The following is a 144,179-nucleotide window of genomic DNA, read 5'->3' on the forward strand; positions in this document are numbered from 1 at the left end:
CTGCCATTATGGCCAACAGCTTTCAGGATTCTGCCTTATAAGGTAAGACCTCCCTGTGTTCTTCTTCTTCCTATGCAGGTCTGTCTGTCTCCTCAGGGCTCTGTGGGTGCCCCAGAGTCTCCTTGTATAAGTTTGACACCAGCCAGTCATGCAATCACATCTGCAGGAAATTTCCAAACAGGTTCTTTTCCGACAGCCCTTTAAAAGACGCAGCAGCTGGTGGCCATTCATTTCACACATTGTTTGAAAGGGCGTTTTTTTACACTATAGGTTTGCACGGGTGAATTAGAGCCGGGCCATAAAGCAGAACACACACCGCAGAGAGAGAAAGCAGAAACATGGCTCCGTCTTCACACTTCTTATTTTAGAGGAAGTGTGGGAGGAGGTATAAATCAACATTGATGATATTCTCATGATGCTGCGACCTGTGTCATGCTCTCATTGTGCTCGTACCCGCACAGGCACACCGCACCATGTCTGCAAAATTCATCTCATCTACATTTGACACCGTGGGGAGTAAAGCAATATAACAGCTTACTTCAGATTGTCAATCATCAACGAGGACTCAGGAGTTCTGGCTCTCCTCGTAACGTCCATCAACATCCATCTGGATCTGGATCTCACCAGGTTCTGGCTCTGCATTCTGACCAACACTATACAGCACAAAATAAGAGTTTTCAAGTCTCGTCTAATAAGTTATTTCCTATTTTTCAGTATTAAGAGAGAGATACAAACATTTTACAGACAGTCCAGTGTAGGAGAAGCAATCCATGATTTAAAAGAGTTGAAAGGGAGTTTTTTCACACTGTGGTGTTGCGCTGTTCCTGACTGACCAGACATTTCACAGACAATCTGAAAAGAGACAAGCAATCCAATAATTCACAATAAAACAAGGTCAACATGTTTTGACAAGAAACAGAATTGATGTCTGGGATGTGGATTCCTGTCAGTGGAGGTCTTAATGAGTCACATGTTTACAATACACAATATGGCTTTATATTTCTCAGAGTTATCAATTCTTCACTGATTTTAAGTCCAGTGAACTCTTTTTAGGCACCTTATGCCATAACTCCAGGTTCCCTTTGCTGGTGGCATGACTTCTACACTGTTGCACAACAGCCTCATTAATCTCACACATCAACTCTTACATAACTGACCTTTCCCAGGGTTCACAGGTCAGCAGGTCTTTTTTTTTCCTTGCAAGAAGAGAAAACACCAGCGATGAATTCTCCCAGATGCAAAGTCAATTTTGCTTTTGGTTGTCAGTGTGTTTGAAGAGCATGACAGTTTGTGAGTAATGTTTTTTTGAAATAGTCAGTGGTAACTGAGGTCAAAGTGAATGATCTCTGTGAACCTGAGTGTTCTTGGCCTACAGCTGCTGCTCTGAGAGAATTGTGAGAAATGTATCAAACCTGCTCATCAAAGAGTCATTAGACAAGAGGCATTTATACCATTTATCAAACTTTACGAACAAGTTCAAATCTGGAAGACACAGTGATTAGGATACTATTAAAGACCAGTGTGTTAGAATTAGTGACATCTAATGGTGATACTGCAGCCTGTGACAAACAGAGATTTCCTCTCACCCCTCCCTTTTCCAAACAACTCAGGGAGATACAGTCGCCGTCTCATGCAAGAAAAGGATGTTGGTGCAAGGTAAAGTAAGGCCTCATATAATGTAGAACAATTTCTATTTTAAAAACTGATTATACAATTATGAACAGACGTATGCAGTATATTCTCTTTCTTCTAACAAATCCTCCTAAAAGTTACAAACTGGAACCCAGAATTCTGGGGAAAATCATACGTTTTTCCCTTCATCAACTTAATAATCAGCATTGCACTTTTTGGGGGGGGATTACCTTCCCTGTTTCAAGAGACATTGCTTTTAAAATGCCCATGAAAAAAAGAAAAAGGAAAGCTTACAGTGATTTATAGTGGTTTTATACTGGCTCTTTCCCTGTGTTTCCCTGTGTTGTTTTCTTTTCCTGTCATCTATCATTGGATATCAAACATCAAATTCATGTTTCTTTAATAACAGAAACATCTGACCTAATTTAGAGGAAAAAAGAAAAAGGTCCATCTTGCTGCTGTAGAGTGGCTTTAAACAAGACTGACTGTTTTACTCACTACCATTTTAATTAAGTAGATTAAGTCGATTGGTTCAGCAGATCCTTCAATACTCTTAATAATACTTTTTGAAATAAATAGAAATAGGCAATGCATAAGAAACCACAAGTACATGTTTTTTAAAAAATATCAAAAAAGTGAAAGGCAACAGATGACAGAAGCACAACAATCAACCAAAGGTTCAGATTAGTTCAGACATAATGAAAACTTGACTGTGATTATGGGAGATGGTTAGCAGCGCCCTCTGCTGTCATAAGAATCCACCTGGTCATTAAGAAACTAAAGCCAGGCTTATTTAACAAAGGGGCTTTACCAATCATAGACTTAATTTTATTAAGAGGATTTTGCTCTCCAGACCACCCAGATTTATCTTAACAGGAACATTCCTCACTTCTGAATGTCAAGCACAATTAGGGCTAAATATGTCCTCACCGAGAAATGCACGCGTCATGGTTGTAAAGGTTTACCAAAGAAAAACTTCAAGTTATTAAATCTTAAATGTCAACGTTCTGTGAGCGATGACTGAATAGAAGTGTTCTTGGTGTGTATGGATGACAATGCAGCTCAACATTTTTGTGATTTAACCCCACAAATCAGAAGGACTTAAGCTGATTGTGGCACCTCCGGGGTCACACAGCTCCCACCCACGATCAGGTCAGAGGTGATGGCATATGAGCTAAACACAAGCTGATCTGTTATTTTTGGATGGTTGGAATTAAGAGGCCCATTAATTAAGAAGGTGAGACCAAATTGAGGTACAGATTAAAGGCAATCACACAAGGAAGATATATTAACAAAAATATTCTTTCTTCTTTTTTTTTAAAATAATATTTAATATGATCAGAGTGGGCCACACGGTGATGTAGTGGTTAGCACTCTGGCCTTGCAGCGAGAAGACCCGGGTTCGAGCCCCGGTTGGAACAAGGGCCTTTCTGCATGGAGTTTGCATGTTCTCCCCGTGTGTGCGTGGGTTCTCCCCGGGGACTCCGGCTTCCTCCCACAGTCCAAAAACATGCAATGTGGGGATTAGGTAAATTGGACACTCTAAATTGACCATAGGAGTGAGTGTGAGAGTGAATGGTTGTTTGTCTCTATCTGTGTGTGGCCCTGCGATGGACTGGCGAACTGTCCAGGGTGTACCCCGCCTATCGCCCGATGTAGCTGAGATTGGCACAGCACCCCCCGCGACCCTCTGGTGGAGGATGAAGAGGTTAGATGATGACTGACTGACTGATGATCAGAGTGAACCACATAATCATTGTAGATATGTGTTGATCCTTCGTGTGTTTTGTGTTGCATTGCAAATGGAGCTGATGTAAGTTCTCATGTAAGCCTCACTGTGTAATTTCACGGCAAGACCAGTACATAAAAAACTACTTACAGTACAATACAGTGAGAGTAACAATTGGTCATTTTTGGATGAAAAAAGAAATTAATTATACTGGAAGCTTTCTTGTACTTACTGATGACCTACAATATATATGTATGGGGTATTTAGGAGAAATACCTGCAGAGTATTCGAGTTGAAAGGAGAAACAAATAATGGCAAGTCTATTTGAAGTACTGGGTACCTATGCAGTGTTTTTGAATGAAGAAGTCATTTTAAGATTCAGGTATTATTTTCTTACTTCTTATACCGCGAAATTAGAAGAATTATACAATATTTACACTAAACATTTTAATTTAATTCACTATATCTTACAATAAAACAATTTATCTGCAAAGAACAGACCTGTGCAGGTCACCGGACTGAAAATGTCAATTCAACAGAAACTCTTTTACATAAGATTTGTTTTACTAATGACATTATCTGGCTGCCACTTCCCTTCCAGGGCAGGGGAGGAAGAATGGAAATCACTCAACTATTTTGTGGGCTGGCCTGATCCCAAGATCCCAAGTCCTTTGCATGCAACCTGCTAATTTGTCCGGCGGGCTAACGATGTGCTTGCGTGCCACTCAATCATTAGCGACCCCCGTCAGCAACAGTAGCCAAACCCGTCACATGGCCTCCAGTCACTCGATTCTGAGCTGACTGCTGCGGGGGCATGACCAGAGGCGGCTGTGACACACACACACGTCAAGGAAAAGGAAACAAATGATGTGACCTACATTGACACAGCTTTCCAGAGATGTGAAAAAGAAATGATGATGAATATATGAAAATAGAGAAGCTTGTGATCAATGAAAGGAAAGACCCTGTAAAGCAAATACAAATAAATAAAGCTGCAAAATAAAAATAAAAAGTTTGTGCTTGTGTCTTTTGTTAAGGGTTTTTTTCCAGGGTGGCTCCATGACACACAGGAGCCACAGTTAGGAGGAGCCCACTTTAGTGACTGCAGCTGCTCCTACACTATACTGCCTTTGTCCTGAAACTTTGTCCAGTTTGTCCTGTTACTTTAATTGATGTAAAAGCACACAGAAAAGCTCTGACGCGAACCAAGAACCTCCTGCTGTGAGGCTGTAGGTGCAGCTGATAAAGGGGGGATGTAGGGCTGCTGCTAAACTATCTCTGTTAAACTACCACCATTATGGTAAAAATGTCACTTCTATACATATTACTGGAGAATTTACATCAATATTCTGTAAAAAAAAAAAACAGCAGCAAAATTTACCTCAACATAGATCATTAAAAGGGCTTTAAAAATTAAAGCTGCAGAAAAGTAAATACAGACATTTCGGATTAAAGACTTAATGCTGATAACAAGAATGACAGTTCCTACGCTGTAGGTCGTCACGTTTGCAGTTGCTTTGCCAGTAGCAAAAGTTAGTCATTTACCTGCATTTATGGATGTAAAAAGTCAACAAGCCTTAAAGTCTAAACAAACGTTTAACGACAAGACTTCAGGCTTCTTGCCATCAGGTGCAGAACTCTGGGCAAACATGTCCACTAAGTAACGAGTCAGTGTCAGTTTAAACTATGCCCAGAGTCATCTCTCTTATGTCCATTACAATAAAAACACACACACCATAAATTCACTCTGCCATTAAGCCCAAAGGTACATTTACATTTTCAGGAGACGCAAGAAGCTTGTGGATAATACAATTGGAAGTGTTCTCTAATGCTTACACTGTATGTTTGTCCCTCAAAGGACAGAGAGTTAGCTGGAGTGACTCTGAATTAGGGATGACAAACACATCAATATCAGCCTGATACAGACATGTTAGACCTTTTTAACTATTTTTAAACTATTTCAAACACACAATTCCATAGCTGTGTACCAAAAAATTAAAATGATTCTCCCATAAAGAAGAAATAAAACCCCACAGCTTGACTCGATATCAATCCTTACTCTGAATGAGATATTACTACTTTATTTGTGTTTTCTTGAGCAGAAGTGATGAACCACTGGGTGTCACTCTGCCATCACTGGATACAAATGATAATTTCTGCGCAGTGCTGCCATGAAACGGAGTTAATCAGTGTCTCAGCGCTGGACTACATGGACTCTTCAAAATGAAGGACCGTCTCCCTCACTCGGGTTAAAATGTAACATGTTACATGAAATCTGTTGAATGATTGAAGTGGAGTTGAGTTTTCATTTCGCATTAAAATGTACTGGATGTTTTTGGAACGCTGAATGACCAGTTTGTTCAAAAGTTATTCATTCGTTATAAGACAAGAGGAAAGAAAGATAATAGGAGGAGGAGGAGGTGGTGATGTGCAATTCAGAGACATACTGCTGTAAAATAGACAAACAGAAGAAGAGGACATTAGCTCTGAGCCTTTAAAATGAACAAGCAACCACTTGGAAAAATTAAGAGCTTTGTATTATAATTAATTATAATACAGTAGAACCAGCACTTAACAAGTATATTAAAAAAAAGGTTTTTGTACACAGATGAGTTTATATATTATGTTATTCATATGTATTTGTCTGCTTTTTCTTCTTATTTATTGGTCGGGTTTGTAAAACTGAATTATTCATGCATTTTCCTTCCTGTAGAGAAATAACCACTGTAATATTAGGAAATATATATATATATATATATATATATATATATATATATATATATATATATATATATATATATATATATATATATATATATATATATATATATATATATATATATATATAAATATAAAAATGAAGAATTGGACGGTGGGCATTTCAACAAGAGTGATTGTTTCCTTTCTTGAACTGTAGAAAAAAAACAAAAGTTAAGGGAATTGTGACCATTTAAGAGCAGCAGCACTGTTTTTTGGGGGAAATATTAGGTTATCATTCCTGTATTGAAGCTATTTAAGCATTTCAAACAACAGCATGCAAGCCTGTGACTTCACTTTCAGAGAAATTATTATAAGAAGGCCCCTGGCTGGCTCTAATTCAGAAAATTAAAGGGAATAATACATGCAGCTTAATCCTCGCATGCTAACTGATCCGTTAAAACCCCCCCAAATGATCTGATCCAAGTCAGCTTTGCTAAATTACATAAACCTTATTATTAGAAAGTGGAACAGTCACAATATAGCTGCCATATGACTGGTGCTCCAAACTGATGTTGGTTTTGAATAATCTCCGGTAATCTCACATGAAAACTTTTTTTGTGTTTTGCGCGTAAACCAATTGCACTCACTTAACCAAGCCATATGCAAAGTTTTCTTTTGGACTTAAGTTGTCACAGTTCTGACCTGGCTGTCAAAGCAAATATATGTTTCATGTGTCTCAGAGTGTAGGAGTGACAGTCAGTTCAGGTTGGTCCCTTGGCTCTGATCAACCCTCCATCTGCAATTCCAGTTGAACAATGACATTAAAGATGATTTCCTTTCCTTTTCTATCTGACAGTTTCATTTCATATGCACAACAGTGTGTGAAGTCTTTATTTCTCACACTTCCGTCCAAGGGAGGTAGTGGGTATACTCACTAGTGAGAAGATGGTGTTGATTATTTAACCTCATCTACCATCTAGTGTTCAAATCAATATAGTGCAACAGCAACTGTCCACAGCACCAACAAATCTACACAAAATACTGAATTTCAAACATTTAACACCAGTTATTCTGTATATGTTCTGTATTTAAATCCAAAGCTGATGCATGGTTTATTATGATAGGTTAACTTGCTTTTCATATGCACAGACTGTAAGACAGCATTTCAGGATTGATTCTTTTTAACAAGAAACCTTTTGAAAGCTGTTGCAAACATGCTGCTTTCACACAGTCGTGCAGGAAAACCTGATGGACCTGTATTTTGACTTGTATGTAAATTGTACGTATGCAAGTATGTAAATCATTCTGACAGCAGGAAAAGTACAGGTGGTCCTCGTCACATTAACAATTTGAAAAATAGTGTGACCTGTCAAAATGGCTGCAGTGCTAATTCCTTTAAAATCCCCCCCAAGTCTGTCGTTTTTATTAATTACCATTAAATAGCGTTATTATAATTAAGATTATTTCTAAGGTTTTTGTGTCAGGTATTTTAAGTATTACACACAAGAGGGAAAAAAAATATGAAAATCACCATACAATCTCACTGATTGGCCTAAAGTTGCAAAAATTGAACTTTAATGAGTTTAAGTACAGATTTTTGTTATTATTTCAGTCATTAAATATGGAGTAAGAAAAGATATAAATCATTTCTGATGATAGTTTTGTAGATAAACATTGAATGGGGTCATAAAGGATAACAGGAGGCTCATCGCTTATATCAAATCAGTAAATCTGTTTAAGAGTAAATATTTATGAATCAGCAACAAAAGTTTATCTTAAGAACTCAGACTGGATTAGCTGATGTTTGACCTGTCATGACAAAAGCAACTTGTGATGTTGATCGTGTGCTTACATCTGACAGTTGTTGCCCTGCATGCAAATAACCGTTGATCAATACTGTCGAAGCAAAGGTTGCATGGGCAAGAAAAGAAAGGCATAATGCAGTGCTGGGTAAAATAATGTGATTTAATGTATTTATGCAAGATTTTTACTACATCTTAAATATAAGAATATAAAATACAGTTGAATACTTTCCATTTTAACTTACATTATGACAATTCATAATGTACAACGTGTGCGTTGATGCATACGTGACATGTCATTATTATTGATGGAATAAAGTGAAGGTGCTGTATATATTGGATGAAACTGGATTTTGCTGAAACTGTCCTTCCGAACACTTTAATTCCTCCCCACATGTGCATTATGACTGTAGAAATGAAGTGAAAGCACAGGAATTACAGTAATTCATCATATCCTGATATAATCAAGAGAAATGGCCAATCCATGTTTTTATTTACAGACGACAGACTCATTTATTAAACAAGAGTGGGATAAGAATGCAAAAAGGGAAAAAAAAAAAAAAAGGAGTGCTCTGGGTGCACAGTTATAACACTATTGTTGACAGGAATGAGAAAACGTGGTTTATTTAAAACAGGAATGTATTTCATTGCTCAGTTAAACTAGGTTTTAAAGTTGAATAGAATGTAAAAACAAAATCAACTTTAACATTTAAATGCAATATAATCACCTTGACCTCTGTGAGTGACGGATAATTAGTGACTAAATGCTTCACTGTATGGTTTCACCCTATGTTATATGTAGACAGCTGCCGCTTCACATGTAGGTGGTCATCATGAATTCTCTCTGATCTGCTTTAAGAAAACATATAGATATACTGTACATAACTGTCAAAAATGAGCAAACATAAATATGTTAGAAATCTTTCAAAAACTTGTTTAAAACCAAACACATCATTGTTACTTATTTGGCAAATAATTAAATGTAACATTTTATAGCCAAATGTGATGCATGTGTGTGTGTGTGTGTGTGCATGTGTGTTATTTTAACCATGGTGCTAAATTCTATTCAGTGCTTTTTGAAAACCCAGACGGGAGCAGGGACAGATTAAAACCTCATCACTGCAAAGTCATCCATCAAACTGGGTATCCATGGCAACAACAGGACATGGGCGGAAGTTACACCTCCCAGTTGTGCTCCAGGTCCCCAACCCCTCAGCTATCCCATGATGCCTCCTCAGGTGCCATAAATCAACTGTCCTTTATATTCATGTAGGATCATCTACTATTACCTGTCTCATATTCCTTGATTGATGTAGAGTAGATCACCAGGGCAGAGACAAAGCAGGCAGGCCGGGGCCGGGGCGGGCGGGCGGGCAGGCAGGCAGGGGCGACAGGCTGGGGCGGACGACAGGCTGGGGCGGACGACAGGCTGGGGCGGACGACAGGCTGGGGCGGACAACAGGGAATCAATCCAAATTCCTACAGTGACTGCATGGTGGAGAGGAGTATATATATTGAGCTGATTAGTGATCAGGTGCAGCTGCTTTGAACAGGTGAGTGAAGTTGAGCTGATGAGGAGGGAGTGGCTGATGAGGAGGGAGTGGCTGGTAGGTGATGAGAAGGAGGGAGAGAAGAAATGTGAGGGGGAATCATGACACAACAAGCAAACATTCAAAGGAATAATTTCAAAAAGTTTTTTTCAAATCCAGTGATTTGAAATTGACACCCACCTCATACAGTGAACAGACAGAAAGGTCTGTCTTTTTTTCCTCAAGTGTTAAACACAATGACATGACATTTTTCCCTGTATATGAACACTTTGATTGATTTGTGCACCCTGGAAAAACCAAGTGGCAGAAATTTATCTGCTGCAACGGGCACCATCGTCTGAGTGATGAGCGATGAGGAGCGATGTGCCCTCCCTGCTGAACATCGCTCATCACTCAGACGAAGGTGCCTGTTGCAGCAGCTCTGTCCCTCATACATGGTCTCACGCACATACATTCTTGTTTATATCTACATAGAAAACAGTGTCTTATAAAAGATTCTACATAATGTGTGTGATGCTATCACATGTTGATTAGAAAAACAAATAATAATAATAAGTGAATTGACTTCCATTCAAATGGAGCTTGTTTTGTAATCAAGAGAGTTTCCAAAATAACTGTCAATATCTGGCAGTTATTTACAATTTACTGCATGTTAAAATAGTGTATTAGCAATTTAAAATGAAGGAAAAACATTTTGTTGAGAAAAAAACACTGTCGTTGTACATGGACACCATATTTTGTGTGGTAAATAAATCTGAAATTTAAGCAGTATGAAACATATTTACAATAACTTTGTCTCAATGTCCAAAAACAGGCCAATAAAATGGAAACTATGTCGAGGCGTTTTTCCAACTCTCAACTTGTGACGATACTGCTGATGCTGCGGTACGCTCGGTGTTAAAGGGTTAAACACCTCCATCTCTCAAGGTCCGGCATAAAACACACTTGGCCTCTCATGTGTGTCCAGTGCCTGTCACATGATGTCCTGTTGTCCTCCAGGCTGAGGGCAGATTCATCCTGTCATTGTGAATTCCTGGCCACAAGTCTCGAGTTTGCTGTGCTTGACGCACACCTCATTTTCATGCAACACAAGCACAGGGCGAGCATCCAGAGCGGCCAGAGGGGAAGACAGACCTCTGATTAGACGTCCACCATCTGTCCCTGCTTTTAATCACAGTGGACTTTTAAACATTGTGAGGTTACCTGGAAGCCAGTGACAGAGGGAGGGAACTTCAGTCCAGGACTCACACAGTGGGTAGAAAGTATGACACAAAGAAATTAAACTAGTGACTGATGCATTCATTGTTGTTGTTTTTTTTATTTTCATCACTTGCTGTCTATTTTCAACATGCCACAAGAATGCCTTGTACTTTAATTTTTAAAGCTACAATGGTGGAACTATGAGACACACGTTAATATTGTATATGCCACTAGAAATGTGAAATTTAAAATGATTTCCTGACACATAGAGCAGCTGACTGGTTTGAATTTTTACAGCATGTTGCTTCCTTTCATTTCCTTTTCATGGCACAGTGTCACTCTCCCACGCATCCTACACAGATGCGGCACAATACTTCAATTTAATATCGGCGCAATAAATAAAGGCAGCTGTTCGGTTTATTGCATTCAGAGATTCCTATAATATTCCTACGGAAAGATGCAAATAATGCATTTTATTTGAGAAGAACATACACTCAATGAGATGGCTGAAAATAACCTGTGGTAAAACTAAAAGATTAAGTCCAACAAAAAAAACAAAAAAAACTCACCTAAACTACTTCAGTATGACATAGGGTTCAATGATCAATGTCTAAGAAATTAATAATTTACAAAAGTGTCATACATGAATAACAGGGAACTTTTTAGCAAACCCCCAAGAGCGTGATTTTTTCATTTTTTCGTAAGCAATATTTCACAATTTTAGGAGACAGTGTGGTAACAATCACAAAAAATGTTGATGGATCACCGCTACAGTGAATACATAAACAGGGTGAACAATTTGGGTCAAGTTAATTTACTTTGCTTTTGGACATAATATGACAACACATTTATTTTACATCTTTGTGTGTGAGGATGTTCTTCAAGGGACAGATATTGTCGAAAGTGGGTTCCTGTGTTACTTGAACAAGAGTGAAATGATGCAGTCTTCCTTAAACACTGACACAACCCCTTCAACTGTGTGTCTCACCTGCCTTTCTTTTAATCAACATCAAGTGGTTCCTCTGAACAGAAGTCATTTAGACATAGTGGTTCACACAGAGCTGTGGGACACTGATGGTCAGTTCATGGGGAAATGATGTGAATTTGCTCGTAATCATCCTGTGGAGCATGCAGATCACATGTGGCACACAAGAAATATTGAGGCTAAAAATAAAATGTGTCTCCAGGCTGTAAAGTGTGATGTGATAACCCTTCCTCCTCCGGGTCTGTTGTTGATCACACACTATATATCATCGTTATTAGAGTCTGTGTGTCATCCAGCCTATGGCTGTGATAATTCACACTTCTTCACAGAGGTAGGTGGCAAAAGCAGCTCAGCACTTCGTACTGAGGGACAGAGTTCACCTGCTAACTGTGAGCGATTTCTCTCCGAGTTACACTTTGCACATGATTGTGCTCAGAGCATAAAGCAAATTTGTGCAATTCAAAAGCCAAATTCAGGGATACAGAGCGGCTGACAGGAGGCTCATCCGTAATTTCACCGCGGAGTTCCTTAACAATAAGAAAAGTGCAAAATTGCACGTTGTAGCCTTTAGAAATGGATGCACAGCAGTGTGGCACATGTGGGCACTGCAGCTGTGTTAGAACAGCAGTCACTGTGGGGGGCTGAAATGGTCGCACTGTGAGGGGTTGCTGCTGTAGCACAATTTTTCTGCCGTACTTGTAAAATCAGGCCCTGGCTCCTGAACCTGCTGAGGACAACAAAAATCTGCCATCATTGGTCGATTCATGTGAATGTGACAAAGTGATAAAAACCTGTATCACATACTGTATTTGTAAAGCTGCTCTTGTGAATAGCAGCAATGGAAGACATCGCCATGTGTCATATGTGTCCAGACTCTTAATTCTTCTATTCTTAATTCAGAAGTTTCTAATTGATTAAACTTCATGCTCCTTTGGGAGCTAAAACATTGAACACACAGGAACTGTGTCACCTTTTGGACAACAACTGACATTTGTCCCCACATACTGTGCATCATTGCTTCATTTAGATTTAGTGAGAGAGTTTTGTTTTGGTATAGGATTAGTTGTAGAGGTCTAGCACCAAAATGTTTTTTTTATGAATTTATTAAGTTAGAAAAGAGAAAAGAGATGAGATCTGTTTGTTGTTTTAATGTTAGTATAAAGACCATTAAGCGTCCCCATGAGAATTTTCCTTTATTGTCCTTTTGCAGCTGTTTTGGTTTAGAAATGCATTTAAAAACCACAAAAAAGCCTCAAGTCCAGTACATTCTTTGGAAGTCTCAAACTTTACAGATTTACATATGCTCCTGAAATGAGCTAAAATGAGCTCAAAATCCTACAGCAGAAGTACACACAGATAACCAAACACCAGAGGTCAGCAATGTGGGTAATTGTGCTGCAGAAGAGAAAGCACAGCATCTTCTTGTCAGCAGCTCAACATGTTGGTGAAAGAGCAGCCTGTGCTGATGTTCAGAGGCTGCTGGGCGGCTGGCGACTGCCAAGTGTCCTGCAGTGCACACGCACACTGGCAGCATTAGCAGCATTAGCACTTATATCGTTCACTCTTCCATTTGCAGATTGTTTGCTTAGAATAGCTTCTTTGTGCGGAACAGAAAGACACAGGTGATGTGTGCTTCCATCTGTGTGGAAGTTTGAAGTTGTAGCTCTTTTCTGATTACAGTAGACATCTGTTGATATCAAATCAAATAGCAATACAAACCCTTATTGATCATACTGTGTGATACTCAACAATGGTAAGATATCATATTACTAAATAAATGAACATTTAACACACAGGATAAATGGCATGGCATGAAAAAAAAACAGATTATAAAAATATCTATAAATAAACATATGTATAAAAATAGAATGTATAACAATGTTGTGAAGTTGACTTTGAACTGTCAGTGTGAGAGTGGATGGTTGTTTGTCTCTATGTGTTTGCACAGTGACAGACTGGAGACCTGTCCAGCCTGTGTCCTGCCCTTCACCCTAAAACTGACCTGCGACCCTCACGTGAAGGATAAAGCAACAGAAGAACACTGAAGGAAGCATCTAAAAATATAATTATGTTGGTCAGATGTGCTAATATAAATATGGGTCAAAATGTACACCACTGTCACCGTTTCATCGTCATAAACACTGACACGTGCCGGCTCATCACCTGGCGTGATGAATTTGTTCTCCCACACATCACATCAGACATGATATGCTGGGGTAATTACAGGTAATTAGCCTCACATCAAATTGCCTGCTTTTGCTGCTGCTGCTGCTGCTGCTGCTGCGTTGACTACAAATCATATGTGACATTTTGTGATTGTTTCTCAAGGTAACGGCTGAGAAATTTCCCCTATACAACAGAAACGGGTTTTGATGAAACACCATCTCATGTGTAATTAACGAAAGCATGGATACGGCACTGCTGTCTTATCTTGAAGTGATACATTTTGTGGACAAGTCTTACAAAGATTAAGAGATAAATCGGTGTAAATGTCTGTCAAAAGATCAGCGTTGTCATGGAAATCATAGAATAAGACATTGTCAGTTTCAGTGAGCAGGGAGACAGGCTTCATTGCACTAAATACACATGAAAATAACATACACACGGAATGTCCAGGGCATGAATATACTGTACAACAAACATACGACTGGCGTTTCCAAGAAACATTGTGCCATTTTGGGAAGTCAGATATCCAGAAGCAGATGAAGAGATCAATAGAAATGTTATTTTGTTCATAACAGTAAATGTTCCTGGATCAATAACTCTGAGCCTTGTGCCCTTATGTGTGAAATCAGGAAGGAAAATGTTTTAACAGATTTCACAAGAGCACTAATATTAGCATTACATGCTCACTGTTGTTAGGGGATGTTTGCTAACAAGGTTTTGGAGAACAGTGAAGAAGGCACTGCAGTCTATGATGACCTAAGTTTAAAGGATTGATTTGAATATGCGGGGCCAAGGAGAACAGAGGCAACCTCAAGACAGGTGCGTGCACATCACGACACTACCTCCAATTGTGAAGATCAGTCCTCAAGATGACACATATAATCATCTACATAATGACCTTTAACATATTGCATTAGAAACAGGATCATCAAAGGCTTTGTGTACAATAGCTTTCTCTTGGAGCCAACGTAGAAACCAGTTTGAAGAATTTCATGTTCTCCTAAAAAGTAGGCTTTGGCTCTGTGTTTATAATAAATAATATTTAACAATGCTAAAGACTGACCAAGGGTTATAGATACATTTCAGTGCTATTGTGCTGTGAGCCTCACATATGATATATTAGGGTCTATATGGACCTGTCCTCTTTTCTGCATATGTGCTTTTCCTTTTGTATCATTTCTGTATGCTGAGCCCATCAGTCTTCCAATGAATTTGAACTGCATACTGATCAGTTCATTACTGTAAAGCCTGGTCCTTCCATATAGACTTAAACAGATTGTTTATCACAAATGATAATGCTGCTACCACTATTTCGCACAAGTCTTGGTCCCAAAAAAAATAAAAGTTACAGTTCATCCCAGGGAGGATTTGGTCTGTACCAAACCTCAGAACAATCCATCCAGGAGTGAATGAGATATTTCACCAAAATGCAAAATAGTCAACCTCATGCCAACATGACTATCTGCACATAATTTAGAAGCCACCAATCAAACAGTTACGCAATGAAGTGGCTACAGCAAAAAATGTAAACATGTTTTCGAAAATGATGTCTTATATATATGTATGTGTATATATATATATATATATATATATATATATATATATATATATATATATGTATATATATATACATATATATGTATATATTTATATATATATATATATATATATATATATATATATATATATATATATATATATATATATATATATATATATATAAATATGAACACTTCGAAAATAGTGCCCAGCACCCAGTGTTACAGTGTTCTCTTACATCGGAGAGTCCCTGTACTTCAAAGCCCACGATTCAGAAAGAACATTTTTATAACATGGTGAGAGGTTGAGGTCTTCAAAGGTCAGGCTGTTTTGGTCTGTGAGGTGGAAAAATGAACAGGTCAAAGCTGATATTGGGAGAAAGTTGTGTTGCTGGAACAAGCTCATCTGGCATCCTCGCATTTCTGTCTGTCCCTGACCTCGTGGGCATAATTCAGATTTAAAAAGAGAATGTTGTGCGTGTTCTGCGTACAGTCTCCTGCTGGCAGATCTCACATTTGAAATGTTGTTGCTTCAAACAGAATATGTTCCCGAAGATTCAGTAAATTAAAGGTTCTGTCATATACCACAGCACAAACGATGGTTTTGTTTCACATAAAATCTGATTTCAGTAAATGCCTCTTTTGTGTTTTGAAGTCGGTTTTGAACAGGCTTCATAGATTAAACAGTGGCGTATGTATAATGTATCATTTGTATATTTTATCAAAGGAAAAGGATGTCACACTTGTTGTGAATAAATCCAGGTAGATTGATTTTATGCTTGTCTGCCGGATGAAATGTCACCATCTGAGAGGCTCACTGAGACTTTGCTTACATCGGTCAACAAGGCAGAGTGATGCTGTGGCTGGGTTACTGTTGCCTACGTCTAGATTGATTCTGATTAGCAATCATGCTCTGCGACATTTGCAGTGGTAATACGTGTCAAAATAAATCCCTCCTGCAGTGGAAGACTCAATTTGAAGTGGCATTCAGTGTGAGGTGAATATCGATACAAGATGAAAAGAGCTTAGAGGAATTATTGTCGGTGTAATTGTATTGCCACACTGGAACAAGGAGGCAAAACAATAAGCTGAGCATTGTGAAAGAAAACAGTGGCAGTTTTTTCTATTCTGTGCTTCGCAGATTTTCAGTCACAAAATATAAATTAAAGGTGAAGAAAAGGTTCAAATATCCTCTCCTTGTTCTAATGCAATAGCCTCCATTTCAGTAATTTACCAATCCCACATCAAAATGAATTAGAATGCATATAATGAAGTTCAACACTTATTAAATATGAGTATATTCTGCTCTGTTTTCACCCACTCTTCTGGCAGGAAACAAAGAAAACCCTCCATGCAAACATCAGAGAAGCCTCCAGATCTGCTTCATACTCACAGGTGAGCAGAAGATGATTCTCCATCAGCACAACGATTCCTAATGAGGTTCAAAGACTTCAAAGAGAGCTCTGACTCAGCGCTGCTCCCAAAAAGACGATGGGTAATGCATTAAACATGAGAGGAGATGATGACGTCTTATACCTGCCTGCGTCTTCAATGCCTCGTTCCCAGACACAATCATGTTTCACACTCAGCTCTTTAACCCAGGTCCTTGTTTCTTTCCATTCATAGAATTCCTGAATGACGATCATTCAGCAAACCAAAGCCATTTTGCATACTGCTGAAACACTTTCACGGAGGACGCCTCTGTGAAACATTTGACACCATGAAATTACACTGTGTCTTACTTTACAAAGTCTTTTCATTAGTTTTGTTTTTAGTTTTGACTTTTTGTTTTCCAATTGGTTAGTTTTTTTGTAAATGCTTAGTTTTAGTGTGTAGTTTTTTGTAATATGGACTATTTGCCAGGTGCAAGAAGCAAAAAGGTCAACATAAGTATTGTGTATCATCAAAAATGCCATTTTTTTTGTGCTAAATGTGCATGATACTGCTGAGGTTGGATGCATTTGTGCCAGATAAAAATCTAATTACCAACAGACTAAAGACACACATGAAGATAATGTTGCTTGTGTCTCAGGGAACTCAATCTCAACAATTACATTATATTATGTTGTTTAATATATTGTAAATATGATATATCGTATGATAAATATATTATTAAATCAGAGTCAGATGTGAAAATCTGAGTGAAAGCTAAATAAGCATATGCATGCAGCTTAACTTACCTTAACAGAACATAACAGATACCAAGAGTCTGGTTATGTCCAAAAGTAACATTTGTTACATTTTTGCACAGTATGACTGGCATGAAATGTGCTTCTACAAATTAAGTGTGTGCCATTAAAAGCACATGGCATTGTGTGTGCGTGTGTCACTTGATAAATTACAATTCATGTTTTCTATAAGGGCCACTCATGAACGAAAGTGTTTTGAACGTCAAAATAAGTAATTCAATCCAACCCTCCTCTGTTGATCTCAGCCCTCCTTAAACCCAGTGAGATATTGCTGCAGGTCTGTCCTCACCCTGAGATTAGCTGGACAGTGATGGTGACTTAGAGAGGATCAAGTTGTCTCACACATACACACACCTGTGTCTACATTTTCAAGCCCTGCGGGAGTCTCCTGCATAACAATGGAAGTCTTTTCATTAACTATCATCAGGAGCATGACTGTTGTATCAAATGGCAAACTGACGCCTGTCGTCGCTGTTAGAAGAGACTGTAATGTATAAGGGCAGCAGCGATGGTGACCTTCCAGTCCTTTTAGTTTATTCATGCTGTGGTTCTCAATTTCAATCATTTTATTAATCACTGAGAGATCAAGGTCTGTTGTTTTAAGTCTTATGCTTTTCCTTGAAAATCTCAGATTTTGCATGTAAAACTTAGTTAATAAGTTAATAAACAGTGTCCTTCTGAGGACAGTGTATGTGAGACTGCCACTGCACTGTGTATCTAAGCAAATTGGAGAAGTAGACTCACACCCAACTTCACTAAAGCTGTAGCACTTTAGAGGCCAAGCAATGACCTTTTTGTACTCTGTGCTCTTATCTTTGAGAGCAGGAAGGGATTTTGACCAAAATAGAATAAAGTACCCAGAATGTGTCACGGAGCAAGTGTGTGTCTCACTCTGTGAGATCAAGAAACCTTTTTACTGTCCGACCTACAACCACAACTTTGTTTTCTGCCGTGTTGAGGTTTTCATATTGCTGTGTCTGTAAATGGGGTCATGTTTTGGACTGGCTAAAGCACAGTGCCGAAGGTTATTGACATGGACATTAATTATGCAAAATCAATCGTGAAATTGCACCAAATTGTGTCCAGATTGCCAGATGTTGTGTATGACTCAGTGTTTCTCACTGGGGACATTGATTGTGAATGGGTTTCAGCAGCAAGGCCAGCTGCAGGACCAGTGTGTCAGCCATGCCTCCCTATGTTACCTGCCACTCATACACATGCACAGCACATAGAGAGGGGAGAACATGAGGAGAATACTGAGAAGAGAGGGTACACCCACAATCCTGACAACAAACGCCAATTTTGTCCTTTGGTTGCATAAAATCCCAGCAGCCCATCAATGCAACCTTTCATAAATCCATGACTCCAGTGAGGTGAGGAACACAGATCCAAATGCATTCAAGACAAACAACCATGTCAACACATGTTACATTTGTGACACTTCAGATCTGATGAAGCATTTATTTATTTACACGTTCACACACATCGGGCTTATCCCATTACTGTGAGAGCGAGACATGGTTTCATTGGATGAATAATGTATGAATCAATAAAGATGCACCGCAGAGGTCACCGTGTTAACCTGGAGACTGCTCTTCGGAATCCCTTTAAAAGATTATTCCAGGAATTCAGCTGACATCATCATCCAACATAATGACGCTGGTTTTAGTGGGGACAGAACTGGAAACCGGCAATCTGTGACTCTGGCTGCAATTAGGGTTTAACTGTGGCTGCCCTTGTGGCAAACTTGGCTTTGGTCTTCTGGAATAGAAAAAAACAAAACTGGCATTCTCCCACCACAGACTAACTGTGCACATATGCACATATCAGTGCTCTGAGTCTTTAGGTTAATTTAGATTTAAGTGGTTAATCCCTGAACCACCATCATTTGTGGTTATTGAGTAAAATGTATCCTTTCCCGAAAGACAAAGACGCTGCATGACTGAAACTGTCACATTCCGAGCGACCAAAGACCTTGTTTAGCAACTTCTCAAAGACACTGAAGACAAATGATGAAAGATGACCTGAATGCTCAAGTATGACAATGACAACGACAGAGGCGACATGAGAGACAAATGTTCTCTTATGCAGAACAACGATTTAGTTTGATTAAATAGCTTAATTCGAGCTGGAAGTCTAAAGTTTGCACAGCTGGGGGACATATTCAGGTTAAAACAGGTTAAAACAGACGTGACCGACTGAAGGTACACCCCCTTTAATCAATGCACAGCACTGCATTACCTCCTCTTCCTCCTCCCTCGTCTTCATCTCCCAAGTTCACATTCTCCTCCCTAGAGAGCCGGGATGATGAGACAGCCACTTGAAAGAAGACGGTTTAGGGCGCACACACATTAGGCAGCAGTTACAGTAAATGTGGTTTATATGTCAGGATCATTGTGTGCCACTTCACACAGGACGGTGTTCTGTGGAGTCAGAGGAAAATTGTTCACAATCTGCAGAAGAATTTTGTAGATGCTCACGATGATCAACATGAGCAAGTCTTCCATCGTCCATCTATCAATTATACTGCTTATCCTTTAGGTGTTGTAATGAAAGCTGGAGACACTGAGAAGCTGAGAGAGAGGCAAACAAACAACTACTCATACTGACAATCACACCTCCAAGTAATTACAGTGATCTTAATTATGGGAGAGATGGAAGGCTGGTCAGAACTTATGGAATTGTTTTATTACATCTCAAAGTTGATCTTTTTTATTATTAAAAAGCAGCAAACATGAGATTTTAACTTGACATTTCTCTAAAACTGTACAGTAAAAATGTATGCTTGTAGTCATAGATGTCCAGAACACAACCTAGTTTGAGATTTATTTTCTATTAACAACTGCTAAGATGGGACTTTTAACTTGAAGTTTCTCCAAAACTGTACAGCAGGCCAAGAACTATAAATAATTTGCAATATGGTAGTAGTCATAGATGTGTTGAACACAACTTAGTCAGTCTTGTCCAGAACTTCTTTTTTGATTATAAAGTGCAAATATGGGACTTGGACTTGAACTTGAATTTCTCGGTGCAGTAAAAATGTCAGATTTGCAGTATGGTAGTAGTCATAGATGCCCTGAACACAACTTAGACTCTGATGATCAGTACGAACAGACCTGACTGAGAGAATTCGCTTCTGAAACTTTCCATGGGTGCTTCTTTGTGAGTACAGTCATAACCTGTTTGCAACCGTCTTGATTTACTAGCAGCACGAGACCTAAACACTACTATACCGAGAAATAATGAACTGATTAGACAATGGTTTGAATGTATTTATTCATATTAAACAGGGAAGAGGCTGTCTTGTTTTGTCCATAGTAAAATAAAAACTGCACCTTGTTCATTACCACCACTTTTGGTGGTCTATTGGGAAAATGCATGCTGGATCACTGCCTTTTCCACTGAAGATAATGACTTTGCTTTTATCTTCCAATAAAGAACACAGAGTTTAAGAGTAGAGCCGTCTTTCCAGCAGAGTGTAACAATGAAAAAGTCAGCACATTAACACCGCCACGTTTGACTGCGGCTCTGTGACCGTGCATAAAACTGCTTCTAATTAGCTTCTAACACAGACGGGATATCACATATTTTTCTGCAGCTCCACGTCTGATTTTACACTCACTGAACCGATGTGACTGCAGGATATGAGTCCGTTAATGAACTATGCAAAGAACTTATAGACAGAGCTTTGTCACGTCTGAACACACTGACATGATTGTCGCAGTAAAACACCTCAGAAAAATTGATTATGGAGCCAGTTGGCAGTAGAGTGAGTGTAATTCTACTGTAATTGAATCCCCACAGTGCATGGTGGGTAATTGTCTACGTGTTTGCCAACTGCTTTTTGATTTTCTAAAGCGTGACGGCTTGCTCCACTTTTATGTTCTTGGTCTGTTTTTTTTAAACGAGAGACCAACAAACAAGGAGCGACAGAGAGTGATGTACAGATGAGAGAGATTAAATGTCTGACCTTGTTGCAGATAGATGACTGACATGCCTGATTTTCTTTTTAGTTCCTATGGAGATTATGACAGCAGTGAAGGCTATAGAGATTGTTTGAAAAGACATGAAGGAGAGCTGTCTCTACAGAGCTTATGGGACTTATACATTTAAAGGATTCTATGTTAGTAAAGCCAGTTTTTGACCTTTACTGCACATATGGTGAATTTTTGTCAGGATATTTGAATGCCACTCAGGTGTGTTAGTAATGGAATTCACTGTATATGTTGGAAGATCTACCGTGTATGAATAAAAACCTCAGTGAATCACTGGTCATGTAACTGTTTTCTAGCATTACATCATCATCATCATCGCGGTTTATCTTCAAAAGTCTTTATACAGCGAGGTCAATATTAATCATACATTTAAAGTGTAACATATTTCAGTTCACAATGACCTTGAGGTAAACTGCTGAAACACTGCTGGAATCCTCAATGTTCCCTCTCATCTTATGTGTTATTTGAAAGATTTGATATTTTGAATCCGTTTCTTTGCTTTCTGGACCGAAATGCAGTCAGACGCCTAAAGCTTCGGAGCATTTCAATGAGGTGACATTTCTCTGTGGACAAGATGAGAGCGACTGGTGAAAGAACAGAACCTCAAAATGTCACAATGGACACACACACACACACACACACACACACACACTGCTTCTCTTTATCTCTCTCACTCTCTCAGTGGATGTCATTAACTAATGTAATTACTCATAAACTAAATTACCCATAATTATCCATTAAACAAATGCATCATAGTCGTGCTTGACTATAATTGATACCAATGTAACTTTAAATTGCTTTAATCATAGTTGCATTGTTTGCGTTGTTTACACCAAAACAGTGTCACTCTTGTTTTTGTTTTGTTTTTCAACCTTGCAGGGCAGTAAAATCACAAAGGTGGCCATGTATTAATGTGCACTTTCATATTCAAAGTGAAGCACTAAGTGTGGTGATACTGAACTGGAATTAAACAAGTTTAATGACTTTGGTTTTTAAACCTTAGAACAGATACACAAACGTGCACTAAATGAGCAATCTTCAACTCCAAAATTAAACCAAATAACTTAAGATAAACACTATTTAGATATCTAAATATAATCTAAAGCTATCTAGATTTCTTTACTATGTTAAAATGTTTTGGGGTTTTTTTTTACTCCACAGATTACAGGGGGCCCCTTGTGATCACGGGGCCCCAAGTAGTGCTTATGTATTTGGCTGGCTCTGGGTGGACTAAGACCACACCAGGTGCCAATCCAGAAAGTTTATCCTTTGTGTCTCAGTAAAAAACAAATCGAATGCTTCATCATCTTACCACTGTTGATTACATGTGACCATGGTTTCAAAAGGTGTTTAATGTCACAGTGTGTAAAACAGTAAAAAGACAAATGAAACACGGCATAATTTGTATTCATTTATTCTACCAAGGTTACAGATTTATTTATTTATTTATTTATGTGTTGGATATTCTCTTACACATATTCTGTGTTCAACACTGGTGAAGTAGGTTACACATCATTTTTGCAGCCAGAATCAGAAAACGTCAGTCTTGTCTTGACCCAGTTTCTGCAAACAAACATTAGTTTCCGTACTAGACGGTGTGAATGAGCCGCGCGCGGCTCGTGGAACCCACAGTCAGTCGTGTGCAGGACACACGCAGGCTGAGAGACACCGCGCGAGCCGCTCAATATGCTGGAAAACAAGTTTTTCCCCGCGCGATGAATCCTGCCAACGACACCGGAGAGGAGAGAAGCGCAGAGAAATACCTGTTTGCAGTTGGCACATACAAACTACTGGCTTTCACCATCGGGACCATTGGATTGATGGGCTTCTGTAGTAACGCGCTTGTCATTGTGTTATACTGCAAATTCAAGAGGCTCCGGACGCCGACCAATCTGTTACTGGTCAACATAAGTTTGAGTGATTTCCTGGTTTCTGTCCTCGGAATCAGCTTCACTTTTGTTTCGTGCGTAAAAGGCGGATGGGTTTGGAGCCAGGCGACGTGCATCTGGGACGGTTTCAGCAACAGCTTATTTGGTGAGAGAAACAAACACTATTGCATTCATAATGATGCGTGACACATCATATATGACATACAGTATATACATACATATATGTATATATATGACCTTCATTAAATCATGCGCAAAAACAGATGAGCTCATATAACACACTATAATGTCAAAAAACATTTTTAATTTAAACACATTTTTGTTAGATTTTGCACGTTTTTCCTTATTAAAGATTATTAAAATTCAGTCAGTAATAAGAGATAATAATATCTGAAGAAAGGCTCACAGTTTTGTTCTGTTTTTGTAATAATGTTCAGGGTTAGGGTTATTATTTGGAAGAGAAAAAAATGCAGATAAAAACCCTTCTGCACAGATGTTTGTGGCTGTAATTCTCTTATGACCCATGATGACAACGATGATGGTCATGAGGAGGGTTGGAGACTCTCTCGGTCCATCTTGTCTCAAAGTCAAACAGGATTGGCACCTCCTAACTGTAAACAGAAAACATTCTGAATCTAAACCTTGGTGAAGCATAGTCTGAAAATTCCCTGACATCACTGTCACAAATAAAGTGAGGATGTAGGTCAGTGTTTCATGCTGCAAAAGGTGTTTCTCACCTCTACTGTGACCGCAGCTTCCACTTTACTGCGACACTTTCCTTTTTTGTAATCAGCATAAGTGTGTTCTGTCTGTGTGAACAAACAGATGTGGATCCTTCACAGAGCACAGGAGAAAGGACGTGGAATAATGAACTCATTAGTGTAAATCTGCAAGTGTCTCACTGCTTTTTCAGCAAAATAATCACAGAGGTGAAGTGAACGGTTGCATGCCCTCTTTTTTTATCTCCCACTGTCCTTTAATTGACATTGGCTTCTGTGGTCTCAAGAAAATGTTTACCTGCCGCTGTCACAGTTGGAATCACCAGCAGTCATGCAAAGTTTATTTTGCTAATATTCTTATCTGTGCTGTGAGCGCCAGGTCTGCTTTTATCATTTTGGTGACATTGAATGAAAACGTGGCTTCATGTCTGGGGCACCCACTGATAGATTAAACATAATATGGATCCCGACTGGCACAGGTTGTAATAGGAACATGGACGTGCATAAATATACTTGTCACACCTCTGTCTTTGTCCTCTACTCCTGTGTGCACAAACGTGCCATTGTACCCAGTGGTGGTTGGTGTCAGTGTCACACACACTATATGCACATTTTCAGCCTAAACAATGTGACATCCCTATCCTTAAACATAACCAGTTAATGTCTGAACCCCATATCTTAACCCTAAACATAACCTGTTCCTCAGAAATTAGGTTCTGCCAGGTTCTGGTCCCCATGTGGACTACTAGTCCTCACAAGGTCAGGGTTTATGCCAGGAAAAAAGGTCCTAAAGAGGTAACAAATACAATCAATGGGCCCTGGCAGTTCAGTGAGGGGGGGAGTGCACCTCCTTCCCTCACTGAAACCTTAGCTCTCATGCTGAGAGTATAATGTGTGAAGGTTGTTTTTTTTATCCATTTACAGACAGCGTTACCATGTCCTAAACAGATTAATCAATTGGAAACGACTGGACATACTGTACATGTATGTAATGGAACTATAATATATAGCAAGATTTACTGATTCATATGGACGCAAAGACATCGGCAGTCATTAGTTATGCGATGTTTGCACTGCAAGAATCTAATCTATATGATCATCATATTGATTTTTATAGGTTAATATTTGTTTGTAAGCAGATATGTAAGATATATTTGTTAAATGATAATTTAAATCTATTTCTTTATTTCTTACTTACTTCTTTTTGGGGTTAAAAACGTTTAAAAACCTTACTTTTAGTTGCTTTATAAATAATACAACTGCTGAACCATACTGTAGGAGCCAAATTGAAAGAGGTTGTAAGTAGGAACTAAACCTTGCCTGGGCAGGTGTTTGTTAGTTGGTACACCAATAAGTGACTGTAATTGCAATGAAACAATTGACAAAGAAAATAGATATACAGTGTGTTTGATTGGAAGCCTTTGTTTCTGACTTTGATGTACGCACAGGACGCTCAGTGCAACATCGCAGGAGCCTAAAGCGTCAGCTTAGCCTCTACACATACTGTATTGTGATTCTGGTGTGAATTATATATTATCAGACTGGCAGGTGCTGCATCCATCCATCGCCTACTGCTCTGTCCTCTACATGAGGGTCATGGGGTCACTGGAGCCAATTTCAGCTGACATAGGGCGATAGGCGGGTACACCCTGGACAGGTCGCCAGTCCATCACAGAAAGAGGCAAACAACCATCGACTCTCAAACTCACACAATCGGTCAATTAATCCCCAAATTCGCATGTTTTTGGGCTGTGGGAGGAGAGAACAACATGCAAACTCCATGAAGAAAGGCCCTTGGGTTTCAAAGGCAAGAGTGCTTATCACTACACCAACTGTGTGGCCCGGCATATGGGCCATATATATATATATATGGACATATATGTATACATATATATATATGGACATATATGTATACTAGTCTCACACCAGAGATGCCCAGCCTTTGTATGTAGGTTATGTGAGTGTGTGTGTGTGTATTGACCAAATAAAGATTCAAAATCAATGTTAGATGCTGTACCATGACTCTGGCTCACAGATGTGCCCTTTAATTAACATGTCATCTGCCAAACCCCAGTGATGTACAATCTGAAGTGTTGAGAGCTGTAAAACTTTAAAGGAAAGACCAAGAAAACAAACCCTGGTACTGTGGAAGGGACAAAGTTCACTGTGCTGCACAGATGCATCTTTTCTTGGATGGTGTGTAGGTGTCGAGTCTTTTGTGAGTTTCCAAGGATTCCCCACAGAATGTGATTTTCAGTACCGAGGTGTGTACATCTAAAGAGATGCGGAGTAGCCGTCTGACCCACATCCCTTGGCGAATCCTTTGCATTACTCACCGTGTCTGTCTCTCTTCATCTGCTGCCAGGTATTGTCTCCATCATGACCCTGGCAGCCCTGGCATATGAGCGCTACATCCGTGTGGTCCATGCCCAGGTGGTAGACTTCCCCTGGGCGTGGAGGGCCATTGCCCACATCTGGCTGTACTCACTGGCCTGGACAGGTGCTCCTCTGCTGGGGTGGAACCGCTACAAGCTGGAGATCCACCAGCTGGGATGTTCTCTGGACTGGGCATCAAAGGACCCAAACGATACCTCCTTCATCCTCTTCTTTCTCCTGGCCTGTTTCTTTGTGCCTGTGGGCATCATGATCTACTGCTACGGGAACATTCTCTATACAGTGCAAATGGTAAGAAACACAAATTATCTATAGCTGGGGCTTTTTTTGGTAACATATTTAATAAAACCATACATCAAAAAAGTTATGATTTAACTAGATAGGACCCCAGTGTAGCTGCTTATGAAATGAAAAAAATATTGATTCATCTTTATATAATTTTTAATTAATCACAATTGGTCTAACAAAAAACATAGAATGAAAAAGAGTACAAGGTGCCATCATTAAATGTCTCATTTTGTCTAAAACTCAAAGATCCTTAGTTTATTCCTAATCAAAACAACAAAGTGATTAATCATCCAACTTGTTGCTGATTCAATACATTATCCAACTTAATGCCACAGATTTGACTCCCTTACAACTTACATATTATCTTTATTCTTTTTTATTGCTGCTCTTTTCTCTTCAACTTCACCCAGGTTTCACTTCAACCACCTTCAATACCTAACTGAAAAATGTCACTTCCTTCAGCACTTCTGTTTTAATTGCCCACTTCTTTTTCTTTTTGTTCTTTTTTACAGGAAATCCAATTCTTCCAATTCCTTCTTCCAATTAACATATTTAAAATAAAAGTGTTAAATGTATTCTTAAGCTGTTGCTTTGCAAACTCTGTTCTGAAATATTTGGAAAGCTCATTATTCGTGCAGCCTGGTAATGAACAACAGCTGAGCTGAATGTGAGGATGAGAGTAAAGAAACTGTGTTCAGATAAATGACTTACACAAAGATGCAGGATGCAGGGGTCTTTATCTGTTTTCACTATCACGCAGAAGATCAGTGAGGTGTTTGAGCAGGAACCTACAAACCCTAATCAAAGTAATCATCAGTCTGCATCACATTTTACCTTCTTTAGTGTTCACATTGTATTGCTGCTTCCTCCCTGAGCACCACAGAGCTCTCAGCCCCTCTTCATCATCCTGAACACTTCAGAGGACTGGGAGGACTCATCACACATCAAACATGGGAGATGCAATAACAGTGTTCAAAGAGAAGCACTCTGCACCTAGAGTCATTTTTGGCTTGATGAGAACAAAAGAAAATCAACATTGTTCATAGACATCACCACAAAAAGCTAAAGAGCAGCATAGCTTTAGCATAGTAACACAGCATACTGTCACATGACATATGGAACATGAATAAAACAGGCCATGTGAATTCATAAATATTTTCTTTTTTAATCAGCTTGTATAGGAAGTCTTGGGGTAGTCTCTTATTGCTTTATCCTTTACGTCTCATCTCTTTAGCTGCAGGATATAATCTACAGTGTCACTCACACACTGTGTTTCTTGAGTTCCTGCATGTATGTTTCCATGAGCTGTCGGACACTGCTCAGCTTATGATAATAATGCTGAATAATGCAGAATTAAATTTTATGCTTTTATTAATGGTTTATTGTAATCAGAGATAAAAAATGTGTATTTTATTCATTAGCAATGAAAGGTCCCATTTCTCAATTTTATTACAGTATGTTGGCAGTGAATTTGCCCAAAATATGTATAGATGTTCACCAACACTGTGATATTTCTTTACTCTAAGTATCCAATCACTGCTACTTCTGACCCCAGTGGCCGTTGTTGAGCAGAGGTTACAGCTCCGAGTGAAGATATCGATTTTCCATTACAGTTGAATGATTACAGTTTTCATGCTCAACATCATAACTTTCGAGGGCCAGATTCCACTCTGCTAGTCCCATAATTTGTTTGGCTTCAAACCACACATCAACTTGCTCAGTGTGTGAGAAGTCATCTGACATCCTCACTGAAAAAAAAAAGGCAGCAGCACAACACAGGCGTTCACAAATGGTTCAGGTTCTCTTTAGTGATGCTACTGGCACACTAAATAGAGTCCCCTATATAACATGTCTCATGAAATACTGAATAGTTTAACCCCTTTCAGATCATGAAATCAGTCAAATATGGAATACACAAGTATCTTTATTCATTTATAGAAAGAATTACAGGGATTCAATCTGTTCCAATGTGGCAATCAATCCACACACCTGAAGAGGTTTTAACATTTAACATAAAGTTATTATTTACTAGATTGCAACAGTAGGGAAAAGTGCTAAAAACACAAACAAATTCAAAGAAGCCTTTTTTGACAATGACACTTCTTACATAAGGAAACTAATCACTCCCACTCCAGTGAATATCAATCAAATCTGCCCAGTTCATGTACAACATTTGACTTAAATCAATTGTGAGGTCGTCTGTCTAATGTTCTCATCTTTACATCATTTGATTCTCACCTGTCTCTTGTAGCTGCACTCAATCCAGGACCTGCAGACGGTTCAGATCATCAAGATCTTGAGATACGAGAAGAGGGTCGCTGCTATGTTTCTCTTGATGATCTCCTGCTTCCTGGTGTGTTGGACACCTTATGCTGCTGTGTCCATGGTAGAAGCATTCGGCAGGCAGAGCGTGGTCTCTCCCACACTGGCCATCATCCCCTCGTTCTTTGCCAAGTCCAGCACAGCCTACAACCCCCTCATCTATGTGTTCATGAGCAGAAAGGTTTGTAGTCCTTAAGCGTACGCATCAAGGCTGAATCATTTGGAGAAAATATCTAATTGCAGTATTTAGAAATGTCTTGCTCAGTATGACTGATGAGTGCTGTTAAGTGCTCCATTTTTTTTCTAGAATAAATTACATGTTTCACTGGACAGTTCTGATTGTCTGCTTCCTGTGGTTTATGTCAATTCATTCCCATGTCCAGTCAGTGGTGATTTGATGTGCTGTGCTGCTTCAGTCCGTGGTATGAGTAGAAAAAATACAGCAAAAAACAGATTGTTTAAATAATGCAGAAATGATTTTTAATAAGTGGGGAAGTGAAATTGTCACTCCCAGCTGGCATCTTGAATGTTTGACACCTAAATGAGTGAGTGTGCTATTTCGTCCACTCCTTAAATACCATGCTTTTATCTCTCTGCCCTGCTGCTCCTCCTCTCAGTTCCGACGCTGTTTGCTGCAGCTGCTCTGTTCGCGACTCTCCTGGCTGCAGCACAGCCTGAAAGAGCGTCCCCTGGCTCCGGTTGAACGCCCAATCCGGCCAATAGTCATGTCCAATGACTGCGGAAGCAGAGACCGACCCAAAAAGAGGGTGACCTTCAGCGCCTCCTCTATCGTCTTCATCATCACCAGTGATAACTTCCAACAGCAGGACATGACATCCAGGGCTGGAGGATCCTCAGAGGTTAATGTCATTCAAGTGAGGCCACTGTAATCAGCCGGACTTCTCACACCACCACTCAGTATGCCTTAGGATGTCTCATGCAATTCCAAGCCAAAAATAAACCTCTTACCTCTTACCTTTTTATTGTCGACAGAGTTACAAACTTTTTCAATTGTAAATATCCAACTGTCTGGCCAATATCTGGTCAACTGAAACTTTTTTCCTGACAGTGTTTTGTCTTAACAGGTAGAATGAAAGTGTGACATCCTCATCTACCATCATCAGCTGTGACAGCAAGTATACATTTGTAAAATCAGATTCAAACCTATTTATCACATATGTCATACAGTGTATATACTGCTCAACTGCAGAACTAGCTGGCTCCACGTGTGATGCCAGATTGTTTTGGTTGGTACCCAACTGAGTGTGTAAATTGGAAAGTAAGCCTTAGCTCAGTACACACGAGTGCACAAACCGACATTACTATGTATGGATTCAATAAAGAAATCAGACTTGTTTACTTTATTTCAGTCTCTTCCTTGCTGCGTGATGAAAGCATTCGCCGTGAAATGACATCTAATGGAATATGCATGAGTTTATATGTATGAGGACTAAAGGAGTGTAATTAGATAAGAGGAGATGGGACTCCTTTCATAACCTCCTGGGCTGTCAGCTATGAATTGGCATAATTCAGTGTGATTGTGTAATTGAGTGCCTTTTGTTTTTATATCGCATTTCTTTTCACAGGAAATAAGCCTATTTATTGCTAAGAGGTAGATGAAAAGGTTGATTACATATTGTTATCTGTGTATTAAAGGTCCAGTGTGTAACATTTAGAAGGGTTTATTGGCAGAGGTAGGTATGTATACATGAAATATCACTTTTAAATGTCTCACAGGCTCAGAATAAGCCATTTTAGATGTACAAGGTTCTTTCTTTATGGAGGCCACCGTTTTGCCACCATGTTTCTACAGCAGCACAAAAGATCACATTTTAAAGTGTAGCTATGCTTATGAATACGTTTACTAAGCAAGATCATGTGACACTTATTTTCAGAACTTACAAAAAAAAACTTCCTCCTTTATGGCATCTGCCATATTTGCTATATTGGACGAAGCTCAAAGGACAATGGTCTCCGTAGTTTTGCTCCACTGTGGCTGAAACAGAACTCCCAGAACATCTATTATTCAATACAACATTAAAAAAACACTTATTATTATTATTATTATTATTATTATTAATAATAATAATAATAACTGCCGAAATAATTATTGTTATTATTATTATTAATAATAATAATAATAATAACAACGATTATTATTGTTATTAATAATAATAACAATCATAATAATAATAACGGCTTAGATTTGTAACACGTTTAATGAAAATATTATAGGGAGTTTCAGCTCATCATTAAATTTACAGCACTTACAGCAATGTGTGTGCTACAAAACCAAACACCAGGCAGAGTAAAGCAAGGCACTTGTGAACAATATTTGGCAGCAAGAGTAATGCAAAGTCTGTTATTGTTGCTTCAATATGCATTTTTTTTTAATGCAGACATAAGGCACAGGTGTTAGTGATAATGTTGTAAGTCAGGATAGTGTGACAGAGAACCTCGCTCTGACCGTGAAACTGAAAACAATCTCATTTAAAGGCTAAAAACATCAGCTGTTGATCACTGATAAATGCATTTTCCTGGTGGAGCCTCAATTGTGAAAAAGAAGACTCAATCAAACACTAATTAAAATTTAAAGCCCCTTGGTCCCCTTACGTTTATCAATAGAGACGGTAAACTTCTGCCTGTCGCATCAGAATCAGCCAGTGCTCAAGAAGTCCTGAAGGCCACGATCCTGTTCCACATTTTCTCAGCGGGGATGATGAGCTTGTTGATATTGGGAGGATTTTTAATAAGCAGGTAGGCGCTTCCCACAGCAGCTCCTGTAGCACTGATGAGCAGGCCATGGTTTATCACCTGTAAAATAGAATTAGAAAAAAATCAAATTGGGTTTTACTCTCATTTGTTCCTTATAGTTATTATTATCATTATTTCCAAATAATTAGAGGTACAATACCACACAACTGACTAAATGTGTAGATACTCTATAGTGTAGTCATGTTTGTTTGTAGTCATGTTTTTCATTATTATTTTCATAATTGATTTATAATAATGTATCTGCTGTAACAACTATGAATTCTGACAGCTTACTTATTTAATGCCTTATACATGGAGAAAACAAACTTAGTCTGTTGCCCTTAATGTCAATTTCAATATCACATTAAGATATTAGATATTATTAAAACAATGAAACAATTATGCTCTATGATTGTAAATGGAGCTATTTTTTCTGACCCTCGTAGAGGTCATTGTGTGCTTTGCCCAAACATCACTGTGGACTTTAAACACTTTGCAAGGGAACCTGTGAAAATCCCCTTCTGTTCATGTACCAGTGGACGATTAGCCATCGGCTCGGGTCACATCAGGTTCAATCGCTAACAGAGCAAAGTGAGAAATCAGAAATATGTCTTTGTTCCTGTTAGAATAAATCAAATGTTTCTAAAAGAGGAAGTTTCTATCCAGTGAGAGCTACATCCTCTTTTCATGGTTGCTACTGACATTGCCTGACAATAATCAGATTTTCAAAGGCATGCAAGAAAGATAATAGAAAAGAGTCTCACTTTGTTTTGCCATTGCCAGCGTTCCACAGCTTTATGGTATCTTGTCCTTGTGAAGGTGACCTGGAGACAGTAAAAGACAAGAGATATAGATTATAACAAAGCAATGTGACAGCAATCATTCTGTTTGTTAGGATACTTACCATTGTGTAAAGGGGGATTATTGTCTTTGGCATAAAGAAGTGGAGGATGCTATCAACCTGTTTCCTGAAGAGGAACCATTTGGAATTGACATGTGCTCGCATCTACAAAACAAAAGTACAGGTGAACCATCTGTGCTGCACTGTGATATCGTTAAATAAATATTACAGCCACATCAGAAATGCCCATGGTCTCTCATCTGCTCTAAAAGTAATGGCTTTTCCGGAACCAATTACTGGCTCTTAACATGCATGAACTTTATTGTGCAGATGGCTGGTTAGCTGCCCAGCTGTCAGGTGTAAACGGACAGTGTAAATATCTGATAATTGCAGTCAGTGCAGTCACTGAACCTGTAATGACCGATGAATATGAACGGCCTTTTAGCACATCTCATATACAAGCAATGTATCAACAATTGGTTACAGTGGAGATCACAGTAATTCATGTAAAACAATCAATTATCCAAAATGACATTATAATACATAACATATTATATTCTGTTTCTCAGCACGTTTCTTAGCTCCAAATATGTAGTATTTATAAGTATTTCCACTGTGTGCTACTTCATAAAATATATCTATTTCTCTCCATTTAAGATGGCCAACTGAAACTCCAAACGCATACATAACATTATCATTCATTTAAAGGCATTATTGTGTACAAAAAACAACAGTGAGACTGAAATCAGAGGGAAAAAGACTAAAGCCCAATGTCAAGGATCACACAGGAATGTAAGTCTTTAGAGTTTTGCATAATTCAGAATGAGCGTATCTTAAATTCTGACACACCATGGTCATGAGGTAAATGAATCATGTGCTATAAATATGCGTTACCTCAATGTAATTGTACATGGCCAGGTCAGCAATTGCATGGTCGTCTGGAACCCTCACTCTCGAGTACTCGGGCAGCACAGCACCTGTGAAGAGAAACACGTTCTGCCACGGAACATTCCCAGTGTCTCTGCTCAGCTACTGTATGTTCATCTGAAAATGTACTTACTCAAGTCCTCATTGAACTGATTCATAATCTCGTCAAAGACAATGCAGTCCTCAAAACCCTAAAAAGCATGAATGGATGAATGAGTCTTCATTTAATTATTTTATTTATTTCTCTCTCTCTCTAGTTGAGTTTTACTCACAGCATTCATGCCCTGCCCATAGAACGGCACCACGGCATGGGCTGCATCACCCATAAGGACACACTTGTCGTTAATGTGATGTGGCGAGCACTTAACAGACACCATGGCCTGTGCAGGCAAACGGAAATAATCCCTCTTGAGAGTATCACTGTGAGACACAAATGGAAATACAATTACAAACTCAATTTGAGCAGCTTACTTTGACACGCACGACAACAGAACATGTCACATCTGTATAAGTTAAACAACCATGGCCCATCGGCCCTGGTAAAGTGAAACAGCCGAACTGGGAGGAAAGCGGGTGTTGTGCCAGCATGAGCACTCCTAATGAAGTCAACCCAAAGAGCAGGTAAATCAATGTCTGGACCAATTTTACAGCTCATGCCTCCTCTATCTGACCGTTACCATCCACATACTGTGCAGTTCACTTCTAATTAAAATCAGTGCTGCGCAGAGTCATGTAACTGTAAGACGGCAATTTCACACTTCACAGATCCTGGCTGAGGATGTGACTGGATGGGGAAATAAAAAAGTGTGTGTGCGTGTGTGTGTGTGTGTAGGAGAGTTTCACTTACACTCCTATAAGTGGTATGGTGTCAGGGAAGTATTCCTGGAAAAACTTGATGACTTCATCTTCTGTGGTGATTTTCTCGAAGTCATCAAAGGGCATGAAAAGGGTACAGGTAAATGTCTTGTCCTGAACGAATGAATGAACGAATGAATGCAGCGTACAGATGTGTTAGGTAAACAGTGTTTTTTACCAAGTCTTTCCAAGACATAATACTAATGAAACAGACTATATAACAGACTAGATATTTCACTTCCTCATAAGAAAACATTTTCCCAGCCACAGTTGTTGGAAGACTTTCAGCTTCAGGCTTTACCAGGAACAATGATTTGTGGTAAGCTAAATGCTAAGACATCAGTCACAAGTAAAAAGTCCATTAAAACCATGCATTCAAAATAGTTCCCACAACTGTTTTTTTTTTATCCCAGCACAAATGCCTTCCTGGGAACTGAGCCATTGAGAGACAGCATGAGTGAATGCTCTTCAATGTCAGCCGCTTAAACCTCAAAAAGCGAATGCTGTTGCGCCGAGTCAGCAGGACTAGAAAAATCATTGTGGGATTAAGAAGGATGCGAGGGACAGACAGGAGGACAAGAAGAACCTCAAGATTACATTTTCTACAATAATTTCTAAACTACTTGCAATAAAGTGTTTGTTTATGAGCTTAACTAACTATACCAGGACATCCCAGAGGTTAATCATACCCTGAAAATGTGTTGACCTAATTGTGCCTTTTTCTGTTTGCAAAGGTTGGTTTGCAAAGGCTGTTTGTAAAGGTGGCAATAACTTCACAAATAAACAATGTCCAATGGCTAATTCACTCACCAGGTTGGGCAGGGCAATCATCATGAATGTGTTTCGTGGCCAGATATGGAGATAATTAGGCTTCATGGCAAACTGGGGAGAACAGTGGATCACAGATTTGTTTTTTTTGAAGACAACTCTGCCTAAAGAATATGAGTACAATAAAAGCAGCACCTCCTCACCCAGAGCAAACAAAAAGGACTGTACTTTAGACTGACCTCTCCATTGATTGGTAGCATGGTGAGCTCCATGTAGCCATGGGGGATGTATGTCTGGCTATAGTTGAAGCGGCTGCGACGGAGAAACTGCTTGCGTACGGCAGAGAAAGCTCCATCACAGCCTACAATTAGGTCAGCCTTGATATGCTCTTTGGATCCATCTAATCTGAGAAAAAAATATGACACATTCACTAAAGTGTATGTACATTGACATCAATTTGGATAAAATGAAATTTATACTCCAACTTTATTTAACTGTTAAATCTTTTCATGCTTAGCATTCAGGATCCCTGATAATAAAAAGTACAAATGTTTTTCTACATTCCAATCACAGCAGATAGCTATTTCCCCACACCTGTCAACTGATGTGTTCCTAATTCATACACTTGCATATGCATGGCTTCTTTGAGTTTGTCATGCAGACTGAGTGCATCCAATACTGTGTTTTATTTTACACCTTTTACTTCAAAAAACTATTACTGTTCAGTTTCATTTAACTTAGGTACAACGTAGTCACTCAGTGTATTTTTATGACTTAGTGGACCTGTGCACTTTGAAATTTATGTTTAAAATAAAAAATGACCTTCTGAAAAAGAATACTGAATCTTTTCAACTCAAAGGAAATGAAATGTTTAAAAAAACAGCATTTAGTGATGTTTGATTTCCCACTGCACAGGTGCAACTTGGCCCACCAGGCATACAAATAAATAGAGATTATACATTGACACATTAAATTAATTTCCACACATTTTAGATGAGACAGAATTCCGTTACAACTTGGTTATGAAGTTAAACATTTGACAATACTTATTCCCACATCTAAAAAAAAGACCTGGGGGTGTTTCAGTGTTAGCTGTGCATGATGTTTACCTCAAGGACAATGAACAAGGCTTCAAAGTCAACATTTGTGTCAACATGCTGTCTGTGGCAGTTAACGTGTGCAAGGACACATGTCTTTACACGCAGGAGCACAAAGGGAACATGATCAATAAAGTTAAAGCAAAGAATCTAAATGGGCAGATCCACCCTCCTCGATCGCCCTGCACATACTATGGTCCTCGTGATCATGTGTGTTTGTGTCCGTGCAAGGGTCCACACATGAAACATTGGTAACTATTTACCTGACAAAGGTCATCTGCCCTGTTTCAGCACTCCAGTCCTGCAGTTTGTGGTCAAAGTTCAGCTTTGTGTTTGGATATGCCTCAGCCGCTGAGAGAGTTTAGAAGTTAGAAAAAGAGCTTATATCACAGATGCAAGCAGGTAAACGGGAGAGGAGACTTTAACAACTCTAATAAGGACACAAACTTGGCCAACTATCTGAAACTAATAATTACTGACAAGTATCCATTTGCAGTGTAATCAGTGTTGCATACTTGACCTTCTTCACTTCTTGTACTACTATTTCACTTTCTTTAAAAGCAATTTATTGGCTGCAATAATTAACTACATTTCCATTTCAGCTTCATACTTAACATTACCAGAGTTTAAGCTACTCTGTCTCTCACCCAATGTCACTTGGGATTGTCTCCCTCTCCACCTGTGAGCCTTGAGTTGTAGATAATTAATGCTAAAATTAGAGGGCATTCTGATGACTTTTTTTGAAGTATTTCCACAGTGTCAGAATTTCCAGGTGTAAAAAACTTAAAGTTCAAAGCTGTTCCATCAGCTTGGAATAACTTGCAATACCAGGTGAATCTTCAAGAGCTAGTCTTAACTTAATTCTGTCCTGTTACTGCATTTTATTATACATTTTACCATTCTGCATCTTGTTTTTCGCCATTCCAAGGCTATTTTGTGTGAGTTAAAGACTTCTATTATTCTTACCTGTTAGCAGCTCTTTGTTCAAATTGGCTCGGTCTACAGACAGGATGTACTGAAAGGAGGACATCGGTTAAAATGTAGTTGTACTTCAGCTTCATGCTGTACAGTATAGTTTTGCTTTAATTGACCATGGAAGCAATACATTTTGAAACAATAATTTTCAGACAAGCCAAGCAAAAGTTTAGCTTCTGTTGTTTACTGATCATCAACGTGTGCATTCCTGAGTAACTCCATGTTGTGCAGGCTGTCGCTGTGTGTGCATCATAGACCATATGTAAAAATGGACGGTGGTTTGGTTTTCACTTGTTCTATAATATGAGTATTTTCCCCAGGAGTTAATAGTCTCAATCGCTAGTCTCAGGTTTTATTCAGGAGCACATGGTCCCAATTAATAAAATATGTTTGTTCAGATAACACCAGGAGCAACATACCTGGCCTTTCTTTCCATAAGGGATTGGGGACTGTTTCCCACTTATTGAATGGATCATTCTTGCATTCATGGGAATTCCTTGGGAGACAACCTGAAGAAAAACAGATTATTATTTACAGAGTCACATATTTAATATTCAATTATTATAACAAGCAAAAAGTGAAGTGTCGCCAACGGTCTGCCTTGATTTAAGTATATCTACATGTGGTGTCTTACATGGTAACATGGGTATTAAAAGTACATTTCCTACACAAATATATGGTACAATTGCTGACGATTTGTTTGCTTGCCATCTTAGACCAGAATTAAACACCACCAACCCTGTAGTTCTGAGAAGACCCCTTACCAGATTCCAACTTAACCTTACTTAAATATTTATTCAGCATACCTTCTCCTCCATCCCAACATGCTTCAGTGCTTGCCGACCTCGGTGAGACAAAGCCAGGTTGATGCTTCTCCCTCTCACAATTTTAGCTTGCCGGATATCTGACCAAAATCACACAAAACATCTCTGAATGTGAAAGGGTAATTTACCCCTCTCTGTGCAGGATTATTGGTATTTCAGTGTGTAGATTGTAAATTGGCCAAAGAGGTTTGAATACTACCTTCCCTAATTTCAAAGACCTCCACATCAAAGCCTCTTTTGGCAAAGAAGCAGGCATTCAGTGACCCAACCTGAATAATGAAACGAGAACAGAGTCATTTGGAAATGTCCCAGCCAACATGTTTAATATTTGACTGTAGCAGAAGCAATTTGTTTGCTGAAGGGATTGAGAGCAGTAGTAATAATAACGGCAAAAGTGAAGCATGGAGTTAATTCCTTGCAAGTTTGTAGCAGCATTTCTATAAATTGAGTTGGGGATTTTGCCCAATATGCTGATAAATTAAAGAACGCATATACTTCATCCAATAACATCAAGGAGGTGTCTGATTGCCCCAAACTGTATTCTGCAGCTCCAAACAATGTCATGTAACCATCTTCAGTGTAAAGAAAAACAAGGTATGACCCACACAGAGCCCTGATCTCAACTTTATAAAGTGTGTTGCGTTGCACACACAATTTTATGGATTTAAGGCAGCCTTCACCCACAGAAGATCTGAACTTAGTTCTGCAAGATGTATAGAACAACTTAAGAGTAAAGAGCAAATAGTGATTTATCAACTCTCATTTGTGTGTTAGTTACTTGGAGCCTCCTCAGTAGGCAGTTGTCTGTGAGTAAGGTAGGAGAGCATGTGTCTCCTGTATGTGTGAGTTACTCCTGTCAAATTTATATTAAAAACCATCAGAGGAATAATGCTGTTTTTAAAACAAAGGGTCGGCACACCAAATATTTATTAGATTTAGATGTTTCTCCTGTTAACTTATTTTCCATTTTGCAAATTGATTAAAAATGGATTTATATATTTATGAAAACAATCTTCCACGTTTCCAAACCTGCCTAAAACTTGTATGCAGTACTGTATAGTTTCACACACACACACACACACACACACTGTAAACCCCACTTGTTTTAAGGCACACATCTTACTTGATAATAAACAAAAACAAAACATAACATTTTTAGGGATGAAGTGATTTGACAAATAACTTTTATTTCTTACCAAACCACCGCCCACCACTGCTACAACTGTTTTCTTTCGTGGTCCGCGGGCTGGTTCCTCCATGGTCGGTTCCTCGTGTCTCTCAGGTGGCTCTGACTACGTAACCCATAATTCCTCAAAGCTGACAGGAATCACAGGATCATTATAAAGAGGAGGAGCAGCGTCATGTCACTCACTCCGTCACTAACGTTGGCTTCCGATTCGACAGTTGAGAAAACTGTAGTGAATTGTAACTGTATGCACTACAGAATAGTCGATTTTCTTTTGTTTAGAAAATTGTGGACCATCAAAACTATCCGTGAGGCTTTTGTGAAAATAAAATAACAAAAGGCACTTTTACCTGTAACTTGGTCATATCTAGAAAAAAAACGAACTCCAGAGCTCCCTTTAATTATAATACACCTTTTCCTCTATTATTACTAAAACATGCTCCAAATGGTACATTTATCACACACATTAATGTATATATTTTAAAGGGGTAACGACGTTACACTCAGGAAAGTAAACAGTAACAATAGTCATCTAATTAGATGAATATTGTTACTGTTTACTTTCCTGAGTGTTTTCCGAATGACAGGCGTGACTCAACCTGGTCTGTACCGTTAGTGTGTTTCTATAACGGTGCGGTTTAGAACGGTAAAGCCTTCTGTCAGACCAGAGAACAGTACATTTACTTGGTAGGCGGTGTGTGCGCTGAGCCCTGAGTCCGGTGGCCGCGTCAGCGAGATACGTAGTATGACGTCGTATCTATGCGACGACAACAAACAACGACATTGAATGCGACAAAACAGACAACACCACAACTAGGCAGCTCCTTTTTTTCCTGCTCGGTTTGTGGCTGTTTGTCTCAACAAGACATCAAGCTTTGTACGAGAATAGACTGCGGGAGTAGAAGGAACACCAGTCGCAAGGGAGTGACGCTTTTCTGTCGCCCAATCATCTGGCTGTCGTGGGTCTAACTCCGCCCCTTTAGTACCGTTCTGTACTATTACCCTGGCACCCCAAGTGAAGGGTATCGAAACATGGGACGGTTGGGTCCGGTTTTTTTGGTACTATTCTTAGTTGAAGCGCTAAAAAATACATATTGTACAGGACCGAACCAAACCGTTCCACTCGGTGGAAACACAGACCATCTGTACAGGTAAAAGGCGTCTGCCGCCATCTAGTGGTTGTCAGGGATGTTAACAGTTTCAACCGTTGACCACCCAAAATGTGACGTCATACAGTCAAAGAATTCTGGACTAAATTAATTAGTACTAATTAAGTACTATGTTTTGTACTAAAAGGGGACTTTTCATGCTGGTTGCATTCGAAATACTTTGTAAAGAATTCATTGCTTTTTATTTACTTTCTTGCAAAATGTTTACCATCCATTGTGTTTAATTTTTATATGTATTATAGGCTACCTTATTCAATTCGATGTTATTTGTCTAGCGCCAAATCACAGCAAACATTATCTGAAGGCACTGCTCATAGTCAGACAGAAACCTTTTCAATATTATAGAGAGAAGTGAACCCCCAACAATGAGAACCAGAGCCAGACTTAAAAATGTGCTAAAATAGAGACAGATAGCGACCAGGAGTAGATATACAACATATACATATATATATATAGTACTACAGTGTTATTTATACACGCAGTAACACAAAAAATATATACTGATATCGATGCAAAGGGTGTTGCGTCAAAGTCTGATCACCGTCCGAATATGTTTCCCCTTTCTTCACTGGAGGCACAACTTAAACCCTATGCATAAGATTTGTATGTCCCGGTATAACCACTGGCTTGCTTTGTATCCGCTTATTTATGTTTTAACTTATTTTGATTTGTGTATACGTTTATTTTTATTTGGCTTCTAAGTTATGTTTTTGTTTTTGTCTATCTGTTAATTCCACACTGCATATTTTTTTGTCAATCCTAAAAAAGGCAAAAAAGATCGGCCTAACACCTGATCCGACGCTGAACGCATGACAGTTGGTAAATCCATATGCAGCCTACCCAATCGATAACAGAATCAATGACGCGATGCACTTTCAGTAAAAGCCTTCTAAATTTGTCGCGCACCAACCACATCGTTTACGCGCATGTGTAATCAAAAATAATTCCCTGTGAGTTCATTTATCAGTCGCATAATTTATTGAAGACTTGGTCATTTTGCCGTGTTGTGGATGACGTACTGTGCCGCATTCGATTACTTGTGTCTGTTCTAAGATGGCGCTGTAAAAGCCGTGGTTTGTTTTCCATGGGGTTAAAGTATGTTTAAGTGCATTAACCGTTCGGCCCAGTGTAGCAGATCTCTCCACTCAGCAGGCATCGGCGTCTGTTTTAACCAATATATTAGGTAAGTGTCGGGCAAATGTCAAATTTTTTCCATGGAAAGTAACTGCATTAATTTTACGACAAGCAACTTGTCAACTAGCTCACAAACTAACGATAGCAACTCGGACCATAAAGCCGGTTTGTTGAGCAGCTAGCCCTACTAAGAGAGTTAGCTTTGTTAGCTAAAAACGGTTTGCACGCGGACATCTCTTTATTTGTGTAAGATATTGTACCAATACAATAGCTATATAAACTATACATACCATAAACACAAGTTAACACTTTATTACAACCGATGCTTGGCGTCTTTCCTGTGGCCTTGGCTGCCAATTTAGCAAGCTTAAGCTATTTTCCCTTCTTTGAGTGGGGATCATTTATAGCTAAGGGTTTACGATAATTAATCTTCACAGTAATCGCCGAGATTCCTGAGTGTAATCAACTGTCGGTAAAATAAACGAATTACAGGCGCCATTCCCTGCGTTCAACAATCGTTGTACTCGCAACATACGTATTAGTTACCTACATGTCTGAACTGTTATTCACAACTACGTGTTAATTGTGCATTTTATCTATAGTAATACAACTTCTTTTTAAATATTGTTTTAACCGAACATCAGGTCACTAACAGAAATTCACTTTTAGTGGTGATACTAGCTGCAATTCTTCACAGGGCACCGTGCACCTCCTTCCTAGATGGAAATTGTGTGTGCAACGCAACAGGCCATTAATACTGTAAATCTTGAGAGAAAGACTGGGTGGTGTTTGTGGTCCTGTGCAACAGTACTGCTAATGCGTAGAGCCATGGTTCTCAAACTTTGGTATGTGTACTAACAGTGGTACAAGCTTATTCTAGTGGTACTTGGAAGACAATCAGAAATACTCTCCTACTGTACATACCAGACAGGTTATGTGATCAGAATGGAGCTGAGTAATTTTGACTTGAGTTTGTAGAAAATTACGAAAATAACAGAAAAGTAATAATTAGAGTCACCTTATCTCTGCACCATCTTAATGTAGAAATATATACCTGTGTGTGTGTGTGTGTGTGTGTGTGTGTGTGTATATATATATATATATATGTATATATATATATATATATATATATATATATATATGTATGTGTGTATATATATATATATATATATATAAACATTTTATATTTCAACTATTATATATTATCATCATGTAAATGCATTTCTGGAAAGCCTTTATTGTGTGGCCACTGTGTGAAAATAGCTACTTTTTAATACTAACTTATAGCAGGTGGCCTATAAAGTCCTATTAAAAACACAATAACAAATCATTCAAAGTTTATTGTTTGATAAGTGGCAGTAGGTGTGTCTCAAACATAGACTGTATCAACCAGTTTGCTGACTGCAACAAAAACAATGGGTCAAGCAAAAAGGCTGTCAAATCTACAGGGCTTGTTTCAGAATTATAATCGGATGAGACTATGACTATGTCTGACTATGTCCCAAAACATCCTGTGCCTTACCAAACAAGAGGTACAGGTTTTTCCCACTCTGCTTAAATCTCTCTATCATCATGTTAGGTTGAAAACAAAACAGGAACGTGGCTGACTTCACCAAATGTCAAATTGTCAAAATGTACAATGTATTCCCTCCATCACAGGCTGGTGTCATCCTTGCCGATCAGAATGACTGACACGGCTGTGAAGCAGGTGGTCAGTGACATAATTCGCTCTCCTGAGGACAAGCGGGTCTACAGAGGTTTGGAGTTCACCAATGGCCTTAAGGCCATGCTCATCAGTGACCCAACAACAGACAAATCTTCAGCTGCATTGGATGTCCACATAGGTATCTAACCAAACCCAGAAAAGTTTATTTGTAGATATTGTGCAAATAGAAATATCTTGATTGACTGACTTCTTCTGGTCATTCATCTGGTTAATTTCACAGGTTCATTATCAGACCCAGGGAATATCTCTGGTTTGGCACACTTTTGTGAACACATGCTGTTCTTGGGAACAAAGAAGTATCCCAAGGAGAATGAATACAGCCAGTTCCTCAGTGAGCATGCAGGTAGCTCCAACGCCTTTACCAGTGGAGAGCATACCAACTACTTTTTTGATGTGTCCCATGAGCACTTGGAAGGAGCACTCGACAGGTAATTTCAACGGTTATGTAGTGGGGGTTATTTTACGTGGTGCCTTCTGCAAATTTTTGTTTAAATCTTCTGCCATATCACCCTGAGACAATTCTTTAAGACAAACCAAGACTTGGGAAGACATTCTCTTTTTTTAAAATGTTTATTTGTCACACAGTTTAAGGTTTCTAATTTGCTTTTTGCCACACTGAGCTGTGTTTTATTGCCTTGCCAACAAATTGCAGTGTGGATGGTGGATGTCGCACTCTTGGCCTAAGTAGTTGTTAAATTATGAGTAAACATTTATTCCCATGGGGGCCCAGGTGTTAATCTACAGGTTAACAGCTGCCAGGTTATTGTCTGTCCATTTTTAGTTTCCACACCCAGTTTGTGTGCTATTTTGTAACCAGCATCATCCTTACCCCCTTCATGTGAGAAACCTCAGGCACAGGGGGAGGCTGATGGCCTCGACCTTGCAGGGGGTTCCACCACTCGCATTTCAGCTGTGGTGTTGTGGAGAGGACATAATTTAAACTTTAGGGATAAGCTTACTAATTTATAAATGAATGATGGTCTAGCAAGCACCGGTTTCTGTAACAGCAACTAATTGTTTCCTGCACCAGTAAATTATGAAGGCCATCTGGACTTTAGTGGTTGGAAAGGACAGTGCAGAGTATACTGAAATATTGATGATGTTGCTTCTTTAATAATAAAAGAGGATTGTGTCTGAAAGGCTCATATATGTCATGAGCTGCCCCAACTCTTTTGACTATATACTTTCTATAATAATCAGAATGCTTATATTTGTATCACACATTTCTGTCATTCGGCATATTTTGTAATGAGCACAAATTTTATATAATCCCATTGGAAGAAAAAAACAGTTTCTCATGTGGCCTTTTCGTACACAAAGTATGGCAATATAATGGAGGCATGTATCCATATATAATACAATTTCAAAACAAAGGTCACACCTTTATTGAGCAACCACCTTTGACATGGTGATCTGTTTTAATCAGGGCCACCATTCAAATTGTGTGTGTTACTTTTGCATGGCAGTTGACCACACCTAAAACCCATTCAAATATTTTTTTCCTCTTTACATGTTGCCCTTGTCTGTCTTTAAATTGCTTTGTGTACTTGGAGGCAAGAAAACCTAAATTTAACCCTGAATAACAGTATGCGCTACATTGAACCCCCAAGTGTTATAGTAATTATTCACAATGCACTACACTGTATAATAATGCAGCTACCTTCATCTCTGTAGGTTTGCCCAGTTTTTCCTGTGCCCACTGTTTGATGAGAGCTGTAAGGATCGAGAGGTGAATGCTGTGGACTCTGAACATGAGAAGAACCTTATGAATGATGCCTGGAGGCTGTTTCAGTTGGAGAAGGCCACTGGCAACCCAAATCACCCCTTCAGTAAATTTGGAACAGGTAGAAATTCTCCAGAGTTGCCACTCATTCTCACGCCCTTGTTATACATCCTAATTTGTGTCAATTTTACATTTTCTCTTTCAGTCTCTCTCAACTCTGTAATCAATACAAGTTAGAATATACCTATATACATATATAAGTATATTCTAACATATATATATATATATATGTGTGTGTGTGTGTGTATGTATATGTATATGTATATTTTATATTATATTATATTTTATTATATTTATTTGTTTTATATATTATTGATTACTTCATTTGTATTTGCAAAGCACAATGGCGTGATTTTCTAAAGTGTTGCAGGCACCGAAAAAATACTTTGATCAGTGACATTTTAGCATGTTCAATGTCTCTTTAAAAATATACATTCAGACTCCATCAGTTGAAATGTAACTGATGAATGGGAAGGTTATGAATTCCCAGATCAGAATGATGTGGATGTGGAGTAGTGCTGATCTTAAAATAACCACCTGATGGCAGTCTTGAATTATACTGTATAGTATAGTACTTTATCGTGGTTAAAAACAGAAGAGGATCAGACAAGCTTGAATGGTATGTGCTTTAACATACTCGTCTCCAGGTTGATAACATTTTCCTGTTTCTCTGAAAGTATTAACCACTAACCTTTTGAACAAGGTTAATTAACAGAGACATGTCGTTGACAGGTCTTTTTTAGTTGGACATCATCATCTGATCATAAAAACTAGTGATGGTGAGATGAAGCCTCATGGGGCATTCAACCACTTGAGCCAATTGGTTCGAGAAAGGGTTCATTTCTCTAAGCTTCATGTGCACACGAAACCACCTACTGGCCAAGTGTATAATCACAGGCAGCTGTATCTGAACCACATAATGTGTGATGCATTGAATTTTTGTGTTACAAAAAATGTATGACCAAATAATTTCTGTACATATGTGTTTAATACATTTTTAATGTATTCTGTGTGTGTAAATCTTCCCAAAATGGTAATATCATAATATGGCAGGTTGTGCAATGTTTTTCTGAAAATGGCATGGGCATAATCAGGCAGAGGACAGTGATAGTGCTTGTGGAACTAGGAAAAGGGCACAGATTATGCTTGTTTAACTTGGACAATGATGAGCCTCGCTCGCTCCATCCTATCCTACTCTCCTCACTCTCCCCCTCCCTAAACTCTCCAAACTATATAAACGCTATCCAAACTCTCCAAACTATCCAAACTCTCAACTGACCGCGACTCTCCTTCAAATACCCACATTTTGAATGGAGCCTGAGGGGTCTATATAGCTGTAAAACCTTGCGGCCGAGGTTCCCGAAGCAATCACGTGGTACAGCCGGGCAGTGAGGCTTCAGACGTCATCATTTTTGGCTCCTCCCCTAAATAAAGAAATCCTCGATACGCGCATCGCGGAAATGCCCCCCTCCCCCACTCGTGTGCCGAATAGGGGAGGGGGCATTTCCGCCTGCAAACACGTTAGAGGCCTCGATACGGAACTAATAAAAACATTCCATCGTCCATCATGTAGTCAGAGCAGGTCAATATATAGTAGTCAAGGATAACAATCTCTGCTGTCTAATGACCTGTTGAATCTATTTATTATACACTGTTTGTACACAGAGGAGCTTAAAGTATATGATTTAAGGTCTTTTCATTTTACTAATGGAACACGGGCTGATTAATACATTTGTGCTACAGTATGTCATGAAGTTGTCGAGTTTAAAGTATGTGCGCTGTTATGTATTCACTGGGCTCATTTTATTTCTCTTACAGGTAACAAATTGACCCTTGAGACCAGACCATCCAAGGATGGGATTGACATCCGCCAGGAGCTTCTACAATTTCACTCTACATATTATTCCTCTAACCTCATGGGATTGTGTGTGTTAGGTAGAGGTAAGGGTACATCTCTCAAAAAATGAGAGAATACTTTAAGAGGTTGCCAAAGCCTCACTCACTTTCAAGAGCATTCAAGACAAAAAAAAAAAGAACAAACTCTGCAACTCACCTATGACTTATGTGTATCTGGTGTAAATCATACAGTCTTTTGTTTTTATTTTTTTAAAATACAACAAAACATGATCACACTGTTAATGTGCATGTTTTCAACAGGTTATCTAACGGTAACCTATTTGTGAAAGATGGCCTCAAATGTTAATTAATAACTAATCTGTCAGATGATTAGATGACATTTAGAACTAATTTATCTCTCTCCTAGGTATATACAGTGTCAATTTCTTTTCATTCTTCGATTTTTTTTTTAGAGATGTTTATTTAAGTGTTCCTGGTTTTTGTCATCCACAGCTTAAATGTTAGATTTTGCAACAGTAGTGTGAGACTATATATCTTTGCTCAGAGTGAACGTTGAATACATTTTTAACGATGGGTGATCCCTTGAATGTTTTCTCACTTACTCATGTGATTTTCTTTCTTTTCAAGCCATATTGCCCAGCCTTATCTCTACTTATGATATGTTCATTTCAAAGCAAGTGTATGTTAAATAATACATGAACACCCCTTTTCCTTGTTTCCCACAGAATCATTAGATGATTTGACCTCCATGGTGGTAAAGTTGTTTGCAGAAGTGGAGAATAAAAGCGTGCCTGTCCCAGAATTCCCTGAGCATCCCTTCCAGGAGGAACACCTCAAGGTTAGTCACTTACAAATGTTCACAATACACCTTGCATACTAAAGAAAAAATGTAAGACCGTGGCTGGAATTTCACTTCATCTAAAATGTTCTTTATGTTCTAACATAGCAATTCTACAAAGTGGTGCCGATCAAAGACATCAGGAACCTCTATGTGACCTTTCCCATCCCAGACCTACAGAAGTATTATAAGTCTAACCCAGGACATTATCTAGGACATTTGATTGGCCATGAAGGACCTGGGAGTTTGCTGTCTGAGTTGAAATCTAAAGGTAGGACGTGAAGTAGATCGGAGATGGTGACAAAATATACATCGAGTGGAGCATTTAAAGACTGTGCCAGGCTTATATTTCGATTTTTATATTTATAAATAGATGATTGTAAAAAATAATAATAAAAATAACAGCCAAATGTAGAATATGTACAGCTTTTACTAATTACATCTTTTAAAATCACTGAAACAAACTCAAGATAAATTTGACAACAAATGTGCTTTAGTTTAGAATCCATTTTCAGTATTTGATGTGTACAATTAGGATGAAATAAAAATCATGGCAATTATTTTTAGGCTGGGTGAACACACTTGTTGGGGGACAAAAAGAAGGAGCCAGAGGATTCATGTTCTTCATCATCAATGTCGACTTAACTGAAGAGGGCCTCCGTAAGTAGTACAACTGACTTTGCATATCATTTATTGACCTTATGTGTCATTTTTATGTGTGTGTCTTTAGGACTGTTTGAGTCATGTTTAGAGAGCATTAATTAAACCATGGTTTGTGTGTCATTGCAGTGCACGTGGAGGACATCATCTTCCACATGTTCCAATACATCCAGAAACTGCGCACTGAGGGGCCTCAGGAGTGGGTGTTTGATGAATGCAAGGTAATCTAGTCCTGGGTAATCTTGAACTACATATTTCTGGATAGAAGAAATTCAAATGAAACATAACTTTTGTTATGCGATGAATTCTCAAATAGGACCATATTTTATTTGTTATGCTGCAGTTCCCATGTGTAGAATATGGCTCTAAATTACATGTATGTCCTCTCGTTCTAGGATTTAAACAAAGTGGCCTTCAGATTCAAGGACAAGGAGCGACCTCGTGGCTATACTTCCAAAGTGGCTGGTTTACTACACGTAGGTCCCCTCTCTTTCTGCAGAGGTTGTTTCCATGGAGACACAATGCAGCTTATTGTGTTTGTACCTTCTGTCGTCATTAGGTTGCCAAGTGCGTCTGCTGACTCTAATGGCGGAATGGAGATTTTGCAGTGTCGCTAGTCTTTATTTCACACTTCCCATATGATTTTTGCAAAAGGGCTCAATTACTTGAGTACCAAACTGTCACAGATGAACACATTACAGAGATGAATGCATCCTTGGATCCATACATGCACACAGAGACGGATACGTTGATTTTGCGTTGAATGTGTTTGTCTTTTTCACAACTGTTCAGTTCATTGCTTTGTGCTCTGTGTTTCAGTACTACCCACTTGAAGAGGTCCTTGCAGCAGAGTACCTTTTGGAGGACTTCAGACCAGATCTGATTGAGATGGTGCTTGATAAACTGAGACCAGAATTTGTCAGGTCAGTGTGAGAATGTCAGTCTTTTGTCAGGAAGAGAAAACTACACGAGAAATATCACAACAGACTATTATCTGCAGAATTCTTTCTGTTATCTGTTCATTTATTTTTGGAAACATGGTCAACACCACTATTGTACATTATCTGATACAACTGTGTATATGCCAGACTGAATTTGTATTAGATTATAATAAAACAGATGAAATGTTTTTAATCTCGTATAGCCAATTACAATTAAGTTGAGCCCGATTGTTTGCATGATGGTCATCTGCTTTACTCGTATAGCTATTTGACCTTGGACTTTGATCAGTGCTGCCATTAATTCAAAAGTCCAGCTTTACTGGTGTAGGAATTTTAATCATGCCTCCATCTGTTAGAGGCTTCAATACATTAACACATCTCCACTTACTCAAACATGATCAAGATAGAGTGCTAATAGAATAACACTTGCTTTTCATATGATGGTGAGGGTACTTGTATACTTATATTGCGCTATGGTTCTCTTTCTTTCTCCTCCCAGAGTGGCAGTTGTGTCAAAGTCATTTGAAGGGAAAACAGACAAGGCAGAAGAATGGTATGGCACACAGTACAAACAGGAGGGGATCTCTGAAGAAACCATTAAGGTGAAATACAGAAGTCATACACCTCTAATCAAGTTAGAGACACAACCACAAGTCTTTTAGAATCTTGACCGCATTCATACAGACTCAATGAGACCCTTTTGCGGAACATATTCCTGTCTTTCAGAAATGGCAAAACGCAGACCTCAATGGCAAGTTCAAGTTACCCATGAAAAATGAGTTCATCCCAACCAAGTTTGAGATTTACCCTCTCGAGAAAGACTCTCCCTCAGTTCCCACTTTAATCAAGGTAAGAATCCTCATTCTTCTAACGTTTCTGCTTAACTTCATATTGTTACAAATCTCTTATTGTCTAATGGTATTAAAGTTTAGTGACACCTAAAACCAACTCTTGTTCTCAGGGTCTGAGTAAGTTCAAGAAACTAATTAAGCTATTTTCAGTATATACAGTATATTATTTTTTGTGAAGGAAAGTAATTATGTCAGTGTAACTTGATGGCCAGTCCGGTTGTGCTGTTGCTCAGATTTCCCGGTACTCATGCAATTTATTATTTTTGCTCAGAGTGAATGTTGAATGAATATGAAAATGATCACTGCCGGTTTGTGGGGTCATTTCTTCCAGGACACTGCTATGAGCAAGGTGTGGTTCAAGCAGGATGACAAGTTTTTCCTGCCTAAGGCTTGCCTGAACTTCGAGTTCTTCAGGTGTGTAAATATGTCTTCTTTCACTTGGCACCAGGTCCAGCCCCGTATATGACTGATTTATTTTATTTATCCTCTAACCTTTTTACATGTGGACTTTGCATTAGCTATATTTTTCCAAATAACTAAAAGTAGTACTACAAATACAGCACCAAGCCATCCATATTAAAAGAAAAGGCACACTTAAAAGTGCAGTGTGCAGATAAATATCAGTATGTACTGTAGATGTCATCAATTGTATATGTAATTTTGCATTAACAGTAGTTTAATTTTACAACTCAAGCACCATATTAAGTTTAAGCAGTAGGTACTAGAGATTGAGGCTCTCATCTCTTTGATTAAGGCAGGAGAGAAGGAATAAAGCAGATTTTCATACTGCCGCCACTCAGTTAAACTGAATTAAATCAGCTTAAGGCCAACACTGTAATAGGGAAAGGAAATTGAAAAAGTACAAATAAGCTGTAGTTGCCTACTTCACTTAAATTGTCTTTGGAGAAAATTATGTTTCCAAACACACTAAGTTTGAAGTTTTCTTACAGTGTTACACTTATAATGCAATGGGCTGGGATTAGCTTGTTTATCTAACTTGTCTCTCTAATTATTGTTGACAAGTAAAGAAATTGCTGCCACACCCTTCGGAGCGTGAATGTAGTTAGGCAGCGTTTGTTCATCAGACTGTAATTATTGGGTTATATTGTAATCTTTAAACCAAATGCCCTGTTCAAGTGGATGACCTGTAAAATCACACCCTTAATAGGTATAGTTGATGTGTACGCATGTGCTGTATTTGAAGTGTCTTCAGCGCCTACCATCAAAGACTGTAGAGGCTATTACTTTGATGCTTTGTTTAACCAATGCCTTTTCCTCTACAGCCCGTTTGCATATGTGGACCCATTGCATTGTAACATGGCATATTTATACCTGGAGCTCCTCAAGGACTCCCTCAACGAGTATGCATATGCAGCCGAGCTAGCCGGTTTGAACTATGACCTCCAAAATACCGTCTATGGGATGTATGTAAGTATTCAAACTGCCTTCCCATTGCCCACCCAGTGTCCCAGACTTAACATCCCTACTTAATCATCCTCAGACTGGGCTGCTGTGGCTCAGCCAGGCCATGTACAATTTTCTATATGGTCAGATTGGAAGGTTTTAACCATAAGACAAAAAAAACTGCCTACAATTTCAGGAAATGTTTTATTATATTTATTATGAAGGCTATTGACAATTTGAGATTTAACCTTGTGGTAAAAAAAATAATAAACCTTCTGATCTAGTCCTAGTTGGACTTGGGGTGGGCTCTGAGTCTGCATCTGTCTTTTAATTCTTCATCAATCCCAATTCCCATCTCACCCATCTTCCATGAAACCCTCCATTTTTGAGGAGGACTTTATATTCTCTCTTCTTCAGAACATACAAAGTCACTTTCTCTTCTAAATGTAATATTGGAAATTGCAGACCTATAGTTGACGTAAGGTGAAGCAGTGTTCAACCAGGGACATTGAATTTGCAATGTAATAGTGGTAGCTTGGGTCTTTAGTAGAATAGCTTTGCCAGTCTTGCTGGATAGAAGGCTGCTCACAAGGCTGCATATACATACTCTTATCATTCTTATAGTTTTCATTGTCATTGTTGTTTTTGTTTTTTGGTTTTTTTTTGGGTTGGCAACCCCTCATTCCCAACATTTTTGTTCTTTTTTTCCCCTCTATTAGTCGCTACCTATACACCGATCCCCTGCACTGCAACATGACCTACTTGTTACTCAGGTTACTGAAGGATGATTTAAAAGAGTATACATATGCAGCCCGCCTGGCAGGGTTGGTGTATGGCGTAGCCTCAGGGATGAATGCCATCCTAGTAAGTAAGATGCTTGAACTGTGTAGGGAAGTGGTCTGCTTTGCTTCTGAGGCTTTGACAGTGTGTGGAAATGGTTTGGTCTTCTGCATCCAGTTTGATTATGTGAAGTGCTGTGTGTCGTTTGTGTTACCTGCAAATGCTGACTTGATGCATTTCTCAACTGCAAGATAGTTTAACACTGCTCTGGCAATGGCATAGACTTTTATCTGAATTTACCAAGGTGATTAAAACAGTTTTTATTACCCTGACACCCTAAGTGTTCTAAGAAATGATATTGTGTTAAATACTTTCTTAGATTAATGAATGTATTTGCTTTTCATTTTAATGCTCTGTGGCAATAAATATTGAACTTTGTGCAGACTGTCATGGTGCACTAACTTTGGGAGGTTCAGTCATCAGTACAAGTGGCTGATATTAAAGATTCACTTCCAGAATTCATTCATGGTAATGTATTCTAAAAGTGAACATGCAACAGAGAGGGAAAATACTGGATGGCACATTTTTGCATCCTCTGTATCATTATACAAGTTTTGCCTGCCATCAATTTTGCTGTGTTACTGTTTTACATGTAGGAGATGAACAAGAGTCTCTGTTGCGAGACAAAAAGCATAAAGCCAAATAATGCAGATTTCTTTTGATTTATTTATAGTCACATTTCTGCTGATGCAAGTGCAGAAAAGATAGTGGAAGTTAATCTGTATCCAGCAGGTTTGATGCATAGTTAGGAGCAACATGCTCTGTCATACTCCCCTGATTTCCCCCAATGTATGAATACAGCTGTGCATCTGTATGCCAGAGATGTGTCCATCTGTCAGATATTTAATGTTGCAGAGCAAAATAACAAGCTACCTATGAATAACAATTATTTTTCAGTTATGGTGTTTTTGATCTTTCAAGTTTTCTAACTTCCAGCTATGCATGTTTTGCTCCACGACCCAGTAACCTGCATTAATTAGCTGTCTCTCTGCTACGTGATGATGGACTATGTGTAGATGATTTGACTCAGCAGTATTGGTGTAACTGGCTGGCCTCTCGTCAAGGTTAATGATGTTAGGAAAGATTACTTTAATAGCTGTCACCGCAGGGACTTGGTGATGCAGAGGCGAAGGATAAGATGAGATACGATGCATAGCAATGTAGCTAGAGGTTTTTGCTGAGTCATGAAGGGCTATAAGGTGTGGTTTACATTGCAAAGTGGAGGCTTTAAATACTTTTCCATTTTTAAAACACTAATATGCAGAGGGAAAACCTCATTATCAACCACCAAATCTTCCAGAGAGAGAAATGTAAATATAGACCTACTCAGCTGTTACTTTTTTTAAATATGCGCTTTGGTGTGAGCGACATATTGCAAACTGGGAAGTGATGGGAATGTATTGACAATCAGAAATTTGTTAACTTATCCACACATGATAAATCAATCTTCCTAAGCTACAAATAACCGTGTCTATGCTCAGCTTATCTTTCTGTTTGTTGATAATGCACCTTGTGTCTTCTGTCATTGTCTGCTGCAGCTGTCTGTTAAAGGTTACAATGACAAACAGCACATCTTGCTGAAGAAGATCATTGAGAAGATGGCCACCTTTGAAATAGATGAGAAGCGATTTGACATCATCAAGGAAGCGGTAAGCTCTCACTGCAATTCCGTCATCAGCACAAGGTTATGATGAGTCATGGTGGATCAAAACTTTTATCAAATCATTGAACTCACTTAAAACCATAGCTGCTTGGAGTCTTTATTTTACTTTAAAAAAAACCCAGCAGAATTAGATGTAGTTTTGTCATTCTCTCGATCTGTGATGTTGAACTGACGTTGACACCTTTCTCTCCCTGCAGTACATGAGGTCTTTGAATAACTTCAGGGCTGAGCAACCTCACCAGCACGCCATGTACTACCTCCGTCTACTAATGACTGAGGTTGCTTGGACCAAAGATGAGCTCAGAGAGGCTCTGGATGGTGAGACACTGTTCTTAATCTTTCTCTCTTTCTACCTGTCTCAGTACCAGCCCTTGTACCTATTAGCCCTTTTCTGCTGTGGGTTAAATTTAGTTCACTGAAATTAAAGAGGCTTGAAGGTATTAAGTGTACATTCCCTCCCCGGTTCTACTAACAGTAGCCTCTCTAGCTGCAGTCTTTCTTTTTGCAGTGCTAGTCTGGATTCAGAAAGGAAGCCGGTCATATTTCTTTGATCCTTGAATGTGGGGCAGATGTTGCTTGAATTCAGATTGGCCAGGCCATATTAAGACAGACTGAATTGTTTTGTGTTTGGGTGTGTGTTCTACATGTTTTGCAAAATGATCTAAATTGTGACTATGTTTTCTGTACAGATGCTGTACAGAGGAGTCACTTCTCAGAGAAACAGTTGCCGGTTTTTTCCTGATACTGTCTTGATTACATCTTGTGAATTTACTTTTTCTGTGTTCTTTGATCTGTATTCCAGATGTCACTCTCCCACGTCTCAAAGCCTTCATACCTCAGCTATTGTCACGGTTACATATCGAAGCACTTCTCCATGGCAACATCACCAAGGAGGTTTGTTTGGAGTTGCATTATTTCTTTTAGTGCCAGCTAAATTTGCTGCCAAAAAGGCAGCAAATTTCAAAATCGAGGGATTTTGAAATTTTTTGCCATGGTGGAATTCTGAACTCGTAAAAATACAACCTTGCCCTTATATTGAATCTCTAATATACAGCAGCAAGAAAAATTGTGATGTGTCCAGATAATGACATTAAACACCAATGTACATCTGCTACAGAAGTGAGACATTGCGGAATGACCTCCAAGAGCCATTCCCATCAGATGGTTAAGAATATGGTTCAAATTTTCACCTTGTAATGGTCTTACCCACAGCTACAGACAACACTTGATTTAGGTTCCTATTGTTTCTGCTCTTAAAACCCACAAAACTCATGATTTTCCTAAGTAAAATACTGAAAGTGTCCTTTTGTAGGTCATTCTGACTAAACACTACATTGTTTTTGGCACTGCATAGAAGTGCCAAGTCAGCAAAGTCAGCAAAGTTAGTACCTCATACAACCACAAAGCAAATCACCTTAACTGTCACTTAAATGCAAGGTGAAGAGGGAGAGAGTTTAACTCGCGAGCCAATGGCTTAAAGATGTTTTTACTTCTTTTTTTTTAATTAAAATGTTTTTCCTATTGCCGTCTAATTTTTCCAGTCTGCTCTTGGCATGATGCAAATGGTGGAGGACAAGCTAATTGAGTACGCTCACACAAAGCCCCTTCTTCCAAGCCAACTGATTCGCTACAGAGAGGTGCAGATTCCAGACGGTAAGTTCTGTAGTCCTTATACCCTTACTCATAAGCTGCTAGTCATGCCTGTCTCCATGGTGACCGCACTGAAGGGCTCTTACCCAGTGCCCCTGCCCTTGTCATCAGTGTTGCCGTCATGTATTTGCAAAGATTTGGTTAAAGTCGTTTTTCCTCCAGAGGACCATCCCTAAGTGGCAACGGACGTCACTGGGTAAAATTTGTACCCACCCTCCTCAGCGATTTAAAGATGGATGTAGACGCACACAGCAACGCACCTGTGCTGCCGCTCTGATTACATTAGGAAACTTGAGTGATGTGTAGAGGAAAATTAGAGCTGTTCAGGGCCCACCTGGAGACATCCTGTGTTTCACTGAGGAAATTTCCAGGCTTGGCTCCAGGCTGCTAGTCAGAGACGGAGCAGGAGGACATAAAGGATATAAACACAAAATTGGCTCATGAAGTGTCTGACTGGCTGGCAGTTTTTCAAAGGCACGCACTACTACTCTCAGAACAAAAAGTTTTTGTGCAGAAAAACATATTCACTAAATCTTACCTGTGGTCATTTCCACATTAATTTCTGTTAAAGCACCACATGATCCAAATGTAATCATAGCTCACGCTCTAATGGCAGACATCCCAGGGATACACAGGTAATATCTGTGTGTCCCAGGGATACACAGATATTACCTGATTAACCTTGGAAAATGTTTGTTTCAGCACTGTTGGATGTATTTAAACAGTGTGCCACAAGCAGTAGCATCACTGCTGTAGCTGCATAGTCATGGTAGTCATAGCACTGTGTCCCGGTGAGAAGTGCAGATCAGTTGCCACTTCATCGAACTTCCAGTCCTTTTGACTTCTATTTCTTTTCCTTGTGTGTTCAGCTGTTCTGGCCACACACCCATATCTGCAGTGCAGGAGAGAAACAGAATTCACAGAATGCACCGGGTTCCTTAGAATTCATCTGCACTAAGAGTGAGAAAACACATAAACTGGTTAAAGCTTTGGAACAGATTTAAATTAGGAACTAGGGATTCATGGAGATGACAGTGCGGACACCTGACCTCTTGGCTTCTACAATCATCTTTGACAAACAGGACAAGCCACAAAGGAGTATCTATTATTATATTATTCATCAGGGTTGTGTTGAGTATTTAAAATGTCACTTAAATCCTGTAACAACACAGAGTTCGCACTATCACACAAGCACATGCTTAGAGTTTCCACACTTTCACAAGTACTGAAAGTAAACCTAAATATTCTGACTTACTGAGAAGAATGCGACACAAGTTTTTCAGGACTGAGTACTACACCACACCACACAACACTCCCCGAGTGCAAAGCCGCAGTGCTCAGTCAGCATGTGCATAAAGGCACCTGCATTACCCAGCATTAACTGCTCTTCCATTTAAAGTGAGCTTGATCACACTGGACTCAAACAAAAAAAAGAGCCTGGTTTTCCCCATGGATGAATGGATAGCTCCACCAAAAGCATATTTCAAGTACAGATAAAAGGATAGAGGAGGTTCGTTTGGAACCACTCAGCAAAAACGCACAATGTTGGTATATATTCAGCAGAATGTCTCCACCTTCCTGCAGAGTGTCATCACCATCCTCCATCTGAACTTTGCTTCTTCTTTTTTTACTGTATTACACTAAATCAGTACCAGAGCGAAGTGCTCGGTTTTAACTGCAGATCTACATCCGAGACACTTCATCAATTTTCACTGCTTTACTTGAAACAGACTGCATTATATTTTTGACACACTCGATTATTTAACAAGAATGCATTATATGGCAGTGTGTGTATCCAAGCCTTCCATTGCTTCTCGTAGTTAATTTATCACTGGATTTTCATCTCAACACGACTTCTACTGTAAGCTATGGCAGCTTGTTTTTGCTCAATCCATGCTTTATGTATTTCTAGAAGCAGTGTCTCAGCAAGATTAAGTCATGTTTGAGTCCTTTGAACTTTTACTGGATCTATAATCTAAATTAAATCTACACATATGTAGCAGAAAGGTATTGAAGTGCTTCATTTTATCTTATTCTATCTTCTATTACGTGTCCCACTGTAACAAAAATGGAGCAGTACAGTAAGAAATCAGAGGCAAACAAGGTTCTTTGTAAAATAGTTGGATTTAAATGACTTCTCCAGACATGCGCACTGCAAGTATTCTCCTTTATCGTCCACATAGAAATAAAAATGTGAGGTTTGTTTTTCAGGAGCTCTGCCTTTTTCTCTGCTTCAGTACTTCATCGACTTTATGTGTTTGCATTGCATGATTTACAATTCAGAAAATACATTAGCAAAATTCTCGGTCCCCTTAGGTGGCTGGTATGTTTATCAGCAGAGGAACGAGGTGCACAACAACTGCGGCATTGAGATCTACTACCAGACAGACATGCAGACCACGCACGACAACATGCTGCTGGAGCTCTTCTGCCAGATTATCTCTGAGCCCTGCTTCAACACGCTGAGAACCAAAGAACAGCTGGGTGAGACCAGAATATGATGTCCAACAGTTTCCAACAGCATAATAATAATTAAGTAATTTCTGCTAAAGATGCAGTTTTAATTTGCATTTAGTAATGACGTAAAGCTCTATACAAACAGACCATTAAGTGAAATTGAAGTAGCTAAAGTGCTTTCAACCATGATGATGGTTAATAATTTTAGGAACAAGTAGCTCAGAACCTCATTTCCTTGGAAGTAGTTCTTCTTAGGACTGTTTAGGCAAGAACAGCAAGAGACAATATATTGTGATATTTTTTTTTTTTTTTTAAATAAAAATAACAATATCATATGCAACAATATACTATTTTCTTTGTCTGTTGAGCACAGTGGAGGGAGGGGGAAGAGAGTCAAATGCTTCAATACAACAAAACCATTGTCAACAATAGTCCCATATCGATAAAGCACTTTAAAGTATTATGCCATGAAATATCACAATATTTTCTTGGACCACTAGTATTTAAATAAATAAATAATAGTGTCTGACCTGATAATGATTGTCAAGATAAATAGAGAGTCGTTAATGAAATTAAATGAGAACACGTATCATAAAATCAACTTCATAAAATGTTTTACTCTAACCAGACTTATGTGCAACAATATAGTCGTTTAGAGCTGAATGGCCTCCACCTGAACCCGTGCGTGTCTTCTCGTCTCCGCCCCCACAGGCTACATTGTGTTCAGCGGGCCACGCCGGGCTAACGGAGTTCAGGGACTGCGCTTTATCATCCAGTCGGAGAAAGCGCCCCACTACCTGGAGAGCCGCGTGGAGGCTTTCCTCTGCACTATGGAGACGGCCGTGAAGGAGATGAGCGACGAAGCGTTCCAGAAACACATCCAGGCCCTCGCCATCCGCCGCCTGGACAAGCCGAAGAAACTTTCAGCTGAGTGTGCCAAGTACTGGGGAGAGATCATCTCTCAGCAGTATAACTTTGACAGAGGTGAGAGTTCAGTCCTCTCTAGTCATCATCTTCATACTGCTATAACTAAACTACAGCTGCCTAGGTTTCAGGCCCAGTGCATCACTTTTCTCCCTTTTCTTATCTTCCAACTATAATGAAGAGCCTGTGTTACATACAAATATACATTCTTGTGTTATCAATATTGTGGTTGGTCCCAGGGGTGAGCCGGAAGTTGCTTAGAGCTTTGCATATTACGATCGATTAGTCTGTAATAATCTGCAGCCGTAGCACGCCGCCCTGTAGCAGCACTCTCCTGAGTGCAGTAATGGATCATAATGGTCTTGATTCCCTGGTAATCTGCCTAAAGCCCTGACTGATGGCAACTCTGAAAGGCTGCCAAGGGAGTGGTGGTGAGTATTGATACTAGCAGTGGTGGAGGAGGGGAGCAAGGGCAGTGTTCTCTCAACACCAAGGGCACAGAAAAACGTTCCACAGACATCATCAGTGAATTGGAACAGCTGTGTTTTCAGTATTTACACGCTGTGCAAGTAATAAGTCAATAAATCACCACATTGCCACAAAATTAAATCCAGGATATGAGCAATTAACAGAATTAAAAGGGAACATGATTCTTCTCAAGCCTGAGGCATCACAAGCAAGCATTTCAGTTGCATTAATATACAGTCGTAATTCTTTAACCAGCTTTTACTGAGATGCATCACTTGTCTTTCTTCAAGCACATATAGTATTAGTAATTTAATGTTGACAAGTCATGTGCGTTTGAGTGATTCTGTTAATGCCTCCATTCTCTCTGTTGTGTGTTGCAGATAATATTGAAGTGGCATATCTGAAGACTTTGACGAAAGAAAATGTAATCGAATTCTACAAAGTAAGTATTGCAACCCTGTGTCTCACAATGTCACCGTCCTCTACTTGTCCTCTCACTCAGTCTCCTGGCTAAACGTAAATTGACTCACCGTCATCACGTGAGGGAGAATTCAGACTCACCAGAGAACAGTTAAAGTGTCCACAGTCACCTCTTAAATAAGGAGGTCATCAATTTGAATCCTTGCGTGCTGTAATGAAAACCATAAACAACACGCCAAACTGAGTTTGAGGATTTAAGCTTATTATTTAATGCATAAGTACCAGCGTAATTGTACTGCAAACTAAGAAAATGAATCCCTGGGTGCCGTTACTTCCCGGACTGCTACAGTTTTATGTCAGCGGACTTAAATTATGCCGCTCATTCCACTTTAATTGTGGTACTCTGTGGATGTATCGACAGCACAGGTGTCATCAGAAAATCCATAAATTACAACAATAACCTGGAGTCTAATGAGATGGAAGGGTCATGAAATGTGTCATAGGTCTATTAATCAAAATTAAATGTCTGCTTCAGCTGTCTAATGAGAACTTCAATAACAGTCCAGTGTTGGTGTCTGATCTGAACTTTTAAAATATAAATCACTCGTCTTGACAGTACTTGGACGTACTTTTGATAATATGAACTGGACAAAAGTAATTTATGACCAACTAGACATGGTTTGGTTAGTATGTTATTTACTATACACTATGTATGTAACTGCTTTAACACAAGGTCCATTTAGGGCTGACTCATACATTCCACGTCCATGGAGAGCCAGGGTCTGCATCCATCTTTTTTGGAATTGCAAAGATTTCACATTAAGAGTTCATCCTCTTTTCAATGTCCTTGTATAGATTGTGTTGAGTCGCACACGAGCAGATACCAGCGGACACAGAATATCCTCAACGGGGATTGGGGAGCGTATGAACATGGAGCGATTTGAATGTCTACATTTCCATCACAGTGCAGTAAATCCATTTGCTGATAAAGGATAACGCTGTTTTCAGACATGAAAATGTCATAATCACATTCACAACGAAGCCCTAAACCTAACCTTACCTAACCTCAATTCAAACCAGCTCATCATAATTGAGGTTCTGCCTCATTAGAACCAGGTTGTGGTCTCAATGAGGACTACTGGTCCTAACAAGTACACGGACACTGATGAGATGTTTCTTGGTGGATAATAAAGAAAAACATAATAACATCATATCACTGTTGTACAGCAGTGGCTGCAGCATAGTTATTTTTATATATATATATATATAAGCAGGATTGGTCCAGCATGCTGAGCGAGGAACACTAGCCACTCAAAATCTGTGTGTCTGTGTCTCCCAGCAGTCGTCTTCTCTTGCTTCTATTCATAGCCGGTGGAGGTGACACTGACACAGGGTGCTCACAGCGTATCAGCCACCGTAATGACAGCCAGGCAGCCTGTTTCAGAGCGGATAAAGGGCACGCGGCCGCTGAGAGAATTGGCATTATCTCAGCCCAGCAGAAATCATTCCAGAGCCAATTCTTCATTTCTAATATAATCCTGCGAGAGACCTGACGATGTTGCTGAATCTTCCCTGGGCTTTCAAAACTGATTTCAAAATGTGATTGTCCTGGCTACACGTTATTTATTTATTTATTTATTTATTTCAGTCATGACAATTAGATCACTCATCACACAACAGTGCAGTTCACACAATATACATAACTGAAAGGGAAAGCGGAAGAAGCAAAGCTTAACTAGTCCCGCCCCCATTATCATCATACATTTCCATTTCATCATTTTATTTTATTTTTTTTATGACATTTTGACAAAGAAAACATGTTTCAGCATCCGGTAGCACTCAGAGATATAGTCTAGCTCTAGACAGTCAAGTCAGACTCCATATCCATAAAGTCAAGTCGGCATAATTTACTGTATATAGCACATGTCATACACGGGGAAACTAGTCTTTACTAGAACTCAACTTAATTATTTTAAAAAACCATTCAAACCAATTAATCATTTATCAAAATAGTTGACAGTTTGGTAATTGATTGATAATCCATTATCTGAATTGAAACCGTTTGTAATGATGTTGTTGTGAAAGTGAACCAACAGCAGTGTTTCCCATGTGTCCGTCTGTGTCTCTGCAGGAGCGGCTGACAGTCGGAGCCCCAAAGAGACACAAGGTGTCCGTACATGTCCTCTCCAGGGAGATGGACTCCTGTGAGTATCTGTGCAGAGCACACAATGTTGTCGGTCGCACTGGCTTCACATTTACGTCAGTGTGTGTGTGTTCACCAGGTCCAGCAGTGGGAGAGTTCCCCGCTCAGAATGATGTCAACCTGGCCCCCGCTCCTTCCCTGCCACAGGTAATACTCACGTCCTGACTTAGTTTCTATAAAATGCGCGAAAGAGCGGAAAAACTGACAATTACTTCTGATAACTCAGACTTGTGTGTAGCAATTAGCATACAGTTTTAAGAGGGAACGGATCAATCTAACCTGTCGTCTTTTGTCTTTCTCTCTCAGCCCACGTTGGTTCAGGACATGACTGAGTTTAAGAGGAGTCTGCCTCTGTTCCCGCTGGTCAAACCTCACATCAACTTCATGGCTGCTAAACTGTGAGTGAGGCTGACAGGCGGAGACGCTGCAGCGCAGGGAGGCACAGAGGAAGGACACTGCTCCTCCTCCCAACAACACCCTTCAAACCCCATCAGGAAGACTGCAATCAGACTGGGCCTGCATGAACGCGCGTGCGAGAGTGTGTTTTCTTTTGGCCGGGTGCACATGAATGCACATGTGTAGATGTATGGCAGGCTGGAACCACTTCAACAGATAAAATCTCATAGATAGCCGCAATGATAACGATAGAGGGCGTCACACCAGACTCACTCGCCTCATGTTTAATTCTCTGAGAGGAGACTGGACACCCACACGCTTCACAATACTCTGTCGGTTGTTGTAGACGAAATAGAAACAACCTATAAAACACACACACACACACAAAAAAAGGCGAGGGCCAGGTCCCATTTTTCTTTTAGAGAAAGTGTACTCCAGAAGCTTCACATAAGGAGGCGTTTTATTTAAAGAATTCAGAGATGAGCTGCTTTATTGTGATTGTGCTGAACTGGCTGTCGAGGTCATGAAGGTCTTTTTTCTTTTTATTTCTTTGACGTATATGTTTGCAGTGTATGTAATGAGGCACCACAACTCTCCTGAAAATCTTTTCTTTAAAAAGATGCACTTGGTCGACTTCATTCAAGCTCACACATTTCTGAATGAAGTCTGAGTCACGGTGATGGTTTTAATCCTCAGTATTTGACTCTTTTTTTTTTGTTTGTTTGTTTGTTTGTTTTGGAAACTGGTAAAATGTTGGGATCCTTTGAAGAGCTGTTTTTTTTTTAAAAAAAATCCTGCCTGTGGATAGTTTTTTTTATTTTTTAATGCATTTTACAGTAGTATGTAATTCAGACATCTCAGGGGCACACACACACACCTCCATGCTGGGTTTTTTTTAATTAGTAAATGATTAAAATATAAAAACACTTCAATCTGTAATGCACAGTAATTCATTTATAGGTAATACCTGCTACAAAAATTGACTCTGGATTATTTAATTTTGTCCCTCAATCTGTTTTGCTGTACGGAAAACGTCATCCTCCTCTCAGTCTTGCTGCAGCTTGTGCCTTTTTCCGTGGAGACATCACTTACTTTGTATGTGGCTGCACTGAGCCTCTCCCGGTCTAATCCGGGGCAGATTCCTTTAAAAGGAAAAAAAACAAAACAATGACTAGACTGTGCAGTGGCTTATTATAGGTTTTAAAAAGGACCCGTTGCATGTTGGTGTCTGCGGGAGGTTTAGAGAAAACGTCCGGTCTGGTTTTCTCTTTGAATTTATGCACGTCTCAAAGCAATAAACATCACCATGTGGACAGTGTGAGGAGGAGGAGGAGTGAGCGGCTGGATCCACATAATAACTGATGACAGTGTCGTGTAAGCGTGACCTGCTCTCAGGTGCTCACCAGCTCTTTTTCCCTCACTAAACCTATTCTCAGGTCCAGTTCATCGCACGCTCACGTGACGCTTTCACAGAAGGTTCTTCAATGTTTTCCAGCATTTTACTGAGTCCAATTAAAACCTTATTTTTTAATTGATTTTATTTGACAAAGTTAGACCCCTTTCATTAGGAACTGCTACTTTGTTCAAAAAACTAACAACCAGCAGTGTCATGCTGCAGGTTTTCATCCGTGTGTGTGTGAACAATGACAAAGCATTTTCCACACACTGTTCAGAAGGAACTAGCATCTTTACATATCAGGCTTGTTTTGGCCGTGCACTGTTAACCTTGTGAAGTACCAAGTGTTTGGTTTATATTAAGGAAATCAGATGTGTGTGGGTTTTTTTTAATTATATTACTTTTGCATGTCAACACAAGACTGTGATTGGCTGGCTGATTTCATGGGTCGATGATGCGGGATGTGTTTGACTTTTTTTTCGTTATGCATTTATTATTAATAAACAACTAAATGGAGCTGGGTGTCTGTGTATGTTTCCTTAGTCACTCACACACACACTTGAGCATTTTTGGAAAAATACATTTATTCACAGAACTGATACCATTAAACTCTAGAGTCTGAAGCCACAGCTGTACAACACGGTTCACACTTGTTTTTGGCAGAGTGGACACTTTATTTTCATGGATATGCTGAAGAGGCTGTGGGGTTGCAGGTGGGAGGAGTGGGGTGTGTGCGTGTGAGAAGTAGGCACAGTTCACATGATCAGAGTGGTCGGCTAGAAGCCCCGCCTCCTCACAGGAAGTCACATACTTTTGGTTCTCGTGTGTCCAGAGGCAGAAAGCAGCAAAAACAAACTTTGCCACATAAGGAATCAAACAGTTCTTTACATGAAAACAAACCTTTTCATGTCAATGTAGAGCGAGACGGAAGACTCGCTTCATTAATATGACTGATCATATTTTATTAGCTCAAATGCATTCTATTATATTCATTGATCTGCTTCAGGTTCAGTGTACCCCATTTATTGTGCACGTACCAAAGATCACACTCCCTAATTTCTGTGCTCAGGGGTGGAAGCAGAAGGGAAAGAAAATGTGTTGGCTGCTTTAATTACTCATTTTTGAAATCATCTCTGCCTTCTGTCTGCTCCAACAACAGCCTGTCTTGAGCTACAGTCCAACTGTCACATGATGAGAATAAAAAAAAAAAGATTCACTTTAAATAAGCAAAAAAACAGACATTCACACCGTGATCAGCATGTCCAATGTCACCCAAAGCTTTAAAGAATAAAAAAAAATTGTTATCCCATCAAAGCACAAAAAGAAGTCCACACAGTTGGTGAAGACGGTGTCATGGCAACAGGGGCTCAAAAACAAAACAGCACTTGTATACACTCCATAGATAAGATAGAGCTACACGACGTGAACACACTGCCAGCGTATGCGAAGGAAACATTCAAAAATAAAAATCACCCCTCTGGTCAGCGTCTGGAGCTCGGGACGTTTTCTTCATGACTGCAGTAAATGCACTGCGTCATGATTCAACTGTTTCACGCGTTTTACTGTTTAATTATTAATACATTCCACACACTAAACTCAAATGTTTCCTCATTCTAATGAACCCTCTAACATTGGCAAAAGGGGACTTCTTTTCTTTCTTTCTTTTTTTTTAAATCTGCAAAATAAACATTATAAAATAATCATTTATTATTAATATAAAACTTCATAATTACACACGCCCCACATTTTTTTCTCTCTCTTTCCTCCTTTAAAATACAATTAAGTTCACAACAAGTTATTAGTTATGCGACATCCACTCTGCACAAGTTCTTCATGTAGTTAGAGTGTGTGTCTGTGTGTCTGTGTGTGTGTGTGTGTGTGTGTGTGTGTTTTCCATCCCTGATCCGTCTTCATCCAACCGCATCAGAAGATTAAAATCAGCAGGTGATGGAAGTGGATGAGGAGCAGATAAATGAGGATGGCGCTGATCTAAAGTCACTTCCCTCTCTGGTTCTGATGTTTTCATCCCTCCCAACGGCAGCAGAGGTGTGTGTGTGTGTGTTTGTGAGTGTGTATGTGTTTTGTCCATCATCCAGCCGTCCTCCCTCCTCCCTCCTCCTCCTCCTCCTCCTCCTCAGGCTTCCTCCTGCTCAGGGAAGTTGAGGATCTTACGGTGGGCTTGCCTCATGTACTGCTGCTGTTTGAAGTAAACCTTAAACGCTCCCTTGATGGCAACAAAGGCAATGCCTCCCTGTACAGATAAAACAAAACACACGAAATGAGCAATTTAAAGTTCCAAACATCAAAGCCACTGAAGCTGCGCTAACCTCGCATCACATTAACTGAAATATGCTCACATCCCATAAACACAAGTACATTTAGCTGCAGCACAAATAGAAGGAAGATGAATTTCTGAATGTGGTTTGTCCTCTATGACCACACACTTACTGGTCATTTTCTGTCCAACTATGGGCAGGGATTATTAGAAAAGGTGACGGTAATTGTGTAATATTTGGTTAATGTCTGAGGTGAGAACATAGCAGGAGAAACTTCCCCTCACATCGTCACGTTCCTAAATCATGTGTTCGACAGCCAGGTTTGTTATCGACTCCAGAGTCGTGTTTGTGTGAGCGGAACCCACCAGGATGGTCCTCTGCAGGTTGGAGTTGACACTACTGAACATGAGCTTCCCGACGATGGTGGCGATGGTGGGGAAGACGAGGGCGCCGCACAGGATGCGCGTGGCCGACACGTGGTCCGCGAGGGGGCTGGCCTCTGCGGGGATCCGAGGAACCGGGCAGCCAATCCCTGCACAGATGTGCAACAAATTGTATTTGCCAAACCTTTTTTTTTTTTTACGTCACAACATTCAAAGTGTAACTGAATGTCATTTTCAACACGGGGTTTAAAAGAAAAACATTATTCCTGGATTATTGGCTGTAAATCAAACACGACTGTGCGTCCTGACCTGGGAAGATACTGTTGAGGATCTGCAGTTTGTTAGAATATTTCCTCCACAGACGCAGGACGTAGTCCTCCCAGCGGATCATCTTGCCAAGGATCAGCATGACGGGGATGGTGGGCAGGCCAATGAGCAGAAACAAGGGGTCGGCCCGCTCCATGACGTCCAGGCCCTCTTTATGACCCACCACCTGCACAGCAGAGAGCGCGGTTTAAGCAGAAAACTACAGCCACCAACGACCGCTGGTTCAACTTCATTTTGAGGGACACTTCAGGTTTGTAGAAGCTGTGGTTGTGTGAGGCACTGACACTGATTATGCAGAGCGCACCACTGTTTCTGTGACGGCCGAGACACGGACACTCGCCGATGACATGGCCGCCAGCAGGGACAGAAGGAAAAATAAGACTTAGATGCTTAATATGAGGCTTAACTGCGGATCTACTGCTGCCTTCGGTACAGACTTTCAAACACAGTTGAACTTACTGATGCAGGCAACAGTGGACTAACAACTGTGTGCCATGATGTAAAATCGCTGATTTTCTTGATGGACTGTGGTGCGAGGAGAGACAAACTTCAGTTTCCAGTCAGAAAACGTCTAAGTGAGAGAAAAGCAGTTAACATATTCTTCAGATATTGATGACTTTAAGCCGGCATGAATTTTTATGAAGTATTTCTGTTTTTCTTTCTGTCCCTGCTGAAAGCTATGAGTGACAGCGCGTGTCTGTGTTAAGTCAGTGTTAATGACGGTCTGTTTTTCATAGTTTTGACCACTCAAAGCACTTAACACATCAGGTGATTATGACTCAACCACAGGCACATTATCTATATTTCCGTACGACTAACTCCAAGTATACGTTTCATTTGCTGGTGCACATAAAAGGTTCTTATCATTGATCCGACCTGCATGACGGTCACGGCTCCGTATGTGACAGCAGTCCAGTAGATGGAGCCCACCATGATGCCAGCAGCCGCAAAGGGTCCTGCCTTAGAGATGAGCCGGTCGGCGAGGTCCAGCACGTAGACCACTGGACCTGAAGGAGAGAAAAGCGAGGAGCTAAGAAACGGAACATCGTACAACTTTAATTTCAAAGTGTCAGCGTTTGATGGTACACATCCTCTTTTAAGCGAAACAGCAACATTTCTGCTAACAGTTAAAATACCTTTGTTTATCATCCACCCATTAATAAAAACTTGAGCAAATGTTAGTAAAGTAAAGTGTAAGATGCTTTAGGAAACACAGACTCAACGTCAACATCAGCGAGGGGAGTCGAGCTGACAGGTCAAGTGCAGGAGGAACAACACAACACAAAGTATCTTTAAAATAGTCAAAGAAATGAAGACATGAGGAAGCACAGGGAGAAACAATGTGTGATCAGGTGGTTTACAGGAAGAGAAAATTGCAACGATGTGTTCCGTTTGTTCCTGAAGGCTTTAGCAGAGTTTGAAGCATGACAGGTATGGGTGCACACCTTGTGCTTTATTGACAGACTGGGAGAAGCCTCTCAGGCAGGTTCCACCCAGATTAAAAATAACTGGGCCGATTCTCGGCAAGTAATGAGGATTAATCTTGAATCCAAACCTGCCTTGAGCAAGATCTTTGAAAAAAATAAAAAAAAATAAAAAACTCTGCTACACCCTCCTCTCTGGCATTCCAAGATGACTCCAGGGAAATCATGTAATATTTACAGGAAGACAACCTGATTTCCTCATTCAGACAGACTCATCCACGTGCTATTAATAACTCGCCCAGGAGTCAGTGGGAGGCGAGCAGGATGCTGCCTGTGGAACAGGCACAGAACACAGCAGTGTATGTGACGCAGTTCCATGACGAGATCAGCAGCACACAGCTGTCTGGGTTTAAAGGCCCTATTACCTATTTTCTGCTCCATCTCGTTCATATTTTCATCACTGATGTGTCGTCCAACACAGACACAATGTTCTGCCAAACTATGAACAGTTCTGGGTGTCTCACATGAGAGATTTATGTCACTGACTGATCATATAGCCCTTTATTACCCTTATTATTAACTGCCAAGCTTTCCATCCTCATATACGCTGTTAAAATTGGGACTAAATTATTTCCTGATTTTACCCATCCTTTTTTTATTTTCTGGCTAAAAGAGAAGTTCAAATGATGACAGATGTTACTTGCTGCAGTTAGCCAGCTAAATCAGCTAGCATAAGTTCAGTGAGTTGATTAAAAACAATCTTTGGCTGATGACTTAAGGCCCGACTGATTATTTCAGATGAAGTTTTTAAGCAGTAGTTTTACCTTTCTCAATGAAAAAGAAAATACTAGAAATCCCCAAAGCCTGCCCCACACATTTCAAACCTGACTTGATTTTAAAACAGACTAGACGTTCCAGTCAAGATGCAGGACCACGCACTTGGTGTTGAATCAAACCATTTCAGGGAGCAGTTTCCAGGGATTTGGGATCAAACAGAAACCTGCGTGATTTAACGTGACTTCAGAATATAAACAGACATGGAGGGGGACTGTCAGTGTTGTTAGTTAATAGCTGTTGTGTGTGCGATGTTTTGTGAAGACGGAATCAACGGAGTCTTGTACAGGTTACACTCACACTACAGGACAAATTGGCCAATTATCCTCAAGTGTGGGGCATAATCTTAGATATCACTGATGTTGGCTTGGTCACACTGTGTGGAAATAGTACTTAATGGTGTAAAAAGGAGTTTTATTAAGAAGTATTTAAACCTAATTAAGTACGTAGTTAGTTAATGAAATGCTTCTCTCGCTCTCTCTCTCTCTCTCTACCTCTACTGTGGGTGGCAGTAAGGTTGTGAATATTTAAAAATAGCTCCAAAAAAGTCATTTGTGTTTAAAATCAGTTGTTGGTAAACATGTATGGTGCTGGCTGAACAGGATGGGTCTGTTTTCCACTCGACAAATACACCTGGCAGTTAGTGGAAGTAAATATTTAGCAAAATGTTTAAGCTGTTGCCTCTGGCTCACAATTCAAATACGGACTAAATTTAAATATAATCTTGAAGCATGGGTATAAAAACATTTTCGCTTAATTTAATTGATGTATGATGCAGGAAAATATTAAAAGTGGTCAAGAGGTCAGCGACTTTTCTCATGAGACGGGTGACATTTAGGGTCACAGTTTTGCAAAATAGACCGTCACAGGCTGCTGGTAGGAGGGATTATTGGCACGGGTGGCCGACTATCTCAGCGTTATTTTGATGTTGATCGAGTGAATGTGAACACCTCGGAAGATGCATTGCATGGAAAACCAATGTGGTGAGAGGTTGACTTTAACATTAACCTATATATCAAGTGTAAAAAAAGCAGCAGCTTTCCAAAATCATTCATTTTTGGACATTTTTTTTGGGTTTTTTTTTTGTGAACATAGGATGGACTTTATGAAGCTGTTTGTACAGCCTGGCCACCATCAAAGCGTCACCCATAAGTACCTGCCACAGGTTGTGTACAATTCAACCACTGTTAGCTGTAAACCTATTTCTACAGCCGAGTACAGTCACTCTATAAAAGCAAGAGTTTGGGGCACAGTTCTGTGTAGTATTTTAAGCAGCTCATGCGAGAGAGATTTCTCTCAGCAGTGTTCCAGCCCACTTGTTGAGGAAGAAGCCCAAGAAGCATTTGGCACGTCTAAAGCTTTTTAACTAACAACGGAACTATCACACTTATTTCTAAAGTAGCCATAAACATAGCGGCCCTCTCCTGTCTACTGCCAGCCTTTTGATGCTTTCCAAAGCTCCCTATTACTGCATCTGTGTTTACCATCCAGATGGATCTTGCTAGGCTTGAAGCACATTTATATGGCATGTTTTGATGACAGTGTTGGAATCTCTTCCGCTTTCACCCTGCCCAAGCACTACGACATCACTGCTAAAGAGAACCAGGTCGCCTCTAATGTCCACTGGCAAGACGGAGCTGAGCAATTCATTTCAGCCACTGGCAACGGATTTCATAATTAAAATAATTTAACAGGAGGGAAGGGGAAGTAAAGGAGAGAAGGGAAAAGTGCAACTGCAGGTCTTCAGTAATGGGCACACAGGCTCTGCACACTGTTCCAGCTGGCTTGTTTATTCTCGCTAGGGAATGAGTATGTAAAGACAAAGCAGCAAGGACACACCACCCTCTGTGGTGTATTGCCAGCCAAATTTGCATGATAGGTTGGCTTTGGCTCTGCAGCAGGTGCTGGTGGCCAGGACAGCACACATCTACACTGCTCTTAGTGGGCTGCAGTATTACTTGCATTGCCAGTGAAAACAATCAAAACCTAGGTTAATAGAAATGTTGATCTGTGGCTTCCAAGTCAACCTCCATCTAATCCGGTGGCAGGCAAGTGTCCAACCAGGCGAGGTAAGCGTGAGTAATGCCCGTCATACCTGTAGTAATGAGCTGGCCTCAGTGGCAACCATGAGAAAATAACTAGAGTAGCAGCTTCCCAACAGTGCTCCCTGTCTCTACCTGTCCACAGCTCTGCCACCATCAATCAACTTAAAAGTTGTCATCCAAGTGCTGTCACCAAGCTGTGAAATTGCTATTATTCTGAGGTCTGATTAAAGCTGCTGAATACCACAGATACATAGGCCAAGTCAGTAAAATTACAGTATATTCAAAATAAAGACAGTACAGCGACTGCTTGTCTGAACAACACACAAATCATAAATATAAGGTGTGAGTGACTCTGTAAAGCTATAATAAAGAACGCATGGACGGAATATAAAAAGGAAACACTGCAGCAATGATGCAGCAAAACAGACAACGCTGTAGTCCGGCTTACTTTGAGCCCTGTGTCTCCTGCAGCTCCAGTCTTAACCAATGTTACTAATAGAATCTCAGGTAAAATGTGGAGAAATGTACACTCCTGCTTTATGAGAAACCGTCATATAAAACAAGATACTGTAGAGTAATACACTTCAGAATGTATCTAACCAGTCAATACAGATATGGGAAAGAAAATGAATGGAAAATTAAATCTATCCCTAAAACTATCATTAAGAACTTTAGTTAGAACATTTTGTGCTTTAAGGTCATGTTGGGCCAAATATGCTAAACAAAATATAAACAAATAAACAAAACACTGTGAAACATTGAAGGACATCTGTGATTTCCTAGTTTCAACAGCAGAGCGGCAGCATCACCCGACTCATCTCCTTTCAACTTTTGATGAGCCCTGTCGGCTCTTCACGTGACCCAATTTTACTCCGACTCCATTCTACCAGAGACATCCAGCATCACGGTTCCCTCAGCATCCGACATGTCTCCCTGTGGTGGAGATGCCTCTCAGGTTTACTTAACTCACTCTATGCAAATAACTTATTACAAATCTCTGAGAAATTCATCCCTTGGGGGAAAAGTTGTTGCTGTCAAGAGCATTGTTTATTTACAGAAACAGAATTATTTTCATCAGCTTAAGTGGCAGGTTAACAAACTATGACTGACCACTTCCTTTTCCAATTTAGTCTTCCGTTATCCTATTTCTGTGTTTAACAGAAAGTATTAGCACTCTGACAAGTCTTTCTGAAATACATCCCTCCTGGAGGATTGCAGTAACTTTAAGATTTAGACCTTAATAAAATAATCATATTTTACATGGCACAGAATGGTTAAAATATAACACATATTTCTGACTTGAAACTTCAGACTAGGAGAGTCTTTTCCTCAACAGGCTCACAGTACAGCAGCACAGACTCATACTCCATCACCTAAACTGAGAGAATCCCAACAAATATACACCTAACATTTCACTTACTAACAATACAGCATATAACTAACAATTTTTTACATAATTAAATAATATGCCGCATATTTTCTCGATCAATCAGTTTCCTAAACCTTCCTTGACATGATGTTCTTAGATGTCTTGTTTTGTCCAAAAACCAAAATTGTTTGAATGATTTCTTTATTATTTACTATTTATTTTAATTATATAAAAAGAAAACACTCCATCCAATTAATCAAGTGTTAAAATAATGACAGTTCATTTAGATATCTATAAATCATTGCATCCCTAATCAAAAAGCCCTAGAGTTGACCAAACTACACATCATTATGATGTAGATGTGGTTAGGAATTTCTTGGCCAGCCCTTTTTATAACAACCAGTTATAAAAAGAACGGTTTGTTTATCTTTTTCTCTTGTGTTTAGGTAGGAAATTCCATATGCCATTGATTTGTGATTCACATTAATTCCTGCAGGAATTCTTTCACAGTTTCACATAATTGTTTTGCCACAGTTTTTCACTTAGAAAAGACAAAGTAAACTATTTCCAGTCAAACGGCACATTTTGATGACACATTTGTGAGGGTTCTCTCAAAACTGCAGGACAACTTTCAAGACTTTCAAAACTTTCCACAAAAATGGAGGAAAAGGAACAATTAAAAGTATAATCAAGCCAGTGGATTCTAATTTATGCTTTTTGGAAAAAGGGACAACATAAAAGACAATATTGCACGTCTCATGCAAGTACCGTATTTTTGACACCACATAATTTTATCCAATACAGATATTTCTAAGTTGTTCAAAGAATTGGTAATATATAACAGTTAATTCACATGTTTCATGTGTTTAAAGGTCACGCTACATGACGTAGAGAAATATTTGCAAACACCCAGCAAAGTGCCAATACTCTGCTCTCAGAGGGAGAAACTGACATATACAGGGCTATTTTCTAAGGAGGAAGTGTCTAAAGAAGCTGAGCCGCCTTCTGCTTATAGCACCAGTGTGAGTGACAGCACAGCCTCGGTCACTATAAATAAACATGAGCCTGTTTACAAGAGAGGCCAGTCCTTCTGAAGACTTGTGGCCAGTTCCTGTTCCAAATTGCATCGAAAGACAGTAGTGGAAGGTCCCTCTGCATGTGTGAACTATTCACCTTATCTATGTGCAAGTGTTCATGAGCAGGGCTGTCTTATTTTTGTTGTCCTAAATTTAGACATTCATTCGAACTTTGGAGAGAAAGTTCAAACTTTCAAACTCGAACTTTAAAAAAAACAGTTTGAACCCAAGTTCAAAATGTACCGCCTAAAAACCCATAACACCATCTGAAGTAATTACCCAGGGGCACAATGAGCACAGCTGGGCCTTAGAGCAAATTTTAATCCATAAGAAAAACACTTATGTTGTTCTTAGAACCCAGGGCTAACGAAATAAACAGTCCACATGAGGGAATATCTATATAATATATAATTGAAGGAATAACATGTCATGTAATATTCATTACCTCATGGTGGACTGACATTATTTTTCTGCTGTGCACTGAATATTTTTTTCACCACAAACTTCAATGTAACCAAGGAATGACGACAAGACTCAAGAGGTATGAGGGGATCGGAGACAGACAGCAACTGAAAACTGAGCACCACAATGAGCATGCAGAATAGCGTGTATTTTCATAACATGAGTCATAGCTTGTGTTTGGGAACAAATGGAGCCCTCGTCACTCTGACGTGTTAAGATAATTGAAGCAAATGCTTCTCTAAACTGCTGCTGATCAATCAGCCAGAAGTTGGGCTGTGTAACATGTGAGCACACTTCTGTTCCTTGACAGGCTGAGAGGAAATATTTACCCAGATCACCACAGAACCTATGCTGGCTCCAGAGTAAACAAACATGCACTCCGGCAAGACAAACTGAAAATCTCTCAGACCTTTGGGTGCAGTTACAAGCAGCAACTATTAAGAGGACCCTCACCAGGAAGCCCGGCAATCTATTTCGCGGAAATTTGCTTGATACTGTCGTTTCATTGTCGACAGCTGGTAGAAAATTATAGTAGTCATTACGTTTTGAAAAAAAAACACTAGATTAAATTGAAATTTATGAGCTAGGTTATGGCACTTCACTTTATAAACCTGGCATTAGAAAGTCTCTCCACATGTATATTTCAAGTAAAAACAAAAAAAGCATAAATTTGGACTTAAATCCACAGTGGCTCTTCAGGGGACATTTTGTTATTTTAAAGTTGTTACTCCCACTTCTATACCTTATGAGATGCAACCCACCTAATTTAGGAAAGACGATGAGGTATTCTGCATTACACTGAGGGCAGGCCACGCGAGCTGTGCTGTTGCCCCGCTGCTTTTCATCCACCCAGCGCTGCAAGCAAGCCTGATGAACCCACTTGGTGGAGCCACGGCAGTGACATGGTCGCACCCACTCTGCTGTGCGGTCGTCCTCCTCTGTGGCAAAGCACACCCAGCAGCTCCTTAAAAAAAAAAGAAAAACATACACCCAGGTGAGACACATAATGATGGGCAGGGATAAGGTTGTAGATTTATAAATAAATAACTATTGTATAAATGAATTTCTCCAGATAAGTTTCTGAAAATATTTTGAATGCCTGCCTCTTAATGTACATCAACACAATATAGTATAGTTACAGGACCTAAACTGGTAATGGGAGTATTCCTTTTACATTGCCATTTGTTCTCGGTTGTTCGTTCTTTGCATTTGGTGTCTGTAACATGTCAATGCTGCCATCTCTTCCCTTTGCTCCTTCATGTATTCATGAGTAGTCTCTTTACCTTGGTAATGTATTTGTACTTAATTAAAAAGCTTTGAGCTGCTTTGCACAGATCAAAGGCAGGCACCCTTGTTTATAACCACTCCTGACTCAGTCCTTTGTTGCCTGTATTGTCTTTACCATGATTGCTCAAAGAAAAGTCATAAAACAGAATTTGCAGTACAATTTTGGCAGAAGAGAAAGAATTAACCAATATGGACTGTCATATATGCTGTGGAAATTCTTGTACAATGCACAGCAATTATTAGTCATTGAGGCATGTGTGTCAGAGCATTGGTACATTGTGCTAGATGTAGAGAAAGTGAAGAAGAACAAGACTAACATTCATTGAAAGTCTGGTTTTAGATTCAATTTATTTCAACGTATTAGTAAGAAAAGTGTTGGTGAGGCCATTATCCCTTATCAAAGTCTCTCAAATGGTTGCCTGCCTGGCACGCACATCAAATTAACATGCGCAAAGCATTCACCCGGATTCAGCTCTTTGTTGGGTATAAAATATGGGAAGTGAAAAATGAAAAATGGGAAGAGCCGCTTAGGATTGGTTGGTTCTATAGACACATCATTTAGACACACTCACTGGCTATTGTAGGGTGTGGGCAGAGCAGGGAAGCTCCCGATAGGTCACGTGGTGTCAATGGAAGGTGAAGTGTTCAACGCCATTTTAAAACAAGACAAGTATAACCGAAGTAAGAGAGATGTTGGAACTAAGATGATGCAGTAGCTGTCCGTGGGTATTTATGGATCTAATAACATGTTGTGGAATAAATATTTGACTCAGTTGGATCGTCTGGACTTTTGCTGGTGCAACAGGACCATTTTGTATGGATTTACAGTTTAACAATGAGTTGTGGTGCTAACTGGAGTTTATGGACTTTGTCTTCTCTGACAACCTTAACATTTGTTCAACGCAAATTATATCATCATCGCGATATTGACCAATGTAATTGCAAATTGCAGATTTTTCTCATATCATGCAGCCCTAGCCTTGATTGACACACACAAAATATCACTCTATCTCCATGCATAAAATCACCCAAGATCAATACATAATCTCTGTACGCAAACAAGATATAATACCGACTGCTTGTCAAGCATATTTGACCACAGGAAGTGTTCAATGCACATTTAAAAACAGGTCCTTTATTCTGCCAGGTGGAAACAACTAATACAAGGTAATTAGTTTTCAGGTCATATATCAAAATGTCAGGCTCGACTTGTTAAAACCAATGTCAAGGATAGAAAACCAATTATTTTCTAGTAGTTTGGGCTACATCCCTGACATTGCTTTTAAAATGAATCACACATATACTAAAACCCCAGATTGACTATGGGATTCATTTGAGTGAAAATAAAGGGGACGGTAGAGGGAGATATCTCAGGATGAAGAGGAACTGAGGTGATTGTTCCCCTTTCTGGTGACATCCAGACAAATGCCTTATTCTGTCTGACCTCGTGCCATGTTAACACCCTTCTTCTGCCCAGAAGTACCCAATCACATTCTTTCTACCCTTTTCCCCAATACACCTTCTAACACTGTATAGCCTCTATTCTACCACTTACATGGAAGTAGATTTTTCTCCCACTTTTTCCTCCCCTGCTGTGCTGTCTCTCAATTTAACTGACTCTCTGCAAAATTGGAAGGAAATTTGATATTCACATCCCTTGACCTTAACACAAAACATTTCTAACAGTGACATTATAATGCTTTTACATAATTAATCAGTATGGTATAATTGGCTGAAATGTTCACCAGGCTGGTGTCCCACTGTATGTGGATGAACAATACTGTATAGACCAGTACAATTTTTATTTGAACTCTTATATACACTGAAGGTATACCCTTCGGGTCCATGACTGTTACAGTGACTTCCATCAGTGAGAGCAAACTCACTGTTTGCTATTAGGAAATAATAAAAATGACCATAATCTTAGACAGGTTGGTGAATTTTCAAGTCACTCAAATTATTTGTATTATAAAGTAAGATTGTGCCCAAGTTTGACAGCTTTTCTAAACTGGCATCAATGTACTTAGTAGCTGACTCCATAGTATGCTGTGTACATTCAACCCTACTGCTCCCACAGCTGAATATTGTATATCAAATCTGTGGCCTTCTGTCATCATCATCCTGAGGTCTAGGTTGTTAGTGCAGCCACAGGGGAGTAGAGGGGGTCCGCTGTGAAAGGCAGTGGATGGCCAACTTGGATTATTTGCTCAGGTTGCTGCCTATCTGCAATGGAAGATTTTTCCAACACTCCCCTGATGCTGAATAAAACATGACAATGCAGGAGAGGAGCGCTTGGGTCGAGGCACTCGAATAACATGGCCGGTTTAAGGGCCAGGGCAGACACACATGGTGAATCCGAGTCTGACGGAAACATTAAGCCTCTTGTGTCCACTGCCCTTACAAAATTCACCCTGTAACTCCTCTCCTAAACTTTGCATCTGACAGATAAGTGAGCCTGCACAATTCTCAAAGCTACATGGCACTACATCAATCAATATTTTTCATAAACTGGCAAATAAGAAAAGGAAAACAGCAATTGATAAAGCTATGCATAGTGAAGATATGCAGTTGAGTACAACACTGGACAGATGCCTCCAGAAGAGCATGACAGATGAGAACAAAACCCACTGCTCCCTTAAATTCTCTGGCTCCTATTCCTGTAACCCAGCCCCACAGCCTGACAGGACCTAATACAACAGCACTGAAATGCTATCCTCTGTGCAATACTTTAATCTCGAGCTCGATGTCGCCTCAACCCTGTTTAACAGAGCACCTTGGCAGATAAGCCTAAGGTGCAAGTGTACAAAATGGTCTCCCATGTACAGAGAATGCCTGCAATTTGATGTGGAAATCGGCTCAAAATAAGCCTATTCATATTCATAGATGTGACAATAGCTTTCCCCAGCTCACGTTAAAAATCAAAACCTTTTATTCATAATGACATCATACCTGCAAGATGATATAAAACCAATAACATCTTTTGTTCATATAGGCACCAGCAATTTAATCAACACCTTTTCAACATCTAGGGTAGAAGGCACTAGTTTTCTGGTTGCCCCAAAAACAATTATAGTATGTGACTGCTTTCTGGTGACAACACCACTCACCAGAGCACTCACCAATAATGGATGATTGTTATACGATTATCATCATAAGTGACTTTGATACAAAAAGATAGAGCTGCAGTAGCAGGACTTTGAGCAGCAGCTATTGGCCAAACTCATGTCTCTCACTTGAGCTGTGAATGGTATTTTGATGAGCTATGGAAGTGCAGAACTGTATCTTTATTGTGCGTCATCCCACATAATGGGGCCATAATCTGAAAGTAGATAGAACATTATTTCATCATAAACTGGCCACAATCCAGGTGCTCCTTGCAAAATTTCTGAAAAAGGAGTTAAAAGAATGATCAGATTGCAGGTGAAGTTTAAAAAAAATAAAATAAAAAACAATAGTTCAATAATCACAAACATATAGAGAATCGATATTTTTCACAATTTTAGTTGTAGTTGAACGATATTAACTATTCTCACTGTATTGCTACCTTTTCTTTTCTCCCTAAGTGGCACCTGCAGCCTCACAGGAAGTGGGTCCACACCGGACTGATGAGAGTGGCCACACTGCCCTCCTGAAGGTATACATGCCCCGATGAGCAGGATTGCCATGCTTCCCAGCATCACACGCTTAGGCAATGCCAATAGGCAGTCAAACTAGATAAACATGATGGCTCATTTAGAAACTTTGACTTTCGTGACAAAATTGTTCATTGTTTAAAACTGATTTCTGGGAAATATGCCATGCAGGTCCTGTTGCTGCCTTTGTTTGTAGCTGATTTATATGCCTCTGATTTGCAAGTAGCCTAGTTTCAACTTCATGCAAACGAGCAACAGCCAATGTGATGCACAGGATCTTGAAACTCAGTGCTTCATTACCAGAATGCACTGCATAGCTGTTTACAGTGACAATGAATGGGAAGCATGGAATTCACTGAACCAGTGGATACATACCTTGAGACCTGTGTCTCAGGTGAGTCCTATGTATGTAAGTCACATTGGAACTAGAGAAAGTTTACTAGAAAGTTTTTTTTTTCCACAGCAAAACAGACAGTGAACTGATCTTTCATCACAGTTTCAATGTCTGTCTGTCCTGCATATCAAAAACACAACACCTCAAATAACAGCACTCTTATTTTTAGTTCCCTAAAATCATTAACTTAACAACATTAATAAGTGTATGACCACTGACTGACCAGTGATGAAATACAATCAATAAATACAGAAAATAAACTCTTATTTTTGTTTTCACATATGGAGCTTGTCATTAAAACGTGAATATTAATGTAACGTCTGTAAATATTCACAGAATGGAACTGTACACTGGCAAGGATCTGGTGTAAAACGTTTGGGGAAACAGTACAACAGGACATCCTTAGCTCATGGTTTGTGTTTTTCACAGCTCAAGTCTGCTAGCTAAACCACCCAACTGAAGACATTTAGCATCATTTGGCAAGAGCTTTTAATGATGCCAATTTAAAATTAAGCACAAGTTTCCAGCTGCTGAAATGCTATTCATTTCTGATTGGATAATGCCCGTAGTCATAAATCAAACTGTCCTCATCCCCAAGTGTGACAATGCAGTATTCTCCAAGGTGAGAACTTCTTTCACTGTGCACCCATGAGGGCAAATTGTATCCATGTAATCTTATAAATGCAGGCTTAACTCTCCACTTAAACATACTGTATTATGCAAAACAACCCCTAAACAAATATACAGTATGGGTGTCTATTGATTCACCGGTGGGCTTCAATATTTAACTGATGTATTTTTAAAGAAAATACCACTCTCTCTGGATTATAATAAAATAGAAAATATTTAATACCACAATTATGCAAAATCTTAAGTTTAACCATGAACTTTATCAATTTGTATCAGCCCGTGGTCATTCAAAAGTCCACAGGACATTTTATATATATCCACTAACACAAGAGCAACAGTGTTAGTGATCTAGACAACAAAACAAGGTTTTGTAAGAGCTAATAAAAAGGTCAGACTGTTGTGAAAATATGTCTCCGACAACCATTTGAGAAACACTGCATTGCAGGGGCAGCTGGCTGCTTGTGGCAGACCAGATAAGAGCCTGTGAAGCCTTATGTTTGTCAGTGATAGAGGCTAGGTACATAACCGTGGGCAAGGGGACATGACATACATCTTCCTGCTATCAGCTCCTCAAACACTGTATGGGTTATTGCCTCTGCCACACGCCCACAACACACAGCTAAAGTACATTTCACAAAACTCAAATGCCCTTCCTTCCTTTCTGCTACCCTACAATGTGCTTGGGAAATGATTCCGAAGTAAAAGTTCAATAATGATATAAAATGCTGTGTCAAATTCCTAAAAATGCCTGAGCTATCAAATGCCAGAGAGACTATTTTGAGAGAAATGGCACACCAATGTGCTTGGATTGCAGCAGAATCCTCTCACAGCCACTTACACAAAAGATGGAAAGGTCTGGTAAGACATGTTAGCATAACACTTGACTATGGCTAAACTGTACCTGAACCCTCTTGAAACATTTTTTGCTGAACACAGCACAAATGTAATCACATGAAGCCCAAATTTTAATGCATATACGCTCTCTATTTGTGAGGGGTGTAACTATTTCTTCCAGTCTCTCCATCCAATAACCAATAACCATCCTATAAAACCAATAACCTCATGTGGTTATACTGATCAAATCTATACAATGAGAAAATTCACATTAGCAGTGATCTACAAAGTTTCTTAAAGTTAGTCATATCACGCTGAGCTATGTGTTGGTGAGACCTGTCCACTTTCAAGTAAATTTAATCTGTGTTATGTGATCTTACATGACATTACATTACGTGTGACCCTAAATGAGCAACCTTTGTCTTCCAGTACACATAAATACCTTTTTTTCCAAGAGTAGCATTAGCAAAGATCTGCATCACTGTACAAACTAGTGCTGTTGAAACAAAGAATACTAACTTGCTAAGTGTTATCTGTTCTATAGTGGTTGGCTGTTGTCATCACAGACAAAAAAGTAGGAAGTCTTCCTAACATGACTGTGCTGCAATGTTTGCAAAATGACATTACAGCTATGAACATTCCCAACATTGTACTGCTTAAAAACCTGCAGGGGTGTAGACTGCAGTGATGTCCCCAAAGGACTGTACTGCAGATAGATTGGACAGCTATAATATTTTAGCAGTGTGAAGAAAATGTTAGATTAAAGGCAAGTACACAAAGTAAGTGAACTAATTCTCTTGAATTACAATTTACATTATGATAGCACTGAATAAATGCTAAGGTAAAAATAGGGCTGGGCAATAATTCAAGAACAATATATATTATGACATAATTTTCTTCAATCGTTATGTAATAGATGCTTTGTACAAAGATATTTTGAGGTTCTTCAGTGTTTGTTTTCTCTCCATGAAAATGTCTAAACGCAAAATCTGCTTCTTTAACTTTTAAATCAGGCCACTTTTTGATCATCTTACATTTATTATTATATATATTATTTTTATCTATTTATAATTATAATTATTATTTAGAATTATCAATAGCAAGTGATTTGAAAATGTTTATAACCCTTTGGGCTGTATTGTCAGCTGAAAGCAAAGAGAAAAAAATCCATAAGCTGTGGCGCAATAAAAAGCTCAACAATCATTTTTTTTACCCCAGAGGCTGGAAGGCCTACCTGCCAAACCATATTTTGCAAACTTACATATACATCCTAATTAAGACTTACTGCTTTTGTATCTCGTGGATTCTCATGATGGTCCATATTTTCATTTTAAAGAGGCATGATTGAAAGGTGACAGTAATATTGGAATTCCCCCTCAGTACTTGCATTCACTTTCTATTTTGTTCATCTCCTGTAAAATACCTCTCAATTTCTGCCCAGTGACAGGTGATAACTGCTAGTGCGTCTTCCTGAAGGTGACTGCAAGACCACTCACACTTTGTTTTAAGAGTACACTCAATGTGACTTTCTCTACTTTGTTTGATCATGCACATAATTCACATATGTTATCAGGTAACTGAAATATTATGTATGTCTGAGGATTCTATGAATAGTTCACTATGTGACTAGGTGAATAAAGTTAAACTTGCAATGGCATTCAGTACGTTTTTAACCAGATGATAAGGCAACACTTTACTCTTTAAGAGCCACTATGACGTTAGCAGTGGCCGTGACAATTACAGAAATATTACTGAGCAGCACAGTCGCCGCCTTGTCTAGGGGTCAATTGTTATCAAGCCTGAGATGCTTTGACAGTAATGCAACTGACACAGTAACGTGTTAAGTCTATGGTTCACAAGGTACACCGAAGAGAATTACGCCAACAACGTTGAAATGAAGTTCACCGTTATATGTTCTTACAAAATATATCTAGTGCTTTGTTCATTTTATGGCGAAACAGTGTATGTGCTGTACCTGCACAATGTAAACACAACACCTGCGTAGGGTTAATTGTTGACCAATCCGAGTTTAAAGTGAGCAGTTTGCATGAGATGATAACACACATTGAAGTCAACGAGATTCAGCATATTTGATGTTCACGGTGACTCCCCTCACTCCTGTCAATATCATTTAACATAGAGCTACGTAGCTGGCATTAGCATGTTAGCCATAAACTTGAACTCACCTGTCCAAATTCTGCTGCATGACCACTGCACCGTCTTCCTCCATTATAGCGGAGAGGCAAGAAAACACTCAAACGTCTTCTCGGCAGGAGAGATTAACTGCGTAACATATAAAACATTAAAATGACACGCCAGTCACTTTGCTGCAGCAGAGGTTGGCGTTCAACCTCTTGCTAGCTAGCTGAGGAGATAATGCTAACCAGCTACATAGGCCTTTGTGTTGACACCGCGCGTCAGATTCAAATTAGCCAATTATTTGGCATAAAACTACCGCTTTACGATTGCGACAGTGCACGGTATAGCATTTATATGCGCCCGCTGTACTTCAACGAGTAAAAAACACCTCTTTTAATCGGCTATAGCCTTGTTAGTCACTAATATCATCGCATAATACGTGACCGATTGACTGGTCCTCTCTGAAATGACGCACAGAGGCACGGCTGTGCGTCCTACGTCATCAAAACAAGGACCGCACCGCAAGGGACATGGGGAATGTAGTCTCATATCGCTTGTCTCGTCCTGTGGCAAGAAAATATTAGCTTAATGTTCCGAATTAAGGTTTTCTTTGAACACACTTCTATCACGAATATCCACATATGGCTACAGAACACTGCAACGTATGGTAAGACGTTTCAATTTGACTAGACTGCTGTTTCTCATCACTTCTGACTGGCTGTACTCGAATGTTCGAGATATTGTTATGATTTATGTCAAAGCAATATGTTTATATGTACTGTTATATATTGACCCATGACATTTAATTCAAATGTGCATATACACAGATGGGTTGCATTACTACTGTCAGTCTTTACTAGCTTGATACACACAGCGAACAGCGACTACAGAGTGAAGAACTGCATTTCCCAACAGCCTCCTCGGCATCATCCATGCGCCGCAGTCAATCAGCTGTTTGGGCAACTGCTGACTACCTCGGCACAAGCGAAGCTCGTCTGTCATATCTAAAACTCAGGCGAGGCAAACAGAAATAACTTTATTTACAGAGTCTGAAAAAGGTGAACGATAAAGGTAAACTACACGTCAGGCACAAGTGTGAGTGAGTGAGTGAGTGTTTGTATGCTGTGTATCTTTTATGTGGTGGCGACAGTGGTTGTGGTGGGGGACACATATGGATCAGAGGGGGACTTCGAGGCAAAGACAGCTCGGTGAAGTGATTCGAATGCATCCATCGGCGTAAAAAATAGGCGTTTGAAGGTCCAAATTGTGTCAGTGTCAGTTGTGAAGCGTCCGCTGAGGTGAGACACTGCTGCCTGCTGATTGTACTGCTTTGATGACCTTGGAAGCGCAGCTCTGGGACAAGAAAACACGGATTAACCGGTTGGGTGTGTACAGTGCAGGCTATTGCGATTGCATTTAAAGTCCAACTTGTACCACTGCCATTATGTAGATGAGAAGTTTCTCATATGTCAGTGTTATTCTCAAAGACTTTACTAATGCATATTGAAAAGGCCTCTGTGTTAGCTCTCCTGCAGCCAAGCAGTGCAAATGAGCCACCAGTGTTTTCACAGGTTTCCCTTAAATTCAATGTTAACCTTGGATGTTCTGCCATGTCATGTTAATAGTCTGGCAACTGTGTGGCTTTCCAATCGCAAATAATGACGTATAGCCTGGTAACATTTGAATATGCGTGTTCAATTCAGCTTTTGCATGACGCTGCTGTCTCTGACTTGCAAAGTAAATGATAATATTGTGTGGAAGATTCATTATGATCGGTAGTGTTTGAATCGAAGACATCCTGTTTGAGTGATGTTCCACATTTGGCTTTATTCCTATTGTATGATTGCCCGGAGAAAAATGCAAGTTGCGTCTTGTGTGGCGTGAATGCCAACCTGCGGCTGTGTCAATGCGGATCCGTCTTTGCGCTATAATCAAACCCCTCACCATAATTCATTTTAGGATACTCATGTCTCTTCTTTATGTTTCTTTAAAACACCCTGATGTCACTGTGGTCAAATGTAAAAGGACAGTTTTATTTGAAGGGAAACGAGAGATCTTTTGCGGTATCATAAAGCGCCTCAGGTGCGTCACTCATAAAAAAACGGTGAAGTGCATTTTTTTGTAAAATAATTTTAGCGTCGTGAGCGTAGTGTGCGTCGACGCGCCCGTGTAAAGCTGGAAGTGTATTTTAACCTTGTTGAAGGACAGCTGTATTTACTGACGTATGTAAATGAATATAGCAGGGGAGGTCCTTGGGCAAAAAACACAATCAGTTTCACATTGCAGCTCCGGAGTTCCTGCGTGGAAGGGAAAAACGAGACGTGGCGAAATCTGGTGAATATGTCGCAGCCGTGAATGCTCCGTGAATGTCATTTGTGGGCTTTGTGAGTCGTCCTGGTGTACCTAGTCTCGGGAAGTGAGTGGAGTGTGTGTGTTTGTCATTCTCCTCTTCTTGTCGGCTAAATGGGTGATCACGCATTCGCCCTGCAGCCGCCTGCTCCCTCTCTGCTGTAGGAGTTGTCCCAGTTCATCAGATACTACAGCAGCCCGTCGAGTCCGCTGTATGACAACAACAATAATCATTATTGTCACAATAACAGCTCACCGTCTCTGTTTCCGCTCGTTTCAGCTCAGCAAACCATGCAGGATGATTTACTGATGGACAAAAACAAAGCCCAGCCTCATCATCAGCAAGATCCGACGCAAGCAGACCCTCCTCCCTCCACCCCGACCCCGACACCGGAGACCACCTCTCCCTCATCGGACTCTGAGAGCCCGTCCACCGGCAGCAAGCAAGCGGCTTCCGTGCTGAACGTCAGCAGTAAGGACAGGGTGCCCATGGAGTCGCCGATCCTACCCGGACTGAGCTTCCACCAGCAGCCGCAGCAGCAGCCGCAGGAGACCGGCGGGCCCCTCTCCTCCCCGTCCTCCTCGTTTGGGAGCACTTGGTCCACGGGAACCACAAACGCCGGCGTAGATGATAGCTTTTTCCAAGGAATCCCCTCCGTGAACGGGACGATGCTTTTCCAGAACTTCCCGCACCACGTCAACCCAGTCTTTGGGGGTAATTTCTCCCCGCAGATAGGTCTGCAGGCTCCCCAGTCTCAGCAGCATCAGCAGCCGGTAACCCCGCAGCAGCAGCAGCAGCAGCAGCAGCCAGCCGCAGCCGCAGCCGCAGCAACAGCAGCAGCAGAGGAGATCTCCTGTCAGCCCCAACCAAGGCCCCTTCCCTCAGAGAAACGCTTATCAAACCATCATGAATAACAGCAAAGGATCCTCTTCTTCTTCTGCCTCATCATCCGCCTGGAATAATCACCAAAATGCCGCCTGGAGCACAGCCTCCAACCCATGGAGCGGTCTGCAGGCAGGCAGGGACCCGCGCAGGGCGGTTGGCGTTGGTGTAGGGGTCGGGGTCGGTGTTGGAGTCGGGGTGCCGTCACCTCTAAATCCCATCTCCCCTATGAAAAAGCCCTACAGCAGCAATGTTATAGCTCCCCCCAAGTTTCCAAGACCTGGGCCCCTCACCCCCAAACCTTGGATGGAGGACAGCGGCTTCAGGACTGACAACAGCAACAACATACTGCCTTTCCAGGTAAATACACTTGGTTATCCTAGTATAATTGTATTTGCTGAGCACTTATGAGCAACTAACTCATATAGAGTGACTTTCCTATATATACACATATATAAATATTTAGTCTATATACATATTTAATCAGTGTATGTCTCAAATTATACACAATTGCTGCCTTTTTTGACTTGTAGCCACATCATTAGACAGGATAATACATATATATTTAATTGATGTAGTCATATTTAATAGCTGTGACATATATTCCTTAAAAAGCTTATCGTTTACTGTTACTGAGTTTTTGCTGGTAACGTTATAATGGCATGCAGTCTGACAGATTATGTTGTGGAGGTCAAATTGTCCTGCATCGAATGACTCTTTAGTGGGTCCTTGCAGTCTTTACCATGAAAGACGGTTATTTTTACACATTCAAAGCAAAAATCCTGGAAAGAGTTGCTGTCTGTGCACGGTTTGTTACTCTCTGTGAGATTTAAAGGGCTCGTGCTGCGTTTATGTGCTCCTCGTAATATTTCAGACCACGAAGACCTGACTATGCTCAGGCATATTGACAACACTAGTATAACTAGTGATAATGAAGAAAATTGATTACATGTTGTGCACTCGTATGTTAGGCGCGATGACTCTGCGATCTTCTGTTGAAAATTCGCTCTTTTCCAGGCCATATTTTCATCATTGCTTGTAGTTCAGTAGATTTCCAACGGACTTTGAAGCCGACATGGGCTCTCTCATTTGATTGGTTTAAGGCTGGTAATGGGCGGGGTTTTAACCCGGATGTCGAAGTCACGTTAAGTGAAGGCAGGCTTCTTTACTTATTAAATGAAAAAAACGAGTTAAAATGAAGCTTTCAACAAAAAAATCAACATAATTCAAGTGCTTTCATATCTTGTGTTTTTGTTGTCTCACATTAATTTAGTGTCAAAATGACTTTTTAGAGAGGAAAAATAAACCAAGTATGTTTGTAGCAGTTAGCTGTTCAGTGATGTATATTTAAGTCTATAGGTGTAATATGACAAACAAATAAAATACATAACACGAGTCCACAGTAAGCTGTCGACAGATGATAGTGGACAAAATGTCTCACATAAATGTGTTTCAGCAGGCACTCTACACTAACATGAACAGTCATGATACTGTATGGTTTCCTTTCACCCAATGTTAAGCTGCACTGACTTACAAACAAGCCAACATTAAAAAGCCAGCTGACTTCAACCCCCCTATAAGTTGCTGGCTCACTTTAAAAAGGAGCACTTGTTCCCCCTCTCAAGGCAGGGACTTGAGAAGGGAGCACAAGCCAAAATGTGAACCTGGTGATACAGAGAGGACTGCATGTGCAGACGAAGCACGGCCTGGCACAGGGTGAAATTCCAACCAGCCAAAGACATATATGGCCTTTTGTGTGTGTGTGTGTTAGTCAGGCTTCCCCATTCTTTATAAACCCACTTCCCCTTTTTGCAATCTGTGTTTTCTTGACTTGGCCAGTTTACGGCTTGAGCTATCAAGGTCAAGGGGCCACATGTCACGCTGTGGTCTGTTTACTGACATGAAACTCTGGAAAACAGCAGGTTTTGTGATGCAGGACACAAGGACGACTGGAGGTAGAATTAGGGCTGACACTAATGAATATTTTGTGTTTATTACATTTTTGATTAGCCACTGAAACAAAGATGGTGTTTAATCAGTGGTTTGACATAAAAAAAAAATAGTTTACAGATAAACATGACAAAGATGAGCACCAAATCATTCACCTCAAGGTAAACTTTTAGAGTCTGTAGCTGATTTTTTCTTAACCACATTAACCCCTTTAATCTAATGATCAGGGTTTGTTTTCTTATCTTTAAGAAGGCTTCCTTTCTGACGCTCCCAGGCTGAGTCACCTGACCTCTGTGTCAATTCAAATGCTCCTGTAAGATCAGCCATATAAGCCATACACATACATGTATTAATACATGTAATACCGGTCTATATCTATTAGCGTTTTCAAGTAACTTTTTATGGACTCATAGTTGCCCTTGGTGCAATAATGACAATATGACACTTAACTGCTGAACAGTTACACTCATAATTGCTGAAGGGTTGTCACCAGGATGCAAGGTCATGGTGACACATGTCAAGAGGCCTGTTTACTCAAGTGAAAATTGAAGAGAAGTTGCTGATCTGACCTGCAGGCATGGTAAACACACACACACACAAAGACACTGTGGCCCAGCAGGGTCACGTGACAGCCAGTGACGGGTGTTGTCCTGTGTGCTCGAATATGTGCTGATACTCGCCTGCTGCTGACTGCCGCTTAAAGGTCAAGGAATGTGCGGAATGCAACGTAACATGTCACTGTGAAGCTGAAGAAACAAAGTCACATGAGCCCCTCAGGAGGTTCCCTGATTTGAAATGATGTTCGTGGCGAATATTTCTGTGGTCCTAAAAAGTTCCGTCACGACTCCGTATCAGATCACAAAGTCGGACGTTAGTGGGCAAACTGATGGGTTGAGTCCTAGTCAAATGGTGTCTGATGAAAATGCAAAAACGGCAAGAGTTTCAACAGGTTTGAGGGTGTAACCAGTGTGATTTGCATTTGAAGGTTTTTGTGGTTCAGCTTGTTTTGCGTGTCGCTTTTGCTTTATTTTCCACCCAAAATTGCCTCTTTGTTTGTCAGTGCAGTCTTATCTCTTCTGTGTCTTTTGGACAATACATGGATTTAAATGAATGTCAGAAAACTGTCATCTTTCTTTACTTCTTTATTTGAATCTTTAAGAATAATATTAATGTTTAATTAAATCTGCTCCTGCTCTGAGTTCCTATACATTTTATAGAGAAGAAACTGGCACACTTCATATGATCATTAATGTGCTCTTATGTCTTGTTTAGAGTTCATGAGGGAAGATGAGCTCCAGTGTATTCAGGACAAGTCAACTTGAACCTGAATTTCAGTCTCTAGAGACTTGTGTGATTTGTTACACAGTGAAGACTGTTATGCACTTTGCTCTCTCTTTAGGTTATTCCACCCACAGTGGGCTCGCAGACCTGTCACATGTGTCAGGAAAGAGGGGAAGGGGAGGAAACTGAAAGCACAGCATTTTAAATGATTACCATTTGTACCAAGTGGGCAGATTTTTATCTACACGGCGCTGTCAGGTCCACAGTTGGGGGAATAATACTTTTGAGTGCTCAGCTGAATGGGCAACAATAGCTGTGGTGTGCAAACAATGTGCCCCCAGCTTGGCCAGTGGACACAGGACATAGCTGCCAAGGCTGCAGCCCTCAGTTTCAGCTGGAGGCACACGCTCAACCTTTACCTTTGGCACACATGTCATTCTAATAAAATGTTTCACACTCAGTGGGTGTCTTAACATTTCAGCAGTGTGTGAGGCAACTGTGAGGGGTTTGATGGAGTATTGGCTGTCCAGTCCTGGACTCAAGTGGGTTGGTCTGCTTCATAGAATGAGGAAATGACTTTGGAGAGGTTCAGTAAATCACCAGGGTAAAACATGTATGAGAGTGATACTGCTGCAGTGCTAACCCAACGTGCCTGCCCCCTTCACAGCGGCAGTTCTCAACTTTGACATGAACTCTGAGGGCAGTTTAAGAACCTGCTGAATCAGGTGGAACTGAGACACTGAGGTGTCCCTAACATTCATATATATGCATCAATGTACTTTGATGAAGTATCTTTATGATATAAATATCTTCATTTCTTGTGCAATACTGGAGCATTTCTGTAAAATTTCTCAACATCACGGCATTCACCCAAACTGGTCTTGAGCTCTCTCTACTCATGCACTTTCCTCCTGATGGTATCTCCTTGCATTGTAACTCTAATGAATATCATTGTTTGCGTAATGAAATGGAAACAGAATGATTCCTATTACAGTGTAGCCTTATTATGTTGATCACCTGATCGTTGCTTCTGCCAAATGTCTTAATGTGCTTGTAAAATGTAAATGTAATATTTGAGATATTTGCACTCTTTGTAGAAACAGGATTTCCACACATTTAGAATCTTTGATTTAGAACTTTTTTAAATTTAAAATCATATACATTTGTCTGCTATTATCTTATAATTACCCTGTGGAATGCACAGTAGATTTGATTTAATTAGGTTTAGAAAATTCTCTCTTGTGACCAGCCATTCGGTGTCCCTTTCAAATATCATGGTCATACAGAAACCAAAATCACCAAAACATAAACATGGTCTTTCTACTCTTACTTACTGGGGCCAGTATAACAATGAAGTGACCCTACGTCACTCACCTGCAAACAAATACACCTATGTATACACAGTGATGTAAGTAGTTAGCATTACAAACAAGGCTGTTTGCAAGTGTCAACGCAGCACATGGAAAACTCTCAAGAGAGACGACACGCAACACAGAGTAGACGTCCCATCCTTATTCTCATAGAGAAGAAGAGTTAATTAACACAACACAACTTCAGATGTCATGGAAAGTGATAGTTTGAACAGATGGTGTACTAAACTACTGAATCATATCTGTTGGGAATATTAACAAAGTTTCATGTAATCATGGCACATCTTGTTATCAGGAGGGAAAGCATTTCAGTTTGTTTGTGAACACCAAATTAATAGTAAAAAAAAAAAAGGAGAAAAAAAGTCAGCATTAGTCTATAATGGCAACACCTCATGTGTCTTATTTGTTTGTGCACCAGCAAGACTAACATCTGTTCTCCATTAATTCTCAAGTTCATTCATTCATTCATTGTCTCACGGTTCATCCTCCACATGAGGGTCGCAGAGGAGCCAATTCACTCTCACATTCACACCTACGATCAATGTAGAGTGTCCATTAACGTCTGCATGTTGTTTGGACTGTGAGAGGAAAACCCGAGTACCTGGAAACTCCACACAGAAAAGGCCCAGGTCGGGACGTGAACTGGCGAGCCTCAGTGCTAAAACTGTGTTTCCACAATGACTATGATGAAAGGTTTCTAATTGATGTATAATGTTTTATTTTGCCCAAGCAAATGTGCGCAAACCATTAATCAAATTGGTTTTATTATTAGCCTGATCCTAGGTGGTGCCAACTTTAAAGAGAACAAAATGAAAGCCATGCAACTTTTATTTATTTTAGTGCTATTATTTTATCAGTCAAACTAAATTTGAAGTGTCAGGTGAGTCTGAAAGCATAACTTAATATACTGTATATAATTTAAAATATATATATATATATATATTTAAAAAATGTTATGAAAATACCTTCTACATTTACCATCACCACAGTTATCTGGGCCTACACACCCTTTAGAAAAACTCAGTTTTGCGCCACTGTTCCACTAGTGGCACATACACAACTGCTCCGCTGCTGGAACGATACAGAAAACAGTGATTATTTAAAAATGTTGTCTAATCCTACAATTATAGATGAATCCTTTATTATTATTTTTGTCTGACACGGTGTCAGAAAGTAATAAACGCTGTGTGTCTCAACGATGTCTTCAGATTGCTTGTCCTTGCTACAATTGTGGGAACACTAGCAAGAATTTAATCAAAACAAATGATCAAAACACTAATTTAGTTGAGTTAGTACTTGATGAATCTAATGGAGAAAATGCCCCAGCTCTAGTTGTGCTTCAATTTAATTGTTTTCCAACTGTTTCAATACTTGTCTCAAACTGTACCACGGTTACTGCCCCTCGCCTACAATATATACCTAAAGATCAGACAGTTAAAACCACCTTGATTAGATCATATTAAACAAAGACAGATGAGATTCTTAAGGGCGGAATCCCGTCTTTTCTGTTACAGAAAAGGCTTAAGGAGATTCATATCTCCTCTTTGGTATCAACTGTCACCGCCTGCATCAGGTCTGATCTTTTTTTTCCCTCCTACCTGTAACGTCTAAGCCACATCTTTAATTAGTCCACATAAGCTCAGAATAAATCCCAGTCTGTCTCGTTCTCGTGGCAGAGGTAGCTGTTTGTACATGCAGGTCGTTACTAGCGCGCTACCCTCGAGCAAAGAAACCAACAAACCAGAATTTCAACGGCAAGGCAAATGAATGTGTAGGGTGAAGGTTTATAAAGTAGAATATTTTAATTTGTGTTTATTTAATGATAGTGAGTTCTTGTTAAAGTAGTTAAAGAGTAGTGCTGCTTATGTCTCTCTGCATTATGACTGATGCTTATAGGACATGAAGCAGCCACAGTATTGTATAAATTAAACAAATCATACATTTGTCTCAAGGGACTTTTAAAGACAATCTTATACATCGCCACCCCTTCCACCCACTGGAAACCTTAACTACAATTAAAAGAAAGAACCTTGGGCGAAAACAACTGCGAAGGATCCCTCTCCAAGAAAAACATGCAGTATATGTAATGTGTATGGAATTGGGCCTGTTCACACGACGTCCATCCCTCACTCTAAACCTAACCCTCTTCCTGTTTTTTGCTGTGTTGCAGGACCGGACCCGGCCCTTTGATGCTTTTAGCTTGCACTCATTGGAGAATTCCTTAATGGATATGATAAGGACTGACCATGACAAAGGTAAACCACACCCTGCCGGTGGCCCACCAATGACTATCGCTGATATTATATGGAGGAATCATTTTGCAGGTTAGGAATATTCATACGTCAATGCTTACAGTATTTTATTTGATTCATTCTTTTTGTTGCTTTATGGGCACATATCATCAGTACATGATTATTATTTTTTTCTAGATATCAGCCAGTCAGTCCAACAATCCAGTATGGATGTCCATCTTCTGTTTTAAAATGAAATGATGAGCCTTACCTGCAAAATCTCACATTATATCTGTGTGTGTTTCTGTCCGTGTGTGTGTGTGTGGTTCAGCAGAGGTGCCGCAGTCTTTTGCCCTGTTTTCTTTGCCTGATTTTAATCAATGGATTATGTGATAACTGTCACATGACTTGAATTCTGTAACCACAATTTTTCCTAAGACACATGATTACCCCAAATCAGACTTGGGACATCACACTCAGGAGTTCTAACCTTCTAAGGCTGTCCAGTGTAGGTCAGGGCTTCTAAGCCAATATTTTTATAGCACAGGTCACGTGTTCTGTTGTAAAAACTCCTGTCTTCGAGATGAGGCCCTGTCACGTTTTGTGCGCGCCATCCACACATCGTAACAATGGAAAGTTTGGAGGGAGGGGTGTATAATAAACGGAGCACGTCGCATGCTTCATACTTAGTCTGTTTTCCCATGTCATGTTCTGAGAGAGCATTGTTTCAGTGACATAACTGGAAAGGTGTCGTAATGTCCTGCTCGGACTTCCTTGTGATTGTTTATCAAAGCACAGTCAGAGTCAGTGGAGATACTATGAAAGACTGGAAGCATGATATGTAAACATGGGTGTACATTCCTCCGCCTTTCTTTGCTCGCTTGCCCCTCTTGTCGTCATGCAGACAATGTGGGGCTGCAGTAAGCTCCTGTGCCAACCACAGAGTAGCTCCACCCTGCAAGAATACCTACTCACTGTCTCAGAAGCTTCGGCCAGGTCCACCATCTGCTGAATAATCAAGAACAAAAACAAAAACTGCGTGTGCTTCTTCAGCTGAGGTTACTGAGGTCAGAACATTTGAATAATGGTGTGTATAGCAAACATTGCACTTGGGGGTTTGGTACCTGACCCGACCATGACAGTCAAACCAGTCAAACCAGAGATATGGAGTCAAGTTTAGTCATTTGTAAAGAGATTTTAAGAATTCTCCATGTGACTGCACTAAAGTTCCCTGCCCATGTTTCACATGAGTGAACATTTTAAGATTGAATGCCCAATTCTGAACACAGAAAGACAGATGTCCACTTGACACTGATGTAGTAATAGCAGTCTCATTTGTGTGTGTCCCCATATACTTGAGCCCCTTTTCCACTCATGCCCGTTAATGTAGGCATTCACTCCTGGTTATACACAGGTGTTTTTGAACATGGACGAACCTGCTTTAAATGGGTGATTGACTCCTCTCTCGCTGCCAGTAGTGGCATTTCTGTCAGGAATGCTCTAGAAACAAGTTGGAAAGACAACACACAACAGGAGAAAGCAACATCAACAATCAGTGGCTACACTTTTCCATCTCAGCAACTGGACAGTTCTTAGATCGGTCCTTAAATGGTGTGCGTCATTACGCCGGGCTGGAAAAGAGGCAGATTAAACATTCAGACTGCCAAAATAAAGTTAGAAAATAAAGGAAATTAGCATGTTCACTCGTGATTCATGTTTCCATCACTGCCAGTTGGAGTTGGAGCTGATAAAAACCTGTTTGTATTGCAGAGTCATTTGACCTGGGAGACAAATGTTAGCCAGATGTTAGTGGGGTTTTTGATTGGTGGAAACGGAGCAATGGAGAAATGCAGGTGTTTGCATTAGGCCCAGTCAGTGTAATACTGCGACAAAGATGATACAGCATCTGTGGTGCAATCGTTGTGAAGTTGCTTTGTTGTAGGTCGAGAACCACCAATCAAAACTAGCTAGTAGAGATAGTTTTGCATCCCTTTTTAAACAAGACCCACCCACATCCATCCCCTCACAGACATTTTTCACATACTTCTCATTGTGACAGGAATAGTTGTTTTTCCTTGCATGTTTTATGAGTCTCTCTCTTTCTCGCACTGTGTGGACAAAAAAACTTAGAAACCATAGGGAGTGGGGAAATTGAGGACATTCTGGCTGGTCGTCATGTTCTGTCAGCCCTTAAATGCTTTTTGAGGGTGTGAGGCATTTAGTTTCAGTGGTTTAGTTTTGGGTAAGGGGCTAGGGAATGTATTACGCCTACGAGTGTCTTCACTCTGAATGCTGCGCAAAATGTGTGGAGAGAAAAACGTAAACTTCTCAGTGCGGGGGCACAGGACCAATAGTCATTTCTACACAGCTTCACAGCACACTGGCCGGCATGAAGTTCCTGACCTGGGTCAGCCGAGCTCACGTGTGGCGAGCACAGGTCACCCCCATATTAACACACACATAAGAGATTCTCTCCTCGGTCTGGAAAAACAACACCCGTTAGACAACGGCACTCAAACACACACATACAAAGGACACACATAATTGTTTTTGACGTATAAATCAACTGTGACATTCCATGCTAAGCATTCTCACCCACCTCACAACCTTTTTTTTTTGGGTTGTCATTCATTGTCGGCCGTGACGAGATGACAACACCACACACACACACACACACACACACACACACACACACACACACACACACAGATTCGATATTGTCTCCTGACATACTCGTAAGTGTTAATATGTCTTGTAATGTTCTTGTGAAAGTTGCATGTGGATCTCACCTCTCACACTGAAAACACACATGCACATCAGCTGGTCACTCACATGATCTTACTCATGCATCAGTGTGCATTGTGTCTTTGTGTGTGTGTGAGTGCAGCTTTTACAGGACTCCACTTCAATAAGTTCAGTGTGACTTAAAGCCCTAAAGAAGGGCTGCAACTTGTGATCTTTTTTTTTAGTAGATGAGGAAACAGAGATGCTATTCAAGGAGTATTATTCCTAGCCTGCAGAGGAGAAAAAGGAAGTTTGGTTGGATATGAAAGTTAAAGGGAATTGACTACCAATTGCAAAGCTTATAAGCTAATACGTTATATCCTATAATAAATAAATAAATAAATAAAAGGGACTGCGTGTTGACAGAAGAGTGCTGTCAATCTTATAAACACATTTCCCAAAAGCCAAACTGGCTAAGTTGTACATTGTACAGTCTGGTTTGTGTTTGGTTGTAACCTGTTGTGTGTTGGTCAATAGTCTGCAATATGCATGATATCATTGAAAAACACAGAAGGGCCCATCTTTATGTGCAGTCAGAAGAGAGAAAGAAAGAGAGAGAGAAAGAGCAAACACTGGTTCTGTTTGACTTTGTGTGTTTGTTGACAAGAGCATTGGTTAGTGGATAAGATTTGACACACATTGGATCTCAGTCTGGAGGAAACCGAGAATAGCTTGCGCAGTAGAGTTCAGGGGAAACATTGATTAGGCAAGGAGCTTCAGTGATACAAAGGGTTGAATATGTAACTTTTCTCCAGACATAAGCAAAGATTGTGGCGCAGACTTTGCTCTGTCTGGGTCCACTGAAGGTTACGTTCTAAGGTCTCCAGGAAAGTCTACATTAGAGATAAACGTTAAAAGGTTATGTTTTATTTAAACCCACAGTATGTAATTTCTACCACTGGGGGGTCTCTCAATCAAATCAGTATTAGAAGACCTAGTTTGATGATGACGTGAAGCAGTGTGGAATCATGGGAGTTGGTGTCTAAACAGTGGCGATTGCTCTAAGACAGCAATAGATGCTCAGCTTCCTCTAAAATACTAAACGTGCACTAGAACAGGATTAGAACGTGTCACTAGTGTGTTCAGAATCAGCCGCTTATCGCAGGTGACGGATCGTCTTACGTGATTTTCGTATCCCGTTTCCTTGTTCTAGTTGTTTGTTTGCAGAATTTATGTAAGTACTGAATATTTGCCCCAGATATTATGGCTTTCGCATACAGCAGTATATGTGGTTGCACATTTACTATGTGCTTTACGTTATACACGGAGGTAACCGGAATCGTGCAGCTCGTGCTGTGTTCTCCACAGGAGAGTGGTACGAGTGTATGAAGGAGAGTTGAGTGTGTTTACTCTGGCACTCATTCAATTCAGTCAAAGTTCTCTCAAGCATCAACAGTCATTTCACTCTCGCAAAGACGGCTGAAGCGGATAATGTCATTAAAATGCAATTTAAGGAGTGTTGGAAAAGTTATTGCTCATGTAAATACTCAACTCAAAAAATACTCAAAAAATATGCAACATTAGGCTTGGTTGTTCCTTTAGACATTCCTTTATTTTAATGCAGAAATGTTACATTATATCTTTAAAGTTTCCTTTTGAGATTTTTGTAGGTTCAGTGAAGGGGCCATCCCAGCTTAACCTGAAGTTAAAGATCAGTACTTTAGTTGGACTGAAGTTTGGCTGACAGGCTAGACTTGACCCGTGCAGTTATAACAACACTTGAGATTATCTCACCCACAGAGGGATGCCCCTGTACTTTAAACAGCTGCAATGACTGTATCAAGATAAGGTGTTGTGTTTGTAGGCTGCGTTAAATGTCGATTGCAGCTTACTTCTGATAAACTACTCTGTCAGTGTTGTGTTTTGTTATGGTGGAAAATTCAGGGCTCCTGTAAGCATGGCTGAGCTAATCCAGTTTGGGCAACAAAACAAGTCTGGGCTTGTTTCCTCTATTAAAATGATGTTTTGTCCAGATCTCTCAAACCGTGAAAGCCTTAATACCACTGCCAGGTTGTGCATCAGGCTCAACTGGATTGTGAAAAGTATTATTAAATGGATAGGTATTTGATAGATTTATGGTTATTACTTTTATGAAATGTAACATGACAGAGGGAGGTTGACATATGTGAGAATTTGCTAGTGAAATATGACTTAACCCTCACATGTTATTGCTTGATAGCTGAAGAAACCTTTGCCTTGTCATAATCATCTTGCCAAGAGCTGTCGGGTTCAGCTTTGTATGAAGTGCAGCATGTAGGAACACCTGGTTTTTCTTTTAGTCATCTGTTGAATGTGTGCAGAACACGTGGCTTTGCCATGATTCTTACCTCTCTAATGTGTTGGTAATTAAAGCTTTCTTTAGTCAGCAAGAGTGCAGCTTTTGGACACCCTGCTGCTGAGATGTTTTTCCATCACTGCTGACTTTTCCGCACTTAGTTGTTGCTACACCCACTCTTCTCCTGTAACTGACGCTGGAGCTTTGTACAAGAGGCGTTATTGGGGGGTCTTTAATATGTGCTGTAGTGTGGATGAGCGAGAGCAAAGGTGACCAGAGCAGTTGAGAGGAGCTTCAGTTACAATATGGAGGCAGAGGGAATGAGCCATGTGGATTGTAGTGAAAATCCACATGGCTGGGTTATAAAAGTTTTTAGTTTTTCATTTGTTTTGAGTCTCAGGAGCTCAATAAAAAACAACAAACCCTTAGACTAGATGTTTGATTCACTTTCGATGAAACAACTCAACCCAGTCAACTATGTAACAAATACTATGTTTAACTTGCATAGCCTTATGTCCCCTATTGTAAACAAAGACAAATTAGAAAGAAAAGCTTTTATTACGAATAAATAAAAGTACAAATAGTTGCAGTGTTCATAGTCTCCACGTGTGCTTCAGAGTGTGTTTATAATTGTTTGGGCAGGGACAGGTGTGATGGAGGCCACAGCTCTTTGATAAAAGCTGTTCCTCAGTCTGTCTGTTGGTACTGGATTTAAGGGATCTGAACCGCTTGCCAGATGGCGGCGATTCAAACAGGGTGTGACTGTGGTGCATATTTTCCGTAAAATGCAGGTAGCTTTAGTCTGGGGTATATACTGTGGTGGCAAGGTGTGGAAGCTCCGTCCGTCACCAGTGATCTGCTCGGACGCCCAATGCAGAACATTAGGCTCAGCTGCAGCTGGGAGATCACACAGTGATACAGTTGGTCACAATGCTCTGCAGAGGTTGAGCATCAGTTTCTATTGTTATTATTAATCATTGTTAGTTATTCAGTAGTTACTTCATTAGGTGATGATTGTTTCGTCTTCCTACTCCAGCCTGCCAACCATTTCCAATAATGCGCTGATGTAGTTCACACTCAAGCACAAAGCTAATTGGAAAGCAGTGTTGTAATATTACTTTAATAGTATCTTAATAGTTCATATAAAAGTCTTAAGAACCTTTAAATTTGTACAGCTCATGTGTCCTGGTTTCCCGCAGTCTTAATTAACTGCTTTGCTCAAAGGTTAACTCTGAAACATTTAGGACGAAATTGAATATATTACCCATATGCAAGTTGTCACATGACATGTTTGTACAGCAACCCAGATTTTGATGCTGAATCTTATCATGCAATCAAAGAGGAAGATCATTGTTTTTGGTATGTGAAGACCACTGTAATTCCTTGATGTGCTTGGTCAAAGAAGGTTACAATATGCAGCCTTTTAGATGTTCCTAATTCTTACACACTGGACCTTTAAACCTCAGAGCCCCGTGGCACCCATATGCAGATTTGATGGCCGTTGTTAAAATCCAGATCGCCCATCCTCTATACTCTTATTTGTATCAAAGTGGTCACAGCGAGGTCAGTGATGTGAGGTGCTGTTGGATCCTGTTGGTGTGTTTCCCAGTAGTGCAACCATTATGGTGATGTTGAGAATAGCTCAGGCTCTCTGAGGAAATGTCACCAGAACAGCAGCAGCAGCAGCAGCAACTCGGGGCCCCTCGGGTCCTGCCACTTAACTCCTGGTGGAAGCAGATGGCACATGCCCAGAGCTATTTTAAGGCTTCAGGAGGGCAACTGTCTCCCTCTGTCATCCCAATTGATTAATGTAGATGAGAAAGGAAGCACAGACCACAGTATTTATTGCGACTTCTGCCCTTCTATCACAAGCCATGGCTTTGATTAGGAATGTGTTCCATGAGCAATACTACATACACCCTAGTATTTTCTTTTTTCTTTACTCAACCAAATGCAATGGAATAGGTCAAAGTTCACAGTCTACTATAGAGCTTCAACGAGTGTTTTGCTCAAACCCCGTCATTTTGTTTGCGGACTGACAAACAGACCACCCACGTGTTAACCAATACATGACTCTATGTATTTGCCCCTTGGATCTGTTGATGGACTTACTGTATGTTGCTCCATTGCTTCCTCATAATAAGATAAAAGGAGAATGAGACAGCAGCCCACATAGCCATATGTCGCACAACCCATGTGTTCAAATATGTGTGCTTGAATGACTGGGTTTATCGCACTCTATTTGCCCCCAAGCCCTATTGTTGTCCACCGTCTGATTGGCTGAGAGGAGTGTGGAAATTCACATCTGTGTAGCTGCAGATTGGCTGCCCCCTTGTCCTCCCCTACACTGCCTCAACAGCTGTTTGTGGAAATAGGCCGTGTTGGTGTCTATCTGTCTGACATGTCATTTACGCCCTAGCAGCCATGCTAGGTGATGATCTCTCAAAGTCCATGTTGTACACGGGGAAACCTACAGTCGCAGTAAAGAAACTGAAATGGACAGTTGTCTACCGTAACCTTTATTCCCCACCACACTGTCCCAGTGTTAATATTAAAGCTGATTTAAGGCTACATCCGTGATTTGAAAGCTTGCTTGAATCCTTATTTTTTCTCTCTAAAACTGAGTAAACTTCCTGTTTACACTCCCATGCTCATGCTCAGTGGACCCAAATGGTCATTTTTTAAATAGCAAATGTAGTATGGATGTAGTGTAAGCCTCACCTACAGTAGATGACTCTTTCCTGCTGTGTGTTGAATTACAAAAAGCTGCTGGATAATGGGCGTGTCTCTGCGCTGCGGCCGCCAACTGCAAACGATGTTGACACCGTGTTGAGTTATATTTTGTCCCTAATTAGAGGATATTTTAAGGTGTTTTATTTCTGTTGCCACCCGTACAAGAAGAATGATGGTCACTGAGATAACTGTGACTCTCATTTAGATCCACACCACACCTCTCCCTGTGAAAGCACCTGCAGATGGGCCCATGCAACATGGACCAAATTATGTCCATTTGTGTGTGTGTGTGTGAATGTGCATGTGGGTGTATATAAGATATGAATACAATTCTCCTCTGTAATGTGTGGATCTATTTTCCGCCAGTGTGTAGCATTTTGTTTACTCTTGTCATAACGAACATTTCAGCTGAAATTTGCTCACAGCTGAATAAGGTTTCAAATTTTCTGAATTTTCCTTAACCAGTAGTTGAACAGGTTAATGATATCGGTGGTTATAGTTGGTTGATCATTAATAGTAAATAGTAACTGGCTCTAGGCCACTTCATTTCACCTCACGTTTGTTTTCCTGCACTTTTTACTTCTTCTTCTCCTGCTGATTACATCAATACTTTAGCTGATGTACCCGTTCTGCTGTTAAAAAATAACTCAATTAAATTAACAGATGTTGGTTAATTGATTGATTAATAAATTTTTAATCAGTTAAATTCTTAACCGCAATTAACGACTGGCAGTTGATCATTAACATCCTTATTGTTGACAGTAGAATGAAAGGTGAAATGAACAAGCTGACTTTTTATCAGTGATTTAACATGTTTGTTTGTTTGTTTGTTTGTTTTTTTGTCGTTGACAGGACGCATGAGCCTCAATTTTCATCATCCCGGAGCAGACCACATAATGCCGTTAAACAGTAAGTCACATTTTACTGCCGTACCCATCATGTTTTCATCATTCTGTTTTTAAAAGAATCGAGAATGGGAAGTATTTTGTGTCCCGTTCCCATGAAAAACATGTGCCGCCTAACCACACAGCCTGATGCCAATAGAGAGCACACCTGCCTACCCTTTGCTAAGGCCTGGATTCCCTTACACCATAAACTTAGGGCAGTCCTCTTAGCACTGGCAGTTGACCTGTGAATAACACTTCCAAAAATACCCCAACATGTAAGAGTATACCCCCCCACCCACTCTCACCCCCAGTGTCCCACCAGCCGACATATGACCAACGGGGACAGAAGATGAGCCAGAGAGAGAAATTACAGCTCTTTATCCCATGTGCTGCTTCCTAATACATGCCAGAACATTTTCCAGACTGTCCCTCAGTGATATGTATTTGTCTTTTGATTGAGGTCAGGGATATCATTTATTTAGGTCTCAATTTCCTCTAGTTATATAAGGGGCAATTAATGTTTCCCATGTCCAAACTTACAATAAAATAAAAAAAATCAAAGACATCTGGACAGACTGGTGATCAAATCAAGCTGAAGAGCACCAGGGATGTATTGTATACCATACATTCTGGTAGCATTACCACCTTAGTGTATATGTATATGTGAGTGTATATGCAGAGGTGGAATGAGTACTGAAATACTAGTGAAAATAATTCTAAAAGTACCATTTTGACAACATTTTACTTCAGTACAAGTAAAAGTGCTGGCCTATAAAATAAAATGTACTCAAGTTAAAGAGTAAAAGTTACTTAGATACTTTTTTAACAAGGTTGGGGTTCTTTCTTGTGTCGTGCAAAAAGGACAAGGGGGACATAAATCATACATGAATAGTTTTTAATTCAAGCCAAACCTTTACAAATGAAAGTGCTGACAACATAAAATATGTTAACGCATAATGTATCAGTCAAGATGGGTCAAAGGTCACAAATGCTTTAATTTTTTCACTCACTCAGGGACCTAAATTAGCACAAATTCACGTGTCCTCAACATTCACGTGTCCTCAACATTTACCTGTCCTCAACATTCACCTGTCCTCATCAGTCATCTGTTCTCATCATTCATCTTTCCTCATCATTCACCTGTCCTCAAGTACAGTACCTCCAGTAACTTAAAAACATAAAAAACATACAAAAAAAACCAACCCATACTCAATGTAATTCATTACTTTCCACCTCTGTGTATATGTATGTGGATACAACTCTGGTGCTCCTCTTTCATTCTGTCCTTTACATCAATTGTATCCTTGGAAATCATTTCAGACGTTGATGTTGAAATGTTGTGTCATGCGCAAACGCAGCTTTGCCGACATCTTCCACTTCTGTCAGAGCTGGCTTGCTCTGTTGTAGCGTGTGATGTGTGTAGACGGGGAAACTTTAAAGGATTTCGCTCTGCGTCTCTTCTTCTTTTCAAGCCGTTAGCTCTGAGGCCTCATGCTGTGAGAACCTGTAAGGCCTCTACTGTCTGCGGATGGCGTTAGCACTTGAAATAAGGAAGAGATGGTGGGAAGTAATGAGCGGAGATCTCGTAGACACATTTATTTGTCTTGTTCAGTTGACAGCAGTCTCCGAGGCTTTTAAGCCACAAAGAGCATAAGGCATCATACTTATCTCACCCAGAGGAGTCACCCAGTCTTCTTTAAAACACGTCCATTCTCCCAGACACCGCACAGTTTGAAGTTGATACTCAATCTTATCCCTCGCTTTTTTCCTTCCTCCTCTCCCTCATGGTTTGTGTTCACTCTCACTGAGGGATCTGACAATTTCCCAGTGAAACATTTCTTCCTTTTGCCCTGGTTGCTAGGTGACATTGTTTCTCCCAAGACCAGACAGTGAGAGTGCAAAGCAGCGCAGAGGCTGCCCAGGTTTCTGGTGATTGCCAGATCTTTTTTAATGAAAACATAGCCAGGAAGAAGAGGCTCAGAGACAATGTATCCCCCGAGAGAAGCCAGAGGGCCAAGTCACACAATGGGCTTCTCGCAATGCAAAGGTCCATATTGGTTTTTTGAGGCTGTGAGTCTGCTTTGTGACTTATGAGTTGAGAGAGAGCTACATTAGGATCTGCTTAGTACTGTGTTTGCCCTCCTGCTGTTTGTTGGAATTTGCACCATCTTAAGCCACACTTTCCTCCTCTGCGGTTTTTATTCGCTGCACAGTGAGGTTCAAATTGAAGTGATTAGGGAGACACGCAAACGTGTGGTGTTTTTGCACATAAAAACTTGTTCTTGATCAAAGAAAACACAGTGTGTTAGAGTATTACTAAGGTCTACATGCAGGCTGTTTTCTGAGTGCCTTTAAAGCTGCCTTCGGGTTGGAATTCAGTGGCTTGACAAGACGTCGTCAAACAGTTGACAAATCTGCTATAATTATATCTATATTTTGAGCTTCATTTGTCACATGATTACAAGTAGTTGTATAGTTAGGATGAGCATGACTTGTCATGGAGATCTCAGTGAAAAGATGCTAAGTAGACGTCTAATTGACAAGTACTGTGCGGCGTGTAATTCAATCTTTTTTGCCAGCTATGTTTAGAGCTTTTGAAAAGTTTACCTCAGTGGATGTTGTTTTCGAAAACCTGCTCACTTGTCATCACACGACTCAACGGAAATTTAATCTCATGACGGCAGGTGATGCAATTTGTGGGGAAGGGGATGCTTTTGAAAATCTTGGCCAAGTGTTCAAGTGTTAAACAATATCTTAAAGCTGTGATAGACCTTAGGTTATGTGGTAACTGCTGATCGTATCAGGGATTTCTAGATATTTTACCTTAATCACTGCAGTGAAATGAGCTTTAAAAATAAGGGAAAGTAAGACCAGTACTCATGACCGGTGATTAGATATAAGTGATGATCACACTGCTGCACTTTTACCTTGTTATAGATTTGGATCAGAGCGGCAGATATTCCGGCCTGCTCTCCCACCCCCTCCTCTTTGCAGGTTATCTTCCCCTCTCAGAGCCCCGAGGCTGCCGGCTACCTCCACACTCTCTCCTTATCCCGTAGGAAGTTTCCACTCACAGCTGGCCTGCCGCATCTGACTTAAGAGCAACTCTTAATATTTCACCAAGGCCATGATAATGACTAACCTGCTCTACCTCCAGTCCAGAACTGCACTCTGCTTTATGGCCTCATCTGTGAATATTCACAGTAGATTAGCACAAACCCAAACCATAACGGCTTCATTAAGCCGAGATGACAATTACTGGCCACAGGGCATGGTCACATTACGCTTCTAAATTTGTTAGTCGTTTTCGTGGCTGACCTCCACCCCCCCACTCCTGCTCCTGTACTGCATCTGCTTGCTCCTGTTGCCAGGGCAGGTGCAGCAGGTTTACTGTGGGATGTAGCCAGGCTGTAATAATCGCCCTCCTGCCATTGCAGAGGCTTAGGTTGTAGCCATGTGTGGTTTCACTGTTGCCTTAGAGATGTTCCTCGGTTTGGTTTATTTCCACAAAATCCATGTCTCTGTATCTCTTTCCTGCCCCAACCCTCTCTTTCTCTTTGTGTCTCTCTCCCTCCCCCCCCCACTACACTGACAAGCAGCCAGGAGCTATGGTCGCAGAAGAGGTAACGTGTGGCATTTTCTTTGGGCTTCTGCTTGCCATGCCGACCGCCTCTCTCTCTTTCTCTCTCTCTCTCTCTCTCTCTCTCTTTGAGGCTGACTGGGGCTTTTAGTGTGGTATCTGCTTTTTCATCTATGCTGTGATTGAATGTATTAATTTCAAAACACTGTCATGTTGTGCATTTAATCATGTTGGGGCAGAAAGGTCCGCCAAATAAATCTGTATGAATCATGATTTGCCTGATGGGAAGAAGAAAAAATCTCTTTTCTGTACATTCTCCAATCCTTATATTGACAGTGGTCGAAATTAATAGCGAATGAATCCAAACTATTTGTGGTATAACCAGCAGTTTGACTCTGTGTTTTAGTTGGTTTGATGTAGGGATGGGAATCAGTATCGGTCCGATACCGGTCAGAATCACTGGATCGTCCGATACAATCCACAAATCATTTGTCGCACAGACTGTAAAAATGTAAAAAGCATTTTAGCTGAGTCATGTTTGCGCTGTTTATTACAACAACAGTCGGAGAGTGATGTCTTTGAAATGACTCGTGTGTTGTTAACAGCTTCATAGTTCATAAACGGTCTAAAATGACTGTATCAGACTAATATCTGTAGATACTCGAGTTTGTGGTATCGGTATCGGTATCTGACACCAAAAAGTGATATCGTCCCATCCCTAGTTTCAGAGCTTCTGAGTCTACATGAAAACAAGTCTAGGTGAATCCACTAAAGTTTTTTTTTTTGTTTTTTTTCCATCATATTGGCACATTATCCAAACAGAAACAGCCCTGAAACATAAGTTCTTTGTGAAAACAGATCCCACAGTGGGAAAGTCTCAAAACGCCAGCCTTGCGTTTTCATGTAGACAACCAGTCCGTTAAGTCAGAGGGCTTCATGAGGAGTCCGCTGACTCAGAAGTGAATCATCGTCCAGGTGTTGATAACAAAGATAGGTGCTTCCAACACGGCTCATCTCTGATTTAACGCGCTGCATTAAATTGTTCTTGTTGTTTTTTTCCTCTGCAAAGGGGACAGCTGCTGTGTGACGTTTGTAAGGTCGTGTAATACGCGGGGCTGGGGTTACAAGTGTTCAAACTGTAGAGCTGGCAGAGAGCGGTGAATAATGTATGAATCATACAGCTTTCATTAAGTGGTGCTGACACAAACACGCATAGGAGAAATATAATTGCTGTGTTCTTGTCTGAAATTAAATTTTCATTTTTTATCATATATTAATTCGGCTTAGATGGTATTTACCATAGATATTCTGAGATTACAGTACATTGTTAACATTATTAACATTACAATCAGAAAACATTATGTATTATTGTAGCATTTAAGTATCCTAATAAAATGAACCAACATGGATGAGTTGAGGTTAACGAAAAGTCTTGATCATGACTCTAACCTCATTATCTAAAGTGATTCTGCTCTGTATCAGTCTCTATCACTCGCTCCCTTCTTACTTTTCACTTTTTTACCTCTTTCCTTCCTCGCCATCCCCGTCTGTCCTCCCCTTTCTCTCTGTTTTTTCCCCACCCACCAGGTCGTTCCTGCCTTTTCCCCTTTGAAGATGGTTTCCTCGACGATGGCCACGGTGACCCTTCGTTGACCCCGGGGCTGAACTCGCCAACGCGCTGTCAGAATGGAGAGAGGATGGAGCGCTACTCGAGGAAGGTGTTCGTTGGAGGCCTGCCGCCTGACATAGATGAAGGTAAAAGCGAGAGGAGACGACGCCGACACCTGTGAGAATGTTTGCGCAGTTCTTTTTTTGTTGAGACACACTGTACAGTACATGCAGGAAGGCTCTCAGTGCCGTCTTTGTCATTGGCTGTTTGGAATTAACAGTTACACAGACGTTTGTGAGGCTGGCTTTAGGGCAACACGACACACTGTGTTAATAAGGACATCACATTTAAACACCGTTCAGTCACAGCAAACACTATTTGTTTAAAGGCCTCAGTTTGTCGTGCAGTTTTATTCTGCTGAACGTACATTTACATCTCGTCACATGTTTGAAAAGGAGTAAGCATAAGTATAAACTTATATGTACCTACCCCCATTCCTATTACACACAACTCACTTCATAGACTACTTTATCCCATCACCAAATATTTACATATATACAGTATTTTGTATGATGTGTGGCTTTAAACACGACCATTTCCATCACCGTCCTGGATTAAACTGCTGTTCTTCATCCTTATATTTATTTAAACTAGTATTTTGTATATTCTTTTAAACTGATTGATGTACTTTTTTTACTTTAATTCATCTGTGAGACTGTTCCATAATTTAACCCCCGAGATTGAAACACACAGATTATGCATTTTTACATTTAGTTTCCCTCTTAAATTATATCCCCTTTGTCTCTCTGAAAACAACGTCTTCATTTTATTTGGAAGTAAACTAATTCTTGCTATATATATACATATATATATATATATATATATATATATATATATATATATATATGTATATGTATAGACACACACATCAAGGAGAAATGTTAATAAAATTGTATTTACAAGTTGTTTTTTATATGACCTTGCAGTTGTTTAGTTTAACATTAATATCCAATGTTTATGTTCATGTGTGACTACAAGCATGTGTAATAATGAGGGGATGCACAGCTTGTTCCCTCAGCTGTTGTTGAAAATGTATGAGTATAGAGGTGATGTGTTTGGCCTGTGTTTCTGTTTAATGCAGCGACTGCTGCTGCTGCTGCTGCAGAAAACATGGCAATAAATAGAAACTCCGCCTGCCTCCGCACTGGCCGTGGCTCTGCATATGGTCCTTCATATGCATACTGCATGAGCAGCCATGGGTGGTTTCTTATCGTGTCATAAAATGTAACATTCAAGCCCGTTTTCCTCTATTTTTACAGATGAAATCACCAACAGCTTCCGTCGCTATGGGCACCTGGTGGTGGACTGGCCCCACAAAGCTGAAAGCAAATCCTACTTCCCACCTAAAGGTACGAACAGATTCTCAGAGCATAGAGTGTGTTTTTCCACTAGATCAAAGTCTACACCAACAAATATCAGCTCGGGTGTGTCACCGTCTTTGCGTTGTAGAAAGAGTCGGATTACCCAGAATTCGGGGCTCACGCTGGCCCGAGCACGGAGGTGTGTGTTTATCCGAGCGGCCCCCTGCAGTCATCTCACAGCAACGTGCATATCATGTGCGATGGCTCTGTAACTACCCTCCAAGTGTTTTGACCCATGCGGTCAAACTGTTTGCTTTGAATAAGTACGTGAGGAGCGTGAGTGTTTTCACTTTTTCCGTGCAGCCACTCTGGTGTCATTTCTTTTTGGGCAGGTGATCAGAAGTGCAACCGCGATCCTCCAAGCCTCGACGTCCTTCCGTCTGGTCTAGCTGCTGTGTGTCAAATTAGCTGCTAAAGACGATCTGGAAATAACTGACATTCCATGGACAAATTGTAATATGGTGCATCTGGAGCACCAGCAAAGATCCCTGCCAGTTTCTACTCTCATATTTCAACATCCTTTTTTGTAGCCTGAAGGAGGATTATTTTGAATAGACTTGGCACTACTTTTATGCAAATCCAGAAAGAAAAATGAAGCATCCTTTTAGGGGAATGAATGAGCTTACAACAGCTGGAGGATGCTGCCATTTAAGGGGAGGGGATGTGGGACTAATGTCTTTTGTGAAGTTGTAACTCTCACTCTCGATTTAAATATCCTTTATCCTGTTAATATCTATTAAACACATAGTAGGCTTAGGCAAGCAGCCTTAAAGAGACAAAGGAGGATGTGTGTGGAAATGTATCCTACCGTCATATGGATGCTATAAGAGCCGATTCACAAGTGTGGCATTCTCATCCGAAGGTCAGCGGCCTCTCTTTGTGTTAAACGCTCTTGTAAGCTTTTCCTGAATGGAAGATAGTTGTCACTTTCCATCCTGCTTCACATTCAACTTGCAGGCAGAGTGTGTGTGTGTGTGTGTGTGTGTGTGTGTGTGTGTGTGTGTGCGTGTGTGTGTGTGTGCGTGCGCGCGCCCGGACAGAATGTGTTTTGGTTCAAGGATGACTCATGTCGTGCCTCGGTCCAAACTTCAGGGATTCGTTTTGGTTTCTCAGAGAGCGTTTGCGGTTTAGAGACGGAGTAGGAAGCAAGCAGCTGCATTCTTAATCAGTGTGCAGATTAATCAGGCGAAATGGGTGACACGTTGAGATTGTCAGTATCGGCAATAAACAAAAAATGTCTGCGACTATAACCCTTTCATTCAGATGCAAAACATATAAAGAGTTCATCATTTCACCACTGCTGAGAACACAGCCTCCATGGTGGAGGTAATTATCACTCCATTTTGCTCTTCCCCTCAGCTCTATGGCCCACTTCAGCATCTATTAGCATGTGTTTTTGATTTTGTGGCCCACATTTTTGACTGGTTTGGTTCATTTTCATCAACTCAATAATTTTCCCTCCCACAGCAAATTTCCTGAGCACTAACGATACCCAAGTCGGCGACTAGCGTGTGAATGCCGTGCAGCGGTGAAGAGACGCGGATATTTTTCTCAGTCGGTCGGGAACAAAGCGGTGTGAAAAGGAGAGAGAGAACATTGTACTTCAGTAATTCCCAGACGCTTGGTCTGGGCACACAGATGGCACGCAAGTGATAATTCTGGAGGAATTTCCCAGCTTTTTTATGGAATAAAGTGAAAGTTATCAGTGATCAAAGAGATGTGTCTTTGAAATGGCAGGTTTGTCTATTCAAAATAGTATTAGCTGTTACAGACATGACAGTAAAAAATAGTCAGAAACCTTATGCACAAATTTGCTGGATCACCTTTGTCAGTGTAGATACACGAATACACCAGTGTTGCCATAAACAGTACAGTATGGCGCTGTCGGTTCACGCTCTCTCCTCCATCTCCTGTGACCAAATCTTGTTTTTGGCAATCAGCTTGAAATGTTAGTGAGCTATTTCTGTCTGTGATTGAGAATAGAGGGCGGAGGAGGAGGAGGAGGAGGAGGGGATGTCGTCTGAGTGCTGGGAGCTATAAACGGCCACAAATGCTGAAGCTCACGTCATTCCACCATGACTGTCACATTCGTTTTAAGGCTTCAAAAGGTTACACTAGACAAACTGCTCATTCAAAACAGAGGTCTACATGTTTCTCTCTTTTCCTCTTGTCCAACACGTAAAAGGGACAATTGAAATTATTTAGTGTACAACCACATGATTGTATGAATTGGACCCTAGAATAAGCCTTTTATAATGCTATCAGGGGTCGTGTCGTCTACTGCGGCATTTTGACGACATAGGTGGAAGGAGAGCATTTAGTCCTCAGAAAGGTATATAAGATTATTAATAATCCCAGTCACTTTCCCGTGAGCAGTATCAGGTCAAGATGAATACACCTTCAACACACAGTTTTTTTTAGATTAGCATATTCTTCCTACTCTTTGTATTTTTGTATTTTACAAGTGTTAGACTTGCATTTGCACGAGTTGTTTAGGCATTGCTTGCAGACTCGCCTGCCTTTAAATGGCTTGAAATTGAATTCTTTTAAAATAAATCATAATTTTCCCTTTGTTTCGGGTTATAGACGGTGAGTTTCTCTTTAAATTGAGGTGATTAGAAATCTTTGGGCGCGGCTTCTAGAAAAGACCTACAGTAAATATGAACGTGTTAGTGCTTTCACACATTCACTGCAAACTGCAAAGTTTCTAGATGTTACTTGTCGGTGGCGTTTGTGTGAATGCAAATATCTAAATCAGCTCCCCAGTGCAAAGACTATGTAATGTCCAATTGAGCTGAATAAAGCTGGTAATTCCTCAGTCTAAATGGAGTAGAATCTAGCTATTGGCACTTTTCAACTTCACCAAATAAAATGGTTTATTTCATTTAATTAGAAAAAAAGTTAAGTGTTGTTTTCACATAAGTTTATGCCATAGGATTTGTGTGTTAGCCAGGAGCCAGGTTGGGTTGATTTGGCTTTATCACTCAGCCATAAAATCAATCTGCGCGTACCTCCCTGGTAAAAACACACATTTAGTTTTTAAGGTTTGGTTTTTGTCCAGATGCAGTTTACAAGTGAGCTTACAAGTGTTAATTACTCCGCTTATAAAAAAAGAAGTGCTGCCAGGCAGTTTTTCATACTTCCATACGGCCTCTTCCAGTCTTTGTGAATGTTGAAACTTCAAAACAGACTTTATCTTTCTCTCATTTACTCCGGTGAAGCCTCACTCGTTTTTAAGGGAGCAGTTTTGTAGTTCAGTGGTAGCATTTCGTGAGATAATGGCTGTTTCTTTTACAGCTGCTGTCATCAGGTTGTTGTTGAGGTAACCGTTTCTCTCCCTGTGAGTCAAACCACTGGCCTCCGTCACAGGAAAAGACTCGGTCCTGCATGAGGTCATTGGCTTGTCTCTGCAAACCATGAGGCTCTGTGTCTATTGTTTGTCTGTAAACACAACAACTTCTTTACGATGGAAAATCACGCAGATGTACGTATTTTCGCCGTACTTGGACAGCGCGGGGAGCTTGGCGGCGAAGCCCTATAAATCTCCCGAGACAAGCCACTGCAGATCTGTGCTCTCCTCCCCGCGGTAGAAGCCTCTGCACTGCGCAAGCCTGATGGAAAAATGGAGACCGATCCCCAGCACCAGTCAGTCTAAATATCAGGGCACTGAAGTGGCATAGTGCCCAGTCAGATCTGGTACAGTCCGCTTTAATGGGAGGCTCGAGGTGATGAAGCGTTTCCGTTATCATAAGTACAAAACTCATCGAAAATTATTACTAGGAAAAAGCTGAGAAGGAAAAATGTTGTCTCAGATCTTGTTTGTAAATTTGTACAAAAACGATCTGTAAACATCACTTTCCTTCGCTAATAACATTGATTTCTATTAAATATGAAGTTTTAATCAGAGACACTTCATTTCCCGTATGTGAGAAATTAGATGGACGTCTGTCTCTCTATGACGGCTCTGTGATAGTTTGTTGGCCTTTACTCACCAAATGTCAGCTGGGTTTGTCTCAGCCAGCTGTCTCTGTGACCCTGTGACCCTGTAGCTGATGGATGGATGGACGGATGGATGGATGGAACATGAAGTGTAGAGCGATATTGGTTGTTGATTTCACTTTCCTGGACTATTGCGCCAGGTTTTTTTTTTTTAACTTGACCTTTATAAATGTTTTTATAGTAGCAGCTTTTTTCTCCGTCTCCTTCAAACCCCTGCCTTTTATCATCTTTTTTCCTCCGCTCACACTGTGTGTACGTGTGTGTGAGGGAGAGACAGTGCAGTGTTTCTTTCTGTTTGGATACGTCAGTACGGTTCCAAATGATTCCTCCCAGCGACAAACCTTTTTTTTATGTTACCCGGCAACACGGAGACGGACGGGGGTCTTGCATCAGATGAAAGATGATGATGCACGAAATCTTTTTTTTGTGTTGGCTCTAAATCTGTATTTTCTTGTGTCCGGTCCAGGGAGGAGTTGACTCAGCCTTGACCAATTACAAAAACGACTAGAGATTAGTTGATGGCTTGAAACAGTCATCTATATATATATATATGTATATATATATATATATATATATATGTATGTATATATATATATATATATGTATATATATATATATATATATATATATATATATATATATATATATATGTGTGTACATGTATGCTAATGTGTGGACATGGACACATGCAGGATGGTGGTGTCTATGTTGCAGAACTGATTGAGTTACAGTCCTTGTGAGGACAAGCGCCTACACTGTGCAGTGTGATGTTACTGAAACAAGTCAGTGTGAGGTGAAAGAGAGTCACCTACAGCTTGGGGTCAGATATTTTTTATTGTCAATTTTGCCTCCATAGCAAATGTTTGTCACAACAATGAACGTATTGCTAAAATAATGTTTATGCACAACAAATTTTGAAACCTAACTAGTTTCTTCAACTTTCACTCAAAACCTCATAAACCTAATAATTATTTTATTATATCTTAATGATGTGTTTGGTCATTTTGCCCAATTGTAGACTTTACTTCTCTGTTCCATTTGCAAATACACACTGACGCCATTGGTATTTACAAAGACGGAACGTGTCAGTGAGCCAGTGCAGCTCGTGTGTGTGAGGGAGAGAGCCACTTCATACAGCTCTACAATGATTCTGACCATTTGAAATGGTGAGAGAATAGAAAACGCATCACCCAAGACGTACATGTATGTTCATGCCAAGTCTGAGCAGAGCAGAGCAGAGCCATTGTTACGGTGAATGCCTCACATGAACGTCACACACGGGACAAAAGCCATCTCTCATGGCAGCAGCTGCCTGAACCTTTGTGAGGACACGCATTTGCTTGCGCACCTGCTTTTTTCCACCTTTGATGCTCGTCCCTTCCTTTCCTTTCCTGTCCTCGTGTCACCCTCCCTCCGCAGCAGCCTACACACACACACACACACACACACAAGCACACCCATCCTCCCATGTTACGCTGCAACACACTCTTAAAATATCCAAATACTACAGTTGAGGGGGGTATGCCCTTTTTTTTGTGTCTCCTCTCCCCTTCACTCAGCTCCACTCAGGAATATGAAGTGTGAAACATGACAGTTGAACATTCCTCTTTGCCAGATTAACCCGTGCATTTGTTGAAACAAGTGTGTGTGTGTGTGTGTGTGTATCTGTGCTAGGTTTTGTGTCTGATACTGGAACACGTGGCTTCTCTAGTGTCTCAAGAGACAATGCAGACACGGTGATTAGAAGCAGGAGACTGTGTACTCAAGTAGAAACAATTTAGTGTGTGTATGTGTGTATTTATGTGTATATATATATATATATATATATACATATATATATATATGTATATATAAGGGTGATCTTATCCTCCGATCCCACTTGCAGAGCTCAGACAGAAGCTCGTATTCCCCTGACTCATGTCTGCCACAGGTGCTGCTGGGTTTCTGCTCACGTAATCAAAGCGCCACGCTCAGAATTTACGATGCGTTCTGACAAGCTTTGCAAATACATTCGCTTGTCAAAAACAATTTGGGCTCCCACCTCGAGTGTTGTCATCCATTCTCGGTGTGTCGCGCTCATTTCGATCAGCCTATAAATCAGATCCCCCATCGCTCGCCGCCTCTTGTATGGGATTTTTGTGATGAATGTGGCCCGTGTAGCTGTTTCTCCGTCACTCTCGGAACACCTCAATGCTTCTAACCTTGGATAAAGTCTGTGCTCTCAGTGATAAATAATTCAATAGTACAGAGAGTCTGGATTACTTTCTTCTTTTTTCCTTTTGCCTTGCAAAGTCTTCACCAAACCCTCTCTTTGTGACCCACCTTTCTGGGAAGATGTGCAGTGTGTTAGGTTGATCAATTTTGCATGAGCAGGCCGCATTTAGCCCTTTCATGTGAGGCAGCACGAGCATGGAGGTGTAGCCGGTGCAGAGCATCTTATGGCAAAGCAAAAGAGGACATAAGAACAGAACAATCCACAAGGTTGTTTACTTGCGTGGAGGCAAATTTGTCTTTAACTAGAAGAAAGCAGGAGGCCGAGTCACTGTAATATAGGCACTATAAATAAATATGAATTCTCACCCTGAAGACGTGTCATAGTCCATTATCAGCTTATTTCTTCTAATTCGTGTTTTTTGTTTGTTTTTTTGTTCCAGGTTATGCCTTCCTGCTGTTCCAGGAAGAAACGTCAGTTCAGGCTTTAATTGACGCCTGCATCGAGGAGGATGGCAAGCTGTACCTGTGTGTATCCAGTCCTACCATCAAAGATAAACCAGTGAGTGGCAGACCGTCATCTTTTTCCCCTCTCTGTTTGTCCCAAAGTTCTTTATAAAGAGCCTTCTGCTTAGAATACAATAATGTAATATCATGAAGGAATGCTTTAGCTGAAGTAAAGGGAAATTACAGTGATTTTTGGACAGTTAAGCAACCTTTGCTCTTTGTTTACACCACCATGGTGGCAGAACAATCTTCTGCAAAGGCCAACGGTTTCAAACTGTTAGAGTTGACAAAGACTGAACAATACATCACAGAACATGAAACACTGACTATATCTGACCCTTCTAATACATTTTCGTGATTATGGAAACATTATTCCAGACTTGCACTATTCCAATATCTTCAACTTTCTGATAAAATGTCCCTGGTCATACTCACGAGAATGCTTAGTCATCCCAATAAAAGTGTATAAAATAAACAAGATATTTACCAATGCTGTTCATTTCAGGCAGCTCTGGCTTTGGGTGGTGGTCTAATACATTTGTGAAGCACTGTATAATTAATATTAATTATGACAAGCAGACAAATGAGTAAATAGCACATTTGACTTGTTGATTACTAATAATAAACAAGTGAAGGACCTGTGAAGTGTACCTGATATTTACTAGTGAGGGTCGTCTTGTTCTGTGTCTTTAAAATGTGCATAAATTCAACTTTAAATGACTCTATTTTCTCTCTAATGCAGGTTCAGATCCGTCCCTGGAACCTGAGCGACAGCGACTTTGTCATGGACGGCTCTCAGCCTCTGGATCCTCGCAAGACCATCTTTGTTGGAGGAGTTCCACGACCCCTGCGTGCAGGTAAGCGACTGAATTTGTGAGATGTTCAAGTCGGATTCACAACAGTGGCTGGCGTGGTGACATTGTGCCCCGAGGCAGGAGGCTGTGATGAAAAGTTCTCCCTGAGAGAAAGAAATCCTCTTCTTGGGTTTCCAGGACGCAGGCCAAATGGTCGTCGTGTTAAGAATTCATGGTGTAATGAAAGGCTCAGTCCACTCGTGGGATAAACATCACTGGCTTGTCTGCAATGTGACCCCGACTAATTATACCAGCAGATTGAGACTACTGCTCTGATAAATAGTGCAACAGGGTAGATTTTTTTACATCGGTTAATAACATAGACGGTCCACTGTGGAACGATTAAGGGTTTTATTAGGAGGGAGGTACTTATGTTTGTATTAGTCTGTAATAGCTTTAAACATGTTAATCACAATTAAGGATCTACCTTAAAAGAGTTTATTTTTTATCATGTGCAGCACCTTCTACACATCTGTTGTCCACACACGGAGTGTGGAATATTATGCAACTTCAAGAAAAAGACTGTGGCTTAATCACTTAGTCAGGAAATTAAATAAATGAATAAATAAAGCGGAAGCTCTGCTGAGACGTGGTGACGTGTTTTGTGACAGAATCCCTCTGAACGGTTTGCATATACACAAACATACAGTGCTTACGTGTAGTATATTCACTTTTCTGCCAATAAACCCTCCTAAATGTTATGCACTGCACATTCAACCCTCTTCTATAGTACTTATGAAGAGACAGTGAAGTCAATTTAAGACCAAATGTGAGGACAAAAAAAGTCTTTCATGCACAGTAACTCCTGGGAGGACTGAGGTCTGGCTGCAGCAATAATCACCTCTCCCCCTCTCATCTCTTCTCCTCCTCAGTGGAGCTGGCTATGATCATGGACCGGCTGTACGGAGGGGTTTGCTATGCCGGCATTGACACAGACCCGGAGCTGAAATACCCGAAGGGCGCGGGCCGCGTCGCTTTCTCCAATCAGCAGAGCTACATCGCTGCCATCAGCGCCCGCTTCGTTCAGCTGCAGCACAATGACATCGACAAAAGGGTGAGCGGGTTCATGAACTCCCATTCACAACATCCGCCCTCTGACAGAAGGCAGGGTCCCCACCACAGCTGAGGTTTTCTCAGTCATTCCGATGGCATGTATCAGAGCCGCACTGCGCCTGAGCGCTCTCCCATGTATCACGGCGTTTATTATAGCCGCGCTCTCAGCCAAACAGCTCAGCACAGCAGACGGTTACGGAAGGCCTGGCTGGGCTGTGTAATCACTACAGCCTTTGGCTGGTGGGAGTCCCAGCAGATGTTTCAAGTCGCAGACACATAGGGCTACTTTAATTATAGTAGTTCCCTGCATATACATGTATATCCATGGTTATTTTGGGCTTGCCGGCCAATTGCAATGGGACAGATTGTGACCGAGAGAGACTGGTTGTCGGCCAGGAAGTCGAGCCTCTTAAGGGCGGGGCAGTCCAACCCCACCTCTGCTATCACCCATCTATCTTCAGTGGGGGTTTCTTAGTGGGAGTGTTTTATTTATGTCTGGAGCTGGGTGGAATACAAAATAATGTTCAAAGGCCAGAGTCACACAAAAGCCTTGAATAAAGATATATCCTTGAAACATAAGTCACAACAAAACCATTTAAACAACAAAAAGTAAATCAAATTGCTGCTGCAAAAAAAAGACTCTTTATTGAATTATTATGTAGTGTTGTACAAGAGGAGGGCATCTTTTAAAACATCCGAGTTGTATGATGGAACAGTTATCTTCGTGGAATTCAATATTGTCAAGTCCCTTAAGTGCAAATGGCTCTCAATAATGGACACAATCATTGTCCACCGTCCACTGTTCTTGTTTTACGCTCGTTGCCCTCGGCAGGGGATCTGTTTTGCACTGTAGTTGTTTCTTAGTCAGGCAGAGAAGGGCCGCCTCCTTCTGTTAAAGGATTCCATAACCTTTCATTTTGTGGCCACAAGATAGCAAGGTTAGCATCCACCCCTGCCCACTCCTGCTCTGAAAGGCTCTCGTGTCTTTTCTCCTGGCTCTGTGGTTGAACTCTTCTACTGGTGGAGTGGAGAAAACCGGAGTTGGTTTTATTTATTTAAATATGGGCTTCATGGGGGGGGTTAATTTTTAACAAATACATGACTCATGTACATACACATCATTTGAGATGAGGCTTACAGTGCGTTACGTGGATCAGAAGATGATAAACGGATTATCTGAAAATCTTGAATATTGCTGCATTTGTTTACACTTGATGACACTTCTTGCAAGTCACAGCTGATCTAATCCCTGTCCCTAATCTACTCGTGATGAGTCGTTGCTACATGTTAAATATTCCGACTTTCCTACTTCTGTTATGATCTTTGTTTGTGAAAGATAATGAACTACCTTGTTTTTCCTGCCCAGGTGGAGGTGAAGCCATATGTCCTGGACGACCAGATGTGTGATGAGTGCCAGGGGGCGCGCTGCGGGGGGAAGTTTGCCCCCTTCTTCTGTGCCAATGTCACCTGTCTGCAGTACTACTGTGAGTACTGCTGGGCTAGCATCCACTCACGAGCCGGCCGCGAGTTTCATAAGCCACTGGTGAAGGAAGGGGGCGACCGCCCTCGACATGTGTCCTTCCGCTGGAGCTGAGGGGGGGTGCGGGCGGGCGTGAGTCAGTCCTGCCCCGATGAACCCACACCTCCTGACCCCGCCGCAAACCTCCCGAGAAACCCTGCTATCCCACAGCCCGGGACAGTACTGCAACCACAACAACAACAACAACAACAAACACACACACATCTCTGACAGTACCACCCTGCTCTCCCCCACAAACACCTGATTAAAACAAAACAAAAACACACAGAAGACAGTGGTCATACCACACAGGACTCATGTGGACTCATGGTCCGGTGTTGCCCTCTGATGAAGCTCTGTGGGGAAAAGATATCAGCTTAGAATTTGCACTTCGGCACAAGATCTCAGTAAAACACACACACACACACACACACACACAGGATAGTATGTTAGAAACCTGACTACCGTCTGTTGACGAGCTGGTGTGGTACGTCCTCCTGGACCTCACCCCCTCTCCCCCTCCCTCCCCCTTACCGAGACAGAGGTGGGACCATACCATACGAATATTTAAAACAAATCTTTTTTTTTTCCTTTTGTATCTATCTATATATATGTATGAATATATAGATAATCCAATTTTATATAAAAGAAGCATGCACTTAGCTACATTGCCCCTAGTAAAAGATAATAATTACCAAAGGCAAGTGACATTAATGCACAGAGGAATTAAAAAAAACACAAAAACAAAACACGGCATAAGATGTAGCAAGGTTTAACAACTATCCCGTAGTGTGGACCCCAGTAAAAATAAATAAATATCACGGCTATATATTCGCGCTCAATTTTCACTCTGAAAATATTAATACCTCATTACGCTCATTCAGATTAGTTTGTTCTCAATTTGTAGGTCTTTATTTTTATAATAACATTATTTTTTAGTGTTATGTAAATGTAATGCTGCAATAGCTGTGCTGCTAAACCCGTGGTATAAACACGTACCATATACGTACTTTATTCAGGCTAGGGTGTAAAATAATAACGGATGTAGTGAAGAACCGGGAGGGAGGGAGGGAATTTAGGGGACGCCCTCAAGACAACGACGGCTACCTTTTGTGGGGGTCGGGGTGGGTCGCCCCTAACTGCATGTTTATTTCAATCAGGTTGCTGCATGCAATACACTTTTCAGTATCATGTCTACTATTTAATTCTGCCCATGTTTGCACAATACACTAAAGGCGTACATTGGACTCACAGGAGACTGGACAGGAAGAGGGAAAACTGGTCAAAGGAAGCTCTGCGACGCCAGAGTAGATAGTTCCTGTACACATCCAGACAAACGGGGGGGGGGGCGTTCAGAAGTTTTGTTTTTTTTTTCTTCTTTTTAATCACAACACGAAATGAAATGTAGGATTACCATTTAAATCTGTCTACGATGGGTGAAGTACTTTTTTGCAGTGATTGTTCTTGATATAATTGTGCAATTTTTTATACCGTATGTAGTTAGGTCTGAGTATGCCTAGAACTGTGATTCGCTTTAACTGTCGTCAACGTCCGACATAGAAGTCCTGTGAAACTTCATAACTCGTGTGTGCACACGTGCAGTATCTATGTTCTCCTGTACACACACGCACACACACACACACACACACACACACAAGTTTGCACCAGTTGTACATGTAAAGAGTAAAAAAAAAAAAGAAGTCTCTCAACACATACGATCTGAAGAGAGGACGCAACGATGTGAGCTTAAAGTGAGAACTGAGTTTTCTTTCATTTTTCTTTCTTTTCATTTGTTCCACCGGTGACAACAACAAAAAAAACCCCTCCATGTTAACGTCCCACAATGCAACCAAAGAGCTCACTTTTCTTTTTTTTTTTTACAGACCACCTAACACTCAGAGCGAACAGCCGCCTGCTCGGTGGAGGTTGCGGTGGATTAGACGAGGAAGAAGGGGGGTGGACGGAGGGTGGATATGAATTATTATTATTATCATTATTGTTATTGAAGCTACTGGAGACTTGAGGTTTATGAACCGAGTTCTGCACATGGTCTCACTACATGACAGGGGAGGGAGGGGATGGAAGGGTGGGGGGGGGTGGGTTTACCATTTTTACCCAGATGTTTTTGTTTCCTGCAAAGCTTGAAGTTATGGACCTGCTTAAAGATGGTGGACATACTATATATATATAAAAAAATATATATTTTTGTTTTTATCAAAATGGTGCGCAGTTAAATTGAGAGGATCGGATGGGGTCTGGTAGTTTTGATGAATGCTATATATCTATATATATACATATATATATATATATATATTAAAAAAAATCTAAGTATTGGCTGCTGAAGGCAAGTGCACCTCTGGTTTGGGGTCTGAGCTGAGGGGTCGGGGGGCAGGTTACACTCGTTTTAGCAGTTTGGTGGATAATCTGATCAGGATCTTTCATCACTGCATTTTAATCTGTGTTTTGACGCACCTCACCCCACCCTGTACCCCCACCCACACCCTTGTGAGTTGTGATTCTCCCCTCTCTTGTTTTAGTCGCAAACTGTTTTTTTGTTTGTTTGTTTGTTTGTTCTTGTCCTAGAAAGAAAGAAAACATTGAAACAAAAGCAGAAGACCTTTTATTACTGGTAGGAAAAGAAAGAAAAGAAGAAGCTAACCATGAGTAATAATAAGTATCCCTATGAAAGTGAATTCTGGGTGTTTTGTGACATTTCTTTCCCCACCCAGGCGGCTTTTTTCTATGTTTGTTCCTTCTCAATGATCGATATTTGTTATGCACTACTCTTTGTATCGGAACAGTTTTCAACAGTCAGCCGTTCTTGTTGTGAAAAGACGAAAAAAACAACGGAGAGATGACACGCGACATGCTTTCTGACTGACAAGATCTTTTGCAATACCTCAATTTTGAACTATATTAGGAGAGAAACTGATATTTTCTAAGTAAGTTTATTCAGATGAAAAACTATATTAATTTAAATATTCAAGAGAAATGATTTAACAGATGGTTTTGGATTTCTTTCTTTTTTATTTTTTATCATTCTTATTTGCTTTTGTTTTGAGAATTTATTTTTTGAAAAAGACAAAAACTGAAGGAGCTAGAGCTTTATTAACTAATATAATGATGTAGTTAGTGCGAGTATAGCCTACTTTATTACAGTGGAGATGACAGCGTATGTGTCCCATTGGTCAAATTGGACAAATAAAGATAAAATAAATAAATAAATAATACATTTTATCAGGTGCTCAGAGAGAAAACTGAACATATTTCCCACATTTTTTGTATATTTATAATCAATCATTTACTATGCTGACCAGAGTTGTGAAAGAGATCTTCTGTTCATTATTTTTTTAAGAGATGTTTTTTATGTTTCCTATTAGTATGTGCTCCCTTTTTGTTTTGTAAAAAAAAAACGAGAAAAAAAAACGTGATGTGACCCTGATTTGTTAGCCTGACATTGTTGGGAGAAAATAAAAAAGAGAGGTAAACAGAAGAGAAAAGAATGTTATTTTTAACACAAAACAGACACAACGTCTTTCACCTCTAACTTGATCGAAAGCCCCCAAAGGTGCATCATTGTCTGGTGGCCTTCTATTCACGCAAGACTTGAATTAGTCCCATTTTATAAGGCTAAGAACCTTGACTCTTTGTTGTAATGTGCAATACTGTTTGTACTGTTTGTAGAAAAGAAGAAAACAAGAAAAAAAAAGAGGCATAAATCTTTATTGCAGAATTATTTTCATTGCAAGCATTGTGATTCACTAAAATCATTTTCTACTGTGTATTTACTTACTCTACCTGCTAGTCCCTTCCAGTAGTAATGTAGCCTTTGTACTGAGAAATTTTAATTATTTTTTAGAAAGTTTTGCTAAAAAAGAAAAGACTTTAAACATATTTACATATTTTCATTTTTTGTTTTGTTTCATATTTTATTTCTTTACAGACTTTTTTGCTCAACCATTAATAGTTATTTCTGGGGGAGACTTTCATATCTGGTCAATGTCATTAATATTATTTTGTATTTTTACTTGGAATAAATTAATTTTATGATGCTAATTCTTTTATTTTTTCATTTGTTCACTTTTTCATTTTTGCTGTTGAAGCTGAGAAAAAAAAACAAACAACGACTTTGTAATATTGTTACTAAAGTGTCTTGATTCTTGAAAATGCTAAGCTTTATGTGTTAACTCGCTGATGTTGCTTTACATTAGTGTGAAAGTGATCCACAGAGAAAAAAAAGAAGTACTCACAAACAACTGGCTGGTGGTTGATGTTTAAAATGATTCCCACTGTAAACAAATGAATGGGCAATAAAATAAAACTGGCATAATGGAGCGTATAGACGCAGTATGTTGTGATGTAATTGTGGCAGACGGACGACATTTTCACGGCTTTTGCAACTCCAATCTCTTACTCCATAATAACCCACTATTTCATTTCCTCACATGTGAGATATTCTGCAGCCTTGGGATGTTATGTTAGACAGAGCTTCTGGTCGTCGTCTTCTACATCCATCCTGTGGAGCTAGCTGAGACAATCAATGCTACTGTCGCAGCTGTGCGATTTATATGAATTTGCAGCAGACGGCAGATGGTTAGCTTGGCATCGAGACTGGAAAAGGAGAGGAGCAGCTGTAAAGTAATAAAATCTGCCTTCATGTATCTCTGAAGTGCCAAATCAAAATGCACAGTGTTCATATAATTCAACAAAGTGCAAAAAATAATGTGCTGGTCTACTTTGGAATGATCACTCACTGAAGTTTTACTTCAAGTACAATTTACACTCCTTTAGGTATTATGTAAACCTAATAAAGTGTCCAGTGTTTTTTTAAAAAAAAATACTCTGATTGACACCAACAACCATACCATGTTCAAAGTTGCTTAAAACATCTTTCTTTCCCATTCTCAATTTAAACTTCAGCAGGTCTTCTTGACCATGTCTACTGTACATATGACAAGCCTTTTTCACATTCCAAGTTTGACTCTCTGGAATAACTATAACAGATAGCTGTGACGTCAGTATGAATTGTTCTTGTAGATATCTGTGACGGTATCTGTCAAATATTCGTAAATTCAGTAGTCAGAAATGACGACACTTTTGCCATTTATCATAATAGATATCTCAAATTCCAGGTTCAGATATACAACTCTTGCTAGCTATCATGTTGACTATCTGAAACTTAAGATATAAGATATCTAAAAAGAGACATATCCTCATTTGAGGATAATTAAACATATCTTGACCTTGAATTATGACTAGTCAGAATGACAATGTAGATATCTACAACTCTACAGTAGATAGATATAATGACAAACCCCATACACATGAATGGCAAAAGTCACCTTCTAACTAGTAATTCTAACTAGTAAAAACTGAATTACAAATATCTATAACTGTAGTTTTGACTAGTAAGAATGACATTGCAGATATTGCTAATTAATGTCTAACGATTAAATTTTTAAACTGCTTTGAGTTGCTGTCATGTACTCAAATATTCGGGTTGATTTGAACAGGTCTACTTAAATAAATGGCTGGTGAGTTACATAAACAGTAATGTGTTATTTTACAGTGGGGTCTGAAAATACATGAAATGTCATATAGAAGCTGCTGTTCAGAACAGATTTCAGATTTTGTAAACTTTTACCAGAGCGAAGTTTGCCGTTTTCCTGTCTTTATGCTAAGCTACAATAACTGGCTATGCTAACCTGCTTCAAGCCCTAGCATCATACGCAGAAAAGAGGTGTAGATATTTTCTAATTCTACTCCAATTAAGATGGAAAATAAACATATCCCAAAATAATACACATTTAATTTAATTCAGGCAGAAACTCTGACTACTACTCTGACTTCTAATTTTGTTTGGCTAATATTACCAATGCTGCTGGTTGCCCTCCTTTTTGTTAGTGCTCAGTATTCTTCACCATCAAGTGTTAATCTAGTCCTTGGCCTTATTGTTTTATTCTTATGCTATAAAACAGTATATAACAGTATGTGCAAACGAAAAAGCTCATGATTTGAATGAGCAACCATTTTATATACATTCCGCTCCATTCATGTGACCTGATGGTAAACTGTACATTCACTTTTGGGTGTTTTCTGGGTAGGTAAACTATCAATATGAATGAAAAAAATACTGGTAATGTGCTTTTCTGAAAAAGAAAAAAAAATAATAATATCCCACTACATGTGACTAATTTTATTTGGGATTTGTGCTTACATTTTCTCTGGTTTTCCTTTCCTGACTTGTACACTGGTTCTATGTTGGTGAGGCTTTTTTGAGCCTGTTGACTTAGATCTATATGGTTGAACTTTTTGCAGTAAAACATGAAGTTCAGTGCTGCTAACGCTTACTACCACTTCAGAGTTTGTAGTCCCCATCTTAATTTTTCTGTACTAATAAGCAAATCTTATTAAACATAGTTGTATGACACTGTGAAACATTGTGGTCTTTTGCATGCATCCTTTCCCATACCATATTTCTTGTTCTTCAATGTACAACTGTGCCATCTACTGGTCATCACCAATAACATGCATAAGGGAAAAAAATAGAGGTGTAGTTCAAAGGTCTGTAGAATTTATTACAATCCCACAATCATAAACAAAAAGCAGCAATTACAGAAATATGTACAAGCCTATTATTCTTTTTTTAAAATACTTGTGACAAGTTTCAGGTACCAGTTGACTGGTCATGGAGCAAAGCTGAAACTGCTGCTTCAAGTGCAGTGCTTTTCCAGGCTATTACTACACTGGACAACACACACAGATCAGTTCTCCACCACAGCCTCATGACGGCCACAGGTCCAGGGAACAGATTCTTTTAATGAACGTACAAAAAGGAACTGCACCACCTGGTGGATTAAAGTCATCTTGTTGAGCACAAACAGCTCCTGAGTTGACCCAACGCTGATGACATCCTGTGGTTTCCCCAGCAAACTTAGCACTATCGCTCCATTTCCTTTTGCCATACAAAACATGTTTGTAAACAGAGGTGTTCGTTGACAGGCGTGTGTGGGTACAGCAGTGCTTTTAAGACTTTGTGACGACAGAAGGGGCAGGGAGGCGCAACTGGGTAATGCTGTCTGAAGCAGTGAACACTGTATACTCTGGCAAAGGACGAGAAGTGCAGTGGGCTGTAAAAGTAGCACCTGACGCTGTGACTGGAAAGCATTACTATGCAAGTACGATACACTTTGAGCTTGATAGCATAACATCACTGTACGTAGTGGTGAGGCTGCTTTTATCCAAACAAACACTGAAGACCTTTGTTAATCGTAGTACATCATCACTGTACCTTATATTCAGATTTGTAACAGGTTTGTTGAAAAACCTGACTTTTTTTGGGGAATTATTAAATCTCTGACAATGTTCAGAAATGTCAAGAAAAATGTTCAAACACTGTTGCAGCCTAACTTACCACAACCACACACTAAAATATAAATTCAGTTCTTATTTGGGCTGTGTTTAGTTATTGCTCGGGACCCGTACTGTAACAATGATCCATCAGTGACTCTTTATAGTTAACTTTCTGATGGTGGGGTTTGGGAACAGGGCAAATAACTGCAGCAGTAGGAAGTCTCCTTGGTCTCTGACAAGGTCCTATTTGGCCAGCAAATGGAGGCTGCTACTGTAGGGAGTGCATGAAGCTGTCCAGGTTGTACTCGGTGTCATACTGCTGCTGGTCCCATAACTCGCCCAGGCCGTCCAGCACCGACTTCATGGAGGACTTTCCTGAGGTCGATGGTGTCTGCTCACCCCTATCGCCCTTTTCATCCTGAAACAAATTACACAGGAGGACGTTCAGCCAAACATGTGGAGACGAAGCAGACATGAGGGTGTGTGAGTTATGATGAGAATACACAGGAATGTCAATCATACAATAGTAAGGCATACAGAGACAACCAACAGTGCAAGATTGAGGGGAGAGATAGTGAGTTCATGATAACTGTCCAGTCTTTGTCCCCAGAGATAGAAAGACTTGGAGCTCTCACCTTATCAAGAGTGAAGAGGTTGAGGAGCTGATCCGTGCCCATGCTCTGCAGGCTGGCATTCTCTTGGCTGATGATCGTGTTGGCGATGCTCATCTTGAATTTCTGCAGACCCATTATTTTCTCCTCCAGTGTTCCCCGTGTGATCAGCCTGTACACGTTCACAACCCGTTTCTACACAAAGCAAAACACAATACACAAAAATAAGTGGGACATATTAAAAGGAGTAGGACAATCTCCCCCCCCGACAGTTTAATTTGGTTCAATTTGCATCACTGGCTTCAGACAAGAGCGGCAATGTCACACAATCCAATGTGGTTCAAAAGGCCGTGTTTAATAATGCATTAAGGAAACACTGATGAACAATCCACACATCCTACTGTGCAGCTGCAGAAGCATCTTGGATTCAGTGTCAGTAGCATATGAAATTATTTAATAGATTGAAATTTCACTAAGCTGAGAAACACAGCACATGTATCAAACCCAGTACCTGTCCTATCCTATGGGCACGATCCATGGCCTGCAGGTCCCTCATTGGGTTCCAGTCATGTTCAACAAACACCACAGTATCTGCACCAGTCAGGTTCAGACCAAGACCACCTACATGCGTGGTCAGCAGCAGCACGTCAATGGATGGGTCGTTGTTAAACCTGTGTCATTGAAACAAAAGCAAAGAAAAAATTGAACGTCACAAAAACAGTGTTAAGTGCACATGTTACTGTGACATATTTTACTACAGCTGCAACAATACCATTTCCCAACTGTAGGGGGACCCTGAGAGCAATCCTATACTGTGTTCATTTAAATAAATACATAAATAAATCCACTGGCCTTGAAACGATGGAGTGGCGCAGGCCAGCCTGCACACTGCCATCCAGCCTCAGGTAGGTGACGGTGGGCAGTTTGGGTCTCAGCAGATCGTGCTCTACGATGTCCAGCATGCTCTTGAGCTGACAGAAAATGAGCACACGATGCTGGGCAACCACTGCCTCAGTGCCGCCCTCTGATCCTGCTCCACCACCAAGACCACAGTCCAACAACAACTGGAGAACAGAGATGATCATCAGGGGAATGTGATTTCATGCAAAGAACGTCTCAACACTAGGACATGATTAGAATATTTACAACTCCACATTAGGGATGACGTAAGCAGCAGTGAGGCATGGTGAATATAAATGCAGACTTTCCAGCACATTACCTGTTTGAGAGCGGAGAGTTTGGGTGCGTGCTGAATGTCCCGCAGGCTGGAGTTTTGACCTGCCAACTGCTCGGTGATGCGTTTGTACTCTGGATGCTGTGACGTCAACACCAAGCTGGGGTGGTTGCACAGCTTGCGCAGGTACTGCAGGGCCTGAACATTTACGCATGAGGGAAAACATTAGTGCATGGTCAGAAGGGCACCTTTTCACGTTTTTGTTGTTGCAGGCTAGGTTTACATTCAGTGACCCTGTGATGAACATTGATTCTAACTGAAAAACCTGTACCTGAAAGACGTGGCCTGTGGCTTTCAATTTGGGTTTTTCCTCCTCCTCTGTAGAGGGCACAGTGATGGTGTCCTCAACATTGGCCTTGGCTCGAGACTTTGCAAAGTCTTCATACAGCTGAACCTGAAGGTGGTGAGGAAAAATACCAAGATTTTAAACTAAGGCTACTGTTGTGCAACAGCAGCACCTGTGGCAAATGCCACACTTTACTCCCACTTGAAAGTAGAATTATCTCAGCGTTCATCTCATTTATAACAGAGTAAACTTGAATGGACTGCCTTTATCTTGCCTTCAGATTAATGAGCTGTAAACTTTCACTACAAAACAAACAATAGCAAGAAAATTAGGCAATAGTGTGTATAAAAGTGTCAGTAGAGATGGACCAGCCGTTTGCCTTTAGACACCGGAATCATTTTGATATTTCACAAACCTGTAAAGGACTTAAGTTGCAGTAATAATCCTGAATGATTTTAGGAGGAAGGTCCTGCAGGACATCCTCCTTCATTCTCCTAAGAAGGAAGGGTAGCACCTGTCGATGCAAGGCCTCCATCGCCAGGACACCTAATGGGAGAATTCAGTGTTCATATCCTAGACTCCTCTACACAGCTCTTTGTAAAAAACTGAAACATTTGTAAAAGGAAAACAAATTTATTGTGTTTTTGGCGACAGATAGCCGACATACCTGCCTCCTGCTCCCGTGAAGAACTTTTAGCATCACGACTAGCCAAGATTGGTTTACCATAGCGTGCAGCAAACTGCCGTTCTGTTCCAAGGAATCCTGGCATGAGGAAGTCAAACAATGACCAGAGCTCTAGGACATTGTTCTTGAAAAGGAAATGAAAAAGACATTTACCAACAGTGAAAGAAGGACAAACTCCAAGTACGATTTTTTTTTGAGACCGAAGATGGCGTCTTACCTGAATGGGTGTTCCTGACAGGATCACCCGGAAGTTGGCAGCCAACTGTTTAATGGCTTTGGACAGTTTGGTTTTCCCATTCTTGATGACATGACCCTCATCAAGAATACAGTAATTGAACTTGATATTTCTGAAATATAAAACAGATTTGTTTATACAACGAGATTACAACTGAAAGACAAAAAATGGTCATTGTTGTAACTGACACAGTACTCACTTAAAAAAGTCAATGTCATTCCGCACAACATCATAAGAGGCTATCACAAGATTGTGTTTCTTCACTTGGTGTTGTAACCTGAAAAGAAAAATTGTGATCAGTGAGTTTGCTTGCTGTACACACATAACACAATATTTATGAGATAACATTAACCCCAGTCATTACAAAACAAGCTTTGTTCTGTGGCACCAAAAACGAGCACATGAATCATTCCCGTGGAGTAAACTGCAATGTCACTTGCCGCATTCTCTCTGTAGGAGGCCCAGTGTAGTGCAGTGGGTAGAGGTATTCTCTGCTGCAGAACTTGCTAACCTCGTCCACCCAGTGGCCAGTCAGTGTGGGAGGACAGACCACCAGGGAGGGCAGGGGGCTGCAGTCTGCGGCTTTAGTCTTGGCATATTCCTGTGCCCTGAAATCGTCATCACACATTAAGGTTTAGTTAAGTTTACTTTACTTACGCAGAACTTTAAACATAAAAAATGACAAAGAAAGAAACGATATCAAACCAGTGCATCAGAACTGGGACAAATCACTGTTGATTTATGAACTGCTTAGACTATTTGTTATTTACATTTAGACATAGTTTAAAAGCATTTAGTCATAGTTTTAAACCATTTTTCACACTCAGTGTTTAACACAATTAGTTTAGCTTCTTCAAGTTCTTTCAATTACAACTGTAGCCAAATTAAAAACGCATGTTGATGAAAAGTGTACCCTCACAAAAAGATGTGGATCGAGTGAGGTCAAAATACAGGGAAAGAAAGACTTCACAACATCAGCTGCAACACCGATAACATCAGTATCGGACACATACTTTAACAGTTTATATGCAAAGCATATCAAGCACATATTTTACATTAAACACAAATGTGCTCTGGAGGAATGGCCATATTAGTGATGCTTGGTGTCTGGCACTGTACAAGTGAAACCCCAGTGCTGTTAGGACTCTGTACCTGAGGTAGTGATCTCCTGCCAGAATGCAGATGGACTGCAGCGTCTTGCCAAGACCCATGTCATCACACAGGATCCCGTGCAGCTTGTATTTGTTCAGGAAGGATAGCCAGTTCACTCCATCCTATAATATGAGATAAGTTGACACTGAACATACCAACACACAAATGTGTTCATTAAAGCAGACATAAGAGCAGCCGGTCCATTTGAACTGCAGTTGGCGAGTTCAGAGTGACACTTCCCAGGCAATTAAGGAAGAGTTGTTAAGGACATGGCAGCAACGTGTTGCCCAACATTGGTACCAGCTTTTTAATGAGATTTCTGCACTGCTCTATTAAAGAGATTGATGGATGCTCTGAGCAGAGCTGCCAGCAATCAAAATGTATAGACTGAAACTGCTCACCCCCTTCCTTCCCCCCCCACCCCCCTTTGACTGCTTTAAATCTATCCCGTCAGGAATAAACATTTCTTCTCCGTGTCTTTTGTTGTCTACCTTGCCAGCCTGCAGCAGTGAAGGCAATTCCTGAATCTGGCAGTGACATGCTCATGCTCGAGGTATAGAAACAAGGCTGACACCAAACACTCAAGTCTTCCAGGAGTTATTTAAATGTGTAAAATATCAGGGTGTGAATTATTTGACTGCTGCTTGAGGGGGTATCGCAGAGATGCAGTGAAACCAGAAAACTGACACACACCTGCTGGTACTTCCTGAGTTCAGCTTTAATAGGCACCGGAATCTTATAATTCTCCAACTTTCTTCCATCCAACAGTTGCTCCAGGAAGTGGCGCTCTCTGGCTTTCTGGCGGATAAGGTCAGCGGACATGGCTGGGGGGTCTGGTATGCCAGCCTGATCAACAAGAGGAGAACAATATGACAAAAGTGAAACACTAATTACTGACCACCATGAAACTCAGTGACTGGTATATTTAGTTTGCTTAAAACTGCATTTTAACTTTGGGTTTGGATGCTCCTACCTCCAGTGGCAGCAGTCGGATGAGTGTGGCAAAGCACTGCGTGGCCATAAAACGAATACTATCGCTGGGGTCACTCATACGGCCGAGTACCGGTACAACAAGCAGCACGATGTAAGGTACAATGTCTACATCCAGCTGCTCCATGACACCTAGTGAACGCAGTGGTCAAGGAAAGTATAGTGTATGGAAATGACACAGCAACAACTTTACATTACTTATGAACCCACATCACAGCAAATTTGTTTTGCAATGAATTTGAACTATATGATGATACAAACTGAATAGATGCAACTGTGGTAAGGATACAAGCTAGAGCCTCTATGGCTCCCTCCTGTTTGGTGCAGTCCTCAATGGCAGCCAACCAGGGGAGTACACACTCCAGAAAACTGTTCATCGTCTCCAGCATTGCCAGCTTACTAAGCACACCCACACAGCGTGCAGCCATGTGACGCACCGCTGTGTATGGGTGCTGCAGGCAGGTGAACAGATGTGGCAAGTGCTCCAGTAGCTACAGTGCATCACAACAAAAGAAGTTTAATCAATCAAGGGTTATTAACTTCAAAGATGCCCTCACCACTTTCCATTTTGGAAACCCTGATACCATCCTAACTATTCCTGTAATTGAACTAGTTAAAAGAGCGACAGAGCATTGATGAGTCAATCATACCAAAAGTTTGAGTTCACAACTCATGGCCCCAGCAATAACCTCCAGAACTTGCAGGGAGTTGACCAGTTCCTGGGCTGCAGTGTCTCCCCTCTCCAGTTGGACTTTCCTATCTGGAACATACAAGAGAAAACCACTCAATACTGACATTTTATGGTCCTGACTGAAAGTACATAAACACTCACATTTTGTCCATCAGACTCTTTGCCTTAGCACATTGAATTTTAAGGTTTCACTTTATCTGTCAGGATGCTAACCCTTTTAGTGTTAACATGAATGATTTCAAGATAATTACAGGTTCAAAACATCAGCAGTATATTAAAATGACTGAAGTCAAACTACAAAAAACCACCAGATATTTAAAGACCAATATACATACCAATGGACTGATTTTCAGTCACCACTGTCCTCAGGGGTCCCACTGTGTTCTCCCAGAGGTATGGTAGAGACTTGGTGAAGTTTGCACCAAAGTGCCTGGCAACAGTTGTTAGGCAGAATTCTGCCCCTCTTCTTTGAACGAGAAATGGCTTTCTGCTCTAAAAAGGGAAGAAAGCACATGAAGGGGTGAGAACAATTTGTAGCCAGTACGAGCTACATGTTAAATGGTAAACCGCTGTACCTCATCATTTTCAGTGCTGATAGTGCTGCCAGAAGGAAGCTCTGTGGAGGGAGTCTTTGGGGCTTTAGGGGCTGGTCCTCTCTTACTGGTAATGGCAAACGCTGCTCTTTGGTGACGGTACAGTGTGATGATGCCGCAGGTTTTGTTAACTGTGTGGTACATGCCATCTTTCTCCAGCCCACCACCTGATCGCAAAAGAAATGGAGACAGAAATGCTCAGAAACCTGGAAAGTGTCAGCATATAGTGAAGTAAATGCCACTCTTACAGCAGCATTGACTTTACAGACGTGGATTGACAATTACGATAACCTTGATGAATAGAAGCCCACGCTTCAACAGCTCTTACCCTTTGCATTGTCCTGCGTGGAGGGAACAGGGAAGGCAGATGAGGGTGTGACTAAAGAGTCTACGCAGGCTGAAGCACAAAGGTTTTTGATGATCTTGGGGTTGGGGCATGGGGAACGTCCAGCACACTGCTGCAACAGTTTAGATATAAAAGAAGCAGCAAAACCCTGAATCAGGGTGTTCTCCTCTCGCTTAATGACCTCCATCAAAGGCCTGACCAGAGGGTTGAGCTTGTCTGGAAGCGCTTGCAGGTTGATCACTGCGCAGGCGGTGAACATGTGGACACGTAGATGCAGCTGCTGCCACTCTGTACTGGTCTCCGTCACTGTTGCTTGAGCCTGCTGCCGTTTACCGTCCAGGGCCTGCCACTGCTTTGACACATTCAGACCTGCTGTTGACTGTGTAAAGATGGAGGTTACCTAGGGAAAGAGTGAGAGAGGAAAGTGAGTCCCTGGAATGAAAGAGATCCGCAATATCTATCAAACTTTGGAGCGGAGGATACAAAACCAATACTCCGACAACTTTGTGTTACTTTATTAGGTTTCAAGAGTAGTGTTACTGGTGGTCTTCCAAGGACAATTTGTTCCATGCACATATTCAGTCTTTCAATTTATTTCATTAAACTTTAAACACTTGACAGAGGGACTCCCCTGTGCGACGATTCCTTAGAAGTTGCAAGAGTGAAGTTTAGTTTGTGGATGTGACTGACTTACCAGCTCATTGGCTTGGTCAATGGTGAAAACGCTACAACTGAGGCGGTCTTGAAGGTCTATGTGGGCATCAGCTAGCAATGCAATGAGTTGCTTGCACTCATTCTGCATGCGTGTGAAGGGAATCGCAATCTCATCATAGTACAAGTGCTCTGACAGAATGGCCAGAAGACGAGGCTGCACTATGGACACCACCACCTGACAATCCTGATAGATGCAAAGAGAGATATTGGAGTATTACATATATGTTTTAGGTCTCATTCTAAATCCAAAAAGGTGTTGATTTAAAACTAATTTTTACAATAAACAAACTCAGAGGTCAAGCATTTCACCTTCTGCATTGCAGCCCACTCACAAAGCACCAGAGACACAGCTATGCGCTGCAGGGCAGACTTTGAGTTGAGGTGGAAGAGCAACAGCTGGCCTAAAGACTCAGCTGGTCGGATCTCCTGAGATGCAGCGTTTAGCTGAGGGTCACAGATACATCTACACAAAGCCCCCAGCAATCTGGAATACAGAGATAAGAGAGCAGGGGAAACCCCGTCAGGACTGTGAGCATCTCATAAAATTATCTTGAAACTGAATTTTTCCTTACTTTTAAAAAGCAAAATCACACATTAACCTGAAGAGCAGCACAGATAACCTCCTTACCAATGCAACACTGAAAACTTACTTGGCAGCCATGAGGCGAGCTCGAACTACTACATAGTCTCTTGTCAGTGGATCATCAGTCACAGTCTCTGCACCCGCTATATATTCCTGGACTGTCTCCTTTACCTGGATGGTGCCCTGACGTGCCTTCGCACCAGCCTTATCCTGTTGCAACAAAACAACATAATTATCATGTTTTAAGTAAATAAAACATTAATTTCATGTGACACTACGAATGTTGCTCTGAGTGAACAAAAAATGCCCAAAAAACAACCCAACACAAGCGCACAACTATCCTAAGACAACAGAAGATAAGGATACAATTCCATTCAAGTTTTGCTATGTGGTAAAGAGTGATACCTTGGAGCGAGCTTTCACTTCCAGCAGCATATTCAGGTCTATAGGAATGTGTGAGGCCTGCATCATGAGACAAAGCCAGGAACCCATCCATGGACAACTGGCTGCAACTATGTACTGCTGGGGAGCCTGAGACAGCAGCTCCATCCACACCTGTACAAAGGGAAACACGTCAACAAACTGCATAACATTAAAGTATAGAAATTTTATTTGTGTCACCTATCTTATTAGTCTTAAGATTTGGAGGTCATGAATCAAACCTTTTGGATTAGTTCAAGGATTTCCTCGTTGCTCTCCAGTATGCAGGACTGGAAGATGTGCCGCAGCATCTCTTGTAGGATGGGGTTGATCCACATTGCACAGCTCTAGACAACAAAATAAATAAAATCACTGCTTCATCAGAAACAAGAGATATTAACAAGCATTCAAGAAATGTAGTGACACCTGAAAACATTAACAATACATTTTCTACATCAGTTTCAACAAACTGTTCTGGCATAATTTACATCAATGTTCATTCACCCTCATTTACCTGGTCAGCTTTGGACAGCAGGGTGAAAAGGGTTTCCAGAGCAGCACGTCTCACTGATGATATAGTGTGTCTCAAGAATGGCCAGACCCGAGGAACCAGGACGGTTAAAGACTCCTGCATGCTAGAGAGGATGAGAAAGTGTATGAAAATGCGGCAAAGTGTGACAGTGGGGTCAGGTAAGATTCTTATTTTAAAAAGGAATACAAGATTACACATAAGGTTTGAAATGATCCAACTGTGTTAGTGCATGTCTACCACGGAACAGAGTTGCTACAGATTGTGTGCTTTTATGTAAGTCAAGTTGGGCCATCTTCCTAGTAATAACACACTGCCTTGAGAAATCCGGAGAACATTTGCCTACATTCAGCCTGCTGACAGAATAGATGAGCTTCTCAATATTAGCTCATAGTAGGCTTTTGATCCCAATACATAAATATCACATGGCCATGTCTTCTAATATGTTTAACCCACTAGTAACCAAATCTCCATTCACTTGATGTTGATTTAAAAATACAAATGTCCTTAATTCCGTAGTCTACATAACCACAACAGTATCCACCTGACATTTTGCTTCTAACTTTGTATCCTCTCTTAGGAGAACACCATCATTACAAGATTTAATGTTAGTGAGCTGGCCCCGTCTCCCACTCATCATTCAAGAATTCAATTAGAATCACTTTGAGACAGCATATGGCCTTAAATGACTGACCTGCACTGTCGAACCTGGGGATAAGTGAGCAATGAGGACAGCAATGTCATGATGCTGTTGGTGGAAGCAGTGAGGTCATCCAGGTCTAAAAGAGCATCCCATAGTGTGTTCACTATAAAGGGCACCTGAGAGAGAGATTTTACAAATAAACTAGGATGAAGCAAGGACGGTCTGGTAAACAACTGCTTAGAGTTGACAAACTTCAGCAGAGAGTGAAAACCTGATGATGAAGAGTATTGTTTTTGTTTCTCTGACCTTACTGGGAAGAAGTCGGACCAAGCCTTCCACTACAGGGATGAGGGCTGCAGCCGCCACAGCTCTGACATCGTCGTCTAGGTCCTGTAGGCCTACAGTGATGGCAGGAAGCACCCGAGGCAGCAAGATAGAGATCAAATCCTAAGAAACACATCACAAGAGCACACACATGAAGATCAATGCAGATGGATTGGTAAGATTGGCATCTACAGTGGCATCTCTCCCTTTTCATTCATGCACCTTCATGCACCTACCCCCCACAGTTTTCAATCATGACCATATGGCTCAAATCAAGTACACTGTATTACCCTGCTGTGCTTATTCAGCATCTAATTATGTATACCAAAAACAGGTGGTACCTGTCGCACAGCCAGTGCATACTTGATTCCCAGCAGACCTCCATGACGGACTTCCCACTGGTCCTCTTTAAGCAGCTTTAGCAGCACGTCCACCGTCATGGAAACACCAGTTTCATTCATGTGGCGAAGGGCAACACCAAGTGTCTGGGCACACGTCTCCCTTACAGGAGCCACCACCTGAACAGAGACAGAGATTGAGGATGAACAAAACACAAAAGGGTTGGATAACACAAAACAACTGCAGCTAGAAAAAGTTACACTTTGACAGAACATCTTACAGACTTATCAGTTGCACATTTTCACTACATACGATGTTGTTTGATCACAATAATCACACCGTGGCATATTCTATTATGTCCATCGGAGGATGGTATGGTGTTTTTTTTTTAGGAGCTTCACTCAGTTTAAAAAGACCTACCTCATCAGATACAAAATCCCCAAAACGGTCCAGGGCAAAGACACAGAGCAGCCGAATAACCAGGTCCTCGATCCACTCCTGATGTTGCCGCAACATCTAAACAGAAAAATCACATAACTCTTGCATTTATTTCGCAAAGTAGCTTTGAAAAACCTAAAAGGGATTAAGATTTACCTGTTCTACAGTACTTCCCACCAACTTTCCACCCCCGGCCCCATGGGACTTGATGATTTCTCTGAGACCTGTACCGGCACCATGACGTACCTGTAAACAGTCAGATAAAACTTAAATTAAATTAAATTTGTTTACATGTATTAATGTAAATCTAATAAACACAATGTATAGTATCATCTCAATTAAAAATAAGTGCTGTTTTTACCTCCCAGGAAGGATTGAAGAGGTCATTGCAGAGCTCCTCGCAGAAGCTCTCTAGTGGCCATTCATGTGACTAAAGGAAAACAAGACATCACCTTTATAGAACAGGCACTATTTATACATTGTCATTTATAGTTTAGAGCTCAAAAGAGTATACATTTTACTCACATTTGTGGGTAAAATAAATACATGCTTAATGTATTTAACAGCATGTGTGCAAATATCATGGATTACAAAATGCAGCCCAAACTGTGTCCATTTGTTTCCAAACAAAGAAGGCTGATACCACTATAATGACAATAATGGTCCCTGAGGTGTTGCACTGTGATCCCAGATCAGGATTAGGGCCAATGCTTAATGAGGACATCACTAGTACATACAGTTTGAAGCAACAATAATAACTTGTGTACTTCCTACTTCCCACTTCCCTTTACACAAAATAAGGAAACATGTTTCATCAATTTTTATTGTTCCCAGAAATGTATTCCTGTACATTTTGCAACTTTCTAGCATGTGTGGTGCTTGGAAAAAACAAATGTGGAGCAATGAACCTGGAATAATCAAGTCATTAGCATTTCTTACCTCTTCTGAAAGACTGGAATTATCTGGAACGTTGTCAATTAAGACTTTATGCTCCGTCGCTGGTTGGTCAATAACTACATTTGTTGTTTTCCTTCGTTTCTCTTCAGGTTCACCCTCAAAACTGTCATTACTAAAAGACATAGACCCACATAGAGACCATAGAGTTCATCATTACAATAAATACTTTTTTCACAAAGGACCCAAATTTGTCAAGATTACAGGAGTTCAATCTTTTGGAACAAATACACATTTGGCTAAATATTAAGAAAGATCTCTCTGTATGTATAAAATGTATAATTTTTAACAAGTGTACTGTAGATGCTTGATAAAACTCCAGCCATAGTCGAATATGATGGGTGCATGGTTTGCATTTCATACCTCTTTTCATTTGGATCCATATCTCTGGATCGCTGTTTTGCTACTAGTTTAGCCATTCTCTTAGCCTTATTCTTCTGACGACTGCTCATGCCTGGCCGGAACTCTGAATCAATCAGCTCAGCAGCATGAATAGGCTGAAAACAAATATAAGGAGATAATTACACATTGCAGTGCACCAGAATAATGGACAGATTACCTAATTAATCATTTAATAAACAAAGTCTGTAGTCAACAGTCATGAATCTATAATACGTTCCAAATCAACAGCTCAAAACAGGCCAACTACAATTAATTTTTCCCCCATTTATTCATGTGCAAGTTATTACACACCTGTGCTCAATCACAAATCCCAAAATCGGGATTGAAGTTTATTGCATGTTATGAACACAATGTGACCCACAGCCCTCATGTGGAGGATAAAGCAGCAGACAAAGAATGAACACAACTTTATTATCACAAATTCAGCATAGGCTACCAGCATCAAAGAGGAGCTAAACAATACAATTTCTCAAGAATTTGTTTTGAACTTGTACAATTTCACAAAAATAATATTTTTTATTGGACACCCATACAAACCAGCACCTGTAGATCCCAAGACTCACTACATTGAAAACCTATCAACATCTCTGTAAAAGACTCCACCTACACAAACCACAGACCGTTCTCTCTGCTTCCCTCAAGTAGGAGATAGAGGAGCCTCTGCTCCAGAACCAACAGCTTTGTTCACACAGCTGTGTCTTCCAAACTTTGAATGACGACAATAACACAATTTTACAGCCGTGTGATGTGTGCAACTATACACATCACACTGGACTTGTGCAATAACACATCCACAACTATACATTCATTAATCACTGTATATTTCATTTGTAAATACAACCTTATAAATACACAAGTATTGTGTATTAATATTGTACATAGCTATTTTGAGCTCCTCATTAACCTTGACTTTTATTTATTTATTATGCATTTCTTTACTTTACAATGACAATAAAGTTGAATTGAATCTAAAGGTGCACTCAGGACCTTACAGGGACATAGGACACAGAGAGATGCCAAATGACTGAGCTGACTAAAAGAGAAAGACACAAAAATTAAACCTACTACATGGTTGTGGGAGCTGAATCCAACTGTTGCTTTGCTGCCATGTGCTGCAAATCCACTGGGTTGACAGTTGTAGTCAAGGTCCTCATCATTGAACAGCTCCTCTGTGTCCATTCCCATGGCAGCACCCATGTTCAAACCCAATTTCTTCTGAAGAAGCTTCCTCTGGCGAGCAAGGCGTTCCTTAGGGTCTATCTCCCCTGAAAAATAACAAGAGGTCTCAGCAATCAGATAGGAGTACACAGTAGATGAGAAATACAGAGTATGTGTACGTGAATGTAAGGGTCAGTGTGAACAAACGGCAGCTTGATGATGAGCTCCACATTTTAAATAATATACAAATGTTGTTGAGCAAACGTGACAAAGGACACGACAAAAATCCAGTTTGTTCACATCTGGATTAGGTCTGCAACAAATGCTAAATAATCGTTTGCTGTTGCAAGCGATTATTTAGCAATTTACTTAATTTACTTAACTGTCAACTATTTTAATGGTTGATTAAATTGGCTTCTGGCCAATTAACCCCACGACAAAAAAATGAGAAAAGAAAAAACTTTTAGTTTGTGGAGATTTGTTTTGAGGTTAGGGAAACACTGACATTTTATGAACCAAACTATTAACTTGTTAATCTATTAATCAAGAAAACAACCGATCAACTGATAATTGACAAAATTGTAAATTGCAGGCTTAAGTTGGTCTAAAGCTGTTTTCTAGTCCATTTTCCATGTGGGTTGTGGGGGTTCTGCGCCAATCTCAGCTTACATAGGGTGATAGATATGTAATTTATTGTCCAAGTGTTGCAACAATGTCATTGTGATCACACAGATCTGCACAAATATCACACAGTATTCATTTTGAAATGTTTTTAAAATGAAAATAATAGTGTAAGAATTACCATTCCCTGCGATATTGCGAATGATGGTACAATTGCAATCAAATATTTATTCAAAATTGTTTAGCCCTAGTTAAAATACCACGTATTAAAACAGTATTAAAACAGTGCAACAGTCCATTTCATTTGTATGCGTGTGTTAAAATACAAGAGTGTGGACGATACTTTAGCTGAAAACAAAAATAAATATTACAAACCAGCTTTGTCATCCTGCAGCTCATACTCAGCCCCAGCAGATCCCAGCAGAGAGGCCCCATGTTTGAGTAGGCGGGAGATGTCAAAGTGATAGAAACTCAAACGGTCACAAGAGGAGTCATCAGGGGATAAGTCTTCACAAGACTCTACAGGAAAACATTACGTTACATTATTAAACGACAGGAGGATGAGAAAACATTCACAAATGTTATTTTTGTATGACGGCATTTTCACACAAATATTTAAGGGCATAGCATCAATAATTCAGTCAACATATTTGTTAAGATCTATCTTAAGTCTAATGTCAAGAGTGTGCTGTAATAAACAACTTCACATGTGTGGTAAAGATAGTCTAAAAAATAATGTGAATATGTGCAACATATACATTTTTTCCCCAATACCTGTATTTTAGTAAACATGCCCAGGAGCTCACCTTCTTTAGGCTTGGGAGCCGGGTCCCACTCTGGAATATTCTTCACAATGGCTTCTACAGCCTGTCCTGCTGCTATTCGAGTGTCCCAGTTGGGACTCCTTAGGTAGGTCAAGACCTTGCAATTGACAAAATAGATTTGATTTACAGCACATTGAGCTTTTAAGGAAAATGTCTGACCTAAGAGGTAAGGGAAGCAAAACAGCCAACTCAGAACTAAATGTGTGCCCTTGCTGTTTGCTTATTTGTCAAGCTATTATGGGGGTCATTTTGATAGGTTCATATAAGTCTGGGCTGTATACTCAATTTTAAAGTTATAACACAGTTTAAGATTACACAATACCGTTCATACCATGCTGTGGTGGAGCTGTTAATAGTAAAGTCTACAAAATATAAATGGGAGATGTTTGTTTTTTTTGACATTATTTTATGGAGGCATGTGAGCAAATGTTACAACACGTACTGTATGTATCAAACACACACCTTTGATAGGAGGTTATTGAGTTCATGTGGGTGGAGTTTGACCACTTCTCCAAGTTGCTGGGCTGCTGCTTTCCTCGTTACCGGTGTTGTTCCAGTGTCGAGCAGGATGAACAAACGATCAAGTCTAAATTAGAGAGACAGATAAAACATGATCAAGACCTTACGGACTGTTAATAATCCACAGCACTAAATAAACATTGTGGTTCCGCTTGTACCATTGATGAGCTAGTGTTTAAGGACCACTGCCAATCAGAAAAAAATAGTTACCTCTACTAAGAAGCTTATGTTTTTGGCTGCGTTTGTCTGTGGCACAACTGAAAATATAAAAGGTCAACTGTGATGACATTTTCTGGGGATGTAGGTTTTAGCCCAAAGGAGAAGGTATTAGTCACAGTGGGAAACTAAGCAGTGCCCTCTCTAATTTGATCTCTGTTAGTGGACAATAACATGATCACGGTTTTCCTTTTAATAATAAATTATGACAAACGTTCTTGTGACACAATGTGCACCTTTCCATCCAAAATGTTATTTGACAAAGTTTAGTTTATTTATGACCTCTATTCAATATTAAGTTTATACTTTGATTTCTCTTAAAAATCTAAGTGCACTGCACAGTCAGAGTAAAGAGACAAAACCACAAGTGTTCACTAAAGGTAAACATTAGTCAAACATGTCAACTTGTGGTGCAGTAGTATCAATATCATTTATTTAAGATGGACTGTTAGCCTGTTGTGGAGTAGACTAGTGGTAAAGAATAATGTTTCACGACAATCTTCAGGTATGTACCACACATGGCAGGTTCAATTGTACGTGTACATGATGGGTTTAATGGGTTTGATGGGTTTAGGAAATCACTCGTAGGTCATTCACTCAAGTAATTAACAGTCTATTAATAAAGTGTGCAGTGAATTAGAGTTTAACAGGTCATGACCTGGGGTATCACTAATACCTAAAAAAAACACATGCCAAACACGACACCACGTGGAATTATCAAAACAAGCACAACCCTCCCCAATATCACATCAAAGCAATGCTGTCCAAAAATGACCACAGTTCAAGCATCAAAACTTACCAAGTGAATACACTGTCAAACCACAATGTTTCCAAGAAAACCCTTAAACTCTGCACAGTGAACCAGAGATTCTATTATCATGTTTGTTTCTCCGAGAGACATCGCCTTGATAACTGTATTTAAAGGCAGATTAGCAAACTACGAAACGCTGAAATTAAAAAGAAGTTTGAGCTGTAATTTCGCACCTGCAGGAAGCACGAGTAGAAGCTGAATTATACTGTATACGCTCAGTATATCACCGAATCTAAATCACCACGTAACGTTACAATCTGTTAGCTTGGAAGCCGCCGTCCTTTCCATTCTTTACTAAATAAAAAAAAATAGCAAGCGTAGCAAGTTAGCTAGCCAATTGTTAATTTAAGTCGGCACATCTATAACAGTGACACATGTGAGCATAATACAGACTTACCTCGATACAGCCATGGTCAAAAACTGTATGGCCTCTCACGCCCGCATTCAAAAGGTGAGCAGTAATTTGAGGATGTTTCCTCTAAGCTGTTGTACCGTTTCCAGTGCAACAGACAGCAGTACATTAAGTCTAAGCTAGTTAGCAGCTATCGCTAACTAGCCGGGGCCCAGGCTTCTGCCTGACCACACCAAGTCTGTCTGTCTGCCGAGGAGAGCGGAGCGGCTTCACCACCACCTCATAGCTTCAAAGTTGTCCCTCTCCTTGTCTCTTCGATATCTTCTCCGGGAAAATTTCGCCGAGTACCATACGCATATCAATCTACAGCTCGGTCTACCCTTCAGAGCTCTTGGCGGATAAATATTTCAACCTCGTAAGATGTAAAGAGTTATTTTGTTGCACGTTGGGGGAGACCAAGAAGACTGTTTTTATATGAGGAGCCATCTTGCATTTATTCCTTCCTCCATAGCAGGCGGAAGCTGATTGGCTAGAGGCATCAGGGCGAACCAATCAGTAAGCACGTTAAAAAGGGAAACGGATGGAAAGAAAAAAGGGAGACAAATGGGATACATTTCAATCTCACTCAATCACTCTTTGTAAAATATTTCTTAATATTCCTTTAAGATAATACAATATATGAACAGGGGAAAAAAACAAGCAGCACATCTACTTTCATCATGAAAAGTGTATATTAATACATAGTACATAATGTAAAAAGATGTTGATATTTTTTCTTATTCTTATTTATGTTATTATCAAAATTATATTTTATGTTTCTGTAATGGTTAATACACCAGTATGTAGAAGCTTTTTAAACAGAAATGATATTCTTAATTCTAATATGTATATATATAAAATAATAATTATTATTATATTATACTGTATGTATATCATTGTAAAGCAACAGTAATAATGATAATAAATAAAACTGTAATAAATATACAGTTATTTACAGAAGAACTAGTGGCTAATAATCGTTGAATGTTACGCTTGAGTCATTTCTGAGAAGCCCCGTGAGCCGGCTCAAATTTGGGTATAAACAGTGAATTCAGTTTGTTATTTGCTATTTGTTATTTTCGTTTTTTCTAAATACAATATTTAAGCACATACGTGCCTTATATTCTATATAATAGAATACTTTAGAAGCCCACTTTATGGGGCCTCTATAATTATCAAGATGACTTATAATAGACTAAATTAGATATGTGTGTTTGTGTATCGATTGTACCTGTGCAAGTTGGATGTAATTATTTAAGATGAATTTGAATACAGGATTATTTTTTTATGTTGGTTGTGTCGATGCTGCTCACTTGTAACTGAACCCAGCTCCCGATAAAATGTGTATTTTATTGTCCAAGTGTTGCAACAATGTCATTTTGAAGTCTCACTTTTGCTGTAATG

At 40.2% G+C, this 144,179-nt stretch overlaps 6 protein-coding genes across 11 annotated transcripts; 3 read left to right on the plus strand and 3 right to left on the minus strand.

Annotated features, from left to right (window-relative positions):
- Nucleotides 1–23,041: 23,041 nt before the first annotated feature.
- Nucleotides 23,042–30,462, plus strand: opn3 (opsin 3). Of its 3 annotated transcripts, none has more exons than XM_044045229.1 (5): nucleotides 23,042–23,520; nucleotides 26,460–26,779; nucleotides 29,028–29,279; nucleotides 29,716–29,973; nucleotides 30,184–30,462. In XM_044045229.1, the coding sequence occupies exons 1-5, from the start codon at nucleotides 23,088–23,090 to the stop codon at nucleotides 30,190–30,192; spliced, it is 1,272 nt and encodes a 423-aa protein (XP_043901164.1). In that variant the 5' UTR covers nucleotides 23,042–23,087; the 3' UTR covers nucleotides 30,193–30,462. The 3 variants fall into 3 exon arrangements, with proteins under 3 accessions (XP_043901164.1, XP_043901165.1, XP_043901163.1); XM_044045230.1 differs by having other exon boundaries at nucleotides 29,716–29,958; XM_044045228.1 differs by having other exon boundaries at nucleotides 23,043–23,520; nucleotides 29,716–30,462.
- A 998-nt stretch (nucleotides 30,463–31,460) lies between these two features.
- LOC122781443 (kynurenine 3-monooxygenase) lies at nucleotides 31,461–39,725 on the minus strand. The gene is made up of 15 exons (XM_044045088.1): nucleotides 39,336–39,725; nucleotides 38,339–38,408; nucleotides 38,122–38,219; nucleotides 37,735–37,824; nucleotides 37,307–37,355; nucleotides 36,604–36,691; nucleotides 35,483–35,648; nucleotides 35,286–35,357; nucleotides 34,468–34,589; nucleotides 33,893–34,040; nucleotides 33,754–33,811; nucleotides 33,588–33,670; nucleotides 32,757–32,858; nucleotides 32,617–32,676; nucleotides 31,461–31,912 (listed from the first exon to the last, which is right to left on the minus strand). Exons 1-15 carry the CDS (start codon nucleotides 39,396–39,398, stop codon nucleotides 31,766–31,768), a joined length of 1,416 nt encoding a protein of 471 aa, XP_043901023.1. The 5' UTR covers nucleotides 39,399–39,725; the 3' UTR covers nucleotides 31,461–31,765.
- Nucleotides 39,726–40,229: 504 nt separating this feature from the next.
- On the plus strand, nucleotides 40,230–62,797 carry ide (insulin-degrading enzyme). 4 transcript variants are annotated; one of them, XM_044045642.1, is made up of 25 exons: nucleotides 40,230–40,476; nucleotides 43,288–43,472; nucleotides 43,575–43,782; nucleotides 45,029–45,198; nucleotides 46,956–47,078; nucleotides 47,720–47,832; nucleotides 47,941–48,103; nucleotides 48,400–48,492; nucleotides 48,622–48,713; nucleotides 48,888–48,968; nucleotides 49,312–49,415; nucleotides 49,933–50,035; nucleotides 50,160–50,282; nucleotides 50,616–50,698; nucleotides 52,408–52,552; nucleotides 54,067–54,177; nucleotides 54,389–54,509; nucleotides 54,994–55,085; nucleotides 55,733–55,844; nucleotides 58,158–58,325; nucleotides 59,010–59,282; nucleotides 60,071–60,132; nucleotides 62,242–62,314; nucleotides 62,393–62,460; nucleotides 62,620–62,797. In XM_044045642.1, the coding sequence occupies exons 1-25, from the start codon at nucleotides 40,358–40,360 to the stop codon at nucleotides 62,713–62,715; spliced, it is 3,081 nt and encodes a 1,026-aa protein (XP_043901577.1). In that variant the 5' UTR covers nucleotides 40,230–40,357; the 3' UTR covers nucleotides 62,716–62,797. The 4 variants fall into 4 exon arrangements, with proteins under 4 accessions (XP_043901577.1, XP_043901574.1, XP_043901575.1 ...); XM_044045639.1 differs by lacking the exon at nucleotides 52,408–52,552 and adding an exon at nucleotides 51,568–51,712 and having other exon boundaries at nucleotides 40,231–40,476; XM_044045640.1 differs by lacking the exon at nucleotides 52,408–52,552 and adding an exon at nucleotides 51,568–51,712 and having other exon boundaries at nucleotides 40,231–40,476; nucleotides 62,399–62,460.
- A 3,403-nt stretch (nucleotides 62,798–66,200) lies between these two features.
- march5 (membrane-associated ring finger (C3HC4) 5) lies at nucleotides 66,201–83,701 on the minus strand. Its single transcript, XM_044046510.1, has 6 exons — nucleotides 83,265–83,701; nucleotides 75,063–75,265; nucleotides 67,968–68,098; nucleotides 67,074–67,257; nucleotides 66,747–66,913; nucleotides 66,201–66,356 (listed from the first exon to the last, which is right to left on the minus strand). The coding sequence occupies exons 1-6, from the start codon at nucleotides 83,306–83,308 to the stop codon at nucleotides 66,240–66,242; spliced, it is 846 nt and encodes a 281-aa protein (XP_043902445.1). The 5' UTR covers nucleotides 83,309–83,701; the 3' UTR covers nucleotides 66,201–66,239.
- A 1,727-nt stretch (nucleotides 83,702–85,428) lies between these two features.
- On the plus strand, nucleotides 85,429–120,343 carry cpeb3 (cytoplasmic polyadenylation element binding protein 3). The gene is given in 11 exon segments (XM_044046340.1): nucleotides 85,429–86,379; nucleotides 86,381–86,809; nucleotides 93,221–93,374; nucleotides 101,926–101,982; nucleotides 105,560–105,583; nucleotides 107,128–107,295; nucleotides 108,469–108,558; nucleotides 115,224–115,342; nucleotides 116,030–116,144; nucleotides 117,014–117,195; nucleotides 118,561–120,343. Coding segments are annotated over 11 exon segments (2,088 nt in total). The 5' UTR covers nucleotides 85,429–85,857; the 3' UTR covers nucleotides 118,789–120,343.
- A 4,927-nt stretch (nucleotides 120,344–125,270) lies between these two features.
- btaf1 (BTAF1 RNA polymerase II, B-TFIID transcription factor-associated) lies at nucleotides 125,271–143,223 on the minus strand. The gene is made up of 38 exons (XM_044046338.1): nucleotides 142,782–143,223; nucleotides 141,301–141,424; nucleotides 140,821–140,935; nucleotides 140,390–140,533; nucleotides 139,301–139,500; nucleotides 138,197–138,330; nucleotides 137,819–137,948; nucleotides 137,241–137,309; nucleotides 137,036–137,125; nucleotides 136,862–136,957; nucleotides 136,444–136,620; nucleotides 136,085–136,225; nucleotides 135,830–135,954; nucleotides 135,121–135,241; nucleotides 134,849–134,953; nucleotides 134,592–134,741; nucleotides 134,254–134,396; nucleotides 133,913–134,087; nucleotides 133,584–133,787; nucleotides 132,872–133,289; nucleotides 132,526–132,710; nucleotides 132,286–132,442; nucleotides 131,910–132,019; nucleotides 131,549–131,750; nucleotides 131,243–131,391; nucleotides 130,963–131,115; nucleotides 130,270–130,391; nucleotides 129,558–129,725; nucleotides 129,317–129,394; nucleotides 129,100–129,229; nucleotides 128,865–129,006; nucleotides 128,613–128,743; nucleotides 128,183–128,305; nucleotides 127,897–128,049; nucleotides 127,530–127,741; nucleotides 127,189–127,348; nucleotides 126,702–126,872; nucleotides 125,271–126,484 (listed from the first exon to the last, which is right to left on the minus strand). Exons 1-38 carry the CDS (start codon nucleotides 142,793–142,795, stop codon nucleotides 126,335–126,337), a joined length of 5,571 nt encoding a protein of 1,856 aa, XP_043902273.1. The 5' UTR covers nucleotides 142,796–143,223; the 3' UTR covers nucleotides 125,271–126,334.
- Between the last annotated feature and the right edge of the window lie 956 nt (nucleotides 143,224–144,179).

Source organism: Solea senegalensis, linkage group LG15 (assembly GCF_019176455.1).
Source record: "Solea senegalensis isolate Sse05_10M linkage group LG15, IFAPA_SoseM_1, whole genome shotgun sequence".
NCBI lineage: Eukaryota > Metazoa > Chordata > Actinopteri > Pleuronectiformes > Soleidae > Solea > Solea senegalensis.

Coding starts and splice junctions, on each gene's coding strand:
- LOC122781443 (XM_044045088.1), bottom strand. CDS start 39,398: ATGGAGGAACCAGCCCGCGGACCACGAAAGAAAACAGTTGTAGCAGTG. Junction 38,409..39,335: donor CAGTGGTGGGCGGTGGTTTG/GTAAGAAATAAA, acceptor TTCATTATTCAG/GTTGGGTCACTGAATGCCTG. Junction 37,825..38,121: donor ATGTTGGGATGGAGGAGAAG/GTATGCTGAATA, acceptor GTTTTTCTTCAG/GTTGTCTCCCAAGGAATTCC.
- opn3 (XM_044045228.1), top strand. CDS start 23,088: ATGAGCCGCGCGCGGCTCGTGGAACCCACAGTCAGTCGTGTGCAGGAC. Junction 26,780..29,027: donor TTCTCTATACAGTGCAAATG/GTAAGAAACACA, acceptor TGTCTCTTGTAG/CTGCACTCAATCCAGGACCT. Junction 29,280..29,715: donor ATGTGTTCATGAGCAGAAAG/GTTTGTAGTCCT, acceptor TCCTCCTCTCAG/TTCCGACGCTGTTTGCTGCA.
- btaf1 (XM_044046338.1), bottom strand. Junction 134,088..134,253: donor GCTCGCCTCATGGCTGCCAA/GTAAGTTTTCAG, acceptor TCTGTATTCCAG/ATTGCTGGGGGCTTTGTGTA. Junction 127,742..127,896: donor AACTCTCCGCTCTCAAACAG/GTAATGTGCTGG, acceptor TCTGTTCTCCAG/TTGTTGTTGGACTGTGGTCT.
- ide (XM_044045642.1), top strand. CDS start 40,358: ATGGGACGGTTGGGTCCGGTTTTTTTGGTACTATTCTTAGTTGAAGCG. Junction 48,969..49,311: donor AAGTGGCTGGTTTACTACAC/GTAGGTCCCCTC, acceptor TCTGTGTTTCAG/TACTACCCACTTGAAGAGGT. Junction 55,086..55,732: donor ATGGCAACATCACCAAGGAG/GTTTGTTTGGAG, acceptor TAATTTTTCCAG/TCTGCTCTTGGCATGATGCA.
- march5 (XM_044046510.1), bottom strand. CDS start 83,308: ATGGAGGAAGACGGTGCAGTGGTCATGCAGCAGAATTTGGACAG. Junction 75,266..83,264: donor ATGCAGCAGAATTTGGACAG/GTGAGTTCAAGT, acceptor TTTTTTTTTAAG/GAGCTGCTGGGTGTGCTTTG. Junction 67,258..67,967: donor GAGCCGTGACCGTCATGCAG/GTCGGATCAATG, acceptor TCTGCTGTGCAG/GTGGTGGGTCATAAAGAGGG.